Source organism: Nomascus leucogenys, chromosome 6 (assembly GCF_006542625.1).
Source record: "Nomascus leucogenys isolate Asia chromosome 6, Asia_NLE_v1, whole genome shotgun sequence".
Lineage (NCBI taxonomy): Eukaryota > Metazoa > Chordata > Mammalia > Primates > Hylobatidae > Nomascus > Nomascus leucogenys.
The window spans coordinates 108,933,758-109,055,653 of NC_044386.1; the positions used below are offsets into that span (position 1 = coordinate 108,933,758).

Sequence of the window (121,896 nt, forward strand, 5' to 3'; positions counted from 1 at the left end):
AAAGTAGACTGGGTCTCTCTCAATGCAAATGGAAAAAAATAAGGAAGACCCGATCTGATGACTTTAATTTTGTTTGTTTGTTTGAGACAGGGTCTCACTCTGTTGCCCAGACTGGAGTGCAGTGGCATGATCATAGCTCACTGCAGCCTCAACCTCTCAGGCTCGGGTGATCCTCCCACCTCAGCCTCCCAGATAGCTGGGACTACAGATGTGTGCCACCACACTTGACTAATTTTTAAAAATTTTTGTAGAGTTGGGGCGGTGTCGCTATGTTGCCCAGGCAGGTCTTGAACTCCTGGGCTCAAGTGATCTGCCCACCTTGGCCTCCCAAAGTGATGGAATTACAGGTGTGAGCCACAACGCCCATCATGACTTCTATTTTGGTTTTTGGTTGTTGTGGTTTTTGCAATCTCAGGCCAGAGATCTTCACTTCTATTTTGTACGTGAAGTAGAGGACAGAAGGGAAAATGTTTAAGAGAGTTGGTCCAGAGAGCAGTGTAGAGAGGTGGCCAGAGAAAGGAGGACAGCCCAGGTGGTGCTGAGGGCCTGAGGCTGATGACCTAGATTTGCAATGGAACCCGCCACCCTAAGTGACTCTCTCCAGCCATGTTGAGGAAGAGGTACTGAGAAAGTGGGTCACAGAGCTCATCTAGAGCTTGCTTGCTTGCTTGCTTGCTTTTTTTTTTTTTTTTTTTTTTTTTTGAGATGGAGTCTCACTCTGTCGCCCAGACTGGAGACTGGAGTGCAGAGTGCAGTGGTGCAATCTCAGCTCACTGCAACCTCCGCCTCCCGGGTTCAAGCGATTCTCCTGCCTCAGCCTCCCTAGTAGCTGAGACTACAGGTGTGCGCCACCCTGCCCGGCTAACATCTAGAGCTTTCCCACATGGTGAAAATGACCACAAGGGACGTTAGAGAATTGAGGCAATAGGTTGTTGGAATGGCGAATCTAAGTGGGTAAGAAGGGAATGGGGAGGGAGAAAGGCTAGTGGATCGGGAGAAGGTGGGACATCAGTGACCTGGAGAGGCTGCTGAGGTCCAAGGAAGGTCTGAGCGAGTGTGTTAAACCAGGAAGTAGGAAGGAAAAGAGATGGGAGTTAGAGAGTGGGATGCCTGAATTTGGGATCTTGCTGATGGAGCTGTGACTGCTGGTAAAATTGGAGTGGCGGTTGAAGTGGGGTCAGGGAAGTCATCAGAGATGTAAGAAAGTAGATGCAGGACTTGTCACCAAGACAGTGACTGGAGCTTTAGGTGAAGAACTGGGAGCCACATGCCAAGTCTCTAGTGACGAGGAAGTGGCCAGAGGTGGGTGGCCAGCCTCAGGGCTTTTTTTTTTTCTTCCAGCAGTTTGTTATAGTCTCAGGGTTTTTATCAGAGGATGGAAGACAATCATTCAAGAGGGGCATGGGGATGCCTCAGGTCCTGGGGAAGGAGAGGAAGATAGGGGAGAGATGCAGGATGGAGCAGAAGCAAGGAAAGACAGGGGTTCTGGAGGATGCCAGTAATGTAGAGAAAAAAGTCAATGAGTCAATGAGGCAGGCTCACACCTGTAATCCCAGCACTTTAGGAGGCCGAGGTGGGTGGATCACCTGAGGTCGGAAGTTTGAGACCCACCATGGCCAACATGGTAAAATCTTGTCTCTACTATAAATACAAAATTAGCTGGGCGCGGTGGCACATGCCTGGAATCCCAGCTACTTGGGAGGCTGAGGCAGGAGAATCGCTTGAACCCAGGAGGTGGTAGTTGCAGTGAACCGAGATTGCACCATTGCACTCCAGTCTGGGCAACAAGAGCAAACCTCCCTCTCAAAAAAAAAAAAAAATTACAATAAAAAAATCACAATGAGATATTACTATGCACCTATAAGATCAGCTAAAATAAAAAACAGTGATAACAGGAAATGCTGGCAAGAGTGTGGAGAAAATGGATCTCTCTCCACTTTCCTGGTGGAAATGTAAATGGTACAGCCATTCTGCAAAACATCATGGCAATTTGTAAGACTAAATATGCACTTACCATAAGACACAGCAATGGCATTCTTTGGACATACATCTCAGAGAAATGAAAACACATTCATATAAAAACCTGCACACAAATGTTTAGAGTTGCTTTATTTGTAATAGCCCAAAACTGGAAACAACCTAAATAGCCTTCAATTCAATGGGTGAATAAACTTCAGCTGGATGTGGTGGCGTATGCCTGTAATCACAGTACTTTGGGAGACTGAGGTGGGAGGATTGCTTGAGCCCAGGAGTTGAAGACCAGCCTAGGCAACCTAGTGAGACCCCCATCTGTACAAAAAAAAAAAAAAAAAAAAGTTAAACTCTAGTACATGCATTCCATGGGATACTACTCAGTAATAAAAAGGAAAGAACTATTGATACACACAATGACTTGGTTGGATGTATCTCAAAGGCATTATAGTTATCGAAAAAAGCCAGTCTCTGCACTCCAGGCTGGATGACAGAGAGAGACATTGTCTTAAAAAAAATAAAAAAAGAAAAAGAAAAAAGCCAATCTCAAAAGGTTATGCACTATATTTACATAACATTCTTGAAATAACAAAACTATACAAGTGGAGAAGAGATTAATGCTTGTGAGGGGACAGTGACAGGAGTGTGACTATAAAGAGGTACCATGAAGGAGTACCCCGCAGGGATGGAACAGTTCTTGATGGTGGTGGTCGGTACACAAATGCATTCATGGGTTCAAATTACATAAAACTATACACACATATATATGTGCAGGCACAAATAAGTGCATACAAAAACTGAACGATAAGGTCTGCAGTCTATTTACAGCATTGACCAATGTCAATTTCTTGATTTTGCTATTCTACTACAATTATATAAGTTCATCATTGGGGAAAGCTGGTGAAGTGTTCGTGGGACACTATGTACTATTTTTGCAACTTCCTGTGAATCTATAATTATTTCAAAATTAAAAAGTAAACAGGCCGGGCCCGGTGGCTCACACCTGTAATCCCAGCACTTTGGGAAGCCGAGGCAGGCAGATCACGAGGTGAGGAGATCGAGACCATCCTGGCCAACATGGTGAAACGCCGTCTCTACTAAAAATACAAAAAAAATTAGCCAGACATGGTGGCGGGTCCCTGCAGTCCCAGCTACTTGGGAGGCTGAGGCAGGAGAATCGCTTGAACCCAGGAGACGGAGGTTGCAGTGAGCCGAGATCATGCCCCTGCACTCCAGCCTGGTGACAGAGCGAGACTCCGTCTCAAAAAAAAAAAAAAGTTAACAAAAACATGTATCTAATTCTGAAATTACACATTTTAAAGAAGATGTAGGAACAAAAACATGTATATTAAACACCTTAATGGTTTTCTATCAGAAGAGGGAGCGGGAAGAGGAATGAAATAAAGAGCTACATTAATCAAGGGTCCCTGTGCAGACAAATGATAATAATGTGCTGTGAACTGAAAAGGTATTAACTCAAACCTCTCTGCACCTGAGGTCCTGCAGAGAGGAAAGGGTATGTGTGTTGGGGGTCGGGGGAGGAGATGAGAGAAGGGGGGATCGATAACATTAAAGACAGGGCTTTATTTCAAATAAAGATTCAAAAATCTTTATTTAAAGATTTTTCCCTTTATTCAATAGAAGACTGGAGGAGGTTGGAGGAGGAGAAGGAGCAGGAAAAGGGAGGAGGGACAAGGTGCCAGAGTAGGCAGTGTAAAGTACTCTTCTGGTCTGGGGACCACTAGCCAAATCCCTGCGGAGCTCTGAGGCCCCACGGGGGAGTCCTAGTTTCCAGGTGCTTCTCTGAGCAGTGGTGCTCCCAAGGTGCTCTGTGTGCTGGCAAATTGGAAGTGCTGATTTTAATTTTTATTAAATCTGTTTTAATTATTTTAATATTTTTTCTAGAGGGTGTTATGGAGAAAGAAGTGCTGATTTTTAACGTTGCCTCTTGCAAGGCACAGCTTGCAGGGGCTGGGTAACCTTAGGCAAGACCTCTAATTTAGCTGTGCTTTCCGTATCCTTAGCAAGGAGTGTCCCTACCCCAGCACTGTTTGAAAGGCAGAGCTAATAAGAGGATTGAGAGGATTTTAAAAGCCGTTTGCACAAGTTCATGGCCTTAGTTATAAACGCAGTACGTATTGCTACTAATTGGATGACTATAAGGAGGAAGAAAGAATATAAGGGGCAAAAGGAAATAATTCAGGAAGTGCACAAAGGTTTATTGACAAGGATGCTCATCTCAACATTACTTAAGATAATAAACAATCAGAAACAACTTAAATATCTACTTGATTAAAAATGTACGGTACATTCGTGTGATAGAATACATTAAAATGAAAGTATACAAGAATTCTTATTTTTATTTATTTATTTTGAGACGGACTCTCACTCTGTTGCCCAGGCTGGAGTGCAGTGGTGTGATCTCAGCTCACCACAACCTCTGCTTCCCGGGTTCAATCGATTCTCCTGCTTCAGCCTCCTGAGTAGCTGGGATTACAAGCGCGCACCACCATGCCCTGCTAATTTTTGTATTTTTAGTAGAGACGGGGCTTCACCCCATCTCTACTAAATACCCCATGTATTTTTAGTAGAGATGGGGTTGGTCCAGGTTGGTCTTGAACTCCTGACCTTGTGATCCACCCACCTCAGCCTCCTAAAGAGTTGGGATTACAGGCGTGAGCCACTGCCCGGCAAGAATTTTTAATGTTATAGAAAAATGCGATATAGGCCAGGTGCTGTGGCTTACACCTGTAATCCCAGCACTTTGGGAGGCCAAGGCAGGCAGATCACTTGAGGTCAGAAGTTCGAGACCAGCCTGGCCAACATGGTGAAACCCCTTCTCTATTAAAAATACAAAAGTTATCTGGGTGTGGTGGTGGGTGCCTGTAATCCCACCTACTTGGGAGACTGAGGAAGGAGAATCGCTTGAATCCGGGAGGCGGAGGTTACAGTGAGCTGAAATCGCACCGCTGCACTCCTGCCTGTGCAACAAGAGCGAGACTCCATCTCAAAAACAAGAAAAGAAAAATGTAATATAATGCTATCCTAAGTAAAAGTTAGAAAACAGTATGTACTGAATGATCTTTTTTCTAAAAGATGGAAGTGTATAATTATGCATAGGAAACACACAGGAAGATATTCACCAAAATATTAACACCAGCATACCTAAGACTTGTGCAGTTTACTACATGCAAATTAATCTCAATTTTTAAAAAAGTTTTAAAAAATATTAACGCTGCCGGCCGGGTGTGGTGGCTCACGCCTGTAATCCCAGCACTTTGGGGGGCCAAGGCGGGCGGGTCACGAGGTCAGGAGTTTGAGACCAGCCTGTCCAATATTGCGAAACCCTGTCTCTACTAAAAATACAAAAATTAGTCAGGTGCAGTGGTGGACGCCTATAATCCCAGCTACTTGGGAGGCTGAGGCAGGAGAATTGCTTGAACCTGGGAGGCAGAGGTTGCAGTGAGCTGAGATGGAGCCACTGCACTCCAGCCTGGGTGACAGAGCAAGACTCCGTCTCAAAAAAAAAAATTAACACGCTTGATACCGATGTGTAGGTAAAATGAAATTATGAGTGATATTATTTTTAATTGTGTTTTTCTGTTGTCTAACTTTCTTGTACTAAATAAGTGTTTACTTTTATAGAGAGGTAACAAAAGTAACCACTTTTTTCTTTTTCTGGAGGAGCTAGATAGCAATTCCCGGAGAGGAGAGGCTGCAGAAGGAAAATGTACACTTAGGCCAGGCCTGCCCGGCCCTGGAACGGGCTGCCACTTGGCCTCTGGTTTCTGCAGTCCCTTGACCAGTCAGCTCAGGCCAGCTCAGCCACTTACAAGTCCAGAACTGGTTGTTTCAGTAACCGCCCTGAAAGCTGCTGTTGCTTTCCTGGAAGATAGCACCGGGACGCCAGAGCTGGAGAGGGAGGAGCCAAGGTCACTTGATAAATGCGGGATATTTATAACCCTATCTTTCACCCCTCCTGCAGATCTCCGTTTCGTTTTACTCTCTGAGCACGCCCGCCCACTGCATGTTAAGGGAGCAGTGAGCAGCATTTATCTCGGGTGGAGACGTGGGTGGTTTCACAGAGTGTGGATCTGCCCTCCTCTCTCTCACTTGCCTCCTTCTGTAAACAATACTACCATTATTGAGAGCTGACCATGTGCCAGGTGTGCCTCCACCACTGCATTTCCCATCACAACCTTGTGAGGTCTCTAGTGTTCTGAAGCCCACTTTACAGATGAAAAACTCAAGGCTCAGAGAGGTTAAGGAACTCGTCCTAGGTAACACAGCCAGTTAGGTGAGAGTGGATCTAGGATTTCAACCCGGGCCAACCCAGACTCCAGCTAGTGAGGCCGCCCCCTGTGGCCCAGGTCCAGCGAGGCCGAGTCTCCCAAGGTGAAGGACCCCACAGTCCCTTGGGCTCCACAGCTAACTTGGGCCAACGAGCGGTCGTGGGGAGGCGGACCCGACAGGCCAGGGTGGTCGTGGCATCGAGTCCAGCGTTGGTGCAAATGGCCGGGGGCCGCTGGCGGTGGTGGGGCGGGGGGCACGGCCCGCATCAGGCAAATCCCGGAGGCGCCCTCTGGACAATTCCAGTAAACACGGGCAGAGCGGGGCGGGGCTGGGCGGGGCTTGGCGGGGGCCCAGCATTTCCGGGGACGCCGTGCCGGACTGAGGCTGTGCGCCCGAGACTGCGGGTCCCCAGGGACTGCGCCGGGCCGGCCTAGCAAGGGGGACGAGTCAGTGGACACTCTAGGAAGAGCGGCCCCACGGGGGGCGATGACCGTGCGCTGGCCCTGACTCACTCCAGGTAGGCGCGGGGGGTGCCCGGCGACGTGGGAGCAGCGGCCCGAGAGGTGGCGGACCAGGCGAAAACCGCCGCGCAGCCGCTGCCCCCACCCCTGCACCCGCACCTCCCGCCCGGCCCCTCTCCCCGGAGGGCGCCACCTGCACGCTCTGATGGGCACTGGCGCCCTCCGCCCGGGGAGCCTGTTGCCATGGTAGCGCAGGAGGCTGGGCCCGCGTTCCCATGGCCACCGGGGGCCTTTGAGCAGCGTTCACATCGCGCCAGTGCACCACCCCTACTCCTAAACCCGAGACCTGGCCCTGGGGGGAAGTCATTTGGAATTCGGAAAAGGCCTGGGCCCCTGCGGAATGGTCGTGGGTATGACCTCCGAGTTAGGCCCCTTGTCATGGCTTCTTTCTTCTCACTGAGCACCAAGGTGATGGATACAAGGCTAGAAGGAGAAGGAAGTTGGGGTTTTCGGCATGAAGCTGCAGTTGCGGCTACTCGGGAGTTATTCTGGTCTAGCAAAAAGGCGCAGGAGCCCTGGGTCATCTCGGGAAGGTCATCAAATCTCTGCCCACATTTCCTCACCTGTAATATGAGTATGTTATTTGAGTTAAACACAGGATTCTTCTAAAGGTCGAAATGCCTTAAAATTGTGTGCGGGAAGCATAAAAAGTTTAAAAAAGTTTTTTTCCCATAATGCCTTAGAACTGGAAAAGATTTAGAAATCACCTTGGCCCATCCCCCCTCATTTTCACAAGGAAAACTGAACCCAGAGACATTAAATCGCGTCCCAAGATGACAGTGAGTTAGTGGCGAGGCCATGATTTGAACTCAGGCCATGGCCGTTTCTTTTGGTGATTTTTTTTTTTTTTTTTTTGAGACAGAGTCTTGCTCTATCCTGTAGGCTAGAGTGCAGCAGCGCGATCTTGGCTCACTGCAACCTCCACCTACCTGGCTCAAGTGATTCTTCTGCCTCAGCCTCCTGAGTAGCTGGGACTACAGGCATGCGCCACCATGCCAAGCTAATTTTTGTATTTTTAGTAGAGACAGGGTTTCACCATGTTGGCTAGGCTGGTCTCCAACTCCTGAGCTCAGGTGATCTGCCCACTTTGGCCTCCCAAAGTGCCTGGTTTATAGGCTTGAGCCACTGCACCCGGCCTTTTTGGAGATTATACCTTCTGAAGCTCAGGAAAATCTAGGATATGTCTCCTTGCACCTGGGGCTCAAACTGTTGGTGACAGGCAATCTAAATATGGGGACATTGGCCAGCCATGGTGGCTCACGCCTGTAATCCCAGCACTTTGGGAGATTGAGGCAGGCAGATCACCTCAGCTCAGGAGTTTGAAACCAGCCTGGTCAACATGGTGAAACCTCGTCTCTAATAAAAACACAAAATTAGCTGGGCATGGTGGCGCATGCCTGTAATCGCAGCTACTTGGGAGGCTGAGGCAGGAGAATCGCTTGAACCTAGGAGGCGGAGGTTGCTGTGAGCCAGCCGAGACTGTGATTGCATTCCAGCCTGGACAACAAGAGTGAAACTCCATCTCAAAAACCAAACAAAAAATAAAATAAAAAATGAAAATAAAGGCCGGGCGCGGTGGCTCATGCCTGTAATCCCAGCACTTTGGGAGGCTGAGGCGGGCGGATCACGAGGTCAGGAGATCGAGACCATCCTGGCTAACACGGTGAAACCCCATCTCTACTAAAAATACAAAAAATTAGGTGGTGGGCACCTGTAGTCCCAGCTACTTGCGAGGCTGAGACAGACTAATGGCTTGAACCCAGGAGGCGGAGCTTGCAGTGAGCCAAGATTGCGCCACTGCACTCCAGCCTGGGCGACAAGAGTGAGACTCCGTCTCAAAAAATAAAATAAAATAAAATAAAATAAAATAATAAATAAATAAATAAATAAAAATAAAATAAATAAAGATTGGAGACATTGGCAACAGTTGAACTAAAGATGGGAAATGGAGACTTGTGCCTTGGGGAGAGTTGAGTCTCCCCGCTGCATGGGTCTTGTGCCTTGAGGATCTTGCTTTAATGTAGTATCTGACTACATTGGACAGGATGGTCCAAAATAAGTCCCTGGGAGCCAAGCATTCAGCCACTCTCCAAAATACCGTCTCTTCTGAAGCCAGCAAAGCTGGTGAGCCTGGAGCTAAGCAAGAACACTGTTTAGCTTCCCTAAAGCAGGGAAGTGGGACTCTAGTCCTGCCTCTATCAGTGTCAGTGCTGTTTCCTTTGAAAGGGATAACAAAAGTGGGGGGAAAGATCCAGGAAGGAAAACTTGAATGCATCCTTTGGAAATGATTTGAGACAGCTAGAGCAGAAAACATTTGCTGGGTACCTGCTATTTCCATGTTCTGTCCTGGGGCTGGAGATGAAAAAGCTGAGTTAGGCAGGCCTTGTCCCTGCATTCAAGGAGCTTGTAGAAGAGAAGGGAAGAGAGGGATGTGATGTGTAAATGAGTATTTCACTGCAGCATAATGAGGTCCTAATAAGAATCTGAGCAGAGTGCAGAGGGAACTCACAGGAGCAACTCTGGAAATTAGTTGAAAACGGCAGGATTCTAGCCTGGGAGCACTTCTAGAACTCTGCCAAGTTGGCCCTGGCCACTACCTTTGTTGGAAACAAAGAATAAGGGAGTGAAAGTGTCTAAATAAAGGTGGGGGCCAGGTGCAGTGACCCACGCCTGTAATCCGAGCACTTTGGGAGGCCGAGGCAGGCAGATCACGAGGTCAGGAGATCGAGACCAGCCTGACCAACATGGTGAAATCTTGTCTCTACTAAAAATACAAAAATTAGCCGGGCATGGTGGTGCATGCCTGTAATTCCAGCTACTCAGGAGGCTGAGGCAAGAGAATCGCTTGAACCCGGGAGGCAGAGGTTGCAGTGAGCTGAGATCATGCCGTTGCACTCCAGCCTGGGTGACAGAATGAGACTCCATCTCAAAAAAAAAAAAAAAAAAGAAAAAGAAAGAAAGAAAAGAAACGTTGGCCAGGCATGATGGCTCATGCCTGCCCAGCACTTTGGGAGGTCAAGGTGGGTGGATCGCTTGAGTCCAGGAGTTCCAGACCAGCCTGGGCAACATGATGAAACTCAGTCTCTACAAAAAATACAAAAATTAGCCGAGCATGGTGGCCCACACCTGTAGTGTCAGCTATCCAGGGCACTGAGGTAGAAGGATCACCTGAGCCAAGGGAGGTTGAGGCTTCAGTGAGCCATCATCCTGCCACTGCATTCCAGCTTGGGCGGCACAGTGAAATACTGTCTCAAAAAGAAAAGAAAAGAAAAGTAGCCAGGCGAGGTGGCTCACGCCTGTAATCGTAGCATTTTGGGAGGCCGAGGTGGGCGGATCACCTGAGGTCAGGGGTTCAAGACCAGCCTGGCCAACATGGTGAAACCCTGTCTCTACTAAAAATACAAAAATTAGCCAGGCGTGCTGGCATGTGCCTGTAATCCCAGCTACCCGGGAGGCTGAAGCAGGAGAGCTGCTGGAACCCGGGAGGCGGAGGCTGCAGTGAGCCGAGATCGCACCACTGCACTCCAGCCTGGACGACAGAATAAGACTCCGTCTCAAAATAAATAAATAAATAAAAATAAATGTAGATCAGGATACATATTCTCTTTTTTTTTTTTTGAGACAGAGTCTTGCTCAGTCAGGGTACAGTGGCGCGATCTTGGCTCACTGCAAGCTCCGTCCCCTGGATTCATGCCATTCTTCTGCCTCAGCCTCCCGAGTAGCTGGAACTACAGGCGCCTGCCACCACGCCCAGCTAATTTTTTTGTATTTTTAGTAGAGATGGGGTTTCACCATGTTAGCCAGGATGGTCTACGATCTCCTGACCTCGTGATCCGCCCGCCTGGGCCTCCCAAAGTGCTGGGATTACAGGCGTGAGCCACCACGCCCAGCCAGGATGAGTATTCTCTGAAAGAACAGTTTAAAGGATCCTGATAAACTAAGCTCTGTGAAGGCAGCAACCATGTCAGTTTCCTTAAACTTGAGCAATACTTAGAGGGCAGCAAGTGCACAAGAAATATGTGTTGCATGAATGAAAGAAGGAAGGGGGCGGGGGAAGGAAAAGGAGGAAGCGAGTGAGGGCAGGAAGAAAAGGGAAGGAAGGGAGGAAGAAAAGGTAGGAAGGAGGGAGGGAAGGAAAGAAGGAAGGACAAACATTGGCTTATATTATCAGAAGAGGTGGATGGCTATAACTTGAGACAAAACGTGGTTGAAATTCTGACTATAGGTTGATATCCATATGAGTTCTGGAGTCAGCAGATCTTAGTTGTGGTCCTAGTCCTGACTTATCACTTATGTGACCTTAGTAAGTCCTGGAACCGCTCTATGCCCCAATTTCTCACTTCTGAAATGGGAATACAATAATAACTCATATCTCACCCTGTAGTCAGAATTAACTAAATGATTGAATGTAAAAATTTGGCACAGTCCTCACTTATAGTAGGTGCACAGTAAATATTAATTAGCTATATAAATGTCAACTTTGATGTGGGTGGAAAGAATTTGCCAAATGTTTCATGTCAAGGTTATATAACTATTCCAAACTGAGGTATAATTTCTTTTTTCTGATAAAGGCTAATTTTGAAAGTTCCCTGTGTCTGCAGGCTAACACACCTTAGAGAAATGGTTCTTCACTTTTCTCGGGGGGGAGTGGGGGCTGGTAGCAAGGAGCTTTTGAAATTAAATGAAAGCTCTGATTCCCTCTCTCCTGAAATGGCATCTCATTCTTGGGGTTCACAGCTCCCTGTAGCCCACCCGTGTGGTGACGGGGCTCGCTGCTCTGCTGCACTGCTCACAGGCTATAGTGAAAGAACTCAGGCAGCATTCATAGAAGAGGTGGCTGGGAGGAGCAAGCAGGGTCAGCTGTCTTTCAAGGGGTTTGTGGAAACCAGATGAGATGGCTAGAGATAAGCCCACCTGGCCCCGTGGGTGGGTCCTCTTAGAGCCCACTCTCCTGCTAGGGCCAAGCTGGGCTCACTCAGAACCTTGTGGGCTCCAGAGTCCCTGGTGTGGTGCCCACCAGCCGGACCCTCATTCACAGTGCGTAAATGGTGCTGCAGGGTGGCTGCTGTGTGAGATTCCTATCCAGGCATGGATCTTTGGTGCCACCCTCACATCAGCTTTCTGTGAGTGTTGTCTCCTAATACCACTGCTTTAGGGTGGCAAGTGGGCACTCTGCCACAGGTGGTGCATTCCTCAGAACCTCCACCCTGGCAAAGCAGGGTGAGAGTACAGCCTACAGAGCCTTAGGAAATCCGTGGCAACCCGTTTGTGCATCCCCGCCACCCTCTTAGGCATACCTGTTCCTGCCCACTCTCTGGGATCAGCATCAGAACCAAGAGCAAGGGTCTGTCTGGGAGTAAGAGTGGCAGCCACCAGGTGACCTGAGGTGATGGGGAAACTCCACGGTCAGAGAGCTCCTTCTCCCTGGGAAGGAAGAGGCAGAGGGGAGAGCCTTGGGCCTTTGGGAAGGAAGGTTGGTTTCCTGAGGTAGAGGGAGGGCCCTGGCCTGTTCTTCTTTCCCCTCACAGGGGTCTGGGGCTCAGACTGGGATTTTAGAGGGAATAACTCGATGGCAAATGGGGAGGTAGATTCCTCACTTCATGGGATCTTTGGAACCAGGGTGTGTGTCTGTGTGTGTGTGTGTGTGTGTCTTGCTCTGTGTCTGTGTGTGTGTGTGTGTCACTGTCTTGCTCTGTCACCCAAGCTGGAGGTGCCATTGTGACTCATTGCAGCCTCTGCCTCTCAGGTTCAAGTGATCCTTGCACCTCAGCCTTCCAAGTAGCTGGGACCACAGGAGCACACCACCACACCTGGCTAATTTTTAATTTATTTTTTGTAGAGACCAGGTCTTCCTATGTTGCCCATCTGGTCTCCCCTGGACAGGCGAGTGGATGCAAAGGCAGAGGCAGACAGAGCCTCCTGAACTCGTATTGGGGGAGCAGAGGAGTGACAGTGGCAACTTCATGTTCTACCCTGTCAGGGCAGGGACAGGTTGAGCCCTGCTGATTGCCCCACAGCCCTGTGGGGCGGGGGGATCCCCTCCCAGGGAGTGGCCAGCTCAGGCCCCAACAGGCCCCAGTGGGGGTGGTGCTGGGTGTCGGGCTCCTCACCACAGCGGACGCACCTGGGACTTGGGCTGGGCGGGCAGGTTCTTTCTCCCCATGAGAGTTGCAGCCTCAGCACCAGCTTTGCAGGAGGTGGCTGAACTTGAGAGAGTACCCAGAAGGGGGTCCTCAGAGATGGGCATCTAAGATACTTCAGAGTTGTTGACTCCATTGGGCAACTTTCAGATGGGGAGGTGAACCAGTAACACAGCAGGCATGGCCTTGTTCACGGAGCATTCACTACATGCCAGTGCTGCCCGTGGCTTTATATGTACTCTCTCCAGCCACCCATGAAGTGCTGTTCATAGCACTCCGTCCTAGATGAAGAAGCTGAGGTTCAGAGTGATTGTGTGGCTTGCTAAAAGTCCACAAAATACAGAAAGTACTGAATTCTTCTGAAAAAAGTACCTGTGTGCCTAACCACTGGATTCTACCACTTCCAGGAGCAAGAAAAACAAGAGGCCGGTAGTGGGGAAAATGGTTTGGGGGACGGAGATGAAGCCATTTATTTACATTTGTTGCCAGACCCTGGGTAAAAGCTGCCGGTGAGTTTTGAAGGCTGTATAAGTGCTGACCTGGGGTGGATGCCCTCTGCTGCAGAAGGCGCTGCCCCAAGGAAGCTCCCAGCCCTGAGGACTTGGCAGCCATTGGCTAATTTGAAAGAATACACAGGGTGTGCCAGCTGGTGTCGCTTCCTCTTCAACATGTATTGATGCTGCAGCTGAGCTGCTGCCCAGCCCCTGGGGAGAAGACACCAGCAGCGTGCCCAGCCAGGGCAGGGTGGAGAGCTGCAGCTGCAGGTTGGCATAAGAGAGCTCAGGGCTACAAGGGGATGGTGGTGGGGGGCCGAGGCCTGGAGAGCTGGGCTGCAGCCAGTGTATGTCTGCGAGGCCTTGCCTGGCAGCCTGCCAGTCAGCACCCGAGAATGGGGAGGAGCTTGAGTGCTACCCCAGGAGGGGGCGGGTGGGACCTTTGGGTTCAAGCTCCACTGGGCTTGGCAGGAGGCCCCTCCCCCACAGCCAGCAAACAAAGCAACAACTCCCAGAGTAGAACTGTGGGAGCTCCAGAGCCAGGTTCCCCTGGGTGGGAATTAGAGCAGGCAGACCTGGCCAGGAGCCGCCTGGCAGGAGCCATCTGTGCCCAAGGACATGGCCTGCATGCGGCTGGGCAGAGGCTGTACCCATGGATGATTAATGGGTATTGATCACTTGGGAGGCCAGATGTAGCCTGGATACTGCTGGCACTTGCCCTGCGTCTGTTCCCTTTGTACTAGGCAGGGTAGAGAAGCAGCAGGGATATGTGTTCATTTGCTTTATACTTTTAGCCATGCTTCCCTTTATTTTCTTATTTTCTTTCCCTTGTAGCTTTTCTTTCTTTTTTTTTTTTTTTTTTTTTTGAGACGGAGTCTCGCTCTGTCACCCAGGCTGGAGTGCAGTGGCGCGATCTCGGCTCACTGCAAGCTCCGCCTCCCGGGTTCACGCCATTCTCCTGCCTCAGCCTCTCCGAGTAGCTGGGACTACAGGCGCCCGCCACCACGCCCGGCTAATTTTTTGTATTTTTAGTGGAGACGGGGTTTCACCGTGGTCTCGATCTCCTGACCTCGTGATCCGCCCTCCTCGGCCTCCCAAAGTGCTGGGATTACAAGCGTGAGCCACCACGCCCGGCCTTTTTTTTTTTTTTTTTTTTTTTTTTTTGAGACGGAGTCTTGCTCTTGTCACCCAGGCTGGAGTGCAGTGGCACGATCTCGGCTTACTGCAGCCTCCGCCTCCTGGGTTCAAGCAATTCTCCTGCCTCAACCTCCCGAGTAGCAGGGATTACAGCCTCACGCCACCACGCCTGGCTAATTTTTGTACTTTTAGTAGAGACAGGGTTTTGCCATGTTGGCCAGGCTGGTCTCGAACACCTGACCTTGTGATCCTCCCGCCTCGGCCTCCCAAAGTGCTGGGGTTACAGGCGTGAGCCACTGCGCCTGGCCTCGTTTGGGCCTCTTTATAATGGATTCCTATGCACAGTTTATCTCTCATTCTTGTGCTTCCGTCCTTATGTATGTATGTGTGTGTGTATGAGAGAGAAAAATGAGGAAGGTCCATGGGGAGGAGGCGCCAGAGCATGTGAGTATGGATGGAGAAGGGGCCAGCCTTGATGATGACTTCATTTTGCTGGCCAAGGCACAGAGGAAGCAGTGCTTTTCTCTTCGTCTCTTATTTTGGTACTCCCTTTCCAAGCTGCCTCCTGAGCTCTTTATAAACACTGGCATTCTGGCTGAGAAAGACTCGCCAACATCCAAGAGTGGCAAAGGGGAACAGGAGACACATCGTTGGCTTGCGAACCGGTCCCGCTCGCAGGAAGTCTGCTCACAGGAGATTTTTCTCTCAGTGTCCTCCTGTGGTTTCTAGTCTGGGGAGAACACATCAGCACACTAATGGAAGAAAGGGAGCCCGCAAAGACCAAGGCTGCCGTGCTGGGGCGTGGATTCGAGGGCTCTTCTCCAGCCTGACAGCTGGGACCCTCATTTTGTCAGCCCTGTGGAGTTCCTACTGGAGTGCCATGCAAGGCAGTGGGGGTTTGGAAGTGGGAAGTCCTGTCACTGCCCTCAAAGGGCTTGCTGCCCAGTTGACATAAGACATATTGGAAGCATTTGAGCAGGATATAATTATCCATTTAGTGAGGGCGCATCAGCCCCTGTCTCCTCTCCTCTGAGATAAGCACAGTAGTCACACAACTCATGTGTTGCCAAGACACCAGGGCAAAGCAGCCCCACTGCCATTTTAGGATCTGCTTGATGTGGAGATTCAGGCACTCAACAAATAGTGATTGAGCATGTGGCCAACATCAGGTACTGTTCTAGGTAAGTGCAGTAGGCAGAAGGTAGAAGAAGGAAATGTAGCTAGTACCTTGACTTTGACAAGATTTCTTGCAATCTTTTTCATAATATTCTTTTTTTGGTGGGGGGGTTGGTTGGGGGGAAGGAGTTTCGCTCTTGTGCCCAGGCTGGAGCGCAGTGGCACGATCTTGGCTCACTACAACCTCCGTCTCCTGGATTCAAGCGATTTTCCTGCCTCAGCCTCCCGAGTAGCTGGGATTATAGGTGCACACCACCATGCCTGGCTAATTTTCGTATTTTCAGTAGAGACAGGGTTTCACCATGATGGCCAGGCTGGTCTCAAACTCCTGAGCTCAGGTGATCCGCCCGCCTCAGCCTCCTAAAGTGCTGGGATTACAGGCATGAGCCACTGCTTTCAGCCCATAATAGTCTTATGGATAATATGGAGAAATGTGGGCTGAACAGTGCAGTTAGGAGGACACATAGCTAGTTGTTCAGCCTATAAAAGATATTGATCAGGCCAGGCGTGGTGGCTCACACCTGTAATCCCAGCACTTTGGGAGGCCAAGGCAGGTGGATCATCTGAGGTCAAAAGTTCGAGACCAGCCGTGACCAACATGGTGAAACCTCGTCTCTACTAAAAATACAAAATTAGCCGGGCGTGGTGGCGCATGCTTGTAATCCCAGCTACTCGGGAGGCTGAGGCAGGAGAATCGCTTGAACCCACGAGGCAGAGGTTGCAGTGAGCTGATATCATGCCATTGCACTCCAGCCTGGGCAACAAGAGTGAAACACCATCTCAAAAAAAAAAAAAAAAAAGAAGATATTGATCTGTTTTAACCTTGATGGAGGTCTCTAGTGGCGTGCCATTGGGCTCCGTTTGTGACTCTGTCTCACCCATTTATTTATTTATTTACTTATTTTCAGGCTCCCAAAGTGCTGGGATTATAGACGTGAGCCACTGTGCCTGGCTGTCACCCATTTTTTTTTTAATCACTCAAATTTTTAAATGGAAAGATTAGTACAAAAACACCTAAAAACTCTTCACCTATATTGACCAGTTTTTGCCAGTCACATTCATGTTCTTCCTCTTTAGTACATGCACATACATATATATGCACATTTGTTTTTGCTGAATCATTTGAAAGTAAGTTGTAGATATCATGACATTTCACCTGTAAAGCTTCAGCAGGTGTCTCTGAAAGACCAGGACTTAATCACATCTGAGAAATGCCATTATCATACCTAAAAAAATGAAGAATGCCATAATATCATCTAATACACAGTCCATATTAAAATTTCCCCAATTGCTCCATGGCTTTTTTTTTTTTCAACATTCAGTCTTCAATCAAGGTTCACACGTTGCTATTGATTTTGTTTGTTTGTTTTTTTAGACAGGGTCTCATTCTGTCGCTTAGGCTGGAGTGCAGCAGCACCATCATGGCTCCCTGCAGCTTTGACCTCCTGGGCTTAGGTGATCCTCCCACCTCAGCCTTTCAAGTAGCTGGGACTACAGGTGCGCACCACCATGCCTGAGTAATTTTGTATTTTTTGTAGACACCAGTTTCACCATGTTGCCCAGGATGGTCTTGAACTTCTGGGCTCAAGTGATGCACCTGCCTTGGCCTCCCGAAGTGCTGGGATTACAGGTGTCAGCCACCTCACCTCGCTGCATTCGATTATTATGTCTTTTTAGTCCCTTAACCTAAAACAGCCCCACCCCTGTCTGTTTTGCCTCTCACTAGATTGCCCTTTCTGAAGAGTCCAGGCTAGTTGTCTTGTAGAATACTACTCATGCTGGATGTGTCTGATTGTGTCTTCATTATTAGATCTGGGTTACAACACACCTTTGACAAGAATGCTGCAAAAATTGATGATGTTTTGTACTTGTTTTTTTTTTCTTTTTTTGAGACAGGGTCTCACTTTATCACCCAGGCTGGAGAGCAATGGCGTGATCTCAGCTCACTGCACCCTCGACCTCCCAGGTTCAAGCAGTCCTCCTGCCGCACCCACCGAAGTAGCTGGGACTACAGGCATGCGCCACCATACCTGGCTAATTTTTGTAATTTTTGTAGAGATGGAGTTTTGCCGTGTTGCCCAGGTTCGTCCCGAACCCCTGAGCTCAGGCAGTCTGCCCACCTTGGCGTCCCAAAATGCTAGGATTCCAGGCGTGAGCCGCTGGGCCCAGCCTGTTTTGTACTTTTTATTGCATCATATCAGGAGGAAAATTACATCAAACAGTCCCATTACTGTGATGCTACTTTTGTCTACTTGGTTAAGATTGTGGCCACAAGATCTCTCCCTTAGAGATAAATGTTCTCTTTGGTAATTAGTAAGTCATCCGTGGGACAGACTTTGTTAACGTATAGTTTCCTAACAATCTTCCACCCAATGGTTTCCCATCCACTGATGATTCTTACTTGAATCTAGATTTTCTAATTCTATCACCATTTCTTCTACTTTTTTATTTTAATTTTTTGAGACAGAGTCTCGCTGTCGGTCAGGCTGGAGTGCAGTGGCGTGATCTCGGCTCACTGCAACCTCCGCCTCTTGAGTTCAGGAGATTTTCCTGCCTCAGCCTCCTGAGTAGCTGGGACTACAGGTGTGTGCCACCACGCCCGGCTAATTTTTTTGTATTTTTAATAGAGACGGGGTTTCACCATGTTAGCCAGGATGGTCTCGATCTCCTGACCTAGTGATCCGCCCACCTCAGCCTCCCAAAGTGCTGGGATTACAGGCGTGAGCCACCGTGCCCAGCCTCTTCTACATTATTAACCAGCATTTTTTGGTAAAGAAAAGCTTCCTTTTCACCCCTTATTTTTTCTCTCTCTCTGGGTTTCACTGTGGACTAATGGATTGTTTTTAAATTTAATGTATTAATCCATAACTTCATTATGTTTTAATGCTCAGATTGGTCATCAAGCTGGTCCCAATGTCCTTTTGACGTGACCTCATTAGTTTCTGATCACTGCTTTCTGGCCCAACAAAATGTCTCATGTTTATGTCATACTGTCCCTTACATTCACCCAAAGAATCTTGGTTCTCTTATTAGAGAGTAGGATTAGGAAACCAAGATTGGCCAGGTACAGTGGCTCATGCCTGTAATCCCAGCACTTTGGGAGGCCGAGGTGGGCAGATTGCTTGAGTCCAGGAGTTTGAGACCAGCCTGGGCAACATGGTGAAACCCCTTTCTCTACAAAAATTACAAAAATTATCCGGGTATGGTGGTGCACGCCTGTAGTCCCAGCTACTCAGGAGGCTCAGGTGGAAGGATTGCTTGAGCCTGAGAGGTGGAGGTTGCAGTGAGCTGAGATCTTGCCACTGTACTCCAGCCTGGGTGACAGAGTGAGACCCTCTCTCAAAAAAGAAAAAAGTAAACCAAGATTTAGGTGCTAGATCTGCTCACCCAATTTTTTTTTTCTTTTTTTTTTAGACAGAGTCTTGCTCTGTCACCCAGGCTGGAGTGCAGTGGTGCGATCTCGGCACACAGCAAGCTCCGCCTCGTGGGTTCACACCATTCTCCTGTCTCAGCCTCCCGAGTAGCTGGGACTACAGGCGCCCACCACCACGCCGGGCTAATTTTTTGTATTTTTAGTGGAGACGGGGTTTTACTGTGTTAGCCAGGATGGTCTCAATCTCCTGACCTAATGATCCGCCCACCTCGGCCTCCCAAAGTGCTGGGATTACAGGCGTGAGCCACCGTGCCCAGTTGGTAAAACTCTTTATTGGCCCAAAGTTGATATAAAAAAAATAGTTCTGGTTGTCAGCTGACATGAGTCAGCAGTATTCTGTGACTCAAGTTGCATTCATTCGTTCATTCAGCCAGTACTTATTGAAGTCCCGCTTACCATGTGCCAAGCACTATTCTAGAGGCTTGAGATACATTACTTAACAAACCAAATAAGCAAAAATCTCTGCCCTCTCAGTCAGCATTCTGGGGGAGATGGGATGTCAGACAATAAAGAAAAACCATAACTAAACTAATATATTGTATGTTATTCAGTGATGAGTGCTCTGAAAAAATATCTCAAGGTATTTTTAAGGAGATAAGGGGCATATTAGGAGGAAGTTCAGATTCTTCAAGGTGATAAATGAGCAAAAGGAAGCAAGGGACTCAGTCCTGTGGTTATCTAGGGGGAGAGTGTGCCAGGTGAGGGAGCAGCCAGGTCAAAGGCCCTGCTGGTTCAGGCTACTATACATGTACCTGGTGTGGATGAGTGAGGGGAAAAGTAGTAGAGGATGCAGTGGTACTGGTGGTGAGGATGACATGGAGGGCTTTGCAAACCATTGCAAGTAAGGTCATTCTGAATGAGATGGGGGAACCCTTGGAGGGTTTTGAGCAGAGGAAAGCCCTGACCTGGCTTGTGTTTTATTTTGTTTTGTTTTGTTTGAGATGGAGTCTCACTCTGTAGCCCAGGCTGGAGTGCAGTAGCACAATCTTAGCTCACTGCAACCTCCGCCTCCCAGGTCCCAGTTCAAGCAATTCTCCTGCCTCAGCCTCCCGAGTAGCTGGGATTACAGGCACACACCACCATGCCCAGCTAATTTTTGTGTTCTTAGTAGAGATGGGGTTTCACCATGTTGGCCAGGCTGGTCTTGAACTCCTGACCTCAAGTGATCTGCCCGCCTCGGCCCACCAAAGTGCTGGGATTACAGGCATGAGCTACCTACTCACTCCAGCTGCTGTGTTGAGAATAGATTGTAGGGGAACCAAGGAGGAAATGGGGAGAACAGTTAGGAGGCCCTTGCAGTAACCGGGAGAAAGAGGGTGGTGCCTGGGCCCTCGGGAGCTGGGAAGTGGTCAGATTATAGATTTTCTTTTTTTTTTTTTTTTTTTGAGACGGAGTCTGGCTCTTTCACCCAGGCTGGAGTGCAGTGGTGCAATCTCGGCTCACTGCAGGCTCCACTCCCCCGGGGTTCGCGCCATTCTCCTGCCTCAGCCTCCGGCGTAGCTGGGACTACAGGCGCCCGCCACCTCGCCCGGCTAATTTTTTGTATTTTTAGTAGAGACAGGGTTTCACCGTGTTAGCCAGGATGGTCTCGATGTCCTGACCTCGTGAGCCGCCCGCCTCGGCCTCCCAAAGTGCTGGGATTACAGGCGTGAGCCACCGCGCCCGGCCCAGATTATAGATTTTCTAATGGATTGGATGTGAGGAGTGAGATAATGAGAGGGGCTGAGGGTTTTGGCCTGAGCAACTTAAAGATGGAATTGCCATTAAATGAGATGGGGAAGGCTGTAGGTGGAGCACATTTTTGAGAAGGGGGAGAGATCAGGAACTTAGTTTGGGACATGTTGGGCTTGAGATGCTTTTCAGACAGCCAAGTAGAAATGTTGAGGCCGGGTCAGGTGTGGTGGCTCACGCCTGAAATCCCAGTACTTTGGGAGGCCAAGGCAGGCGGATCCCGAGGTCAGGAGTTCAAGACCAGCCTGGCCAACATTGTGAAACCCTGTCTTTACTAAAAATACAAAAAATTAGCGGGGCTTGGTGGCGTAAACCTGTAGTCTCAGCTACTCGGGAGGCTAAGGCAGGAGAATCGCTTGAACCCAGGAGGCAGAGGTTGCAGTGAGTGGAGATTGCACCACTGCACTCCAGCCTGGGCGACAGAGCAAGACTGTCTCAAAAAAAAAAAAAAAAAAAAAGTTGAGGCCATTTGGAGTTAAGGGCTGAGCAGGGCTGGACTAGGCGGCAGATAGGAGTTTGAGTGTCACTGGCTGTAGGTGGACTGAACTCATTTAGAATAAAGCATCCAAACCTGGGCAATAGTAGCACTGTGGGTGCTTGGTGCTGTCCATATCCCATGTGGAATTCTGTGTCCAGTGCTGGGAGCCCCTTTAAAAGGGATGCTGCTAGCCTGCACCATGTCCACAGAAGGGTGATGGAGGTACAGAAATCATGAAGCATGAGGAAGCTTAGCTGTAAGCAAGGAGACCTGGGACCATGTGGGTGCTGTGCCCACTCTCTTGACAGCATCCCTGTTGTGGGAGCAGATGTGGCAGACCCTGAAAGTCGGGAGGAGAGGAAAAGAGGTGCTCTGAGGAAGCTGATTTTGGCTGGGGGTGAAGAGGAGCTTTCCCGCAATTGCAGCAAATTTATGGAGAGATGGTCTCTACTGCCATGGAAATAACTAGCAGAGGCTTTCACTCTTTTGGACTCTTAACTACAGGAGGAACTACTACATTTTTCTGTAATCCTGTGCACACTTAGGAAAAGTTGTAGCTTTCCCAAAATTATTTATCCTTTGAGATTATTGCTTAGATAGTTTCTATGTTTTATTTGTTTCTTAAGGGTCTTGGGATCCACTAAATTGATTTCAGAATCTGCTAATGGTCCAGGCTGCAGTTGGAAACCCCTGGTCTCAGCAGAGCTGAGCTCCACCCATGGAGATGTTAGGAGCCGGGAGGATTGGGGGTGGGTGCCTCTGGGCTTCCACTCCAGTCTTAGGGATTCCCTTCCCCTGCCGGGTCACGTGCAGGTTTTGAAGGTCTTACCTCCTCAGCAGTACATTAAATCCTATTATCCCACTTAAGCTAATGTTGCCCTTCCCCCACCCGAGGGCTTCGCGTGGACAGAATACTAAGTGAACAAGCCCGCAGGGTGCCTAGACTAAGTGCTGAGCTTGTAGCGAATGCCCAGCCATGACTTGCAGTGGATGGACCTGTGCAAAAATTGGACTCTCGAGCTGCTAGCCCCGGTGTCAGCACAAGTTCGGCCGAGTTCATTTGGCCGCAGGAACAAGGGGGTCGCCAGGAGTAAGAGGGAAGGGGGCGCCTAAAGGGAGGAGACCAAGGCCTAATCACCAGCCGCCCCCCAACTCCCTAGGCGCATAGTGGGGACGCAGCGTGTCCCCAAACCAACGCCACTAGCAGAGGGTCCCAGAGGAGCCGGAAGGGGCCTGGGCGGCGGTGGGAGGGTCTGAGCAGTGGGGGAGGGGAGCTGGGGGTCGGCTTTCGTCCGCGTCCCAGCGCTCCGGCGGCCGCCAGGGCTACTGATCCCGGGCTTGGCCCCCTGAGGCCGCGCCCCGAGCTGCCGCCCCTTGCCCCGCCAGCCCCCGGGAAAGAGGAAGGGGGAAGGGGCGGGCCGGCAGGGCTCACGGCCGACTTCCTCCTTCGGCCCCGCCCTCCGCCGCTTGCGGGTGAGCTCTGCCCAAGCCCAGGCTGCGGGGCTGGCGCTGGCGGGAGCACTGCGGTACCCCGCGGAGGGGGACTGCGTTCGCCAGGGCCCACGTGACCCTATTTCCCACCTCCCGCCCCCCAGGTCCGAAGGCGGGGGCCCCCAGGGCGACTCGGGGGCGGACCGCGGGGCGGAGCTGCTGCCCGTGAGTCCAGCCGAGCCGCGGGACACCGTCGCTCCTGCTCTCCGAGTGCTGTGCGCAGCGATGGGCCCGAGGAGCTGGCTCGCTGCCCCGTGGGGAGCGCTGCCGCCTCGGCCACCGCTGTTGCTCCTGCTGCTGCTGCTCCTGCTGCAGCCGCCGCCTCCGACCTGCGCGCTGAGCCCCCGGATCAGCCTGCCGCTGGGTGAGTGCCGGGGACCCGGGGGCGCGGGCCAGGGGAAGGAAGGCTGCCGGGGACGTGCCTCGTGCGGAGGTGGCCGTGACAAAGGACCAAGGAGGGGACGTGTCGGAGGCACGGGATCCATTAGGACCCCTTCTTTTTTCAAAGCGCTGCGCGGAGGGAGGGAGAGGAGAGGGGAGCTGTGAGGCCGCGGGCCCCTTTCTTCAGTTTTCTTTCTGGGCAGGGATGGGGTCTAGCCCGCTCTGTCGTCCCCGCTAGTTCCCTTAGGAGGATGCACTTTCGGCGGGGTCCGCCTGCCCATCTGCTTGTCTTTGATGCTGACCAGAGCCGACCGCGGTGCCGCCCCCGAGGGCGGCTCGGGGTAGAGGGAGGCCACTGCTTGCAGTCCTATAAACACTGGGGTTCTGGTATTCCCAGCAAGTCGCAGCAGGGCCGGGAGCTGTGGTGGGGCGGGCGGGCGCCCGATCCTCCCTCTCCGCCCCTCCATCCCTGGCTTGCCAGTGCAGCCCCAAGCCCCAGCATGGAGAGACCTCCAGGCCCTGGGAGCGACCAGATTGCGGATGGGGGCAGCTCTGGGCGCTCACATTCCCAAGTCCTGGGCGCGACCCCTCCTCAGAGTGACCTGGGAGTAGCATCCTGGTTGGCTGGGTTCCTTTCCTGGTCCTCACATCTGCTTCTGTGGCCACCTCCTGTTTCAGCCCTCCGCCCTTCCCTCTCCTTTTCCCTTCCATCCGGTTGCTTCTCCAGCTCTTCTTGGGGCACTTGGGCTTTAGATGCAGAGGGTCCTGGATCCCAAGCCCATTTCTTCCACTGGGCAAGTAAGTACCTTCTGCTCCCAGTGTCCCACTTTTCTCATCTGCAAAATAGGCAGAGTCATAGGTGCCTTGCAAGGTGTTACTCGGGTATGAAGTTTATAAGTGCCCAACAGATGTCGTATCCGCAAGCCCTTTAACTTGTTGATTGTCATATTGTATGAATTGGAATAAAGCATGTATAAATTAGAGGTTACAGACTGAAACTGTACCAGACTTCCATCTCCTCACAGCATCCCCACCTCTAAAAGCATCCTATTTACAAAGGGAAATAGTAGAATCAGCACTTAAATTAAGGCAGGGCCCTAGCGGCTTCAAGTAACCCTATCTGAACCCCTGTCTGAAATATTGCAGATGAGCTGGGTTCAAATGCTATCTCAGCCACTTAGTAACCGTGTGACCTTGAGCAGGCTACTTAAAGTTTCTGGGTCTTGATTTCTTCATCTGTAAAACAGGTATAATAACAGAACCTACCTCAAGGTAGTGAGGATTGAATCAGCTCATGTCTGAAAAGTCGTTAGGACAGGGCCTGGTACAGGAACCGCTGAATGAGTGTTATTCAGCTCAGAGTTTACTCCTGTACCTTCCGCCCAGATCTGGGGTGATTCTGCCTGGGGTTAGGACAGGGTTGGGGTATTAGTTTGACTGTAGCCCCTTGGGTGCTTCAGCTTGTGAAGTCAGGATGAACAGGTGTAACCAGCCCCAGGCCTGCTGCCTTGCTACTTCTGTTGTGGCCACAACTCCCTTTGCCCTCAGACCCTCTCATTTTTGGGAGAAGGCAAAGTGAGATGGGGGCAGATGCTCCAATGGACTCCACTTATGGCCTTGGGAAAGCTGGGCTAGCTCATGGGACCATGTCAAAAGACAGTAGGTTTCAGGTCCAACTCTGGAACTGGATGGGACAATCACAGGGTAGCTAGAAGGCAGAACTAGAGAGCAGTGAGGGGAATCGAGGGGACCTGCTTCCCGAGGAGCAGCTAGAATACTTGGTTATTATTACCAACGCAGCTGCAGGACCTGGCCCACTTCTACAAGCCTGTGACTGTTCCCAGGTTTCTGTCACACACCAGCATTCACCTGTCAGGGCTGTCGTAGGCGGGCTTGCATTTTGTGCATTGTACCAAAGTGCCCAGCTGAGGGTTGAGAGGACCTGAAAGGCAGTCCACACTCAGCTCTCCAACCTGGGAATCCTGGAGCAAAAGACCCCTTCTGCTATGTTCTTGGGGCTAGGTCTGCCCAGAGTGGCCCATTTTTCCAGTCCCACCAAAGCCCTGGAATAGTGTAGTGGCACCTAGCTACCTGAACTTGTGAGCACGTATCTACAGTCGACTGAGTTGCCACTATACCCTGGAGTGCCCCCTCTCTGGGCTTCCTCTTGGCCCTCATACCCACCTCCTATTCTTACCTATATGCAGGTCCCAGGGCTGGCTGGGAGTCCGGGAGGGGAATGCCCTCGTAACTGAACAGGCTCACCCTTGAGTGTGGCCTAAGGCAGTTTCCTGCCTCATCCCAGGGGGCTCATTAGATGTTCCTGGCAGTGTGCCCATCCTGGGCAGGCTCGTGGTGACCATGGGATGCCGGGCCCAGGGCCCTAGTACCCTCCCTCACATGCATCTTAGGAGAAACGGTCATGGAACTGGAGATTACACACCCCCCTTTCCTCCTGCCACTCACTCCTCTACTGAATTCCCACCCACGCCCCATAAGGACCCAGATGCCTAGGGACAGTGGGGCTATGTCTGTGGTTTAAAACAAAATCCCTTGAAGTGGAGCGTCCAGCTTGCCCTGCATCTGGGGTCCTTCATAGGGAATCCTAATTATTGTTGATGAACAGCACATTCCTGGGGTGCTTAAGATGCAGGGGGCTGATTTGTGGCCTTGCCCAGTGGCCAGTAGGGGGAGGAGGATGGGGGGACAGCCACTGGGGGCTCCACAGTCAGCTGGAAGTCTCTGAAAGGAATACTTCAAAGAAGTGTGCTGAATTTGGGTTCTCTTGCGTTGGAACTACCATGCAGAGCTCCAGGACCAAAGCCTCGGTCAGGAGCAGGATTGGTGCTGAGTAGAAGCAATGGCGCCCAGTGCCTCCCAGCCTGGCCATGTGGGGAGAAACAAAACACACCTGCTCTCATGGCCCTCCAAAGTCTTTTTGGGCCACCTTATTTGGACACTTAAAGGGAGTGATTATTATTATTATTTTGAGAGGGAGTTTCGCTCTGTCTCCCAGGCTGGAGTACAGTGGTACCATCTCCGCTCACTGCAGCCTCCACCTCCCAAGTTCAAATGATTCTCCTGCCTCAGCCTCTCAAGCAGCTGAGACTACAGGTGCCCACCACCATGCCTAGATAATTTTTGTATTTTTGTAGAGATGGGATTTCACCATGTTGGCCAGGCTGGTCTCGAACTCCTGACCTTAGGTGATCCACCCATCTTGGCCTCCCAAAGTGCTGGGATTACAGGCACAAGCCACCACGTCCGGCCTTAAAGGGAGTTATTAATTCCCTCCTGCCCCAGAAGTGCCAGGCGGGAAAGCTCTGGACGCAGTATTTCTGAAACAGATTGGACAGAAATCTGTAGGCCTACAAACGGCAGTCAACAAAACCCCATTGAGCAGAGAGAATGGGGCATTTGGCACAAATCAGCTGCTTGCCCTCTGGCCCTGGAGGAGGCAGCCAGGGTCAAGGCTGCCCTGGGAAGCCCTGATGCTGATCGCTTGTTGAGCCCTCAGCCCGGTTACTGGCTTCCCTCCTTGACATGGTCTCAGCTGGATATGAACCTTTGTCTCCAGCTCTGTCCTATGGGCCGGCATCTCTCTGGCTCTGCGGAGCCGAGTGGAAGGTGCTCTAACTGTGGATGCTCAGAGCCTGGCTTTGTAAAGTAGCTTGCCACCCTTACTAACTGCACAACCTGGGGCAAGCTCCTGGCCTTCTCCATGCCCATTTTCACATTAGCAAGATAGGAATAATGGCCATCTTCACAGTGTTCTGAGAGGATTACATGAAATAATGTATGTAAAGTGTTTGGCATGGTGCCTGGCACGTGCTGCATCTGTAGTAAAAAGGTAGCTTCTGCTCTGGTATGCTAGAAATCCCCTGCCAGCCTTGCTTGGTGAGGTTATTTGCATCCATTTTGGTGCACACTGGTGGTATGCAGGCCCTCTGCTAGGTGCCATGCCTGTCAGGCTTAGCGCCTGCCCTGGTAGAAAAGACAAAGCAAGGCCCCCAGGGGCTGATTTGAGGTTATTATCAGGGGTCCTGCTTAATTATAGCCCAGTTATTAAGTGCTCCTGATTCAGCCTTTTCAAAGTCCTCCTTTGCCTGAAGAACCTCCTCTGCATGGGGCTGGACCATGCCTCTCCCTGCCTGCCCCTCACTGGTTCTGCTCTGCCTTCTGCACAACCCACATCCAGCTGGTGTTGAAATACCTATGTGCCAACCCAGGAAAGCTCTAAACTTGCACAACTTTTGGGGCACATCTGGATATACCAGCATGTTCATCCTCTAGGCAAGAGACAGAGAGTGGCACGGGGCCTGGAGAAAAGGCTAGACTTGGGTCATGTCATCAATCACTCCTTCCTTTATCTTCTCAGAGCCTGTTGCCTCTCACTCCACCCCCATGGGTGCTCAGGCTGGCGCAGGACTCAGGGGGCCTCTGATGTGGCCCTCCCTCGGGATCAGGGGGAACAGGAACAACACAACGTGAGACTCCTGTGGTCGAGGCCTGCCTTCCCTCAGATTAGCTTTTTGGGGAAGTCTCCTCCCTTGGACTGCATTCTCCATGCTTTTCCCCAGCTGGTTCCCCTGCCCTCCTCTACATTCTGACCTCCCTGTGTTGGGAGTGGGACAGCTATCCTGTCTGTAAGATAAGATAATTAAAAGCCTGGTGGCTCTTTCCCTGCTGCCAAGTCATGCAGAGACGGAGGCTCAGGCTCGGGTGCGTTCAAGATTCAGCTTCACCCGTAACCCACTGCCATGGCCGAGGAAGGCATTGCTGCTGGAGGTGTAATGGATATTAATGCTGCTTTAGAAGAGGTACTGAAGACAGCCGTCATCCACGACGGCCTAGCACATGGAATTCGCAAAGCTGCCAAAGCCTTAGACAAGCACCAAGCCCATCTTTGTGTGCTTGCATCCAACTGTGATGAGACTACGTATGTCAAGTTGGTGGAGGCCCTTTGTGCTGAGCACCAAATCAACCTAATTAACGATGATGACAACAAGACACTGGGGGAATGGGTAGGCCTCTGTCAAACTGACAGAGGGGGAAACCTGGTAAAGTGGTTGGTTGATAGTAGTTAAGGACTATGGCAAGGAGTCTCAGGCCATGGATGTCATCAGAGAGTACTTCGAATGCAAGAAATGAAGAAAATATCTTTGGCTCACAAAAAAAAAAAAAAAAAAGCCTGTTGCCCACAGTGGCTCTATACTTATTAGCTCACCATCGACCCTCTTCTGGGCACTGAATACTGGAACACTAGGGGCTGGCTCGTGCCCTGTGGCAGAGATGGTCACAGAAGAGTAGAGTGGCTACAGAGTGATACACAGAGGTGGGGTGTTTTGTCCAACTGCTAGAGTTCTGCCTCCCAGGCCTGTGATCTGACCTGTTGTGCATGGAAGCTCTATTCTGCACTCGTGGATCTGGAAGCCCACCCTGTAGTCTAACAGGCTTCAAAGAGGTAGGGGGCCTGTGGTGAGGGGGTTTCAGTGGGGATGGTAGGTAGGAGACAGAAGCCATCATTTTACCATACTTCTAAAGAGGAGCCAAATTAGCCAACTTACGTCCTCTTTTTTGGCATCTTTTGGCCCATCCTCTAGGAAGGGGGCCAACAGGAAGAGCAAAGAAAAGCGGCCATTGTGGTGCGCTCACTGTGTGCCAGGCACTGGTGTTGGATGTGGAAGTGTATTGCTTTGTCTCATGCAGATGAGGAAACCAAAGCTCAGTGAAGCTAACTCATTATCAAGGTCATGCAGCCATAGAAGAGTTTGGGACCAAGCCTTGGGCCACAGTTCTCGATTCAGCCACCACATTCTTTCCATTCGAACAGCTGCCTCCTGCTTCACCTGTGAATCGTACAAAAGCAGCAAGATGACCCGGCTCAGCCCTTGAATAATTGCAGGTTATATATTTCCATCTGTTAAAGAAATCTGTTGAGGTTAGCCTCTGGACAGGGCAAGGGGTCCAGCCAAGGCCCCTGGTGGCATGGCCATGGTTGGAAAGAGGGCAGGGCTGGCAGACTTGGTTGTCAGGAATGTGGCACACAGGAGACTAGGGCACACATCTCAGACAGAAGTTTGCAAACTGAGGGGTAGTGGGCCACAGCCAGCCTGGAGATACATTTTATTTGACTTCCAAGTTCTTTAGAAAAGTTTTAATTAGGCCAGGTGCGGTGGCTCACGCCTATAATCCCAGCACTTTCGGAGGCCAAGGTGGGTGGATCACCTGAGGTCAGGAGTTTGAGACCAGCCTGGCCAACATGGTGAAACCCTATCTCTACTAAAAATAGAAAAATTAGCTGGGCATGGTGGCGGGCGCCTGTAATCCCAGCTACTCAGGAGGCTGAGGTAGGAGAATTGCTTGAACCTAGGAGACGGGTTGCAGTGAGCCGAGATCGTGCCATTGCACTCCAGCCTGGGCAACAAGAGCAAAACTCCATCTCAAAAAAACAAAAAAAAAAGAAAGAAAGAGAAAAAATTTTAATTAGTTGCTGATATTTAAAACTTAGGAAATTTTACATAAAAATCTAGGTTTCCAGCTTTTCTGAAGATCTGGTAAGGGTGGACCCCCATTCTATGTAGCAGCACATGTCTGGGGCTAAGTCTTGCGTGTGAATAAAAGTAGAAGGCAAGAAGCAAGGAGAGGAGTAGGGAGCATGGGGAGAACTCATCTTGATGGTTGATGGTCACTGACCCCTAATCTGTGCAGAGCTTGGCACTGCCACGTACTGTGTTTATTTAGTCTTCTCAGCAATCCTGCAAGGCAGCCCTCTCAGGGCTGAGGATTTGTTCGGGGTTGCACAGTGGGTCAGTGATCAAGTCAGGATTCACACACATGTCTTGTGCCCCTTCCAGTCCCTGAGGCTTGTTTCCTGTCTCCCTACCATACTTTCAGCTGTCATACTTCTTAATTCTTTTTTTCTTTTTCTTTTTAATTCTTTTTTTTTTTTTTTTTTTTTTTTTGAGATGGGCTCTTACTCTGTCACCCAGTCTGGATTGCAGTGGTGAGATCTTGGCTCACTGCAACCTCCGCCTCCCAGGCTTAAGCGATCTTCCCACCTCAGTCTCCTGAGTAGCTGAGACCACAGGCATATGCCACCATGCCCAGCTAATTTTTGCATTTTTGGTAGAGACAGGGTTTCATCATGTTGCCCAGGCTGGTCTCGAACTCCTATCAGCTGTTATACTTCTATGTGTTCAGTGCTTTTGGGAGGGGTCAGAGTGGAAGCAGTGCTTCTCAGACACACTTCTGTGAGTATGACGCTTCAGGACCTCCACATTGCCCCATTTTTATCTGGGGCCCCTCTCTGAGCTGGAGCACTCTGACTGGGACTGTGTCATTCGTTCGTTCAGTCAACAAACATTTATGGAACAACTGCTGGGAGCTCACCTGACCAGTTGATACAAATATGAATAAGACATGGTCTTGATCTTGAAGATGCTCTCAGCTTGGTGGAAGAGAAGAGCACAAAGACCGGGCGCGATGATGGCTCATGCCTGTAATCCCAACACTTTGGGAGGCCGAGGCAGGTGGATCACCTGAGGTCAGGAGTTCAAGACCAGCCTGGCCAACATGGTGAAACCCCGTCTCTACTAAAAAAAAAAAAAAAAAAGAAAAATACAAAAATTAGCCGGGCATGATGACAGGTGCCTGTAATTCTGGCTACTCAGGAGGCTGAGGCTGAGGCGGAAGAATCACTTGAACCCAAGGTTCAAGGTTGCAGTGAGCCAAGATCATGCCATTGCACTCCAGCCTGGGTGACAGAGCAAGACTGTCTTAAAAAAAAAATAAAAAAGAGAAGAGCACAGAAAGACCATCATCATCATCAAACATCAAACATTGCCATCATCAGACAGCGTCACCAGTGCACTGCAAGACGTGTGAACAGGAAATGATGAGCATACGGAGAAGGGCCCTTGCCCAGCCGGGGATTCAGGAAGGCCTCCTGGAGGAGGTAGAACTGAGCTGAGTCTCAAAGGATGAGTGTGAGTTAGTCAAAAGGAAAGCCTTCTGGGTGGAGGGGACTTCCTGAACAGACCGGAGATGAGAATTGGGCCCATGAGTTGCAGTTCCATGTCACTTGGTCGAACCAGGAGGTGGGTGGGTGGCAAGCGCTGGCAAGTTAGGAGCTCGGACGATGGGCTGCTATTGAAGTTTTAGGCAGAACAGCGACGGCTCCCAGGGAGCCCTCTGGCTGCAGCATAGCAGCTGGCCTGGAGGTGGGAGGCTGGTTGGGAGGCTGCTGTGGTGGTGGCCTAGGTGAGAGAGGTTGGTGCCAGGCTCAGGACTGTGGTAGTGGGGATGGTGAGGGGAGTGGATTTGGAAAATATTGAGAGAAAATTGGCAGGATTTGATTATAGGCTGGACTTCTGAGGAAGGAGGATGGTGAGACACCCAGGTGAGTGGTGCCACACACAGACACAAAATCCCAAGCCAGGGAGGGAGACTGGAAGGGGGTGGTGAGGTGGTGGGAGGTACCCACAGAGACCCTCCTGCACTGTGGGGTCTGGTGTGTTGGAGGAAGATCTGCACTTGGATGAAGAGATTTGGGGATCGCCAGGGGCTTGAACGGAGTAAGAAGAGCAAGGCCAAGAGCGGACGGACCCAGAGAGCAAGAACATTCAGGAGCAAAGCCTGAGGCGGGAGGGTGGTCAGCAACACAGACGCTGCAGCCAGGTGGCCCAGGGTCAGGCGGCATCCCCACCACTCCTCCCGGGGACGACTCGCGCCTGAAACAGAGATAATGAAACACAGCAGCCTTGTGAGGATGACATGACTTAATCCATTTAAAGGGCTGAGGAAGTGCTCACATACTTCAGCTCTTTGAGGGCTAAGAGGCCCAGAAGGCATGTGAGGGAGACACGGGGTGATGCTTGAGACTGGGGGCACAGACACCTAGAGGACGGGGCGGCGTGGCCCGTGGCTGGGGTCTGGCAGTGAGGCGATCCCTGGGCTCTAGGCAGGGCTGGCCCCGCTGAGCGTGGGGCTGGCTGAGGCCCAGCTTCTGTGGAGGAGTGAGTGGAAGGTGAGAGGCAGAGATGGCCTGGGGTGGCTGTTCTCTTTGGGAGCTTGTCTAAGGCAGGTGGAGGGAGGCACAAAAGTTTCTAGAATGGACATTGGAACAAAAACTGCTTTCTGGGAGGTAGAGTTGGTGACATAGGATTTGGTCTCTGAGGAGATGGGGCGGGAAGTTCAGGTTGTTTATGCCTGATGACCCCGATTTCCTTGGAAGTGGAGACATCTATAAAGGCAGGAAGGCAGACCCAGGGCAGAGGCCCTAGGAGCGGTGTTGTTAGCGGGGAGCCAGCCCCTGAGCAGAGGGACTGAGTGTGGCCTTGGGTAGGCCTGTGAGCAGGCAGGTGGCAGGCAGGCGGCGGGCAGGCTCCTAAGGTGACGGCAGTGGTCTGTGCAGCCGTGGCACAGGCCCTAGGTCGGGGCTGGGACTGCCTGGGGGTTCTGGCAGAGGCTCTTGGTCTGCCCACTTGGGGCTGTAGCAGTGGCTTTCCGGGGCATGCCCCAGGAGCACAGATGCTGTGAGGCCAGGTTTCCTGGCCCTCGTTGCCACTTTCTTGGTGACTTCAGTCCATGGGAGGACCCTTGGCACACAACACCCCCAACCTCTGCCCAGAGTCCCTGGTCAGGGACTCGACTCTGGCACTGGGCTGGTGTCAGCAGAAGGTGGCCCCCTCTTCCATGCTCCATGAGGAAGAGGTGGCTGCCCTGCCCAACACGGGCCGTGTGGAGGAAGGAAGTGCACCCAGGTTGGCAGTGTGTCCCAGTTTCCTGCTGACTGAGGCCCCGTCAGCACTCCTGTCCTAGAGGTGGGGCTGCTGCTGGGATAAGTGGGTCCAAGGTTCTGGTGACTTATTGTGACATCCCTGGGGACGAAGGGCTACAACAGCCTTTCAGGAGGCTCTCTGGGGACTTGTCCCTCCCAGACGCCTCTCTGAGAGTCGGGGAGGCCCCTGGCTGCCTCCTTGCATTGGAGGCCCCTTCCCCACCGACTCCACAGGGAAGCTGGTGTTTTCTGGCCTGATCCTGCTGGGGCCTGTAGAGGGTGGGATGTTAGGGCCAGGTCAGCGTCTTGCTGCCGTGCCCGGAGCCACAGTAGAGAGAAAGGTGGGGCGGGGCTCTGAGTCACAGCGCTGCTGCAGCTAGCTGGCTGGCCTGGGGTGGGGACTACCCAGGGTGGGGATGGTGCTGAGCCCTATTCCTGTCTCACCCCAGAGAGCTCCAGGCTTCCTGCTGAGTCACAGGGAAGGAGGACCCTTACATGGGGCTGGGGGCTGAGTATTCCCACATCACTTCCTACTCAGAACCCCACTTCCTGGGGTGGGCAGTGGGGACCTTGCAGGTGACTCTTATGTGCCCACTCCATGTGCTGTTTCCCTCCAGGGAGGGATAGGGCAGCCCCAGACCAGCCCCATTCTGCCTTCTTGAAGGATGATCTGCCTAGTGGGATGCACTGGCCTTGGAGAAGCCCCTGGCTGAAGCCTGTCGGGGTGGAGGGAGAGGGTTCATCCTGAGCGGGGAAACCGGCCGCAGCCTCGGCGTGCCCTGCTTGCTTCATACTGGACTAACCCACTGGATAGATGGATTTAGAGGATGTCCGAGCAGCACAGGCAGCCCAGGAGAGCCAGCAAGACACTCTTTGGCACAACGGAGAGCATAAAGGCTAAGACTGACCCCAAGGTGCACCAGCCCCTCGCAGGAAGTAAAGTACAGAAACACCCCCTCCCTGTCACCCCTGCACAAAGAGCACCTAGGAGTGAGTGCGCAAGCGTGGACAAGCCCTGCGGTACCGTGTACACACACACACACACACACACACACACACACCCCACAGGCAAGCTCAGGCAGGGTCCTGCACAGACGTCTGCAGTCACTCTGGAGGTGACCCAAGCACCTGGCTCCTTAGACAGTAACACCACTCACACCGAGCACAGACGAGCTCGCGCCCGCAACACGAGCCTGTGACACACAAGTCTCTGTTTCTGAGCTGATGCTGTCTGGCTTTGGCCATGAGACCCTCGTGTGACCAGGTGCGTGCCTAAGTTAGAATCCCCCAGGCTAAGTTCGTGAACCCCCTGGATGAGGGAGGCCCAACTCCCCTAAGGAGCCCTGCCCCTCTGGCAGCTCTCACCGGGCCGGATTTTCCTGTGGGGCTTTTGGATTTTGTTTTTGAGTCACTCATTGAGTGTTGGTCGTGTGCCAGACACCATGCCACACTGCAAACCATGTGCAACGTTGTTTTGAGCAAAGCTGTCTCAGTAAATGTGGGTTATTATGTATATTATTATTTACATACGTAATCTCATTTTTTCTAATAACAACCCCATGAGGCAAAGTGTTATTATTTTCCCCATTTTACAGATAAGGAAAACGGGGCTTTGAGAAGTTAAGTGGCGTGTCCTGGTGGCACACAGCTAGTAAGTGGTAGAGGATGGCTTTGAACTCAGGTCTCTAACTCTACTCTGCACACCATGGCTTTCAGTCTGAGTCTTAGGGCAGAGAGATGAGGGCAAGTGCGGAAGGGAAGCCCCAGAAGGAGAAAGCCTGGTTAAGGGGCCCTTCACCCCCCTCTCCAAGGCACATTCCACTTTCTGTCCCTTTGTCGGTTCATTCACTCTACTCCCAGCATGGCTGGAGGGCTTGTGGCTGGCTCGTTTGGAGGCCTGGGCTGAACCAGGAACTGGCTGGTCTGTAGGCTTCCCCTCCAGCCGGCTGCACTCTGTAGTGCCCGAGGCAGGTTTCCACCCCTTCTCCCAGGCGTAAGTGGGATTGAGTTGCCACCTGGGACTGAGGCTTATCTCTGACTCTTGGCATTTCTGTGTCTGGACAGATTCCAAGGGCGGTCTGCTGCGCAGACTTACAGGGCCTGCCCAGGTGGAAACACTCTTCTGCAGGTAGATAAGCACGGGCAACCAGCTTATCTGAACCAGCCCTTGCTTCCAGATAACTATGGAAAAATCCAAAAGATAAGGAGGGACCGCAGTGTTTGTCCTTGTCTCACTCCTCATGAGACTCCTGTGATCTTTATATGTCTCATTCCTCCCGTGACATGTATGAGAAACTACAGCTCAGTGAGACGATGTCTCTGCTGCCTGACAGAAGGGCCCACTTGAGGGCCAGGTGTGGTGGCTCAGCCACCTGACCCCCGTCATCCTGTTGACTAGTGTCACCCCCCACCTGAGGGCTTCCTTCCCCATTTGCTGCCAGGTATAAAGCTGAGTTTAGGCTGGGCGCGGTGGCTCACGCCCATAATCCCAGCACTTTGGGAGGCTGAGGCGGGCGGATCACCTGAAGTCAGGAGTACGAGACCAGCCTAGCCAACATGGTGAAACCCTGTCTTTACTGAAAATACAAAAATTAGCCGGGCATGGTGGCGAGCACCTGTAATCCCAGCTCCTTGGGAGGCTGAGGCAGGAGAATCGCTTGAACCTGAGAGGTGTAGGTTGCACCATTGCACTCCAGCCTGGGCAACAAGAGAGAAACTCTGTCTCAAAAAAAAAAAAAAAAAAAAAAAAAAAAGACCGAGCTGCTGGGCATGGTGGCTCACGCCTGTAATCCCAGCACTTTGGGAGGCCGAGGCAGGCGGATCACCTGAGGTCAGGAGTTCGAGACCAACCTGACCAACATGGAGAAACCCCGTCTCTACTAAAAATACTTTGCCAGGCGTGGTCACGTATGCCTGTAATCCCAGCTACTCAGGAGGCTGAAGCAGGAGAATCACTTGAACCTGGGAGGCGGAGGTTGCGGTGAGCCGAGATTGTGCCATTGCACTCCAGCCTGGGCAACAACAGCAAAACTCTGTCTCAAAAAAAAAAAAAAAAAAAAAAAGGCTGAGCTTCCCCCACACGGCTGGTATGTGTTCCTCCTTATGGACATTGAGGATGGAGTAGCTTCATTTCCCATTTTTCTTTGGCCACCAAGAGGCCCAGCACTAAAGGCGCAGCCCTTCTCTACCAGCTGTGCGAAGACTCATTGACCTACTCATGTGAATTTTTACTTCCTTGCTGGTTGAGATTTTCTTCAGATTTGGGTTTTCTCTGCTCCTGATTTTAATGTTTATATTTCACTACTTTCTTTTCTTCATGTCTCCCCACCCTTTATGGAACCAGGCTGGGGGTATGTAAAAACACTCCACAGGTAAACACCCATGAAGTCATCTTCACAGCTGCTTGGTTGGGCATGTTGCACTTTTTGCTTCCTCAGCTTCGTGAGACTGTTTGTGTGGTCATAACCCACTGGTCCGCTACAACATGCCTGAGGTTGGTCAGGGTGCTGCTCTTTGCTTGTTTTTCTGTTCTCATCAGCTGCTTAGAATTTTAAAAATAATTTCTCTCCAAACCCATTAGTTACCCAAAGCATAAACAGTACCCTGGTGGGTAAGTGTGTGTGTGTTTCTTTTTTTTTTCTTTGATTTATCTATTTCACATTATATAAAGATAACCTGCTTATTATAGAATCTAAAAATGATAACAAGTAAAAAAGACAAGAAAGCTACTATAATTCTACCAGGGAGCCCATGTTTTAGTATTTTGTGATACATCCTTCTGGATTTTTTCCTATGCTTATATTTTTCCCACAAAAAATAGAATTTGACCATACGTACTAAATATAACCTTAATTTTCACTTAGTGGTAGATAATTTGTGTCTTTCCTTGTTGTTATTCTGCAAAAACAAAAGATACTTAAAATGTGTACCAAGGTCTGGGCGCAGTGGCCCACACCTGTAATCCCAGCACTTTGGGAGGCTGAGGCAGGTTGGATTGATTGAAGCCAGGAGTTCGAGACCAGCCTGGCCAACATGGCAAAACCCTGTCTCTACTAAAAATACAAAAGTTAGCCGGGCATGGTGGCACATGCCTGTAATCCCAGCTACTCGGGAGGCTGAGGCAGAAGAATTGCTTGAACCTGGAAGGTGGAGGTTGCGGTGAGCCGAGATCATGCCAGTGCACTCCAGCCTGGGCAACAGAGTGAGACTCAGTCTCAAAAAATAAATAAAATGTGTATCAAGGATACATGCATGTATATATATATTTTTTAAGTGTAGAAGGGCTTATTATAAAAAGCAAAAACGTCTGTCCTCCCCCGCCCCAGGCCAATTTAAAAGGGACTTTAATCATTTAGGGTTCTTAGGGTTCTTGTTCTACCATTATTTCCTCCATTTTTTTTTTCTTTTTGAGATGGAGTTTCACTCTCGTTGCCCAGGCTGGAGTGCAATGGTGCGATCTCGGCTCACCGCAACCTCCGCCTCCCAGGTTCAAGCGGTTCTCCTGCCTCAGCCTCCCGAGTAGCTGGGATTACAGGCATGTGCTACCACGCCTGGCTAATTTTATATTTTTAGTAGAGACGGGATTTCTCCATGTTGGTCAGGCCGGTCTCGAACTCCCAACCTCAGGTGATCCACCCCAAAGTGCTGGGATTATAGGCGTGAGCCACCACGCCCAGCCCATTTCCTCCATATTTTTAAGTAAAATACTTACACCACTATTTCTTGGCTTATTTGAATTCCTGACTTTCCCTCACTTACATCTCCCTTCCCTTCCTCCCCCCAACATATTCTGTCACCGTACTGTATTCACTTCCTTTATTGGTTACCTTTGCAATATAAAACAGTACACTTGACCTGTATTTATTATTCCATTAGTCATTGGCAGCAGCTTGTGACAACCCTGCTACCATATTATGATGTCTGTCTGTCGTCAGTTCTGGTTTCTGAGGTCAAAATTGAAAACACTCCCATTCTGTGTAATAACCATCAGTCTCAAAGACCAGTGCTTTTTTGGGAGGCTGACGCAGGCAGATCACTTGAGTTCAGGAGTTTGAGACCAGCCTGGCCAACATGGTGAAACCCCGCCTCTACTAAAAATACAAAAATTAGCTGGGTGTGATGGTGCATGCCAGTAATCCCAGCTACTTGGGAGGCCAAGGCAGGAGAATCACTTGAACCTGGGAGGTGGAGGTTGCAGTGAGCCAAGATCATGCCACTGCACTCCAGCCTGGGCGACAGAGCGAGAGTTCATCTCAAAAAAAAAAAAAAAAAAAAAAAAAAAGCCAGTGCTCAACATTTGTATTACTCTGTCAATGCAAATAGCATTCACTGCAGGGCCCACTTCACATTTCCTTCTCTTTGGGTCTAATGTCACTCAAAGGAAAGTGTTAAATGTATTTTCCTTTCTTAATATTCTATTATGTGCTCAAAACTCATCACTTTATATTTTAGTTTGCTTGATATTTTGACCATGCCTTTCTTGCTTGTTTTTCTGGAGCTTCTAATATACATCTTTTTTTTCCCAGCTGCATAGTATTCAGTTGGATTGGGGCATCATAATTTATTTTGACAAGGTCCCCTCTGGTTGGACTGACTCTTTGGTTTCCAGTTTTTTATTAATGTGAAGGGTGCCATAGTAAGTATCCTTGTGCATACATCTCTGCATCGTTTCTTATATAATGTTTGAGAGTCCAGGAATGCTGCTCGCCCATCAAACCTGATCCCCCTTCCCCCAGCCCCTTGCCACCCTTTGCCTTGCTAATTACCTTCCTTTAAACCAGTTCATCTAGAGGTTGGTGTTAAGAGGCTTCCCGTGGGAGGGGTGGCCCCAGGTAATATCCATCTTCCTCTCCCCAGGCTCTGAAGAGCGGCCATTCCTCAGATTCGAAGCTGAAAACATCTCCAACTACACAGCCCTTCTGCTGAGCAGGGATGGCAGGACCCTGTACGTGGGTGCTCGAGAGGCCCTCTTTGCCCTCAATAGCAACCTCAGCTTCCTGCCAGGCGGGGAGTACCAGGAGGTGAGAGATGTTGCCTGGAGCTGGCTAGGCTGGGTCAAGGACCACAGAGGGAAGATGGACGGGAAGCTTGACCTTCTGGGTCTGAGGATGATGCCGATGGGAGAGGAGGGAGGCTCAGCAAACCCTTCATTTTGTCCACTACCTTCCTGTTTCTCATTCCCCAGCTGCTTTGGGGTGCAGATGCAGAGAAGAAACAGCAGTGCAGCTTCAAGGGCAAGGACCCACAGGTGAGCCCACACCTGGAAGGGAGCTGAGCTGCAGGAGGGATGGAGGGTGGTGGACTTCCATCCAGGCCAGAGGTGGGAAGTGGGAGCAGGTACAGCCAGGTATGGTGGGAAGGGCATAAGCTTCTGAGATGGCCAGGCCTGGGTTTGAATCCCAGCACTACACTTACACCTCTACCACCTTCGACAAGTAGATTCACCTCTCTAAGGCTTAGTGGGCCCACCTGTAAAACGGGGATAATTATCCGGTCTCACTGGCCTTACAGTGAGGATTCAGGAAGCTAATAGGTGTAAGGCACCTGGCTCATAGATACAAGGACTAACAAGTCAGCTTCCAGCATGAACAGGGATTGGGTGGGGTGAGAGTTGTGTCCCTCTGCAGATGATTCCTGATGTAGCACATCTGACAGATTCTGGTGTGGTTTTGGCCAAAGCACAGGATGAAATCTGGTTCAACCCAGGTTCTCCTGGAGGACTCATCACCCCTAGAGGCCTCCTGCTCCTGCTCCTAAGTGCAGCAGGTGCTGGGTAAGATGAGGGCAAAAGAGTGCTGGACTTGGGATCAAGACATAGGTTCAAGTCCTGGCTGCCATTCTGTTGTTCAGCTAACATTGATTAAGCACGCACTCTGTGTCCATGTACTTTTAGGTACTGGAGATTTAACTGTGAAAAAGCAGGCTTGGCACAGTGGCTCACGCCTATAATCCCAGCACTGTGGGAGGCTGAGGCAGGTGGATCACAAGGTCTCCACCTCATGGTCTCCTGAGTAGTGTCTCAGGAGTTCGAGACCAGCCTGGCCAACATAGTGAAACCCCGTCTCTACTAAAAATACAAAAAATCTTAGCCAGGCATGGTGGCAGGCGCCTGTAGCCCCAGCTACCTGGGAGGCTGAAGCAGGAGAATCGCTTGAACCTGGGAGGCAGAGATTGCAGTGAGCAGAGATCGCGCCACTGCATTCCAGCCTGGGTGACAGAGTGAGACTGTGTTTCAAAAAAAAAAGAAAGAAAAAGAAAAAGTAGTCAGTTTACAAATGTTATTGGCGGGGGGTGGGATGGAATAAGGTGATCAGGTTACATTTCATTAAAAAAGTGACATTTGAGCCAAGATCAGGAGAGAGTGAGGAGCTGACCGTGATATATCTGGAGGAGGGGCAGGACTTTTTATTTCACTCTGAGGGAGGTATTTGGGAGGCCAGGGGAAGGCTGAGCAGAGATGTGACATGGTCTCACCCGTGTACTAAGAGGGCCACTCTGGCTACTGTGGTAGAGTAGCCTCCATGGGGAAGGACAGGAGGAGGGAGAGCAGTGAGGGGCGAGTGATGGTGATGGCTCAGACCAGTGAGAAATACTCAGATTCCGGATGCATTTTGAAGATGGAGCCACCAGGATTTCTGGGCGGGAAATTATGGGGTATGACCGACAAGAAGAGTCAAGGCTGACTGGGTTTAGGGCCTCAGCAACTGAAAAGACAGAATTAATGAAAGTGGCCAGATCTCGGGGGAAGCATGTGTTCTAGGGAGTACCGGAAAGAAGCTTGGTTGCAGGTGCCAGTTAGACACCCCATTGAAGGTGATGCATGAATCTGGGGTTCAGGGTTCAGGGCTGAGCATTCCTCCTGCTCTGGGCTGTGGCTTCATCAGCTCCCAGCTTGGTTGGGAGGGGCCTGTGGTTTTCAAGGATGCTCCTGGGGGCCAGTACAACTCAAGGGGGTAGGATTCTGTGCCCTCACCCCTAGGCCGTAGGAAAGTTTGCCAGTCACAAAACTAGCTGAGCCCCTAGGCTCCCTGCAGCACACACACTCTACACACACTCTATGCATGCTCCACTGTGCCCCAGAAAACCCGTGGGTTCTTTGTTCCTAGACTTGAGTGCCCCCTCCCCAGTCCTGGGAGCAGAGGCTGGGCCTGGGTGTGGTGGGGAGCGCTCGGCGGTGCCCCCTGGTGGCATGCTTGGGCATGGGACTGATATCCCCTTGCTCCTTCCCCCCAGCGCGACTGTCAAAACTACATCAAGATCCTCTTGCCACTCAGCAGCAGTCACCTGTTCACCTGTGGCACAGCAGCCTTCAGCCCCATGTGTACCTACATCGTGAGTACCCTGTCCTTCAGCCCTGAGGCTGGCCTGGGAACTGACCCTCTTTCCGCCCCAGGGATCCTGTTCTGTAGCATAGACCCCTGGTGAAAGGCAGAGCCCAGAGGGAGCCTTCTAGGTATCACTGGCCTCCAAGAGCCCTGAGGTCCCACACCCTTGCACAAAGCTCAGCCCTGACAGCCATGTCTCCCTGTGCGGGGAGGCGGGGGCACATGCAGTCACTCACCCATGAAGATCCTGCCCCACCCAGGCCTTGCTGCCCTCTCCTGCTTCTTCCAGCATCTCTCCCTCTCCGTTGCTTGATTCTCTTGTCTTATCTTGTACACCCCCTCCTCAGCACACACCTCTAGCAGAGGGTGGCATTTGATGCTGTGGGTTGGAGCCCAGCTTTGGGGTCAGACACGCCTGGGTTTGAATCACATTGCTGCCCCTTCCAGGCTCACATCATTTTCTTTTTTTTTTTTTTTTTTTGAGACAGAGTCTCGCTCTGTCACCCAGGCTGGAGTGCAGTGGCACGATCTCGGCTCACTGCAAGCTCTGCCTCCCGGGTTCACGCCATTCTCCTGCCTCAGCCTCCCAAGTAGCTGGGACTACAGGTGCCCACCACCACGCCTGGCTAATTTTTTCTATTTTTTAGTAGAGACGGGGTTTCACCGTGTTAGCCAGGATGGTCTTGATCTCCTGACCTCGTGATCCGCCTGCCTCGGCCTCCCAGAGTGCTGGGATTACAGGTGTGAGCCACCACGCCCGGCCAGGCTCACATCATTTTCTAAAAGCCTCACCTCCTCCGCCATGTGGGTCTGATAACGTGTCCCGCGTCGGGTCACTGTGAGGCAGTGCAGCACTGTGTCTGGGTGAGGCCTCTCCAGAGGCCGACTGTCCGGGTTCAAACCCTTTGGCACCGTGTCCTGGGTGAGGAGGACCGCCTCCCTGACACCTGACCCCTTCTGTCCCGCACACCTCACCTGCCTGCAGAGTTGCCTTCTCCTGCACACCTCTCTCTTTCTCACCAAGCCTGCTCCTCATTCCCTGAAGTGCCCCTGAGCCCATGTGTCCGCCCTCCTGCAGAATGTGGAGAACTTCACCCTGGCAAGGGATGAGAAGGGGAATGTCCTCCTGGAAGATGGCAAGGGCCGTTGTCCCTTCGACCCGAATTTCAAGTCCACGGCCCTGGTGGTTGGTGAGTGTTGAGGGCAGGATGGGTTCGTTGAGGTTCCATGTAGGGGCACGCAGGGCCAGAGGGCTAGCTTTGGACAGGCTGGGTCCATGCCATGCTTATTTCCAAGGGGACACAATGGCCATGGACTTGCCTTGGGTTTGTTTTTTCCAAGTTCCAGCTTCCTTCTCTGCCCACCACAGGCAAAACAGGCAGTGCTGGGGTCACTCTGGGCCCTGAGCAGGGAGAAGGGGCTGTGCTGAGGAGCCTGTTCCCATGGGAATGTTTTCTTGGCAGATGGCGAGCTCTACACTGGAACAGTCAGCAGCTTCCAAGGGAATGACCCGGCCATCTCCCGGAGCCAAAGCCTTCGCCCTACCAAGACCGAGAGCTCCCTCAACTGGCTGCAAGGTGAAGTCCTCTGGCCACCACCCAGAGGGCAGGGATCCTGTTCACCCGCCCTAGAAGGGGGCACTTTCCCCCAGCAGGGCCTGTCTCCAGGTTCCTGGGCTGACTCTGAGCTCCTGACCTGGTCCCTACAGACCCAGCTTTTGTGGCCTCAGCCTACGTTCCTGAGAGCCTGGGCAGCTTGCAAGGCGATGATGACAAGATCTACTTTTTCTTCAGCGAGACTGGCCAGGAATTTGAGTTCTTTGAGAACACCATTGTGTCCCGCATTGCCCGCATCTGCAAGGTGAGGGGAATGGGCCGACAGGGTGGCCACCCCAGGGACCTCAAAGGCTCCACAGCTGCAAGATCACCCACATCCATGCATGGCCTTTCCCATCCCCCAGAGAGTACAGCTTGGCTAACAACTTTTCTCTCTCACCTTTTAAATTAAAATATCTTACTACTTTCTTCTTTTTTCTTTTTATTTTTAGACAGGATCTTTGCTCTGTCACCCAGGCTGGAGTGCAGTGGCACAATCATGGTTCACTGCAGCCTCGACCTCCTGGGCTCAAGCAGTTCTCCTACCTCAGCCTCCCGAGTAGCTGAGACTACAGGTGTGCGCCCCCATGCCCAGCTAATTTTTGTATTTTTTGTAGAGATGGGGTCTTACCACGTTGCCCGGGCTGGTCTCAAACTCCTGGGCTCAAACAATTCACCCACCTCGGCTTCCCAAAGTGCTGGGATTACAGGCATGAGCCACTGCACCCAGCCATTTTTTTTTTTTTTTTTTTAACTTAAAAAATGTGAAAATAGCCAGGCATGGTGGCTCACGCCTGTAATCCCAGCATTTTGGGAGGCCGAGGTGGGTGGATTACCTGAGGTCAGGAGTTTGAGACCAGCCTGGCCAACACGGTAAAACCCCATCTCTACTAATAATACAAAAGTTAGCTGGGCATGGTGGTGCACGCCTATAATCCCAGCTACTCAGGAGGCTGTGGCAAGAGAATCACTTGAACCTGGGAGGTGGAGGTTGCAGTGAGCCGAGATCATGCCACTGCACTCCAGCCTGGGTGACAGAGCAAGACTCCGTCTCAAAAAAAAAAATGTGAAAATAGAGAACTGTACACACAAAAACCACTTACAAGATAAAGAGGCACTGGAGCATCAGCTGGAGAGCACAGACCCTGGAGGCCAACTGCCCAGGTTCAAACCCTGCTGGCCTAGGATCTTGGGCAAGTCCCTCACCGCCTCGGTTAACAGTTTCCTCATCTGTTAAATAGGAATAATAACACTGACCTTAGAGTTGTTATGTGAATTAATTAATCCATGCAAAGCTCTTAGAAATGTGGTGGGCAGTGACTAAATATGAACTATGAGTGTTATTACCCTGCCACCCCAGCACAGGAAGGAGTCACTGGTAACATTTTAGAATGCCCCCTCCGAATCTTTTTTTTTTTTTTTTTGGCGTATGTGTAACTCTGTGTATTTATATATATTTACATATATATAAATATATATAAATACATATATTTATATATATATTTTTTTTCCTTTTTGAGACAGGGTCTTACTTTGTCACCCATGCTGGCGTGCAGTGGTGAGATTTCACTGCAACCTCCGCTGCCCAATCTCAAGCAATCCTCTCACCTCAGCCCCTCATGTAGCTGGGACTACCAGCACGCACCACCACGCCCAGCTAATTTTTTTGTATTTTTAGCAGAGACAGGGTCTCAAACTCCTGAGCTCAAGTGATCTACCCGCCTTGGCCTCCCAAAGTGCTGGGATTATAGGCATTAATAATATAAGTACAGTCCCGACCTTGTACTTACATTATTAACTCACTCACGAACATGGCATTAGGCTATATTGGGGTCCTTTGGCTTCCTTGTTTGCTCAGCAGTGAATCGCGTCCATATTTAGGAAGGCTCTGCTTAGTCACAGTAAGGACCATCCTCCTGATGGACGTGTACACTGCTTTTCCTGACTTTAGATGGAACTTGATCCTGGCCTTTTCCTGCCCTTCAGTCCTGGTGTCTGGGGTGGGTCCATCGAGGCAGTCCTGTGCCATGCATCCCCGTCATGGCTCAGCATGTGCCTAAGCCCAGCCCATCCACCTCTCCCTCCAGGGCGATGAGGGTGGAGAGCGGGTGCTGCAGCAGCGCTGGACCTCCTTCCTCAAGGCCCAGCTGCTGTGCTCACGGCCCGACGACGGCTTCCCCTTCAACGTGCTGCAGGACGTCTTCACGCTGAGCCCCAGCCCCCAGGACTGGCGTGACACCCTTTTCTATGGGGTCTTCACTTCCCAGTGGTAGGGCCTCCAGACCTTGCTGGAGATGGAAGGGTGAAGGGTGGCTGGGACTATTTCCCAGGGCTCCTAGGTTAATCTGGTTATTTCCTCTGCAGGCACAGGGGAACTACAGAAGGCTCTGCCGTCTGTGTCTTCACCATGAAGGACGTGCAGAGGGTCTTCAGTGGCCTCTACAAGGAGGTGAACCGTGAGACGCAGCAGTGGTACACCGTGACCCACCCGGTGCCCACACCCCGGCCTGGAGCGGTGGGTACTGGCTCCCTGTACCCAGAAGGGGTGCTGGGAAGATGTGGGTCCCCACAGCGTGCTGGGACCAAGGCTGCCCCTCAGGCAGATCACTTGGCTTCTCTGAATCTGTTTTCTCATCTTTAATATGGGGACATAGGCCCAGGCCTGCTTGTCTACTGGGTTAGATATAACTATGAATGTCAGAATATCTTCAGTTCTGTTTCAGGATACAAGTGTGTCCCCATCAGGGCACTTGCTGCAGGCTGTTACAATCCTGTCTTCACTTGGTCCTCTCCCCTACTCAGCTGCAAGCTCCTTATTTAATTATCAAGTGACCGAATGGGCAAGCTGTGGGGAAATAATCCTTTCTTCCTCCCTTCTAGCCTAACAGGCTACCCTGAAAGCAGACCTTGAGACAAGGATATACGTGCCAAATAGTTTATTAGGGAGGTGATGCCAGGAAGCAGCACGAAGGAATAGGAAGGTTGAGAGGAGGAGGGAGGGAAACCAAAAGAGGGTGTGTCAGCGAGCCGTTGTTGGTGTGGGCAGCTGGAGCTGGGTCCTGCTGGAGCCCCTGACAGATGATGTGGAGCACCTCTCAGAATTTCAGGAAGCCCCAGGTGGGGCAGGAAAGAACTGCCGACACACTGGGGCGCTCTGCCCAGCCAGGGCTTCCTGAGAGCACTGGTGAAGGGTGCGGAGGAGCAGGGAGTGTGGTCCTGGTTCTTGAGGCCCCTGGGCATATGAGGCTGGGGTGATGGGCAGGGAGGAGGCACAGCAAGGAAGCCCTCCAAGCACTTGGTTTCCCCACACCCTGGGCTTTGTCCTTGCTCCCTCAGATGTGCACGCCGGCTCTGTAGAGCACTGCCAGGGATGTGCCCTGGCTCCGGGCGGTGGGGACAGACACCGCTACTGTCCACTGGGGAAGCAGGGCCCGCATCCTGCCTGCTGCCCTGAGGTGTGGCTGGCCTCACACCGCTGCTTTCTCCTCCAGTGCATCACCAACAGTGCCCGGGAAAGGAAGATCAACTCATCCCTGCAGCTCCCAGATCGCGTGCTGAACTTCCTCAAGGACCACTTCCTGATGGACGGACAGGTCCGAAGCCGCATGCTGCTGCTGCAGCCCCAGGCTCGCTACCAGCGCGTGGCTGTACACCGCGTCCCTGGCCTGCACCACACCTACGATGTCCTCTTCCTGGGCACTGGTAAGTGTCTGCAGCCCAGCAGGCTCGGGGAAGGGGTGCACGTGGCTGGTGGGTCATGGGCGGTGGGCTCCACTCAGGGCCTGAGTCCCGTCTACACCGCAGGTGACGGCCGGCTACACAAGGTGGTGAGTGTGGGCCCCCGGGTGCACATCATTGAGGAGCTGCAGATCTTCTCATCGGGACAGCCCGTGCAGAATCTGCTCCTGGACACCCACAGGGTGAGCAGGCCAAGGAGGAATCCTGGCGGGGTACTTGGGGGGTGCCCTCCATTAGCACCAAGCAGTCCCCACCCAGCTTCTCCCTTGCCTCAGCAGGATGGAAAGATACAGGATCCAGTCATGAGCTATTAGAAAGTGGGGTCGCCGGTTACAAAACAGGCCTCTTAAGGGTGGCGCTGGGAGGCATACAAGCTGGGTGGCCATGGGTGATGGCCCTGGCTGCCCGTGCCCGCTTCTCATCCCCGTGTCTGGCTGCGCAGGAGCTGCTGTATGCAGCCTCACACTCGGGCGTAGTCCAGGTGCCCATGGCCAACTGCAGCCTGTACCGGAGCTGTGGGGACTGCCTCCTCGCCCGGGACCCCTACTGTGCTTGGAGCGGCTCCAGCTGCAAGCACGTCAGCCTCTACCAGCCTGAGCTGGCCGCCAGGTGAGCACTCCAAAGGCCCCTTCCCATCTGTCCAGCCCTGCACAGGTGGCCTCAGAGCACCATCCTGGGCCCTCCTCGGCACCGCCACATGGCCTCGTTTGTGTCCACTGTCTCAGCATAATTATTAATTAGCTCTCCTGCTTCCTCTCAAGTGCAATTCAGACAGGAAATTATGTGTTTGTCTTGGCTACCTGTAAAATGAGGACATGATTTGGTAAAGTATGAAATACCACAGCTTTGAAAAGCCTTGCAAGAAAATGTGGATTAGCATGTGAACGTGCTTTAGTAATAGTAGGGCTATGAAACAGTCCATTAACAAACCCAGTAAAAATTGGTTTCAGAATAACCTATTTGGATTATAAAATGTTCATTTAGAAGATAGGGATGAACACAAACAAAAGCTACCCCTCATCCCACCACCTAGAGAGAATCACAGTGAGATTTTGATATATTATCCTCTCAGGTTTTACTACATATGTGTATAGGTAACAAAAATCCTTTTATTTTATTTTATTTTATTTCATTTCATTTCATTTATTTTTTTTTTTTGAGACTCGCTCTGTCGCCCAGGCTGGAGTGCAGTGGCACAATCTCGGTTCACTGCAACCTCCACCTCCCGGGTTCAAGCGATTCTCCTGCCTCAGCCTCCCAAGTAGCAGGGATTACAGGTGCCCACCACCACGCCTGGCTAATTTTTGTATTTGTAGTGGAGGCAGGGTTTCACCATGTTGGCCAGGCTGGTCTCAAACTCCTGACCTCAAATGATCCACCCACCTTGGGCTCCCAAAGTGCCGGTATTACAGCCATGAGCCACCGCGTCTGGCCAAACATTCATATATTTTGTATAACATTGGGAACTGTCCTGTTTGTAGTGTTCTTGCTTCACATATGGATACACCTGCTGTCAGTTTTTACAAAAACCAAGTAAGTTTTGGTGTGTACGCCAAGAGGGACACCCCAGAATGTTAACTGTCATGATCACTGGCTGGTAGATGCTGTGATTTTTGTAGTGTTTTCATCCTTCGTGCCTGGTTGAATTATCTGTCTCCTGAGTGTATCCAGAATTACTGTCCTTTATTTTTTATTACACAGATGTATGCATGTGCATTGTTTTAAAAAAAAGATGAGAACACATCAAAAAAAATTTTAATTAAAAAAAAGAAAAAAAGAGAGATCTGTACATACAGATCCGAGCTGTCCTTCCAATCTTTTTCTGAGGGTACATACTATTTTTTATTATTTTTTGAGACAGGGTCTCTCTGTGTTGCCCAGGCTGGATTACAGCTCACTGCAGCCTTGACCTCCTGGGCTCAAGCAATCTTCCAACCTCAGCCTCCTGAGTAGGTGGAACCACAGGCGTGCGCCACCATGCCTGGCTAATTTTTCTATTTTTTGTAGAGATGGGGTCTCACCATGTTGCCCAGGTTTTCTTGAATTCCTGGGCTCAAGCGATCTATTGGCCTTGGCCTCCCAAAGTGCTGGGATTACAGGCGTGAGCCACCGTGCCCGGCCACTGAGGGTACATACTGTTTTTGTAATTAAGGGAAGTGTTATCTTAGCTTTGACTTGAAATAATGTGTAGACAGAGGAGATGCTGACTCCTGTGGGTGGGGAATCAGCTCAGGAAAGGCCCTTGCCCAGGCCCAAGTCTGCAGTGAGGGGTGAGGGAATGTGGGCTCAGGGGACTTGCTGGCCAATCCCAGAATTCTCTCTGGTCCTCAGGCCGTGGATCCAGGATATCGAGGGAGCCAGTGCCAAGGACCTTTGCAGCGCGTCTTCGGTTGCGTCCCTGTCTTTTGTACCAACAGGTGAGATGCCCCCTCAAAAGGCGGAGGAGAGAGGTGGGAACAAGTCTGCTTGAAGGCTCCCCCAGGCACAGATATTGTAAATGCCTTTCCTCACTTCCTTGCCCCGCAGCCCTGTAAGCAGGTCCCCGGGAAGACTCAGTCCCAGGGGTCCCCAGAGTTGCCCATCATGGCACCAGGGGCATAGCCCAGAGGGAGGCAGGGGAGCTTGGAGCTACTGTGGACCCTGGCACCCCCCTACCCCACGCCTTTTCTGCCTGCAGGTGAGAAGCCATGTGAGCAAGTCCAGTTCCAGCCCAACACAGTGAACACTTTGGCCTGCCCGCTCCTCTCCAACCTGGCGACCCGACTCTGGCTGCACAACGGGGCCCCTGTCAATGCCTCGGCCTCCTGCCACATGCTACCCACTGGGGACTTGCTGCTGGTGGGCACCCAACAGCTGGGGGAGTTCCAGTGCTGGTCACTAGAGGAGGGCTTCCAGCAGCTGGTAGCCAGCTACTGCCCAGAGGTGGTGGAGGACGGGGTGGCAGACCAAACAGATCAGGGTGGCAATGTACCCGTCATTATCAGCACATCACGTGTGAGTGCACCAGCTGGTGGCAAGGCCAGCTGGAGTGCAGACAAGTCCTACTGGAAAGAGTTCCTGGTGATGTGCACGCTCTTTGTGCTAGCCGTGCTGTTCCCAGTTTTATTCTTGCTCTACCGGCACCGGAACAGCATGAAAGTCTTCCTGAAGCAGGGGGAATGTGCCAGCGTGCACCCCAAGACCTGCCCTGTGGTACTGCCCCCCGAGACCCGCCCACTCAACGGCCTAGGCCCCCCTAGCACCCCACTTGATCACCGAGGGTACCAGGCCCTGTCAGACAGCCCCCCGGGGGCCCGAATCTTCACCGAGTCAGAGAAGAGGCCACTCAGCATCCAAGACAGCTTCGTGGAGGTGTCCCCAGTGTGCCCCCGGCCCCGGGTCCGCCTTGGCTCGGAGATCCGTGACTCTGTGGTGTGAGAGTCGACTTCCAGAGGACGCTGCCGTGGCTTCAGGGGCTGTGAATGCTCGGAGAGGGTCAACTGGACCTCCCGTCCGCTCTGCTCTTCGTGGAATACAACCGTGGTGCCCAGCCCTTGGGAGCCTTGGAGCCAGCTGGCCTGCTGCTTTCCAGTCAAGTAGCGAGGCTCCTACCACCCAGACACCCAAACAGCCATGGCTCCAGAGGTCCTGGCCAAATATGGGGGCCTGCCTAGGTTGGTGGAACAGTGCTCTTTATGTAAACTGAGCCCTTTGTTTAAAAAACAATTCAAAATGTGAAACTAGAGTGAGAGGGAAGAGATAGCACGGAGTGCAGCACACACGGCCGCTCCAGTTCATGGCCTCCCAGGGGTGCTGGGGATGCATCCAAAGTGGTTTGAGACAGAGTTGGAAACTCTCACCAACTGGCCTCTTCACCTTCCCCCTTATCCCACTGCCACCAGCTGCCCTGTCTCACTGCAGATTCAGGACCAGCTTGGGCTCCGTGCGTTCTGCCTTGCCAGCCAGCCGAGGATGTAGTTGTTGCTGCCGTCATCCCACCACCTCAGGGACCAGAGGGCTAGGTTGGCACTGCGGCCCTCACCAAGTCCTGGGCTCGGACCCAACTCCTGGACCTTTCTGGCCTGTATCAGGCTGTGGCCACACGAGAGGACAGCGTGAGCTCAGGAGAGACTTAGTGACAATGTACGCCTTTCCCTCAGAATTCAAGGAAGAGACTGTTGCCTGCCTTCCTCCATGTTAGCGTGGAACCTGTGTGTCCATTCCCACCATATCCACCCTCGCTCCATCTTTGAACTCAAACACAAGGAACTAACTGTACCCTGGTCCTCTCCCCAGTTCCTAATTCACCCGATCCCTCACCTTCCTCCACTCTAAGGGATATCAACACTGCCCAGCACAGGAGCCCTGAATTTATGTGGTTTTTATATATTTTTTAATAAGATGCACTTTATGTCATTTTTTAATAAATCTGAAGAATTATTGTTTAATCCTGGCTCTTCCTCTTCAAGGACAGTTGCTTTTTGAGGTAGGTCTAGTTTTCTGAGTTCTGAGGGGTTCTGAACCTCCTCTTTGCAGGGTCAAGTGAGCCAGTCAGCCTAGCCTGGTCAGCAGCATCTCCCTGTGGGGCAGCTCTGAGGTGGGGGGCTTAACGCACTGATAGGCAGGGGGTTCATTGCGTTTACTTAAGCCCCTTTATTCTGCATTCCCAATTCAGTTTAGCAAGGGTAGGGACACAGGGATGGGATGGGATGGGGGCCCTTTGTTAAAAGTTTTTAATTCTTCAAATCATGCAGTAAAATAGACTTTACTGATGTACTGTTTACATTTTGACACATGCAGAGACTCATCTAACCACCACCCCAATCAGGATACAGGAGAGTACCATGCCTCCTGCTGCGCCTTCATCCTCACACCCTCCCATGGGGACAGCCAGCATGGGTGCGGCTTGACTTCCCACTGGCCTCTGCTCGATATGCTGCTTATTCCTAGGATGATCGAAGGCTCTTAGAAGATAAGTCCAGTCCTTCCTCACACCAGTGTATCTCATGTCACGCACAGGGTCAAACTTCTAAACCTTTATTACTGGTTAGTACAAACACAAATGGAGCAATGACAACAGCAGTGAGGAGAGGCCCTGACAGGGAGGGCCGCCGCTGCCTGGGGTGAGGCTGCACAGTGCCAGCTCCAGACTGGGCCAGCTTGGCCCACACTGGTAACACAGGCTTGACTTCGGCCACAGCTCAGCAGTAGAAAGGTTCTTGGACAGGGTGCCAGGACACACGCTGGGGCTGCTGTCACAGGACAATCTTAAAGGAGCTGAACAAGAGAAAAGGGGTGGGTTTTCTGCTGGAAGAGGAGGGTAGGGACTAAACCCAAACTTGCCCCCTTCTCCCTTTAGACTCTTCTTTGGAACGAGCTGTGTCCCATGTGTCAGCACCCCCGGAAGAACTCCCTGAGACATCCAGAGGGAGCTTTCTGGACCCACATACAGGGTCAGAGCTTCTAAACCTTTATTACTAATTAGTACAAACAGAGCAATGACAATGGCAATGGGAAGAGGAGAGGCCTCGACAAGGAGGGCTGCCCCTGCCCGGGGTGAGACTGCCAGCTTAGTTGGCCCTGTGTGTGGGGACTTGGGCTTTCTCTCACCCTGGCACCACCTCCTGTAGCAATGCCCTAGGCCCAGAGGCAGGACCACTGTCATACCTGGCAAAGTCTGGAGAACGGGAGATGACGTGCTGGAACTCAGAGAGGTTGATGGTTCCATCCCTGTCAATGTCAGACTCCTCCAGGATCTGGGAAAGGGAGAGTTTCAGGCCAGAGCCCCAACCCCTCCCTCCTGCTCCCAGGCCCAGCTTGGGCAGGGCCTGCTCAGCTGCTCACGTTGTCGATGAGCTGCTGCATCTCAGACGCACTAAGCCGTGTGTCCTCGCCCTCTCCCGTGAGGCAGTTCACCAGCCGGCTCAGGTCTTCTCTGTTCAAGGTTCCATCATCATCAAAGTCTAGAGAGCAGACACAGGAAGCCAAAAGACACGGTTGGGAGGGGCTCTGAGGTTCCCCAAACGGCGCCCATTTCCCAAGCAGGGCCACCACAAAGCCCACGTGGGAAGGGGTGGTGTCCTGCTGGGCTGCTCCTGGTTCTCACCGAAGATGCGGAAGGCGTAATGGGACTTGATGTCCGGCGTGGCTGTGTCACTGAACACACTGAGGAGGTCGAGGAAGTCCTCAAAGCTAAGGCTGTCTCTGGCTGGGGATGTGGAGAAGACCCTGCAGATTCGCTCCTTGAAGGGGTTGGCCTAGGAGAACAAACACCACAGGACGTGGCCCAGGTCACACACTCATGAAACCCTACCAGAAACTTGAGAGAGCAGGTCACAGGACCAGCACCAGGGAGCTCAGGCTCGTGGGGGTGAACGATCAGTGCTTTGGGGCCAACATGGAGGGCAGTGGGGGCACAGGAAAGCAAACTGACCCAGTTGGGGAAGGGACTGAGATGGCTTCCTGGGAGACAAGTGTTTAACCCAAAGGCAGGTCACACACAACATAAGTGTGAGCAGAGAGGGAAGAAGAAGTCATCCTAAACAAAGGGAACGAGGTGGGCTGGTTATTTTAAAACACAAATATTTAATTGAACAGCTATTGTGTTACAGGCACTGGGCCAGGCCCTTTGCACAGAAATTTTGCAGCAGCCCTACGGAGTGGCAGTCAGTCTCTAGAACACGGTTCCTCAAACTTTAATAAGGTAACTCAACTCCTCTTAAGGGATAAAACTTCTTTGAACTTCCAAGATTATGTTCTAGAATCCCCATTTGAAAAGCACCATGCTAGATAATTCTGCCCAGTGATTTTGGTAAAGTCCTTGCCCCTAGAAAATTAGAACTAAGCAGAAAAATGACCAGAATGGGGACCAGTGACCCCATGATCTCAAAGCTAGTGGCAGATGGAGTTAGGGGGTCTAGCAGGGAGGGAGTGGTGGGAGAGGTGTTAAAGGGGGGGAGCGTTTGCACCTTGAGCTCTGGAAGGCTGAGAATCTGCTCGAAGGGCACTTGTGCCCGAAGTGACGACTCCACGCTCCGCTGCTCCTGGGGAAGCAGCTCACAAAACCGCCTGTGGGCTCTGGTAGAGAGAGGGAAACTGTTGGTGTTCTCAGCGATCAGACTCCGTGTGTGTTCATTCCCACTCCTTGCCTGCTGCTCATTATCAACCAGGTGAGGAGCTAAAACCACGTACACAGAACTTCCAAGTCATCAGGCAACAGTAAGCAAAAGGACATGTCACAAGGCCGTACGGTCTAGGAGTCTATCCTTGCAACGAGTATTTACTGAGCATTTACTATGTGCTGGGTACTGATTCTAGAGATCCCCAAGGGATGAAGAGGTTGGGGAAGGAGCCAGAAGTTGGCCCCAAAGAACTGGCCGGGCACAGTGGCTCACACCTGTAATCCCAGCACTTTGGGAGGCCAAGGCCGGCAGAGCATTTGAGGTTAGGAGTCTGAGCAACATGGTGAAACTCCTTCTCTACTAAAAATACAAAAATTAGCCGGGCATGGTGGCGGATGCCTGTAATCCCAGCTACTCAGGAGGCTGAGGCAGGAGAATCGCTTGAATCCGGAGGCAGAGGCTGCAGTGAGCCGAGATCGTGCCCCAGCACTCCAGCCTGGGCGACAGAGGGAGACTCTGTATAAAAAAAAAAAAAAAAAAAATGGAGAAAAGAGCAAAACCAAAAATCTCATTCTCACCTTCACTCCAGGGATCTCTTGCCCTCAAAGCCTCCTTTTTAGCAGCCACCCTGAACTGTCCTCCTCCTCGGCCTTCACCTCCTTCCCATGAGATTATCTTTGCCGCAGGAAGCCCAGGCACCTCCTCACTCAAAGTGCCCTGGCCTGCATAAATCTGGCAAAAGGGCTTCCAGCCCAAGTTCAAATCTACTTACTCAGAGTGTTGTCTTAAGCAGTTACCAAACCTTTCTGAACCTGTTTCATTGTCCAATACCTCTCTCCTAAAGATTAAATTAGGTAATGCAGGCAACCATTTAGCACAGTCCCTGGCACATGGTGACTGCTCAGAAAGCGATAACGGTTACTGTATTATTCAGGTAAAGTTGGGAGAAGGAGCCAGGCTCCCCAAGGCTTCTGTGGTTTAGCCACTGGGCAAGGTCGGCCCCTGCCGGACTGGGGCGGGAAGTTCGGCAGTGCTGAAGCTAGTGGAGCTCAGGGTCAAAGAGCGCCTAACTTTTCCTGGAGGCTGTGAGGTGGCTCCGCGGCGCCACGCTGGGGCCTCAGGCGAGAGCAGGGAGGGCGTGCCAGGAGGAGGGCGCAGCGCGGGCTAGGTCTCCCGGCCTCCAGCTCCCGCTCTTCTGCAGACCTCAGGCCAGCCCCCGCCCCTCCCTCGGGACAGCGCCCCCGAAGCTGTCTCTAGAGGATCCCGGGGTCGGAGGCGGGGTTCAAGGCAGCACTTACAGGAGGATCTCCTGCTTCGTCAGGAACGTCAAGTCCTGGAAGGCAAAGCCAGAGCGGGGATTAGCGGACCGCTGGGAGGCCGCGGCCGCCCCGCAGCCAGCTCCCGGACCCTGCTCCCGGGAACAGGCCCGCACGCGAGCTCCCTAGGGCCAGGCGTCCCGCGCACCTGGTACTCGGCCAGCAGCTCCTTGGACAGGCGACTGCCCGAGCCCCCCATCGCCCCGCCGCGCACAGCTCCGCCAACTCGCCTCGAGACGCAGACAACTTTCTCACTTCCGCCCTTGGGCCGCGTCACTGCCCGGTCCCCGCGGCAACCGCTCCTGGGGCCACCACCCCCGGGCCCGCCCCCTCCTAAAAGCGGCCAGGCGTTTCCAGCCGGGTTTGGCAGGCGAGCTGCCGGCTCCGAGCGGTCCTAGGCGAGCTGGAGGCGGGGCCCGGGGAGGGGCCCGACGCTCCGGGGCGGAGCCCAGGACTCACGGCCCCGCCTCCGGGGTGGGCGGGGGCGGGCCACGCCGCGCGCGTGCGTGCTGGCTGCGTATACGCCACGGGCGTCGTGACCTCCCTGTGGCCCCGGCAGCGGCTGCGGAGAAAGTCGCGAGGAGCATGCGCTTCGGCTGCAGTAGGTGGTGGCGGCGGCAGCCCTGGGTGGGGTCCCGTAGGGGCATGTGAGAAGTCACTGGAGCTAGCGTTTCCGGGAAACCTGGAGACTCGCTGAGTGGCGGGGGTCGTCGGCTGCCCCTCTGCCCAGCAGGGGCTTTTCTAGATGTTATCATCAGGCAATCGCTGCACCTGTCGCAGCCCCCAAGCCACCTCTTCCAGAAGTAACCATAACTTTGCTTCCTTCTTAGGCTATTTACTGAGGACCCACTGGATGTCAAGCACTGTGCATAGTTTTCTTCGATTGTTGCAATATCCCTTGCAAGGTAGGTTCCCATTTTACAAAGATGGAAATACGTAAGTCCGAAGGGTTTTAGTGATTTTTCCGGGCGCCGGCATTTAGAAGGTAATCGGTCCAGTCCAAGGCACTTTTAAAGGCTCTCCACTGCTGTTCTCATCATTCCAGCTGACCTGCCGTCCTTTTGACTCTATCTCACCCCTAGACTGCTGACCCTTTGCTCTTGTCCCCTCTTAATCTCTAGGATAATGTTTGGCACATAGTAGGCTCTCAGTAAATATTATCGAATGCGTAATAAATGAATGAACATATACTACTGCAAAAGGTAAGGATTCCAAACTGCTGGGAGGAGGAGGTGGAGGTTGTGTTGGTCAGGCTGGGATTAATTCTTGATCCTTCCAATCCATTATACTTGCTGATCTTTGTAAAGTCTAAATCTGAGCATGTTAGTCTCAGTTTATAACCATTAAATGGTTAAAAACCCAAATCCTGGCCCTCTGTAACTGGACTTCCTCCTATTGGCTCTCTGTGTTTCAGCCACTTTGGACCCTTAGTCCCTCTTCCATCTTATCCTCAGGGAAGCCTTTCCTGACTCCCTAGACTGCCTAGGAATCTACTTTACACTTGAAGAATACCCAGTGCTTCTCCTTGGCAGCATGTGTTTAATAAGACCCACTGTATTAACATGTACATTCCATCATTGTAGAAATATTCAAGGCCAGGCGCGGTGGCTCATGCCTGTAATCTTAGCACTTCGGGAGGCCAAAGCAGGCGGACCACTTGAGGCCAGGAGTTCAAGACCAGCATGGCCAACATGGCAAAACCCCGTCTCTACTAAAAATACAAAAATTAGCCAGGCATGGTTAAACCTGGGAGCTGGAAGTTGCAGTGAGTGGAGACTGTGCCACTGCAGTCCAGCCTGGGCAACAGAGTGAGACTCTGTCTCAACAACAACAAAAAAAAGATAACTAGGGTATAGGCCCATCCCAACCTGATCATTTTTCTCTTTTTTTTGAGACAGAGTCTCGCCCTGTCGCCTAGGCTGGAGTGCAGTGGCACGATCTCGGCTCACTGCAAGCTCCGCCTCGTGGGTTCACCCCATTCTCCTGCCGCAGCCTACCCAGCAGCTGGGACTACAGGCGCCCGCCACCACGCCCGGCTAATTTTTTTGTATTTTTAATAGAGACAGGGTTTCACTGTGTTAGCCAGGATGGTCTGGATCTCCTGACCTCGTGATTCGCCCACCTTGGCCTCCCAAAGTGCTGGGGTTACAGGCATGAGCCACCGTGCCCGGCCGATCATTTTTCTCTTAATAGCAGGCTCTATCTGTCCAAGAAAGAGTTAGTCTTCTGTTAGTAAAAGCTTAGGCAAAAAGCAAGAAGCTGTCATTATGTCTCCTGTACTAAATAGACCTTGTTTGCCTCTTACAAGCCAAGGCGAATACCTGGGCTGCATGGTAATAAGTGTCTGTCTTTTTTTTTTTTTTCTGAGACAGAGTTTCACTCTTGTTGCCCAGGCTGGAGTGCAATGGCATGATCTCGGCTCACCGCAACCTCCGCCTCCCAAGTTCAGGCAGTTCTCCTGCCTCAGCCTCCTGAATAGCTGGGATTACAGGCATGTGCCACCATGCCCAGCTAGTTTTGTATTTTTAGTAGAGACAGGGTTTCTCCATGTTGGTCAGGCTGGTCTCGAACTCCCAACCTCAGGTGATCGCCTGTCTTGGCCTCCCAAAGTGCTAGGGTTACAGGCGTGAGCCACTGCACCCAGCCATAAGTATCTCTTTATAGTGAAGACACGAGAGTCAGCTTTGTGCCTGGTGACCAGCTGTGATCTAGATCTCTCAGCCACTTCACTTGGCTCTGAACCCTTCATGGAACAACCTTCTGGTTTTCATTTTGCTTCCTGATTCATTTTGTACACTGACCAGCCAGCAAGAACCTTTTGTGCCATTTGGCACATTTCTCATTGTAAATTATTATTATTTTTGAGACGGAGTCTCACTCTGTCACCAGGCTGGAGTACAGTGGTATGATCTCGGCTTACTGCAACCTCCGCCTCCCAGGTTCAAGCGATTCTCCTGCCTCAGCCTCCTGAGTAGCTGGGATTACAGGAGTGCACCACTATGCCCAGCTAATTTTTGTATTTTTTTTAGTAGAGACGGGGTTTCACCATGTTGGCCAGATGGTCTCGATCTCCTGATCTCTTGATCCGCCTCCCTCAGCCTCCCAAAGTGCTGGGATTATAGGCATGAGCCACCACGCCCGGCCTCTCAGGGTAAATTATTAAATGGGCAGTCTGAATCATCTGGTAGTCCTTGGTGAATCTGGTTAGCATATTGTCCCTCCTGTACCTGATCAACTCCTGGTACAGTGATAAAACCGAGCTGCTGATATACTTTTATTTTTTATTTTATTTATTTTTTTGAGACAGAGTCTCACTCTGTCACCAGGCTGGAGTGCAGTGGTGCGATCTTAGCTCACTGCAACCTCCGCCTCCCAGGTTCAAGCGATTCTCCTGCCTTAGCCTCCCGAGTAGCTGAGATTACAGACGCCCACTACCACACCTGGCTAATTTTTTTGTATTTTTAGTAGAGACGAGGTTTCACCATATTGGCCAGGCTGGTCTCGAACTCCTGACCTCGTGATCTACCCACCTTGGCCCCCCAAAGTGCTGGGATTACAGGCGTGAGCCACTGTGCCCGGACTTCATTGTAATTTTCTTTTTTTCCCTTTTTTTTTTTTTTTTTTTTTTTGAGATAGAGTCTCGCTCTGTCACAAGGCCGGAATGTGGTGGCACGATCTCAGTTCACCACAACCTCCACCTCCCAGGTTCAAGTGATTCTCCTGCCTCATCCTCCCAAGTAGCTGGGACTACAGGTGTGCGCCCACCACCACGCCCAGCTAATTTTTGTATTTTTAGTAGAGACAGGGTTTCACCATGTTGGCCAGGATGGTCTCGGTATCTTGACCTTGTGATTCACCCGCGTCAGCCTCCCAAAGTGCTGGTCCAGGGATTACAGGTGTGAGCCACCGCACCCAGCCCCTCATTGTGATATTGATTTGCCTTTTCTTATTGATTAATGATGTTAAACATCCCAAATGTGCTTGTTGGCCATCTTTATATCTTATTTGAAAAAATGTCTAAGATTATCTCTTTTTTTCTCCTTTTTTTGGTTTTCTATTATTTTTATTATCTCATTTTAAATTTTTTCACCTGTCAGATAAGATTCTCTTTTATTAGAATAAGATACTACATTAGTCAGGCCTGGTGGCACATGCCTGTGGTCCCAGCTACTTGGGAGGCTGAGGTGGATGGATTGCTTGAGTCTGGGAGGCAGACATTGCAGTAAGGTGAGAATAAGATACTACATTTGATCATCAAAATTATGCTTAGTTTCACTTTTTTTTTTTTTTTTTTTTGTCTTTTACCTTGCAGCTCCAGCTCAAAGGATTAGCTTCATTTTTAAACATTTTTGGCCAGGTGCGGTGGCTCACGCCTGTAATCCCAGCACTTTGGGAGGCCAAGGTGGGTGGATCACCTGAGGTCAGGAGTTTGAGACCAGCCTGGCCAACATGGTGAAACCTCGTCTTTCCTAAAAATACAAAAATTAGCCGGACATGGTGACACACACCTGTAGTCCCAGCTACTCAGGAGGCTGAGGCATGAAAATCGCTTGAACCTGGGTGGTGGTGGTTGCAGTGAGCCAAGATCATGCCACTGCACTACAGCCTGGCTGACAAGAGTGAGATTCTGTCTTTAAAAAAAAAAAAAAAATTGACCATCTTAACCATTTCTAAGTGTATAGTAGTGTTAAGCACATTCACGATGTTGTGCAGCAAATCTCCAGAACGTTTTCATCTTGCAAACTAAGCCTCAATACCCATTAAACTTAGCTTGACTTTTGATATGTAATTTTTTATATGTTTTCTGTTTCCTTTCTGTTTTATTAACATGAAGTTTCTGGACCAGCAGAGCTGAAGGAACCCAAACTTGGACTGAAGTGACTCTACTAAGGTAATGCCTCCTTTTGACATCCTATCTGGGCCAGTAGCAGACCCCTCTCCCTGACAGTGCTGGGACCAGGGCTCCAGGCAGCCAGGGGAAGATGAAGACAGGCACTAATTTCCCCCTTGAAAGGTTGGCCCTGGGCACTTACACACACATTGGTGCCATCCTCACCCAAATGTTTCTATGCATGACCAATTGGAATCACTATGGAACATGGAAAAGCTTTTCCCACAAAAGAAGTGGTCATCTTTGAAACCCTGAGCACTCTCATACACTGGAACTCAGGTATGATTTTCTGGAGGGCAGTTTGATGGTGTGTATCAAAAATCTGAGCCATAGGAGTTTGAGACCACCTGAACAGCATAGCAAGGCCCTGTCTCTACCAAAAACAAAACAAAACAAAACCAAAACCTGAGCCATGGACCTACTCTGACCCAGTGGTATACCAGGATTTTATTTTAAAGGAAAATAAAAACATGATGTGTTCAATGATGAGTGTGTGAGTGTGTAGGATGTTCATTGCCACATTGTGTATAATAGAATGAAACTAGCTACAACCTATATAAACAGTTGAAGATTGGTTAAAAAGTCAAGATCCATCTATGTATGAAAATGAAGCTAAACATAAATTGTGATTTTTCCTTAAGTATTATAACAAAGGGTTATATTTTATCTTTATTTTTTCTGCATTAAAAAATTTACTCAATATATATAATTTTTAGAAAGAAAAAAATAGTTGATCTATATGAGACATAAAGTGTGTGTGTGTGTGTGTGTGTATTAGTCTGTTCTCACACTGCTATGAAGAAATACCCAAGACGGGGTAATTTATAAAGGAAAGAGGTTTTATTGACTCACAGTTCCGCAAGGGTGGACAGGCCTCAGGAAACTTACAATCATGACAGAAGGGGAAGCAAACACATCCTTCTTCACATGGCAGCCGCAGGGAGATGTGCAGAGCAAAGAGGGAGGTAAAGCCCCTTATAAAACCATCAGATCTCGTGAGAACTCACTATCACGAGAACAGCATGGAGGTGACTGCCCCCATGATTCAATTACTTTCCACTGGGCCCCTCCTACAACAAGTGCGGATTATAGGAACCACAAGATGAAATTTGGGTGGAGACATAGCCAAACCATATCTATATATCTATCTATCTATATATTTTTTTTTGAGATAGAGTTTCACTCTTACTATCCAGGCTGGAGTGCAATGGCGCAATCTCGGCAGTGCCTGGTGGCACATGCCTATAGTTCCAGATACTTGGGATGCTGACGTGAAAGAATCCCTTAAGCCTGGGAGGTCAAGGCTTCAGGGAGACGTGTTTGCACCAATGCACTCCTGCCTGGGTGACAGAGTGAGAACCTGTTTCAAAATAAAATAGGCCGTGGCTGGGTGCGGTGGCTCACACCTGTAATCCCAGCACTTTGGGAAGCCGAGGTGGGTGGATCACCTGAGGTCAGGAGTTCCAAGACCAGCCAGACCAACATGGTGAAACCCTGTCTCTGCCAAAAATACAAAATTAGCTGGCTGTGGTGGCTACTTGGGAGGCTGAAGCTGGAGAATCTCTTGAACCTGGGAGGTAGAGGTTGCAGTGAGCCAAGATAGCGCCATTGCACTCCAGCCTGGGTGACACAGTGATAAATAAATAAATAAATAAATAGGCCAGGCGTGGTGGCTCAGGCCTGTAATCCCAGCACTTTGGGAGGCCAAGAGGGGAGGGTCACCTGAGGCCAGAATTTCAAGACCAGCCTGGCCAATGTGGTGAAACCCTGCCTCTACTAAAAATATAAAAATTAGCTGGGCCTGGTGGCGGGTGCCTGTAATTCCAGCTGCTTGGGAGGCTGAGGCATGAGAATCACTTGAACCCGGGAGGTGGAGGTTGCAGTGAGCCAAGATTGCGCCACTGCCCTCTAGCCTGGGCGACAGAGTGAGACTCTGTCTCAAAAAAATAAAAATAAATAAATAAGCTGGGCATGGTGGCTCATGCCTGTAATCCCAGCACTTTGGGAGGCCAAGGCAAAGGGATCACCCGAGGTCAGGAGTTCAAGACCAGCCTGGCCAATATGGTGAAACGCCATCTCTACTAAAAATACAAAAATTACCCGGGTGTGGTAGTGCCTGCCTGTAACCCCAGCTGCCCAGGACGCTGAGGTGGGAGAACCGCTTGAACTCAGGAGGCAAAGGTTACAGTGAACCAAGATCACTGCCACTGCATTCCAGCCTGGGTGACAGAGTGAGATTCCATCTCAAAAAAATAAATTAATTAATTAAATTAAAATATCTGGAAGTGGGTTACCATCAGGTGTTTTTCATCTTTTATGATTATTTCAGGTCAGCTCTATGGCTCTTCCACATGATTCAAACGAAACTTCCTATTTGCTACCTCCAAACAATGAGGACTGGGATGGGCAAACCATTCCTGACTTTGTTTATGGGCAGAAGGATCTCATGGCAGAAGGGATTCAGTGGCCAAGGAATGCACCTGGCATCCTGGATGCTCTGCCACAATCTCCCTTTGATGCTGCACTCTGCTCTGCCTGGAAGCAGCGGGTGGAGCTGGGGCTGTTTCGCTACCGCCTACGGGAGCTACAGACCCAAATCCTCCCTGGTGCTGTGGGTTTCGTGGCTCAGCTGAATGTGGAGCGTGGTGTGCAGAGGAGGCGCCCGCAGACCATCAAGAGCGTGAGGCAGGCATTTGACCCTGAACAGTTCAACTTCAACAAGATCCGGCCCGGAGAAGTCCTCTTCCGTTTGCACCGGGAGCCTGATCTCCCTGGGACTCTGCTGCAAGAAGACATCCTCGTGGTGATCAACGTCAGCCCCCTGGAGTGGGGCCACGTGCTGCTGGTGCCTGAGCCTGCCCGCGAGCTCCCCCAGCGCCTGCTGCCAGGTGCACTGAGGGCGGGGATTGAGGCTGTGCTGCTGAGCTTACACCCTGGCTTCCGTGTCGGCTTCAACAGCCTGGGAGGCTTGGCCTCGGTGAACCACCTCCACCTGCATGGCTATTACCTGGCTCACAGACTGCCCGTGGAGCAGGCACCAAGCGAGCCCCTGGACCCTGGAGGCCATTTGCATCTGCTCCAGGACCTCCCAGCTCCCGGCTTCCTCTTTTATACTCGTGGGCCAGGGCCTGACTTGGAGTCCCTGATAAGCAGGGTATGTCGGGTCACTGATTATCTGACTGACCATGAGATTGCACATAACTTGTTTGTGACCCGGGGAGCTCCGCCAGGAAAGACATCACCTTCCTCAGCCCTCACAGGGGTCCGAGTAATTCTGTGGGCCCGGAAGTCCAGCTTTGGGATAAAGGATGGTGAGGCTTTCAGTGTTGCCCTCTGTGAGCTGGCTGGGCACCTCCCTGTCAAAACATCCCAGGACTTCAGCAGCCTGACAGAAGCAGCCGCTGTGGCCCTCATTCAGGACTGTCGGCTGCCCCCATCCCAGGCAGAAGAGGTACAGGCAGCACTGGTGGCCCTGATGTCCCAGGAAGAGCAATAATACTTCTGGATGTATTTATGTTCTTTTTTTCTTTTCTTTTGAGATAGGGTCTCACTCTGTCACCCAGGCTAGAGTGTCGTGGTATGATCCTGGCTCACTGTAGCCTTGACCTCTGGGGCTGAAGTGATCCTCCCACCTCAGCCTCTTTAGTAGCTGAGACTACAGGCATGCACCACCACACACCCTTTTTTTTTTTTTTTAACGATTACGTGATTTTGTATTTTTTTATACAGACAGGGTTTCACCATGTTGCTCAGGCTGGTCTTGAACTCTTGGGCTGAAGCATCCTCCCACCTTGGCCTCCCAAAGTGCTGAGATGACAGGAGTGAGCCCCTGGATTCTTTTCTTTTTCTTTCTTTTTTTTTTTTTTTTTTTTTTTGAGACAGAGTCTCGCTCTGTCACCTAGGTTGGGGTGCACTGGCACAATCTCGGCTCACTGCAACCTCCACCTCCAGGGTTCGAGTGATTCCCCTGGCTCAGCCTCCCGAGTAGCTGGGACTACAGGCTCCTGCCACCATGCCCGGCTAATTTTTTTGTATTTTTAAAAGAGAAGGGGTTTCACCATGTTGGCTAGGCTGGTCTTGAACTCCTGACCTTAGGTGATCCACCCCCCTCGGCCTCCCAAAGTGCTGGGATTACAGGCGTGAGCCACCACGCCCAGCCAGGATGTATTCATTTTCTACCTGATGAGTCCCTTCCCAGAGCACTGTCCATCATGGTCATTTGGACATTTATTTTCATGGCTGCCTTCTCACCTGTCTCAGCCTAAGAAGAAGGATGAAGAAAGAGCTGATAATGATCTCTTAAAGGGGAGAAAGATAATGGTCTCTTTAAAGGGGAGCTGATAATGGTCTCTTTAAAGGGGAGAAAGCCTGGAATAATTCTACTGAGTAAGACTTCATGAATGTATCTGCTACCTCTCCCTGTTCTTCTTGTTCAAGCCCCAGGGGTGTTAAAAAGTAGTGTGTGTGACAGTTACACACTCCTGACTTTACATTTGGACTTTGTCTTCCTTTGATACCAAATGTTAGCAAGGTGATAGTGCATGTGCCTCCAGTATTGAGCTGCCACTTCTGTTCTCAGCCTCTCTGTTTATTCCCCTTTGCTCACCACTTATTTTTATTTCTTCGTCCCTTCTTTCCATTTTGCCCTGCTCCACCCAAATGCCCCACTCCTTCACTTTCCCGGCCACCTTGAGCTTTCCTCTAGCCCCCAACACCGAGCTGAATGCTCTTCACTGACATCATCTGATGTAAAAACACAGTGTCGTCTCAACTTTCCAGGTGCACTTTTTTTTTTTTTTTTTGTAAGGCTGGGGTGCAGTGGTGCAATCCCAGCTCACTGCAGACCCAAACTCTTGGGCTCAAGCCACCCTCCCACCTCAGCCCCCTGAGTAGCTGGGACGATAGGTGTGCACCATCACACCTGGCTAATTTTTAAATTTTTTGTAGAGACAGGGTCTTGCTATGTTGCCCAGGTTGCTGTCAAACTCCTGGCCTTAAGAAATCCTCCCACCTCGGCCTCCCTGAGTGCTAAGATGCCACCACACCCTGCTGCAGGTTTTTGTTTTCGTTTTTGTTTTTTTGACACAGGGTCACTGTCACCCAGGCTGGAGTACAGTGGTATGAACACAGCTAACTGCAGCCTCAACCTCCTGGGCTCAAACAATATTCCCATCTCAGCCTCCCTAGTAGCTGGGACCACAGGCATGCACCACCACACCCGGCTATTTTTTTGTAGAGACAGGGTCTTGCCAAGTTGCCCAGGCTGGTCTGGAACTCCTAGCCTCAAGATCCTCCCACCTCAGCCTCCCAAAGTGCTGAGATTACAGGCATGAGCCACCGCACCTGGCCTGAGTCTTTTTTTTTTTTTTTTTTTTTTTCTTCTTCAGGCGGAGTTTCGCTCTGTTGCCCAGGCTGGAGTGCAGTGGTGCGATCTCGGCTCACTGCAACCTCCACCTCCTGGGTTCAAGCAATTCGGCCTGAGTCTTCTTAATACCCCCATTCAAAACAGGGGATGGAGACTGACAGTTTGTACTTTGTTCAAGGTCAGACAACTGGAATCGGGACTGCAGCACAGACAGGTACCAGAAGATGAGCTGGGACAATGTGTGCTTGTGACTGCCTCTCCAGTCAGTGGTTCCCATGGTGGGTAGCGCTGTCCTTAACAGTTTGCCCTCCCTGAGCCTCAGCCATCCCTCCTGGGGTCTTTCCGAAGTACTTTAGAAGCTCCTCTTGATGTAGACACAAAATCCAGAGCTAAGTCGTTGTTCCTCCATCTGCATCTGAGTCAATGTGGGAAATTTTTTTTATCTCATTGCTTTGTTCTGTCCTGTTACTCCAGAGATTTCACACTGGTTCCAGAGGAACTATTCAGTAGACACTATTCTAAGAGAGTATGTGGGTGTGAAATCTCATTTTCCTTTTAGCCCCCTTGACTGTTATACAGCAGAAGTAAAAGAAGTCTTGGGTTGGCTGGGCACGGTGGCTCACACCTTTAATCCTAGCACTTTGGGAAGCCGAGGCAGGCAAATCACTTGAAGTCAGGAGTTCGAGACCAGCCTGGCCAACATGGTGAAACCCCATCTCTACTAAAAATACAAAAATTAGCCGGGCATTGTGGCGGGCACCTGTAATCCCATCTACTTGGGAGGCTGAGGCAGGAGAATCACTTGAACCCAGGAGGCGGTGGTTGCAGTGAGCTGAGATTGCGTGACTGTAGTCCAGCCTGGGTGATAGTGCAAGACTCAGTCTCAAAAAAAATAAAGTCTTGGGTCTAGCTCTCAACAGAGATTATCACCGCCACCACTCCTTCCTCAAACATCCTGAAGGAATGAGAGTCCCTGTTCACAGTGTAAGGGTGAAAGGGGGCTCACACAGGTGGGTTCTGGATGCTGGCTGAGTGGGCTCACCCAGGAGGGGTTTTGATTTCTCTGCCTCCCAAAATGTGGGTCCTAGCCCTGGCTTAGGCCTTCAGGTCGTTGGCTCCCTATATCCAGGCCTGTATAAAGCCTTAGTTTCAAGTTTTCATTAGAGGTTTTACATCCCAAATGATGTTACAAAGTCTCCCTGTGATAAAGCAGAATATGCATCCATAACCCATTTTATAAGAAAAACAGTTTAGGCCGGGCGTGGTGGCTCAAGCCTGTAATCCCAGCAGTTTGGGAGGCAGGTGGATCACAAGGTCAGGAGTTCAAGACCAGCCTGGCCAACATAGTGAAACCCCGTCTCTACTAAAAATACAAAAATTAGCTGGGTGTGGTGGCACACATCTATAATCCCAGCTACTCAGGAGGCTGAGGCAGGAGAATCGCTTGGACCCGGGAGGCAGAGGTGGCAGTGAGCCGAGATTGCGCCACTGCACTCCAGCCTGGGCGGCAGAGAGAGACTTTGTCTCAAAAAAAAAAAAAAGAAAGAAAAGAAAAAGCAGTTTAACATTCTTTCAGAAAATGTTGACCACCCTCATATTTTTGGTAAACAGCAGTAATTTTTCCTTAGTACTTTTTGCAAGCTTTTGCATGCATAAGCTCCAGTATCACACTTAATTTTGCTTGCTTGCTCTCTGAAGGGAGTTCGGGTGACCATTACAGCAAAGTGGATTTTGCGTCAAAAATGATAAGCCAAATATCAGGATCTTCCCAGTTTCTCCCTAGGACTGATGTTTAGAGGAAAGGCTTCCCTGACTCAAATATGTTTCTCCATATGAAAAGGGGAAAGTAAAATGGGTTTTCTTTCTGGTAGTATTTCTCAGCCATTTATATGCTTTGTGAATCTTCAAGAAGGGGATTTGGACTGCAGCTTTTTCTACTGAGTAGGAAACATGTAGGGGGCCCTTTGTACTCTGAGCCCTGGGCCTTGAGTGTGGTAGGAAGTGCTGACCCAGCCCGGGACCTCCCCACGTTTTTGCTTAACTCTTCATGCAGAGGCCAGGCACAGTGGCACACTCCTGTAATCCCAGCACTTTGGGAGGCCGAGGCGGGCAGATCACCGGAGGTCAGGAATTCAAGACCAGCCTGACCAACATGGTGAAACCCAGTCTCTACAAAAATACAAAAATTAACCAGGCATGGTGGCATGCGCCTGTAATCCTAGCCACTCAGGAGGCTGAGGCAGAAGAATCGCTTCAACCCAGGAGGCAGAGTTTGCAATGAGCCAAGATCGTGCCATCGCACTCCAGCCTAGGTGACAGGGTGAGACTCTGTCTCAAAAAAAAAAAACAAACAAAAAAAAATAATAATCAGAACTCTCCATGCAGGGCCTCATGTACTAAGAGGGTTTAGACTTGATCTAATGGGAAACCTTGAAGAATACTTAATGTGGAGTAACAGCTTTGCATTTGAGGAAGAATACTTATGCTGTAATGGGGAGGATGGAGGGAGTGAAGAATAGAATCAGGGAATCCAATTAACAGACTGCTGAGGCCAGGTGCGGTAGCTCACGCCTGTAATCCCAGCACTTTGGGAGACCAAGGCAGGTGGATCACCTGAAGTCAAGGGTTTGAGAACAGCCTGACCAACATGGTGAAACCCCGTCTCTACTAAAAATACAAAAATTAGCCCGGCATGGTGGCAGACACCTGTAACCCCAGCTACTCAGGAGGCTGAGGCAAGAGAAACACTTGAACCTGGGAAGCAGAGGATGCAGTGAGCCGAGATTGAGCCATTGCACTCCAGCCTGGGCAACAGAGTGAGACTGTCTCAAAAAAAAAAAAAAAAAAAAAATTGCTGAATTGTGGTGATTCCGGCAAGAAATGATGGTCCAGGTCCTAGAACAGTCCCTAGAACACTAAATTGTTTGTTGATGCAATGAGTGTCCTGGAAGTCAAGGGACTACAGAACATTTCCAGGAGGACCATTTCTTTCTTTCCTTTTTCTTTTCTTTTGAGACAGAGTCTCACTCTGTCATCCAGGCTGGAGTGCAGTGGCACAGTCTCGGCTCACTGTAACCTCTGTATCCCAGGTTCAAGCAATTTTCCTGCCTAGGCCTCCTGAATAGCTGAGACTACAGGCACGCACCACCACGCCCAGCTAATTTTTGTATTTTTAGTAGAGACGGGGTTTCACCATATTGGCCAGGCTGGTCTCAAACTCCTGACCTCGTGATCCACCTGCCTCAGCCTCCCAAAGTGCTGGGATTACAGCTGTGAGTCACCGGCCTTTTCTTTTCTTTTCTTTTTTTAAGAGATGGAGTCTCGCTGTATTGCCCAGCCTGGTCTCAAACTCCTGGCCTCCAGTGATCCTCCTGCCTCAGCTTTCCAAAGTGCTGGGATTACAGATGTAGGCTACCACACCTAGCCAGGAGGAGAGTTTCATATGAGAGTATCATATGCTGAAGAAAGATCAAGAAGTCTGTGAATCGGGCAGCCCATTTCTCCATCAGCTAGGAAGGACATTGGTGTTGAGGTTGACATACCTATCAAGGATAATAACTACCTTGGCTTCCAGTGTTTTGATGAAACCTCAGATGCATGACCTCTGGTTTCACATTGCTGTATCCCTGTATAGAGGGTTGTAGCCCTCTATACATTTGCTGTGGCTGAACCAGGAAAGAAGGCATATGCAGATTTCTAGAGTAATTATAATTCCATCAAAGATTTTTTTTGTTTGCTTGTTTTTTATGAGACAGAGTCTCCCTCTGTCGCCCAGGCTGGAGTGCAGTGGCACGATCTCCGTTCGCTGCAAGCTCCTGGTTCACACCATGCTCCTGCCTCAGCCTCCCAAGTAGCTGGGACTATAGGTGCCCGCCACCACGCCTGGCTAATTTTTTTTTTTTTTTTTTTTTTTTTAGTAGAGAGGGGTTTCACCGTGTTAGCCAGGATGGTCTTGATCTCCTGACCTGGTGATCCGCCCACCTCGGCCTCCCAAAGTGCTGGGATTACAGGTGTGAGCCATCACACCCGGCCAGATATTTGTTTTTTTAAATATGAGTTCTCACTCTGTCACCCAAGCTGGAGTGCAGTGGCATAATCATAGCTCACTGCATCCTCTTAACTCCCACGCTCAAGAGATCCTCCCACCTCAGTCTTCCTAGTAGCTGGGACTACAGGGCCTGCCACCTAGCCTGGCTGATTCTATGAAAGATTTTGAAGAGATGAGGAAGGCTGGTATCTTTCAAAGTGCAAAGTGATTTTGGAATATAAAGTTTCTTTGGGTTGAATTACACAGAAGTTTATCACTAACCTATGTTCCTGAACTATGAAACATGAATATGTGGGTAAAGAAATAGTTTATAGACAATTAACAACAACAAAAACAGTCTATAAATTAGAGAATGTCCATGCCTTTTTAGGCCAGGAGCAGTGGTTCACACCTGTAATCCCACCACTTTGGGAAGCCAAGGTGGGCAGGTCACTTGAGGCCAGGAGTTCAAGATCAGCCTGACCAACATGGCAAAACCCCGTCTCTACAAAAAATACAAAAATTAGCTGGGCATGGTGGTGCACACCTGTAGCCCCAGCTACTTGGGAGGCTGAAGTGGGAGGATTGCTTGAGCCTGGGAGGCTAAGTAAAGTTGCAGTGAGCTGCGATCACACCACTGCACTCCAGCCTGGGCTACAAAGCAAGACCCTGTCTCAAAAAAAAAAAAAAAAAAAAGAAAAGTCCATGTCTTTTTAAAAGGATGGAAAAATTTTAAGTGTTCTCTAGATTTAGCCACACAGTATAATTTAAGGGTGACAAGTTGAGCCGAGTTGGGTGGAGGTGGTGAGCAGAAATCAAAGTGGGTGGATGTCAGGAAGAGAAGGTGACAGTGAAGGAGCACTGTGGTAAGGCGGTTTGGTTATTCCTTAGGGGAGCTGTCTCAGTCCACCAGAGGGAAAGCCTTGAAAGGCGCGTGGCCTTACCATGGCTGTCACTCTTGAATGCACAGGCTTTGCTAACTAAGAGTTACTAAAGAATTGAGCCCGGCGTGGTGGCGCGCTCCTGTAGTCACAGCTACTGGGAGGCTGAGGCAGGAGGATTGCTTAAGCCCAGGAGGTCCAGGCTGCAGTGAGCTATGATGGTGCATTCCACTGCACTCCAGCCTGGGTGACACGGCAAGACCCCGTCTCAAAAAAAAAAAAGAATTGAGGAAAGGCAAACAGGTATTTGTCCTGATCATATGCTTGGCCAAATTCCTTGGCCCGGGGTTTAGGGAAAGATGGGAGTGCGGTGAGAACTGGCTTCGAAGCGGGAGGGCTGCAAGTCCCATGATGCACCGGAGGAATCTGGCCTCGAGGCCAGCCAGCTCCAAAGGGCAAACGCTGTCGCCCCCGCCCAAGGTGGCCTCGGCCGGCGCCCAAGTGGGTGTAGCTGCGGGAAAGCCCCGCCCCCACAACGCTTCTCCAATGGGAACTGCCCTCGCGTCCATGGCAACGGCGGCGGCCTCGGGCCTGCTTAAGGAAACGCTGTCCCTGCAGCCGCCGCCACGGCCGCCGGGGGCTAGGAGTGAACCCCTGCGGGGGAGCAGGTTCCCCCTCGCGATCGTGGGGACAGCCAGTCCTGTGAAACGAGGAGGCGGTTCCGGACGCCCAGAAACGCCCAGGGAGAACTGGAGCCGGGGGAAGAGGGGACATGAGCGGCCAGCTGAGTCCAGCCCCAGGCCGCTAGGGGCGGACCCAGCAGCCCCTCAGCTCTCCTCGGAACCACGGGTGGGCAGTCTCCACCGTCACAGCCCAAAGGGTCTTAGCCATCGGGTGCCTGTCCCTAGTGTGTACACGTGCAGAAAATGAGTCGTGGGAGAGGGAAAGGGCCAGCGTAGGGGGCTTTTAGTCTTCAGCTGTATTTTATTTTATTTTATTTTATTTATTTATTTATTTATTTAGAGACAGACTCTTGCTCTGTCGCCCAGGCTGGAGTGCAGTGGTGTGCTCTCTGCTCACTGCAACCTCCACCTCCCAGGTTCAAGTGATTCTCCTGCCTCAGCCTCCTGAGTAGCTGGGATTACAGGCAACGCACCACCACGCCCAGCTAATTTTTGTATTTTTAGGAGAGGCGGGGTTTCACCATGCTAGCCAGGCTGGTCTCCAACTCCAGACCTCAAGTGATCTGCCTGCCTCAGCCTCCAAACGTGCTGGGATTACAGGCATGAGCCACCGCGCCTGGCCGATTCAGCTGTCTTTTAAAGCGAAGGTCCCCCCAGCACTCACAGTCATCCTCTTTCCCAATCAGGAACAAAAGGGTCATGGTCATGGCCCGTACCATCTGTGTCCAACTCCTGAAGGCACCCCTGTGCGTTGTATGATCCAGTGTGATCCTGGATGATTGGGGCTTGTCATCAGGGAATCCACATCTCACTGGTATCTTCCACCCCCATGCACCTCCACCTACCTGGACACATCCCATTCCTCAGTGAAACTGTTTTGTCCTAAAGGGACAGCAACATTCCCTTATAACAGCATGAAGGTCGTTCTGGTGGATTCCTTCAGGCCCTCTAGGGCCTGAGGGAGGTCTGAGGTCTGATATGCACTTCATTCCCACCCCCCAACCCCTCAGAATCTGAGAGAATGGAGCCGAGTACCTGTAGGACCAGCGAATCAGAGGAAGACTATGTTGAGGAAAAGGAATCTGAGAATTGTGTTAAAGAGGGAGCTACCATCCCCTCTAACTCTTCACAGCAGGCCCTCCTAAAAGCTGACTATAAGGCATTAAAAAATGGGGTTCCCTCACCCATTATGGCCACAAAAATTCCGAAGAAAGTCATAGTCCCAGTTGACACAGGCGACTTAGAAGCTAGGAGGAGGAAGAGAAGGCGGAAACGCAGGTAACTATTCCCTAGATCCCCTCAACTGCCCAGCTCCAGGGGGTCACCCATTGGCCTCCCTTCAACATTTGGAGGAGCTGGGATCTCAGATCTTCCCTTTAGCCTACAAAAGAGGACAAGAAATGCTGGAGCATCATTAACCCTTTGATACAACAGAAACAAAATTCAGAACCATTTAGGCTGGCTCATTTTGGAATCCCAGCCTGTTCATGTCATCCTGGTCTGTCTTTTAAGTGGCTTCTAGAGAAAAGGAATTGTGTTGTGAATTTGTTGGATGTCTCTTCATCTGAGTACCTGTCCTTCCCTCCCACTCTGCCTGATTTATGCTATTCCTCTATTCCAGATCCCTGGCCATCAACCTGACCAACTGCAAGTATGAGAGTGGTAAGCACCCAGCCTGTCGCTCACACTGTGGTGCATAACAGGGTGCCTACAGCTGCTGTTCTTCCTCTGGAATGGACCCCCGATCAGGCTTCCAGCCCCTGGGGCCTGGCAGGCTTGCCTATAACCTGTACTGAGCTTCCTAGGTGTCCTCTGCCTCAGACACTGGAAGCTGAGATGTTGCTGTTCCAGGTAGTCTCAGTGTTAGGGAGGGTATCTTCACAGTAAACAAGAAAAAAAAAAAAAGAAAGTCCAAGAGCCACTACTGCCCCACCCTTCCCAGATTTTATTTATTTATTTTTGAGACAGAGTCTCGCTTTGTCATCCAGGCTGGAGTGCAGTATTGCAATCATAGCTTAATGCAGCCTTGAACTCCCGAGCTCAAGCCGTCTTCCTACCTGAGCTTCCCAGTAGCTGGGACTACAGGCCTGCACCACTATGCTCAGCTAATTCTTTTTTTTTTTTGAGACCAAGTTTTGCTCTTGTTGCCCAGGCTGGAATGCAATGGCGTGATCTTGGCTCACTGCAACCTCCACCTCCCAGGTTCAAGCGATTCTCCTGCCTCAGCCTCCCAAATAGCTGGGATTACAGGCATGTGCCACCACATCTGGCTAATTTTGTACTTTTAGTAGATGGGGTTTCTCCATGTTGGCCAGGCTGGTCTTGAACTCCTGACCTCAGGTGATCCACCCACCTCAGCCTTCCAAAGTGCTGGGATTACAGGCGTGAGCCACCGTGCCCAGCCTGCCCAGCTAATTCTTAAATGTTTTGTAGAGACAGAGTCTTGCTATGTTGCCCAGGCTGGTCTTGAACTCCTGGGCTCAAGAGATCCTCCCACTTCAGCTTCTCAAAGGCCTAGGATAACAGGCAGAAGCCACCATGCCAGACCCTTCCCAGATTTTACCAGAGATGAGACAAGCTTAAAACAGTTTTTTCAAGGAAGATTTGAAGAGACTTCAACAATTAAGAAAAAAAAAAATCTCCAGCTAGGTCCTTCCCCTAATATTCCCTCTGGCATCTTTATAAGGAGCCACACAAGTATGGAGTGTGAAGTGCCAGTGTGAACCCTACCTAGAGGCAGCTCTCCAAGCCATAAACATCCCTGATTGAGAGATAAGACTGACAGGAGCAGCCAGGCGCAGTGGCTCATGCCTGTAATCCCAACACTTTGGGAGGCCAAGGCAGGCGAATCTCCTGAAGTCAGGAGTTCGAGACCAGACTGGCCAACATGGTAAAACCCCGTCTCTACTAAAAATACAAAAATTACCCAGGTGTGGTGGTGGGCGCCTGTAGTCCTAGCTATTGGGGAGGCTGAGGCACGAGAATCGCTTGAACCTGGGAGGTGGAGGTTGCAGTGAGCCGAGACCGTGCCACTGCACTCCACCACAACAAGGGCGAAACTCCGTCTCAGAAAAACAAACAAACAAACAAACAAACAAAAAACCAGGTTCTAGTTTTCTCTGCTAGGTATTTTGGAAGGGCCCTGACGGCCCCTAAGAACTTGAGATTGTCATGTGGTAACTAAAGTACAGGGCTGAGGCAAGAACTACCTCCCTCTTCAACCTGCCCTCGTGTCAGGTGTATACCTTACCTGACCCAGCTACACAGTTCCAGGGCTTGTTGCTCCTGTCCATGCTGGCACTACTGATCTCCCTGTCTCTGCAGTGCGTCGGGCAGCTCACATGTGTGGCCTGAAGGAGGTGGGGGAGGATGAAGAGTGGACTCTGTACTGGACAGACTGCGCTGTCTCGCTGGAACGAGTCATGGACATGAAGAGGTTTCAGGTACCCATCTCCTGACCTGAGAGCCGACAGGGGCTAGGGCCCCAGAATGACTATTTCCACCTCCTTGCCCAGGCACCCAAGACTCTTACTCTTTGTGGCTGTCCCCTTGTGCAGACAGGAAAGACCACCCCCAGGGTCTTCTTTTCCAATGGAAAGATCTCCTCTTGGAGATCTTGGGTTTCTGGAATTACCCGAAGGAAGTGTCTGATGGGCACATCCTATCTCATTATTTGCACTTTGCTTGGTGGCATCTGTGTGTAGCTGGCCCTCTCCAGGGTGGGTGAGCCCATCTTAGGGAGAATACTGGGAGGCAGCTTCAGAGCTAACAGCAGGGCCAGTTGAATGATCCAGCCTTCTAAGCAACTTAGCTTAGCATTCCACATCCATTAGGAGACTGCGGGGTCCTGCCTGGTGGCAAGAAATTCAGGAATGATCCACCGGGGTCCACAAGAATAGAACTGCCTTGTGACATTTTTATTATCCTCTAATTGGGCATTTGTGGTGATCAGCAATAAAATAATTTAAAAGAGTCTGCAGGCTTATTCTTTGGGGAAGCCAGGCAGGAAGTTGAGGAAATTAAAACCTGTCCCACAACTAGTCTTGGGAGAGGTGCCCAAGAGAGAAAGCAAGTGCTAGAAGTTCTCAAGAAGCTCCAGAGGAGGTTGGGTGTGGTGGCTCACACCTGTAATCCCATCACTTTGGGAGGCCAAGGTGGGTGGATCACTTCAGGTCAGGAGTTCGCTTGAACCCAGGAGGCGGAGGTTGCAGTGAGCAGAGATCATGCCACTACACTCCAGCCTGGGTGACAGAGTGAGACCCTGTTTTAAAAAAAAAAAAAAAATGCTGGGCACAGTGGCTCACACTTGTAGTCCCAACACTTTGGGAGGCCGAGGTGGGCGGATCACAATGTCAGGAGTTCAAGACCAGCCTGACCAACAGGGTAAAACCCCATCTGTACTAAAAATACAAAAATTAACCAGGCGTGGTGGCACACACTTGTAATTCCAGCTACTTAGGAGGCTGAGGCAGGAGAATCACTTGAACCAGGGAGGCGGAGGCTGCAGTGAGCCAAGATCGCATCATTGCACTCCAGCCTGGGTGACAGAGCGAGACTCCATCTAAAAAAAAAAAAAAAAAAAAAAGAAGCTCCAAAGGAGGGGCATTTGTAAAATGAGGACTGCAGGCTGAGCACAGTGGCTCATGCCTGAAATCCCTTTGGGAAGCCAAGGCGGGCAGATTGCTTGAACTCAGGACTTTGAGACCAGCCTGGGCAACAGGCAAAACCCTATCTCTACCAAAAATACAAAAAGAAAAAAAAATTAGCCAGGCGTGGTGGTGCATGCCTTTAGTCCCAGCTACTTGGGAGGCTGAGGCAGGAGGATCCCTTGAGCCCGGGAGGCAGAGGCTGCAGTGAGCTGAGATCATACCACTGCACTCCAGCCTGGGCGACACAGGGAGACCCTGTCTCAGGGAAGGGGGAAAAAAAAAGGATGAGGATAACAATAAATTAGCAGCATTTATTGAGGGCTTACGGCACAACAGACTCCGTGTTAAGTGCTTTTATATTATTACCCCATTAAATCCTCAAGAACAGCCCTGAGCAGCAGATACCCCTTGGTTAGGACATGGAGGGTCAGAAATACTAAGTTCATACAGTGACGGCAGCCAGTGATTGGGAAACCCAGTGGAGAGCACTTAGCATACTCTTTGTGGCTGTCCCCCTGTGCAGACAGGAAAGACCATCCCCAGGGTATTCTTTTCCAATGGAAAGATTCTCTTCCTGGGTCTCTGGAATTACCTGAAGGAAGTGTCTGGTGGGCACATCCTATCTCATTATTTGTTCTTTACTTGGTGGCATCCCAGATGCTGCCACCCATCCGGCAGGACAGAGAAGCCAGGGGTTTCTGGCAGGCACCAGGGCGATGCCATGCCCTCTGTGGGTGTCATGGTATCACATTCCTTGGGGGTGGTTCTTAGTTTCATTTTATCTTTTGTGTCTTTTGGGGAATGCTTTCGTCTCATTGTCTGCTTTGTGCTATCATGCATTAGTTATTGTTAGAGGACTAGGCCTGGTGAGGGATGTTAGAAGGTGAACTGTGGAAGCCACAGTCTTGGCTAGGTACATCCTTTCTCACCGCCCCTCATTTGCTGAGCTCAGTGTGGATGTGTGTGTTCGGTAGGAGTCACAGAGGGTTTTCTCACCTGCCTTAAGGAATCTTCCTATTTTTGCGCTTGGGGTCCTTGGTGCAGTGCTTACCTCCACTGTGACTTCTCCCTTAACCTTCCCAATCCTCCTCCACTGCTTCCTGGGATGCCCAGGTGCTAGGAAATGCCACTTACTCTGGGAGCTCATACTAACTGGCTGTGTTTCAGAAAATCAACCACTTCCCTGGCATGACAGAAATCTGCCGCAAAGATCTGCTGGCTCGGAACCTCAACCGCATGTACAAACTCTATCCCTCTGAGTACAACATCTTCCCCCGCACCTGGTGCCTCCCCGCAGAGTGAGTGGGTCTGGCTTCCCATGCTGAGATACCAGGGGGAGGAAAAGGGTTGCTCTCAGAGTTCCCTCCAGGCTTGGTCTTGTGACCTAGGAATGTCTCAGAGGGATGGAAGTGGAACGAGAAAGTTTCAGCTGGTCAAAGAAAAGAGGGTCTGAGACTGAGTGCTCCAGGAAGAGCATGGACTAGATAGCAGGAAGAGCTCCATGGGGCCCCAGGAAAGCCATGATGCACAGAAACCTTTTGACCAGGCCCTCTCTGCACATAGCTACGGGGACTTCCAGTCCTATGGTCGTCAGCGAAAAGCCCGCACGTATATCTGCAAGCCAGACAGTGGCTGTCAGGGACGTGGCATCTTCATTACCCGAAATCCCCGGGAGATCAAGCCAGGAGAGCATATGATCTGCCAGCAATACATCTCCAAGGTGAAGGATGCCTCAGGACCACCAGCCTTCCCCAATCCCCAGCACTGGGCTGCCTCATCTCTCCCAAAACCAGGGAGGAAGCTGGTCTTAGGCTTCTACCCTTCCCACTAGCCCCGTTTTCCTGGAGGCAGTATCCAGCCATGGTTCAGAACCAGCCGCCTGGGGTTGAATCTCAGCTTTCCACTTCCCAGATATGTGACCTTGGGCAAGTTTCTTACCCTCTCTCTGTGCCTCTGTCTCCCTCTTTCTTCCTTTCTTTCCTTCCTTCTTTCTCCCTTTCCTTCCTTCCCTCCTTCCTTTCCTTTCCTTTCCTTTCCTTTCCTTCCTTTCCCTTTCTCTCCCTCTCTCTCTCTTTCTTTCGATGGAGTCTCACTGCGTTGCCCAGGCTGGAGTGCTGTGGAGTGATCTCGGCTCACTGCAACCTCCACCTCCCAGGTTCAAGCAGTTCTCTGCCTCAGCCTCCTGAGTAGCTGAGATCACACGCGCCCGCTACCACGCCCAGTTAATTTTTGTATTTTTAGTAGAGGTGGGGTTTCACCATCTTGGCCAGGCTGGTCTTGAACTCCTGACCTCGTGATCCACCCTCCTTGGCCTCTCAAAGCGTTGGGATTACAGGCATGAGCCACCATGCCTGGCCTCTCCTCATTTATTAAGTGGGAGTAATAACAGTAACTACTTTACATGGTTATTGTGGAAATTCAATGAGCTGTGTATGTGAAGCACTTACAACAGCACATAGTAGGCACTTCAAAAGTGTTATTATTCCCTCATGGGTTTGCATGCTCCCAGCCCTTCCTCATTGATGGCTTCAAGTTTGATATGCGAATCTACATCCTGATCACATCCTGTGACCCTCTCCGGATCTTCATATATGAGGAGGGCCTAGCCCGTTTTGCCACCACGCCCTATGTGGAGCCCAGCCATAACAACCTGGTAAGCGGACTGGGAAGCACTCTTCTTTCCCACTGCCATGAGTGCTGAGGTTCTCTAGAGAAACATGGTAGACAGGTTTGTCATTGTTACCAAAGAACAAGGAATGAAGCCAGCAAGAGCTGCAGCATCTAGCTGGGAGGCAGGTGGTTGGTAGGTGGTGAATGAGAAAAGCACCCGGAGGAGCCCAGCACACCCTCTTCCCCAAGATCATCCAGAATAGCAGTCCTCTGGTGGAGAGAGACAGGAGACAAGAGATCCTTGGGAGGGGTGAGGAGCAACAAGGTAATGAAGGGCTGGAGAGGACGGCCGCATGCAGACAGTCTGAGACCACAGGGCCACTCTCTCCACAGGACAATGTCTGCATGCACCTGACCAACTATGCTATCAACAAACACAATGAGAATTTTGTCCGGGATGGCGCTGTGGGCAGTAAGAGGTACTCCCTACTCTGTTTTTTCCTGTTTCCTCTGCCCCTTAGCCCCATAGTCCCAGTAGCCCATGAAACCGAGCTGGCTCTTGGGAGGCTAATTGCCCAGGGAAACTCAGCCTTTATAGACCCTGTCCTGTGCCTGCACTTTGGAGCTCTAAGTGCAGCCCCAAACCCCACCCTGATAACTAGTCCCTGCTCCAAACTGCTAGCAGCCCTTCAAAGCCCGGGCATGCAATTAGCGTTAGTGTGAGGGAGTGTCCTGCCTACAGCCTGGCCCCAGTGGCCTAGAAACTGGCCTTCCTCTGAGCACTGGGCCTCGCAGGAAGCTGTCAACACTCAACATCTGGCTGCAAGAGCACAGCTACAACCCTGGAGAGCTGTGGGGGGACATCGAGGACATCATCATCAAAACCATCATCTCAGCCCATTCTGTTCTACGCCACAACTACCGAACCTGTTTTCCCCAGTATCTGAATGGAGGTACATGCGCCTGTTTTGAGATCCTTGGTTTTGACATCTTGCTGGACCACAAGTTGAAGCCCTGGCTGCTAGAGGTGAGGATTATCTCCTAGGCTTTGCAAAACCAAGGTCCAGAGGCCTCCTTGAATAGGACACCTGGGACAGGGGTATACTCAGGTGGTGGAACACAGAATGGGAGAGTGAAAGCCCTGGGGTGAGCGGGAATCAGCAGAAGGCATAAGATCTCTACCCTTTTGACCTGCTGAGTCAAATCTTGGTGGTTTTTGGCCTCTACCATAGGAATGCAGGTTTGGGATCCCCAGTGCCCTAATGTAAGTCTTTAGGGACACACTATCTGAGAGGCAGGCAAGCTGATTTGCTCTCACTGGTCTGTGAATTGGAGATCTCTATGGCAGAGTTTTGTGGCCTTGGAAGCCAGAGCATCCAGCCTCCCTGGCTGAGGCCATGGGACAGGAATATCTTAGACCCTCTAGTTATGCCTGCAAGAGGCCACCACCTGCTCAGGTGGTCTGGGAAAGGGGTGTATAATGACTCCTCCTGGCAGGTAAACCACTCTCCAAGCTTCACCACGGACTCACGCCTTGATCAAGAGGTAAAGGATGCACTTCTCTGTGATGCTATGACCCTTGTCAACCTCCGGGGCTGTGACAAAAGAAAGGTGATGGAAGAGGATAAGCGGCGAGTCAAGGAACGGCTCTTCCAGTGCTACCAACAGCCAAGAGAATCTAGGTGTGCTAGGTGTCTGCCATGTGTTTAGTTCTTCATTATGCCTGAGAGTAAAAGTCCTCCTTTAGATGAAGAATGTGGCCTGCGGCTGATTTGCTATCAAAAACAACTTTTTGCATAGATAATATGTTCATATTTGCATTAAAAAAAATCACAGGGCCAGGCTTGGTGGCTCATATCTGTAATCCCAGCACTTTGGGAGGCCGAGGCAGGAGGATTGCTTGAGCCCTGGAGTTCAAGACCAGACTGGGCAACATGTGAGACTCTGTCCCTAAAACACAAAAAAGAAACAAAAGAATAATAATTAAAAAATAAAAAATTAGCTGGGCATGGTGGCGTGCCTGTATTCCCAGCTACTCAGGAGGCTGAGGTGGGAGGATTACTTGAGCCCAGGAGGTCCAGGCTGCAGTGACCCATGTTTGCACCACTGCACTCCAGCCTGGGCAACAGAGTGAGACCCTGTCTCAAAAAAAAAAAAAATCATATATCATAGATAAGTTCAAAATTTTAAAAATACAGAGGATAGTCTTCCTCCTCCCCTTCTCCTCCAGGTACTCAGTTTTCCTCTCTGGAGCCAATCAACATTCCTACTATCATGTGTATATAGTAAGCATTTAATATATATGTATTTATACAAAATATTTTTCTCCCTGCCTACTCAGACAGAGGCATAACTTTCACACTGTCTGCACCCTGGTTAGGAATGTATTTTAGAGCCATTCTCATGTTAGCACATAAGGAGCTTTCTGTGGTTTGATTAGCTGGTTTGTTTTTCTAACAAATCTCCTTTAGAAACCAGTTCCTGAGAAACTTTGTAATAAAGAAACACAGAAAACAGTTTAGTCATTCAATAATAGAGAATCGTTTACATCCGTGTTGGTCACCCATTGTTTTCTTTGTAAAATGAGTGACAAACATGGTAACTGGTTACCGATACTAAAATTGTAATTTGTTAATGATACATACAAATGAATTTGAGTAGATGTACAGTTATCACTATGATCACATTGCTCTTCCCACTTGCATTCCAATATGCAGGGGCAATGTGTGTTTGATTCCCCATGAGAGCCACAGGACCTGGGACACCGTAAGCACTCAGGTGTCTGCATGATGAATGGAAGTGAAGTAGAACTGTAATATACTGGCTATTCCTACAAGACTGGACTGTGTACCTGAGGGTCATGAAATGTGTCTTTCAATAAGGAAAAATGATTGAACAGTACTGGACTAAATAAACAAGATACAATCATACACTAGAGTACTAGGCAGCCATTTAAAAATGTTGTGGCCAGGTGTGGTGGCTCACGCCTGTAATCCCAGCACTTTGGGAGGCCGAGGCGGGTGGATCCCTTGAGCTCACGAGTTTGAGACCAGCCTGGGCAACATGCAAAACCCTGTCTCTACAAAAAATACAAAAATTAGCCAGGCGTGGTGGTGTGTGCCTATGGTCCCAGCTACTCAGGAGGCTGAGGTGGGAGGATGGCTTGAGCCTGGGAGGCTGAGGTGATAGCGAACTGAGACTGCATCACTGCACTCCAGCCTGGGCGATAGAGTGAGACCTTGTTTCAAAAAATTAAATTAAAAAATAAAATAAAAATATTGTTGTATTATTTCATTTTCATTTGAAGAAAGCAAGCAAGCAGCCAGGCACAGTGACTCAGACCTGTAATCTCAGCCCTTTAGGAGGCCGAGGCGGGCGGATCAGGAGGTCAAGAGATCGAGACCATCCTGGCCAACATGGTGAAACCCCATCTCTACTAAAAATACAAAAATTAGCTGGGCGTGGTGGTGCATGCCTGTAGTACCAGCTACTCAGAAGGCTGAGGCAGGAGAATCACTTGAACCCGGGAGGCGGAGGTTGCAGTGAGCTGAGACTGTGCCACTGCACTCCAGCCTGGGTGACAGAGCAGGACTCTGTCTCAAAAAAAAAAAAAAAAAAAAAAAAAAAAAAAAAAAAAGGGAGGAAGGAAGGAAGGACGCACGCATGCACGCACAAGCTAGTGAGTGGCAGAGCCAGGATTCAAAGTCAAGAGGTCCTGCCTTAGATCCATGCTCATAATCAACATGCTAATTGCAGAGTAAGATTATGGGAGGCTTTATCTTCTTTATGCTCTTCTAAATTTTCTGTAATGAACACATATTACTTTTTTCTTTTTTTTTTTTTTTTTGAGACTAGTCTCACTCTGTCATCTAGGCTGGAGTGCAGTGCCGCGATCTTGGCTCACTGCAACTTCCACCTCCTGAGTTCAAAAAATTTTCCTGCCTCAGCCTCCCAAGCAGCTGGGACTACAGGCACACGCCACCATGCCCAGATAATTTTTGTATTTTTAGTAGAAACAGAGTTTTGCTATGTTGGCCAGGCTGGTCTCGAATTCCCAACCTCAAGTGATCCACCCGCCTTGGCCTCCCAAAGTGCTTGCATTACAGGCATAAGCCACCATGCCCGGCCACTTTTTTTTTTTTTTTTTCAAATGGAAAGCTTATATCAAAACATATGTTACTTTTACAATCACAAACCTAAAAGACTATGATAATGGACTGCTAGCTTATGAGTAGACCCCTCTCCACTTAAGATGAAAATCAGGCTGAGTACGGTGGCTCACGCTTATAATCCCAGCACTTTGGGAGGCCGAGGTGGGTGGATCACTTGAGGTCCAGCCTTGCCAACATGGTGAAACCCTGTCTCTACTAAAAATACAAAAATTGGCCAGGTATGGTGGTGTACGCCTGTAATCCCAGCTACTTGGGAGGCTGAGGCAGGAGAACTGCTTAAACCTGGGAGGCAGAGGTTACAGTGAGCGGAGATTGCGCCAGTGCACTCCAGCCTGGGCAACAGTGCAAGACCCTGTCTCAAAAAAGAAAAGAAAAGAAAATCAGATTTCTGGAAGTCAAGGCTATTTTCATGGCTACCCACATGTGACGCTGGCCAAAGATGGGCTTGGCAGCTTTCCCTACTTGGGCAGGGGCCCGGGAGGTCAAGAAGCCAGCAGGAGGGTCTCCAAACCTTAGTCAGTCTTCCTTTTCCTACTGAACATTCCCACAGCCCTCCTCTGACTCACTGAGCTTGCTTTCCACAGGAAAGAAAAAACTGAGTCATCCCATGTGGCAATGCTGGACCAGGAACGATATGAGGATTCTCACCTGGGAAAATACCGGCGGATCTACCCTGGGCCTGACACAGAAAAGTATGCCCGCTTCTTCAAGCACAATGGCTCCCTCTTCCAGGAGACTGCTGCTTCCAAGGCCAGAGAGGAGTGTGCCAGGTACTTTGACCGACATTCTCCTCTGCACACCTAGGTGGGGACAAGTCCTGAAGCTGCACTGCTTCCCAGCATGGAAAGAGGAAGCCAGACACAAGCAAAGAGGAATGGAGCTATAAATCCTATCAGACTCTTAGTGACTCTTTTCAGTTTAGTAGGTTTCCTATCTTCCCCTCTCATTGCTCTCCCATCAGTCCTAAGAACAGACTGTAATTTCCTACTCTTTCCTCATCCCCATTTTTCCTCACCCCTCTTCTCCCCAACACCATTTCTCTAGTGTCTGAAGCTGCTGTGTCTTGTCAGGCAGCAACTAGAGGAGATCCGCCTTAAGCAGGAACAGCAGGAGACCTGGGGTACTAAGAGGCGAAAGGCCAAGGCCCAGAACCAGGGTGAATCAGCTGGGGAGAAAAGCCGACCCAGGGCAGGGCTCCAGAGCCTTTCCACCCGCTTGGCTTACAGGAACCGCAACTGGGAGAAAGAGGTGCCAGGGGTTTTGTAGCTCTTGTCTTTCTGCAAGAAAATGGGTTGGGACAACTAGAGAGGGGAATGAATCTCTGCTGTCCTCTCCTCCCCATGCACAAGAGAGAGAAGAATTCCTAATCAGTAAATTGAATCTGATCCTTTGGAAGATGAAGTGAGAGAATGGACAGCAAAAGGAACCTTCCTGGGTCAGGGAAGGGATAAGGGTAGAGTGGGCAGGAGGCCTGCAGCCATCCTGGGCGATGGTTTGGGACTTATCCTTGGAGATCCTGCATTTCTCTCTCATGTACCTTGTAGCTGCTGCCGGGACAGCTGGACACCATGAGGCCTCAAGAAATTGTGGAAGAGGAGGAGCTGGAGCGGATGAAGGCCCTGCTACAAAGGGAGACTCTCATCCGAAGCCTGGGTATTGTAGAGCAGCTCACCCGTCTGCAGCACCCTGGCCCCCAGGGCCAGAAAAAACTTCATGAGAGTCAGGTGAGGGTCCCTGTGAAGTCTCCCAGAGGAAAAGGGAACAAGGGCTGTCATCCCAGGTCATGGTGGTGGTCTCAACAAAGGAGGCTTGTGTGATGGTATCTGTCAGTGGAGCCTGGGAAAGCAGAGTGCGCTAGCTGGACCTTGGGAGAGGGTCTGTTGATTCCTTTTGTGTCTGTTCCCAAGCTCCTTTGTTTTAGGTATGACATCCAGCAAAGTGCAGCTCCAAACCTTCTCATTTACTAGAAACTTGCTCTCTATATTCCTGTCCCAAAATAACCCCACACTCATGACTGACAAATAACAAGGCCACCACCCTCAGTGGCTTCTGTATAATTTTCTCCCCAGTACCGCCAGTGCCCTGGCTCTAATGGGAGATAAGTACAGAGATTTGGGCCAACAAAAGAGCTGCCGCTTTCACTATTCCCTGGGCTAGCTGTTGGGTCTTCTGTTTTTGTTGAACCCCAGAGGAGTATCTGGTTAAATAGTGGCCACGGCCTAGAAGAGATTTTTTTTCAGTTACCTCCTTCTTCCAACGCTCCATCCAAACTTACATAAAAATGTGGTAAGGGGCTGCTCTTCTCCTCTAGCCTAGATTTTGTTAGGACAGGCTGGGCAGTCAAGAACTGAAATCTATGAGTCTGGTCCTATTGGCGCTCCTAAGAGGGGCTGCCACAGAGCAGGGCGCTCCTCATTTCCTGCATCCAGTTCTGCCCCATGAATCAATCCCCAGGATCTTAGGGGCACTGCCAAGCATGAATGCTGCAATCCCACATGTTCCCCGGTGCCATCTGCAGCCCAAAAACTTCAACTGGACAGGAGAGCCGGCAGCCATCTACTCCTGTTCATTGTCAATGAAGAAAGCTGGGAGGCGCTATTTTTCCAATGCCAGAATCAGGCTCACTAGCCGTAAGTATGCAAAACTAGCTTTGGTCATTTTGACCTATGTAAATCCCACTAGCAAGCACAGAGCTTGGATGCCCCTAACATATAATATGGCACTTCCACCAGTGTAAGAATGGGGAAGTTAGGGTACCCATTTATTTTCTCCTTTTTTTTTTTTTTTGAGGCAAGGTCACGCTCTGTCACCAAGGCTGAAGTACAATGGCTTGATCTCACTTCACTGCAACCTCCACTCACGGGCTCAAGTACTTCTCCTGCCTCAGCCTCCTGAGTAGCTGGGACTATAGGCACACACCACCATGCTCAGCTAACTTTTGTATTTTTTGTTTTTGCCATGTAGCCCAGGCTGGTCTTGAACTCCTGATCCACCCAACTCAGCCTCCCAAAGTGCTAGGATTACAGGTGTGAGCCACCACACCAGGCCTATTTAATCCTTTCTGTACACTAGACCCTGGTGATAGAAATGGCAGAAATACAGTCCTAGCACTCAAGAGGTAATAGGAACATGGACAAGAAGACATACCATACCAATTACAATACAGTTGGGAAAGACAGTGGAGGGAAGCATGAGATGCTCTTCCTCTGTGTTGGTAATTGGGCCACAGTTGGGAAAGAGGTGAGCAAATCTCTTCTGTGAATACCAACTCAGGGACATCCATGTTTCCACTGCAGAAGGACAAGCCAGCAGAAGGCTAGAAGCCATAAACCGAGTCCTGGCAGGATCAGTGCCACCCACTTTAACCCCGAAGCAGGGCTATTTTCTGCAACCAGAAAGAGTGGCATCTGACTCATGGACTGAATGCACCTTGCCCTCCATGGTAAACTCTGAACACAGAGCAGCCAAGGTTCCCCTCTGCCCTGCGTCTGCACCCGTGCTGCAGCGTTCCAGAGCACTCCTCAACATCAATCAGTTCAGGTAAAAGCAGGAGGGAAGCACTCTACCTCTCCTGGAGAACTTCCCCAGGTTTCCAAAGGGCATTCAATCTTTGCTAAATGAAAGACTGCCACCAAGTTCCACTTTGAAAAGCCCTGCCCAGGAACCCCATTTGTATAAGGCAAAATACAGACACCAAGAATTCCTCAATACCCTAAGATTAACTGGGGATCGGAAAAGACTAGAAGATGAAGAGGCGCCAAGGCCAGCCATGTACTCATTTCTGCTCATCAAGCCTTAGCCTGGGTTTCTCGCTAGGTGACGGGTCTGAACCCTAGGTGCGGCCCGGGGCTGGAGGCCATCCAGGAGACAAAGAGCCCCTTTCCCAGAGGAGCCGAGTGCCCAAGGCACTGGGCTGTCGCCGTCAGAAGACTGCCGAGCGGAAGCCCTGCCCACCGAGGTGGCGGAGACAGGCAGGCCTGGGCAGCCGCTGGGGCGGAGGGACGGCTCTTGGAAACTGAATCCGTACTTTAATTAAAGTTTATGCAGTTTTCCAGGAGCGTCCTGTACCTCATTTCGGCCCTCACGTTTCAGGGAAGCCCTCTCCACAGCTACAGCCAGAAACGGTGGGCCACTGAGCAGCGTGGGCCCAGATCTTACCCCCACCAAGTGAAGCGGGAAATACTTGCTACTAGCCAGCTTCCGGCCCGCCCCTTCCACTTCCGGTCTTACCCGGCTACTTCCGCTGCTGTTTTCTAGCCGACTGCAGAAGGCTGGTTTGCGTCGACATGGCGGTTACGCTGAGTGTCTTGCTGGGCGGGCGCGTTTGCGCTGCCGTCGCTCGCTGTGGGTTCGCGACCCGGGGGGTGGCGGGCCCAGGCCCTATTGGCCGGGAGCCGGACCCCGATTCCGACTGGGAGCCGGAGGAACGGGAGCTGCAGGAGGTGGAGAGGTATCGGCTTCTCCCCGGGCCCTCAGCTTGAAGCAGGGCCTCGCGCCCCGGCGCCCCAGGCCGCGCCCCCTTGGCGCCGGGTGTCCTGCCGCTGCTTGCGCAGCGGCAGTTGTTTCTTCTTACCCGTTGTTAGGGGCGCAGCGTCAGGTGTTCAGCTCCCCTGGGACCACTGGTCCCTTCTTTAGTGACGTATTTCATCGTCAGTTTAGAGAGTTCGGCATGCTTACAGGCAGTTATTGTTCTAGGTGTTAGCTTTCTGGGTGTACAGAGCAGCTCTAAGCCGGCAACATGGCCCGGTTGCCCTTGCGATCAAAGAGAAGAGGGCTGGGCGCTCCATGATTTAGCCTGAGACTCTTCAAACATTGATTCGGCTTCCACGCATGGCTTCTGCCATTGGTTCTTTCCCCCCAGCACCCTGAAACGACAGAAAAAAGCAATCCAATTCCAGAAAACTCGGAGGCAAATGGAGGCGCCTGGTGCCCCGCCCAGGACCCTGACGTGGGAAGCCATGGAGCAGATCCGGTAAGACTCAGGATACGTTGTTTGTATCTGCTGTGACGAGAAGTGAAGGATACTGGAGCCCAGAACACGGGTTTGGCTTTTTTGATACTGCTTTTATATTTTCGTTTACTTTTTGTCATTGAAATTTATTATCAGAAAAGTAGAGTAATATAACGAACTTCCCTAAATCTTTCATTATCTAGATTTAATAGTGTTTTGTTTTGTTTTTTAAAGAGACGGGGTTTCGCCATCCCCTGGAACTCCAGACCTCAAGTGATTCGCCCGCCTCGGCCCCTCAGAGTGCTGGGATTACAGGCATGAGCCACTCACTGCGCCCCGCCTGGTTTTAATGGTTTTTAACGTTATGACGTGGTTGGTTCATTTTTGCTGAAATTTTTAAATAGTAAATTGCAGACATCACAACGTTTGTCACAATGTAGATCATGACGTTCCCAACCTAAGGTATAGGGATGCTGGTGCTTCCATAGTTAGGTGCATTTTTCTGAAGAGAGGATCTATAATTTAGGAAAGCTTAAAAGAGATTTTAAGTTTTTTTGTTTTGAGTAGGTAAAGTATCACATATGGCTCAACATCCTAACAGTATAACATGGTATACACATTGAGAATTATTTGTCCCACCCACACTTCTGTGGATACTTTTTTTTTTTTTTTTTTTTTTTGGTAAATGGGGGTCTCTGTCGCCAAGGCTGGAGTACAATGATGTGATCACAGGTCACTGCAGCCTCTACCTCCTGGGCCGAAGCCATCCTCCCACTTCGGCCTCCCAAGTAGCTGGGACTACAGGTTCATGCCACCATGCCTGGTTAATTTTGTTTATTTTTTGTAGAGACAGCCTCATCATGTTGCCCATGCTAGTCTCCAATTCCTGGGCTCAAGTGATCATCCCACCTCAGCCTCCTAAAGTGTTGGGATTACAGGCATGAGCCAGTGTGTGCAGCCGTACTATTTTTGATAGTTTTTCTCTACCAAAAACCAGGCTCCGTGCCCTGAGTGAGCCACTGTGCCTGGCCCTCAATTCTTTTTTATAGATGGTGTTATTGTATTTTTTTGAGGCAGTATATGACAGTGGTTTTTAATTTTTATTTAAACAATTTTTTCTCCTATTTATTTATTTGACAGAGATGGGGGTCTCACTGTGATGACCACGCTGGTCTCAAACTTCTGGCCTCAACTGATCTTCCCATCTCGGCCTCCCAAAGTGCTGGGATTAGAGGCGTGAGCCACCACGCCTGGCCAGAATGCATTATTTAACCTGTCTTTTATTGTGGGCATTTAGTTGGGTTGTTTCCATTTCTGTTGCTCACTAATAGTGCCCCAGTGAATAACTATGTATGTGTATCATTCTACATACCTGCCAGGAATATTTGTTATATACATTCCCAGAAGTAAGGTTGCCAGGTCAAAAGACATGCATTTGCATTTTGATAAATATTGCCAAGTAGCCCTACATGGATTATGTATTATTTTTCATTTCCATCAGAACTACTCTGGAATTGAAATTTAAAATAAAGGGGGTTCTGTAGAGCTGGTCAAGATTTTGTGAGCCTGTAGCACCTTCTGGGTCCTCAGTCAGGTCTATGTCCTCTTTTTTTGTTTGCTTGTTTGTTTTTTGTTTGAGGCAGCCTCACTCTGTCGCCCAGGCCAGAGTGCAGTGGTGAAATCTCAGCTCACTGCAGCCTCTGCCTCCGGGTTCAAGAGATTCTTGGGCCTCAGCCTCCCGAGTATCTGGGATTACAGGTGTGCACCACTACACCTGGCTAATTGTTGTATTTTTAGTAGAGACAGAGTTTCACCATGTTGGCCAGGCTGGTCTCAAACTCCTGACCTCAGGTGATCCACCCACCTCGGCCTCCCAAAGTGCTGGGATTACAGGCATGAGCCACCATGCTGGCCTCTATCTCCTGTCTTCAGCAGTAGCTTTTTCGAACCTTCTACCTTCCTGCTTATCTCCCTTTTTTGTCGTCAATAAATGTCCTTTTCAGAGAAAAAAAAACAGTCCATTAAGTAAGAACTTTCAGCTTCCTGGTCTACCTCTTTGCCCACTACTCTCAAACTTATACTCTACTCCCATCTCAGAGGAAATGGGAGCCCTTCACTTGTCTGGGACCAATTCTCTGTATACTTTAGGTCGTATTTCTCCTTCCCTGCGTAAGATTACTCAGGGACCTCTGTCCTCAACCTAAAGCTCTCTCTCATTCTTTTGTTCCCAGCTGGTTCCCAGGGTGCCTACCCTTTGTTTGTTTGTTTGTGTCACTGCAATAAAACTGCCCTCCTTAAATCCATCAGTGACTTCGTCAGTGCTAGGCTCAAATGACACTTTTTAGTCTTTAGCTTCCTTAATAATTCAGCAGCATTTGCCCTTGTAAAAACTGCCTTTTAAATTAAAAAAAAAAATTTTTTTTTTTTAAATGAAGACAGGATTTTGGCATGTTGCTCAACCTGGTTTCCAATTCCTGAGCTCAAGCGATCTGCCTGCCTTGGCCTCCCAAAGTGTTAGGATTACAGGTGTGAGCTATTGCACCCCGCTGAAACTGCTTTCTTTCCCCCCACCCCCCCATTTATTTATTTATTATTTATTTATTGACACTGATTCTCTCTTTTTATTTATTTTATTATTTTTTTTTTGAGTCGGAGTCTCACTCTGTTGCCAGGCTGGAGTGCAGTGGCACGATCTTGGCTCACTGCAACCTCTGCCTCCTGGGTTCAAGTGATTCTCGTGCCTCAGCCTTGCGAGTAGATGGAATTACAGGTGCACACCACTACACTGGGCTAGTTTTTTTTTTTTTTTTTTTTTTTTTTTTGTATTTTTAGTAGAGGTTGGGTTTCAGCATGTTGGCCAGGCTGGTCTTGAACTCCTGACCTCAAGTGATCTGCCTGCCTCGGCCTCCCAAAGTGCTGGGATTACAGGTGGGCGTGAGCCACCATACCCAGCCTTTTTTTATTTTTATTTTACTTAAAGTAAAATTTAAGTTCTGGGGTACATGTGCAGAATGTGCAGGTTTGTTACATAGGTGTACATGTGCCGTGAACTGCTTTCTTAAAATTCTCTTCTCCCTTGACTCCAGGGTATCATGCCCTTCTGATTTTTTTTTTTTCTTTGTTTCTAGGGCTGCTTTTCTCAGTTTCCTTCCTGGGCTCCTCTTCTACCTCCTATATCTTAAATATTGTTATTTCTTAGAGTTGTGTCCTTGTCATTTTAGCTCACTCTGCATATTTCCCTGCCTGATGCTAGCCACTCAGTCACCCCTGCTATTGGTTTATGACTTCCAAATCTGTCATCTCCAGTTCATATTTTTTTTCCTGAACTCTAAAGGCATATATTCAACTGTGTACCAGACATCTCTGTTTTGGATATCACAGTTTCCTCAAACTCAGCACGTACAAAATAGAATTCATCGTTGTTCCCTGACAACTTCATTCTGTTCCTGTTTTTCCTATAACCTACTAATTACCCAAGCTAAAATCCTGAATCTTGGCCTTGATGGTTCTTCCCCCAATATGTAGTCCCTTAGTACCAAGTTGTACTATTTGACTTTCCTAAAATATTTCTCAGCCACTTTCCTCCTATGCTCCATTGACTGTCTCACTTGAGGCTGTCTGGATTACTGTAAAAGCCTCTTGACCAATCTTTCTGCCTATACTTTTGTCACTGAAAAACTACCACTAGGTTGAACTCCTTTTTTTCTTTTTTTAATAGAGATGGGATCTCACTGTTTCCCAGGCTGGTCTCAAACTCCTGGGCTCAAGCAATCCTCCTGCCTCAGCCTCTCAAAGTGCTGGGAGTGAGCCATTGTGCCAGGCTGTAGGTTGATCTTCAAAATGAAAATGTATCTGTGGCATTCCACTGCTTAAAATTTTTCCTTGACTTGCTGTTGCCTTGGGATAAACTGCAGACCCCTAAGTGTGATCTATCTCTTATCCTCACTGTCAGTTCCCAACAAAGGTGATGTGCCGCTTTGCATTTCACGAGCTATTCACTTCATCATCAATACCTTTCATCTCTCCTTCTCTCCTCCCTTCTGCCAGCTCATTACTCCTTTCATCCTTTCAGACCAACTCTAGCTTGGACTTCATGAAGCAATTCCTGGGCCTGGCTGTAAGTGTTCTTATTCCCTATATCTGGGTCTCCCTCCTGGGGTGCTGTCTTTGCATCCTGTGCTATAACATACTTTACCGTAATGTCATTCATTGTGTCTGTCCCCACTTCCAAACTATGTAAAGGGAAGGTCAGTCCTCCTGCATCCCCAGGATCTAATGTGGTATTAGATGTCAGTGAGAGGAGCTGAGTTGATGTGAAATGAAGTGACCTGACTGACAGTGGTCAGGTGTTGCTGTTGACACACAGGAATGGAACACAGCCATTTAGCTAGCACAAGATAGGGACTACATTTGCGGTTTTTCAAGCTCTCTTTGTTTTTTTGAGAGAATCTCACTCTGTTGCCCAGGCTGGTGCAATCTCGGCTCACTGCAATCTTCACCTCCCAGGTTCAAGCGATTCTTGTGCCTCAGCCTCCCAAGTAGCTGGGATTACAGGCATGAGCCACCACGCCCAGCTAGTTTTTGTATTTTTAGTAGAGATTGGGTTTCACCATGTTGGCCAGGCTGGTCTCGAACTCCTGGGCTCAAGCGATCCGCCTATCTCGGCCTCTCAAAGTTCTGGGATTACAGGTGTGAGCCACCATGCCAGGCCTCAACCCCTCTTCTTTATCATAGGTATTGCGAGTTAGATGTTCTGATAGGAGACTTCTTCACAGCTTGCAAACCTGCTCCTTCTTCCCGTAGGTATTTACGTGAGGAATTTCCAGAGTCCTGGTCAGTTCCCAGGTTGGCTGAAGGCTTTGATGTCAGCACTGATGTGATCCGAAGAGTTTTAAAAAGCAAGTTTGTACCCACATTGGAGCGGAAGCTGAAGCAGGATCAAAAAGTCCTTAAGAAAGCTGGACTTGCCCACTCGCTCCAGCAGCTCCGGGGCTCTGGAAATACCTCAAAGTTGCTCCCTGCAGGCCACTCTGTATCAGGCCCTTTGCTCATGCCAGGGCATGAAGCCTCATCCAAAGACCCGAATCACAGCACAGCTTTGAAAGTGATAGAGTCAGACACTCACAGGACAAATACACCAAGGAGATGGCAGGGAAGAAATAAAGAAATCCAGGACCTGGAGGAGAGCTTTGTACCTGTTGCTGCACCCCTAGGTCATCCAAGAGAGCTGCAGAAGTACTCCAGTGATTCTGAGAGCACCAGAAGAACTGGCAGTTGTGCGTTGCCAAGTGAGCAGAAGCTGGAGGAGTTGAAGGCAGAGGAGCCAGGTAACTTCAGCAGCAAAGTAGTGCAGAGAGGCCGAGAGTTCTTTGACAGCAACGGGAACTTCCTGTACAGAATTTGAGTCGGTGCTTGGCTTGTGGAGATGCCTCGTGAAACACAGCTGGGCAAGTATTAATATATATGGAACAGCCTGGATTTCTGCTTATGGATAAACCACCTTGGAATAGGAAGAAGTGTTGAGCCTGGACTGTGGGAGGAAAGAGCTGCATGGATAGATTCAAGCTTCCTGTAGTAGTGCTCCCAGTCTGACCTCTGTTAGACCTTCAGTACTCACTCTTCTTGCTTGGGTTCTCTGTATGTTGAAAACCAGCCCATGTTGCATGTGTTGTTACAATTTTCTGTGATACTTGCAATTTATGTTTGAGAGGAAGTGAAAAGTTCGGCTTCTGACCTCATTTCCTTCTTGATCAGTGAACGCTAACATTTTGGGGGACAACTTAGTCCATTGGTTTTCCTTACAACAAAATAAAGTAAAATGTAGCAGTCTGCTTTTTTGGTGCTCTCTGGGGTGGGATGGTTTACCTGTGAACCTTGGAGAGTGAGGGAAGGACAAAGGCAGAAAGGAAGGATCCCTGATAAGTAAACATTGGGAGAGAGATGGAACCAGAGGAATTTCCCAGCAAAGGGCTCTGTGCAGAGCATCCTGCTTAGTGATGGATTCTGACAGCCAAAAACTGGACGCCTTTTTCTTAGTTGCTGGGGTTCTGGCAGAGATTGGGAAATGAGGGGTTGGCAGAAAATACAAAGCAGGCAAAGGCTTTAGGGCCCTTATAATCTCTAGCCACCTTTTAAAGTTTATATTAAGAGCTGAGCATGGCAGAATGTGCCTACAGTCCCAGTTACTTGGGAGGCCGAGGTGGGAGAATCGCTTGAGCCTCAGAGGTTGAGGCTGCAGTGAGCTATGTGCACCGTCCAGCCTGGGGTAACAGTGAGACCCCCATCTCTAAATAAAATTAATCTTCAATTATGTCTCATTATACAGTTTACTTAACCAGATTTCTACAATGGTGCCATGATGTAGGCAATCCCAGATTAAGAGGTCCCTTTTACAAGTAAGGAAATAGACTTTAAGATGGCTGCCAATAAGTGGCAGTGCTGGGACTTAACTCTGGTCTCATCATTAATCCAGGGCTTCTGGAATTCCAGGAATATGGCACTGTCTGCCATAATTTTGTTAATTTACTGATTGTTTTAGAAATACATCTATAACCAGAAATTCGGGGACAGCTTAGTCAATTGGTTTTCCTTACAGGCAAAATAAAGTAAAATGTAGCAGTCTGCTCATTAGTGCTCTGGTGGGATGGTTTACCTGTGAATCTGAGAGAACCATGTCCTGCTTTCACAATTTACCAGTAAAAATGGCTACTCAGAATTTAAATATATGTAGGACATTAATGAAAACACCTACATTCCAACTCAGTCATTGCCATTCTGTAGAATCTTAGTGCTATTTCAAATGTCTAATTACAGCAATTAAAAGACTGGTTACTGTTGCTTTTATCAATTATTACTGATAACTTGAGCATCTGTTCTCAGTATAAATGACAAAGCCCTATCACGTGCCAAGCAAAATTCTACGATCCAGATGCAGGTAATACAACAGTGGGCAGATAGGACCTTTGCTCTCACTGCCCTGTCACTATCATGTAGTTCATAGTAGAAGCTTATCAATATTTTTATGGTTTTGTTATGGTATTTATTTTTAATTGTTAAAGATGTGTTACATGCTGTTTGATTGTTTAGATTTGCATTTCTGACTCATGCAAATCATCTGATCATGCCATACCCTTTTCACAATGGGCTATAGAAACCTAAAGGCTGTTCTTAAAACTTTGTTTTTTAATTTATTTTTGAGACAGACTCTCGCTCTGTCGCCCAGGCTGGAGTACAGTGGCACAATCTCAGCTTACTGCAACCTCCTCCCCAGGTTCAACTGATTCTCCTGCTTCAGCCTCCCGAGTAGCTGGGATTACAGGTGTTTGCCACCATGCCCAGCTACTTTTTGTGTTTTTAGTAGAGATGGGGTTTCACCATGTTGGCCAGGCTGGTCTCAAACTCCTGACCTCAAGTGATCTGCCTGCCTCGGCCTCCTAAAGTGCTAGGATTACAGGTGTGAGCCACCATGCCTGGCCTTTATTTTTATTTATTTTGAGACAGGGTCTCGCTCTTGTCATCCACACTGGAGTACAGTGGCTCAATCTTGGCTCTCTGCAACCTGTGCCTCCCAGGTTCAAGCGATTCTTATTCCTCAGCCTCCCAAGTAGCTGTGACTACAGGCATGCACCACCACACCCAGCTAATTTTTTATTTTTAGTAGAGATGGGATTTCACTATCTTGGCCACGCTGGTCTCAAACTCCTGTGTTCAGGTGATCTGCCTGCTTCGGCCTCCCCAAATGCTGAGATTACACCGTGAGCCACCACGTGAGGCAGGTGGATCACCTGAGGTCAGGAGTTTGAGACCAGCCTGGCCAACATGGCAAAACCCCATCTCTACTAAAAATACAAAAATTATCTGGGTGTGGTGGCAGATGCCTGTAATCCCAGCTACTGGGAAGGCCTGAGGCAGGACAATTGCTTGAACCCGGGAGGCAGAGGTTGCAGTGAGCCAAGATTGTGCCACTGCACTTCACCGTGGGTGACAGACTCCAGCTCAAACACCTCCAGTGCTCTATCTCAAATACCATGGCTACCCTTCCTGGTTTACTTCATCTCTCACACAAGTAATATATACTCATTAAAGAAAAAGACAAAAGTCATCGCCAATCCCACCACTGAAGAGTTACTATCCTACCAACATTTTCCTAAGCATATGCACAACTTTAAGACAAGCACGAAAGAATAGTACTGTGCTGGGCGCGGTGGCTCACGCCTGTAGTCCCAGCAGTTTGGGAGGCCGAGGCGGGTGGATCACTTGAGGCCAGGATTTCGAGACTAGCCTGGCCAACATGTTGAAACCCCGTCTCTACTAAAAATACGAGAATTAGCGACTCCCAGCCACCGCCCGGGCCCGCGCGCTCCTCCGCCCCGCTCTGCTCGGCTCCGCTCGACCCCACACCGCTGGTCGACACGATCCGCTGCGGCCTGGCCTGCGAGCGCTGCCGCTGGATCCTGACCCTGCTCCTACTCAGCGCCATCGCCTTCGACATCATCGCCGTGGCCGGCCGCGGCTGGCTGCAGTCGAGCGACCACGTCCAGACGTCCTCGCTGTGGTGGAGATGTTGTCACGAGGGCGGCGGCGGCAGCGCGTCCTAAGAGGACGGCTGCCAGAGCCTCAGGGAGTACGCGTGGGGTAGAGCAGCGGCTGCCATGCTCTTCCGGGGCTTCAGCATCCTGGTGATCTGTTTCATCCTCTCCTTGTTCTTCGTCCTGTGTATACCCCAGATACTTGTCTTCCTAAGAGTGATTGGAAGTCTCCTTGCCTTGGCTGCTGTGTTCCAGATCATCTCCCTGGTAATTTACCCCGTGAAGTACACTCAACCTTCAACCTTCATGCCAACCCCCGCTGTCACTTACATCTATAACTGGGCCTACGGCTTTGGGTGGGCAGCCACGATTATCTTCATTGGCTATGCTTCCTTCTGCTGCTGCCTCCCCAGCTAGAAAGATGACCTCCTGGGCAATACCAAGCCCAGGTACTTCTACACATCCGCCTAACTTGGGAATGAGTGTGGGAGAAAATCGCCACTGCCAACCAAAAAATAAATAAATAAAGTGGAAAAAAACATTCTACCGGATTGCAAAATTTATTATACAGCTTCTGTAATCAAGACTGTGTGGTGCTGGCAGAGGGACAGACCCAAATATTAATAGAATAGAACAGAAAATCCAGAAATAGATCCACATAAATAGGACCAAGTGATTTTTGACAAAGGTGCAAAAGCAATTCAATGGAGGAAAGCTAGCCTTTTCAGCAAGTGGAAACAACTGGACACCGAAAGGCCAAAAAATAATCCTTGACCTAAATCTCACATCTTATAGAAAAATAACTCGAATGGGATGATAAACTTGAATGTAAAACTATAAATATTTTAGAGAAGTACAAAAAACCAAACACCACATGTTCTCACTCATAGGGGGGAATTGAACAATGAGAACACATGGACACAGGAAGGGGAACATCACACTCCGGGGACTGTTGTGGGGTGGGGGGAGGGGGGAGGGACAGCATTAGGAGATATACCTAATGCTAAATGACGAGTTAATGGGTGCAGCACACCAACATGGCACATGGATACGTATGTAACAAACCTGCACATTGTGCACATGTACCCTAAAACTTAAAGTATAATAATAATAAAATAAAAAATAAAAATTAAAAAAAAAGAAGAAACTGTTTCTCTAGGCTACTTTGAACCTATTTTTTGGCAGTGTTCATATTCTCAAACTAGTCAAAAATGCTAAAATAATTTGGGAGAAAATATTTTTAAAGTAGTGTTATAGTTTCATGTTCATCTTTTATTATGTTTTGTGAAGTTGTGTCTTTTCACTAATTACCTATACTATACCAATATTTCCTTGTATCTACCCATAACATTTATGCTACATTTGTAAGAGAATATGAACATGAAACTTAACACTTTGTAAGGTAAAAATGAGATGGTTTCCAAGATTTAATAATCGGATCAAGTTCTTGTTATTTCCAAATAGAATGGACTGGGTCTGTTAAGGGCTAAGTAGAAGAGGAAGGTAATGGTAAAAATTGTCAGTGACTGGCCCGGTGTGGTGGCTCACGCTTGTAATCTCAGCACTTTTGGGAGGAGGAGGCAGGCCAATCACCTGAGGTCACGAGTTCAAGACCAGCCTGGCAAACATGGTGAAACCCCATCTCTACTGAAAATACAAAAATTAGCCAGGCATGGTGGCACATGCCTGTAGTCCCAGCTACTGGGGAGGCTGAGGCAGGAGAATCGCTTGAACCAGAGAGGTGGAGGTTCCAGTGAACCGAGATTGTGCCATTGCACTCCAGCCTGGGCAACAGAGCAAGACTCTGTCTCAAAACAAACAAAAATTGTCAATGACCAAACATTCTAAAAGAAATACCAAAATAAAGCTTTTTTTCAAGCCTTCAAACTATTTAAGGAAGCAAAACAGTTTCCTAAATGCTTATTGTTTGTGAGAATTTCTCATTAATATCCTGAATAATTTTTTTTTTTTTTTTTTTTTTTTTTTTTTTTTTTTTTTTTTTGAGACTGAGTCTCACTTTGTCTCCCAGGCTGGAGTGTGGTGGCGTGATCTCGGCTCACTGCAAGCTCTGCCTCTCGGGTTCATGCTATCCTCCCGCCTCAGCCTCCCGAGTAGCTGGGACTACAGGCGTCTGCCACCACGCCCGGCTAATTTTTTGTATTTTTAGTAGAGACAGGGTTTTACTGTGTTAGCCAGGATGGTCTCGATCTCCTGACATCACGATCCGCCCACCTCAGCCTCCCAAAGTGCTGGGATTACAGGCGTGAGCCACCGTGCCCAGCCTTGAATAATTCATTTTTGCTAAGCTTCATGTTGACTCTATATATCATCTAAGAAAGTATTGTTTTGTGGTCCAAACCTGTTGCCGTGGTTAGTAAGGCTTTCTTAGGTGTGAAATATTTAGATGAAATTTTATCTTTTAAAGTTCTGTATAGGGTTAGGGTGTTGGAAAATGCTGTATTAATAAATCTGTAGTGTTTTGTGTTTATAGGTTCAGAACCAGAGTAACTGGACTGAAAGATGGACTGATAGATTAGATATATCAGTCTAATTTATCATGACTGATAGATGTGGTTAAGTTGTGTACTAAAGGATTAGGAGAGCCATTCCTGTCACAAAAGTGCCACTAAAACAGCCTAAGGAGAAAAATGGCTTGCTTTTCTAAACTTCAGGTTTATCTGGGCTCTAATCATATAGACAGGCTTCTGATAGATTGCAACTGTAAGTAGAAACCTACATATAGTTAAAATCCTGGTCTTTCTTGGTAAACAGATTTAAAATGTCTGATGTAAAACATGCCAAAGGAGAATTCAGGGATTTGAGTTTCCCTGAATAGCATGTATATGATGCATCAAATGGGTTATTACTATTTTTTACCATTTCTACTTACATAATGAAAAACAATCCATTTTAAATATCACATTATTATTTTGTAAGTTGTGGAAAAGGGCAATTGAAGTTTTCATTATGAAGTTTTCCCAATAAGCCAGGAATTCTAAACTTGAAAAAAAAAATAGAATTAGCCAGGTGTGGTTGCACAGGCCTGTAATCCCAGCCACCTGGGAGGCTGAGGCAGGCGAATCACCTGAACCGGAGAGGCAGAGGTTTCAGTGAGCCGAGACCACACCACTGCACTCCAGCCTGGGTGACAGAGACGCTGTCTCAAAAAATAAAAATAATAATGAAAATAATATTGGGATTATACTGTACACTCAGGTATACATTCTTTCTTACATGTATTATGAATATATTTTGACAATAAATATCTTTACATCACTTAAAGTAACCACCTCATATTTTGTTTTATGGAATACAATACTATTTTGTTGTATGAAGTCAAATATTAGATTGAACCATATATCTGACCATTTTTTACCTATAAAAATAGCAGTTGCCTGTAGTCCCAGCTACTTAGGAGGCTAAGGCAGGAGGATCCCTTGAGCACAGGAGTTCAAGGCTGCAGTGAGCTATATAATTATTCTTTTGTTGTGGGACATTTAGGTCATTTCTAAATTTTCACCAGTGTTGTGATAAACCTCTTTTAGCGAATCTTTTTTGTCTTGTTTATTGACATATAATTTTATCATTTCCTTAGAATTCCCAGAATTAGAATTGGTGGGTCAAAGAATAGATACTTTTTTTTTTTTTTTGAGACAGAGTCTTGCTCTGTCACCCAGGCTGGAGTGCAGTAGCATGATCGCAGCTCACTGCAACCTCTGCCTCCTGGGTTCAAGCGATTATCCTGTCTCAGCCTCCCAAGTAGCTGAGATTACAGGCATCTGCCACCACGCCCAGCTAATTTTTTTGTATTTTTAGTAGAGATGGGGCTTCACCATGTTGGCCAGCCTGGTCTTGGACTCCTCACCTCAAGTGATCTGCCCACCTTGGCCTCCCAAAGTGCTGGTATGACAGGCGTGAGCCACTGCACCCTGCCAGGAGGTGACATTTGAACAGAGCCTTGAAGATGCTGTATAGAAAGTCTGACAGGTGGCCAGGCGTAGTGGCTCATGCCTGTCATCCCAGCACTTTGGGAGGCCAAGGTAAGAGGATGGCTTGAAGCCAGAAGTTTGAGGCCAGCCTGGGCAGCATAGTGAGACCCCGTCTCTTAAAAAAAAAATTAGGCCAGGCACGGTGACTCACAACTGTAATCCCAGCACTTTGGGAGGCCGAGGCAGGCAGATCACGAGGTCAGGAGATGGAGACCATCCTGGCTAACACGGTGGAACCCTGTCTCTACTAAAAATACAAAAAATTAGCCAGGCATGGTAGCGGGCGCCTGTGGTCCCAGCTACTCAGGAGGCTGAGGCAGGGGAATGGCACGAACCCGGGAGGTGGAGCTTTCAGTGAGCAGAGATCGCGCCACTGCACTCCAGCCTGGGTGACAGCGAGACTCCATCTCAAAAAAAAAAAAAAAAAAAAATTAGCCCAGCGTGGTGGCCCTTGCCTGTGGTCCCAGCTGCTCGGGAGGCTGAGGTGGGAGGATCACTTGAGGCCAGGGGGTTGAGGCTGCAATGAGCCATGACTGTGCTACTACACTCCAACCGGAGTGACAGAGCAAGACCCTGCCTCAAAAGAAAAAAAAAAGTTCGATAGGGCATGTGGAACAAGAGACAGGACCTGAGGGAAGAGCATGAACGAAGGTATTGAAGAGTAGAGGGACACTGTGTATTGGGAACTGAGTGGTGTGGACTGCACAGTGGTGGGAGGAAGGGCAGAGGTGAGTTTCAAAAAATAGCTGGGACCAGACTGGGAAAAGCCTTGAATGCCTTCCCAAGGAGTTAGGAATTTATTCCATACCTGGTGCCCGTGAAGGAAGCAGATTGCTTCAAGGTTAAGCTCAGGCTTTGGAGACAGACTCTCCAGGTTTGGATTCAGGCACTGACACTAGCCATAGGGCTGAGTTCACCCAGCCTCAATTTCCTCATCTGTAAAATAGGAGTGATAATCACAGGATTGTTGTGGGGTTTCAGTGAGAGAATGCGTGTAAAATGCTTAGTACAATTACTGCCACTTATTTCTCAATAACTGCTGGCTTTGGTCATTAATAAAAGAGAGAAACAACATTATCAGATCTATATTTAGGAGTTCTGGCAGATAGGGACAGATTTGGGCCAAAATCTCAAGCCAGTATTTTTCAAGGGTACACTAAACCTTGGTACATATCTAATTATAATACATTTTTTAAAGGGTTAAATGAGTATAATTGAAACTGCAGAGCTCTTTTTTTTGTTTCTTTGAGACACAGTCTAACTCTGTTGCCCAGGCTGGAGTACAATGGCACGGTCTTGGCTCACTGCAACCTCCGCCTCCCAAGTTCAAGCAATTATTCTGCCTCAGCCTCCCAAGTAGCTAGGACTACAGGCATGTGCCACCACACCTGGCTAATTTTGTATTTTTAGTAGAGATGGGGTTTCACCATGTTGGCCAGGCTGGTTTTGAACTCCTGACCTCATGATCCACCCGCATTGGCCTCCCAAATTGCTGGGATTACAGGCATGAGCCACCATGCCCAGCCAGTTCTTTTTTTTAGGAAAGTCATTGTAGTACACATGGCTAGCCACACATGGGTTGACATGGCGGACGTGCTGGCACCCAGAGAAAGAGAGAGCCAAAGTTGTCCATCTTGCAGACCGACTGGAGGGAGCCAGGACACAGCTGGGCTTGCTCGTGCCCAGAGAGAAAGAGTTAAGCTGCTTAACCTGAAGGCAAGGGAAAGTCGGCTGCGCAGCTGTGTGTGGGGGCAGCTGGCTCAAGCAGCCAAGACAGGGCTAACAGTGTTAAGAGTAAGCTGCTAATAAGAGAGCTAGTGTAAGAAAGCTGTTAATGAGAGCTGCTGCTGAATAAAACTCTTTCACCTGCCTACAGTCCCCCGGAATATTCTTTCTGCTTACCCACCCACTCCCCTCAGACTTCAGCATGGGCAGGACCTGGACCCTGGGATCTGACACTCATCTCTACTAAAAATACAAAAATTAGCTGGTATGGTGGCACATGCCTTTAATTCCAGCTACGAGGGTGGCTGAGGCACAATGATCACCTGAACCCAGGAGTCAGAGGTTGTGGTGAGCTAAGACCGCGTCACTGCACTCCAGCCTGGGCAACAGAGCCTGACCCTGTGTCAAAACAAAAAAAAGTTAAAGACCATTTGTCCAGTATAAACTCTTTCAAAATATGTACTCAAGCATAGAAAAGTCTAGAAATGTCATCAATGGTAATTTCAGGAAAGAATTTTAAGGTGATGTTTTTTGGTTATCTGCATTTTTTTCTTTTTTTTTTTTTTGAGATAGGGTTTTGCTCTGTCACCCAGGCTGGAGTGCAGTGATGCGATCAGGGCTCACTGCAGCCTCGACCTCCCAGGCTTAAGCCATCCTCTGACCTCAGTCTCCTGAGTAGCTGGGACTACAGGCGCAAGCCACCATACCTGGCTAATTTTTGCATTCTTGTATTTTTTGCAAAGATGGGGTTTTGCCATGTTGCCCAAGGTGTTCTCAAGTGATCCGCCCACCTTGGCCTCCCAGAGTGCTGGGATTACATGTGTGCCAGGCCTACGTTTTCTTTTTCTTTTTTTTTTTTTTTTTTTTTTTTTGAGACAGAGTCTCGCTGTCGCCCAGGCTGGAGTGCAGTGGCGCGATCTCGGCTCACTGCAGGCTCCGCCCCCCGGGTTCACGCCATTCTTCTGCCTCGGCCCCCCGAGTAGCTGGGACTACAGGCGCTCGCCATCTCGCCCGGCTAATTTTTTGTATTTATAGTAGAGACGGGGTTTCACTGTGTTAGCCAGGATGGTCTCGATCTCCTGACCTTGTGATCCGCCCGCCTCGGCCTCCCAAAGTGCTGGGATTACAGGCGTGAGCCACCGCGCCCGGCTTACGTTTTCTTTTCTGTAATGACCATGACCATGGATTTCATGTACCAACATTTTTCTAACAATAATATTTACAAAGCATACTATGAAAAATGTTCAGAGAAAAAGAATACGCAACTGTAAAAATCATATATAACTAGTTTTCTTTTTGTTTGTTTGTTTCTTTTCAAGGCCAAAAAAGAAACAAAGTAGATTGTCCAGGAAGATAGTTACTTCCACTTTGTGTTTCTCTGATGAACTCATTAGGAACTCTAAATAAAGTTCCAGGAGGGCTGGGCATGGTGGCTCATGCCTGTAATCCCAGCACTTTGGGAGGCCGAGGTGGGCAGATCACGAGGTCAGGAGATTGACACCATCCTGGCTAACACGGTGAAACCCTGTCTCTACTAAAAATACAAAAAATGTGCCAGGCATGGTGGCAGGCACCTGTAATCCCAGCTACTCGGGAGGCTGAGGCAGGAGAATTGCTTGAACCCGGGAGGCAGAGGTTGCAGTGAGCCAAGACCATGCCACTGCATTCCAGCCTGGGTGACAGAGTGGGACTCTGCCTCAAAAAAAAAAAAAAAAAATTCAGGAGTAGAATCACGGGGTCAAAGTACGCTGGCTTTAACTTCTGGTTCAGAGAATTTTAACAACTTACATTGTCACCAGCAAGGTCTTTGACTATATGAGCAACTCTCACGTTAAAGCATTTCTCATTTGACATTAGCTGCCCGGCTTTCTGCTGATACGTTGACTCCAGGAGGCTCCTTGAGTTCTGAGTGTTCGGCTGGCCTCTGGTGGCCCCATTATTATTTTCTGCCAGGTAAAGGTCAGTCACCTGCACACAGATCTCATCACTCCTGATATGCTGCAGGTGGAATCAAAGGCAAGCTGTTACTGAACACAAAACATTTCTCCATTACACAGTCATCGTTCCTTTGACTCAACTCAAAAAAGGTTTTGTTTTTTTTTTTTTGGCTGGCAATTTTAGAAAATTCATCACACAAACCACTGTATCATTTTCTCAGAGAATAATCAAGCCAAGATTTTCAACCATATCTGTGGTCCATTGTAAAATTTTCATATCTATTTAAAATAAAAATCATAGAGAACTCAGGCTAATGTGCTGTTTAAAATTCTAAGGATCTTTAAATATTTTTCCATGGGTCATATTTTTATTGCATTTTAAAATCATTTACAATTTGCTTTCATCCATATCCTCTCTCATTTGATCCTCACAACTGCCCTAGGAAGCAGGTTGGAGAGAGAGTTGGGCCTCTTAGGAGAGAAATTTACACAATGCATAAGAAAGCTCACTGTGAGCCGGGGTGAGGAGGGGAGCCTTGGAGAATCATGAATGCAATATCTATGTCTATATTCCCAGACCAACAGCAAAGTCTGAAACTCATTAGGTATTTAAGAAATAGCTGCTGAGTTATTGCCTAGGTGTGCTCAGCTGAAGAAGCAGGGTTGGACTAACAGTCAAGCTTCCTAACTCCTACCCCAATACTTTTCCAAACACACCACTTATTTTTCCATAGCTGATAGAAAGTAAAGTGCTTAAGTTGTACATAATGTTAACTCACTTTCCCTACAGGCCAATCATGATTGACTATCAGTAGCTTTTGTGACAATCTTAGGAAACTAATGACTAGAAAGTTGAACCTTTCAGAGTTCCCATTCTCATGGCATATGATATTTCTATTTTGAAATAAAAATCCTTCCAAATGAAACTTTACCCATCAAAATCACAGAGAAGTGAAAAATAGATACAAGAAGAAAGCAAAACATTAACTTCAATATCGATTTGTCTATTTTGCTTTAAAATTATCATAACCACCAAGCCATTCTATTTTTAGGAAGATACATTCTTTTTGAAGTGTTAGGAACTATGATAACTATTTATTCTTAACTATAAGTCCTAAATGACCAGTATGTGTATTAGTAGATAACTGGACACAGAGCAAGGTCAGAAGGGTGACTGAGTGTGGCAGAAAGGGCAGTATCTCCAGCAACTGCAGATGGATAAATGACAGTGAGTCCAGATAATGGATTCTGATACAACCATTCAAATAATGCTTATGAGTACTTGATAACAGGGAAAAGCTTAAGGTACAGTATTTTAGAGAGGAAAAAGGCAAGTTGGAAAAAAATATATGGAAAGCATGACTTCAGTCATGCATAGAGATGCTTCTACTTTAAACATTTTTTTTTTTTTTTTTTTTTTGAGACAGGGTCTCACTCTGTCACCCAGGCTGGAGTGCAGTGGCGTGGTGATCTCGACTCACTGCAGCCTCAACTTCCTGGGCTCAAGCAAGCCTCTCACCTCAACCTCCTAAGTAGCTGGGACTACAGGCATGTGCCACCATGCCCAGCTAATTTTTTGTATTCTTAGTAGAGATGGGGTTTTGCCATGTTGCCCAGTCTGGTCTCAAATTCCTGAATTTAAGTAATCCGGTTGCCTCGGCCTCCTAAAGTGCTGGGATTACAGGCATGAGCCACCGCCTTTACTTTATACTTTCTTGTTGAAGTAGACTGTACTCCTGATTCCCCACCCACACCCTCTTTTTGGATATCTGGCCCCTCCTAGAGTCTCTGGAAAGGGCAGCACTACAAATCCAGGGACAACTAGGGAACTCCCACCCCCACTGCTAGGCGGATCAGATTCTCTATCCTGCCAATTGGAAATGACACAGAGAGTGTTCGATAGATTTTTTGCAGAGGAGCATCTGTATGGAAAAGTCCAGTAACACTGGAACCAGGGGTACTGCCAGGGCAAGCCAAAGCCTCAGAGGCTGGAGGAGCCTGGAGCACGTGCCGAATGTCCATCTGCAAAGCAAAGCACAAGCATGGAGCAGAAGTCCAGAGTGAAGGCATGCAGGAGAGAAAAATCACCTCCCAGCATAGTCCTTCCATGGTGTGGTCATATATTGAGTTCTGTACTTAGATGTCTATGAGATTGCCTATTGTATTCTTAATACAAATCCCTCTTAAGCCAGCCTAGAATAGGTTAAGATAAATGTAATGACTTGACTTGGCTGGAGTGCAGTGGCATGATCATGGCTCACGGCAGCCTCAACTTCCTGGGCTCAGGTGATCCTCCCACTTCAGCCTCCTGAGTAGCTGGGACTACAGGCATGAGCCACCACGCCTAGCTAATTTTTTGTATTTTTTCTCATAAAAATATTATGTTTTTCAGAAGAAATATTATATATAATACATTGAAAATCACTGATTGCTTTTTCTTCATCTTTTTTTTTCTGTGAATGTGTAGGTGTTTGAGTCTCTTGTATTTCTTCTTTTACACAGGATATGGGCTGTTTGAAAACTATTTTGTTATCTTCATCATCATCGTTCATTTCAGCCACTTCAGATTTTCGTCTCTCCAAAAATGTTGAGGTACAAACCGGTGTGGGGCCCTGGCTATCCACAGTCTTCTCAGGAGTGTCAAGAGTGCCTAAAACCTTTTGCTTCTTCTTACATAAAACCTGGCCTTTTGTTTTTTTTGTTTGTTTGTTTGTTTTCAGATAGACTTTCGATCTTGTTGCCCAGGCTGGAGTGCAATGGCGTGATCTCGGCTCACTGAAACTTCTGCCTCCCATGTTCAAGCGATTCTCCTGCCTCAGCCTCCCGAGTAGCTGGGATTACAGGTGCCCGTCACCATGCCCGGCTAATTTTTGTATTTTTTAGTAGAGACAGGGTTTCAGCATGTTGGCCAGGCTGGTCTCGAACTCCTGACCTCAGGTGATCCACCCACATCGGCCTCCCAAAGTGCTGGGATTGCAGGCGTGAGCCACCGCACCCGGCAAACCTGGCGTTTTGTAGATGTCCGATTATTCGTTTTTGAAATACTTTCTGTTTTCTGTGAAATCAAAGAAGGAAAATCATAATCAATTCCTTTTTAAGCTAATTTCTTCCTGAGTAATCTTTCTTTTTAAATCTCCCCTCCACCCGCAGCTTTTGTGTAAGTGCCGATTCTGATTATACCGTTTCACTGATGGATATGATGGCTGCTTAAACGGACTATCCCAGTCTTCAAAGAGTTCTTTCTGTACTTTTTCAGGTGGCATAAAATGACACTCCGAGAGTCTTTCACCAAACAGGTAGTTGTTCATTGTTTCAGCAACTATCTTGGCAACATCCTCAGACTCACACTCCACACATGCATAGCCTTTGCTATTTCCAGTCCTTTTCTTTCTGGATAGTCTGAAGCTTCTAACAGTGCCACACTGGGAGGAATATGAAAGGATCTGGGTTTCGTTCAGTAGGTTAGGTAGGTGGCACACATAGGCCACTCCAGGAGTAAGTTGTTCTTGTTTTTTTCGCCGGGTTATGCGCAGAACCTGTGCCACCTCCTTCTGAAACCCGCATCTTCTTGTGGGTTCAGCGACAGGATTGGCCCAGCCAGGCCGGAAAAGGCCGCCATGCCAAAAGCGGCCGACACCAACTCCACGCGGCGCTCCCGGAAACGCCCAATTTTTTGTATTTTTAATACAAACAGGGTTTCGCCATGTTGCCCAGGCTGGTCTAGAACTCCTGGACTCGAGCGATCTGCCTGCCCTGACTCCCAAATTGCTGTGATTATAGGCGTGAGCCACAGCACCCAGCCTTGACTTTGAAATATATGTTGTACATCCAGTCAGCAGTGAACTCTGGGGGGAACACTAAAGATGAGGAGAATGAGAGAAGAGATACCTCCAATTAAAGGAGTTAAGAAGAGATGCTTCAACTTATGTTTTAAAAAGTCACTGCAGGCTGGGCACAGTGACTTATGCCTGTAGTCACATCACTTTGGGAGGATGAAGTGGGTGAAGCGCTTGAGCCTAGAAGTTTGAGACCAGCCTGGGCAACATGGAAAAGCCCCATCTGTACAAAAAATATAATAAATTAGCAGGGCACAGTGGTGCCTGTGGTTGCAGCTCCTGGGGAGGCTGAGCTGGGAGGTTGAGGCTGCAGTGAGCTGAGATCCACCACTCCACTCCAGCCTGGGCAACAGAGTGAGACCATGTCCGAAAAAAAAAAAAAAAAGTCAGTAGGGTTTTCTGGATGAAACCTGTTTCCATAAAAAAAAAAAAAAAAGAAAGAAAAAGAAAAAAAAGGTGGAGACAGTATGTATTATTGTTTCAAAATCATAACCAGATGCTTAGAGTAAATAATTATATCTATTGTTTCAAAAACCAATCTAAGGATTATTAAAAGTTAGTTTTATTGGATTTTTTTTAAGCTGTGCTGATTCACTCAGGTCTGTCACTTCCAAGTCCATGTTTTACTACTTTGTAACCCTATTTGGAAGGAAAACTGCAATTAAGACTATGATCTATCCTGAGATGAAAAGTTTCACACATATACACCACACATACCCCCCACCACAGTATGATGACACATTGCCAACCTTAGGTAAAAGGGTACCACTGACAGCAAATGCGTTTTTTTCTTTATTTCATCTAATTTTTTTTCTTTATTTCTTCTAAAAGCAGCAAATGCATTTAACATTTTATTGAGATTCTCAACAGCTGCCATTTGGTTTATATAGCAAATTGTTTCTAAAGTAACTTTTTTCTATTTTTGATATTTTAATGAAAATTATGTTCTTCAGTTTTAAAGCCCTGTCCCTCTCCCAAAGAAAGATTAATAACTACCTACTAAGTAATGAGTATTCGAGAAAATAACAAAAGCAAAAACAGCTTTTAAACACTTGTGAAACAGGGGTAAGGGTCCAAAGTCAAGACCTTCTGGGCCCATTGGAGGTGCTAGGCTTGCCTGGTGACACCATCAGCACTTCCCCATCCACAACATCCTCAACAGCTGGGAGTCCTGCACGGACCCTGGTGTTGGGTGGGGGGGGCTTCCTGTTCCACAAGCTCCACTCTCTTTTTCCTCTCCACCATTGCTGTTGGGCCTCCCCTCCAACTCTGCCTAACAAAGGCAGCAGGATCTTTAATACTGTTCAGCTTTGTAAATGGAGACAGGATACTCAAGAAAGTTGAGAGATTCCCTGGTCCAGTCTAGGGGAGGAAAAAATATGCAATGTAGCATGGATGGTTTCACTTTCTTGTCCATTTAGCCACATGCTCATACTTATTAAATGGATGTATCAGATGCTTCAAAAGTCCTGACATGTAGTAGCACAAAATTTGCTTGTAAAAAATAAGTTGCAGGCCAGACACAGGGTGGCTCATGCCTGTAATCCCAACACTTTGGGAGGCCAAGACGGGTGGATCACATGAGGTCGGGAGTTCGAGACCAGCCTGGCCAAAGTGGAGAAACCCTGTCTCTACTTAAAAAATACAAAATTAGCCAGGCATGGTGGTGCATGCCTGTAATCCCAGCTACTCGGGAGGCTGAGGCAAGAGAATCACTTGAACCCGGGAGGCAGAGGTTGCGGTGAGCCGAGATCACGCCATTGCACTCCAGCCTGGGCAAAAAGAGCGAAACTCCATCTCAAAAAAAAAAAAAAAAAAAAGTTAAGTTGCAAAATGATGAAAATTCCTGCAGCAGTTCAGGCTCCTGATGACAAAGCTGGTTCTGATAAGTAGTTATGTTGACATATACAGCAGCTTCGCCTGTAAGTCCTGTGTTCTGAGGGTTTCATTTAGACCACAGGAAGTTGGAATCCAAGTTTAAAAGGCTCTCTGCTGACAAAATATGCTATATCCATCAATGGACTTCTACTCAGTAATGAAAGGAACAAACTACCAAAACATGTCATGTCATGGATCAACCTCAAAAACATTAGCTAAGTAAAAAAGCCAGACATGAGACCACATATTGTATAATTCTGTTGATTTGAAATGTCCAGAAAAGGCAAATTTATAGAGACAGAAATAGGCCGATTCACCTCAAGAGGCAGGGATTCAAGCTCTCTAGACTGCATGTGATACATACATGAGAAAAAATAAGGAAAATTAAAAAAACTTAAATATAAATAAATGAAAATAATACTTCTCTCTGATTGTAAAGAAAATCACGTTCTTAGAGGCCGGGCATGGTGGCTCATGCCTGTAATCCCAGCACTTTGGAAGGTCGAAGTGGGTGGATCATAGGTCAGGAGTTTGAGACCAGCCTATCCATTATGGTGAAACCCTGTCTCTACTAAAAATACAAAAATTAGCCGGGTGTGGTGGTGCATGCCTATAATCCTAGCAACTCAGGAGGCTGAGGCAGGAGAATTGCTTGAACCCAGGAGGCGGAGGTTGCAGTGAGCTGAGATCACGCCACTGCACCCCAGCCTGGGTGACAGAGCAAGACTCCATCTCAAAAAAAAAAAAGAAAGAAAATCACATTCTTTTGTAATAATTTGGAAGACAAAATATGAAGAAAAGTCTTTAATTTTGCCACTCAAAACATTCTGGTTTGTTGGTTTTTATACTTCTTTATGCATATAAACATTTTTAAAAGTAGTATCATAACATATAGTCTTTTGTCACTGTTTTGGGCAGTAAATTTCTATGGCAGTAAATATATCCTTAGCATCGCCATTTTTAATAGCTGGATGTATATTAAGTTAATCATTGCCACCCTAGAAGTAAATTTTCTTATATATACATTTTAATGGACTCGAGCAAGCATTTTTGGACTGAATTTATAGAGGTAGAATTTCTGGAGGAAAATAACATAAAACAATTTTAGTGTTTTTAACAGAAATTTTCAAATTATACTGCAGGAAAATTGGTTCAGTTTATACTCCCAGCAACAGAGACAGAGCTCCAGTTTCCCCCTTCCATTTGTCCTCTTTGCTAGTCTTTAAGCAGAAAATCTCATTGTTTTCATTACATTTCATTACATTTCTTTAGTTTCTAGTGCTTTTGAATCTTTTTTTACATGCTTTTATTGGCCATTTTTATTCTTGTGGGAAGTGCCTGTTTCTCCATTGTCTATTTTCTGGCCAACCTCCAAAGTCATATTTCACTTAATTTTTATCCTGCTGATTGAAAGCATTTTAACTTAGTGATTTTAATGTAAACAGGAGTAGGACAGACTGTAATTATCTAAGTCTTGCCCTGTCACCCAGGCTGGAGTGCAATGGCATGATCATAGCTACCGCAGCCTCGAACTCCTGGGCTCAAGTGATTTTCCTACATCAGCCTCCCAAGTAGCTAGGACTACAGGTGTGTGCCACCACGCCCAGCTAATTTTTAAAATTTTTTTGTAGAGATGTGAATTTGCTATGCTGCCCAGGCAAGTCTTGAACTCCTGACTTCAAGTAATCCTCCCACCTGGGCTTGCCAATGTGCTGGGATTATGGCATGAACTAGTGCTCCCAGCCAAGAGCTCACTTTTGTTTGCTAGTGCTGTTCTTGGTATCTTTTCATATTTGAGGCTTTGGTGCTAGTGCTGAAGTATTACACTCACCATCCGAGGTTTACAGGACTTTTGTTTTAATATTGAACAGATGGAACTGTTCAGTTCTGTATCTTTGCGGGTATACAAAATGTGCCTACCAGGAGTCTGCTTTATATTCATTGAAAGCCAGAAGTAATACAGTAAAATTTTGCCTGGGTTGAGGATTTGAAAGAATGGCATATTCTGGTTTAATTCTATTAACTTGTAAGTATGAAGGTGAAAAAAATTCAAAACTTAAATTTCTTGTTGAATGCAATTTGAAAATATAGCCAATGATTCCACTTTTCTTCTCTAGTAAGTTTGGACATTCTGATCTACTTGGTGTTTTATTATGGAACTCCTAGTGTGTCTGAGTCTTACATTGTGAAGTTACTTTTTTAAAACTTGAGATATAAGAGGATGTAAATTGTTTTGTATGAGATCAGGCTGGATGAGAACTGACACTTGTAAATATACGTTTTAGACTAAATCTCTGATTGCCACTTATTTTCTTATTGAACTCATAAAAATAAAACACATTGGATGGAGGGTGGGAGTAGGAAGGAGATTTATGTGTCTTAATTACATGTCATTGTTTCATATCAAGACAGAACATATAGTATCCCTGGCTTTGGACCTAGAGAAGGAAAGACATTTTTCTACCTGCCTTATGCCAGAGGTTCTTGAACACTTGGAGGGATTACTGCAGCATAGATTGCTGAGCCGTACGCCAGAGTTTCTGATGCACCAGGTCCAGGGTGGGGCCTGATAATTTGCACTTATAAAAAGTTCTCAGGTGCTGCTGGTGCTGCTAGTCCAGAGACTACATTACTGAGAACCACTCTTGCCTATTAACTGTAAATTGTAGAACTCTAGAAAAAAGCTTCGTTTGGTCTGGGATAAGAAGCACACAGGTTATGGAGAAAATCATGAAAGATTCAACCCTTGATCCCAGCCTAGTGTGGAATTCAGGTAACAAGCGATACACAGTGACATAACACAATTCTTGGTTTTCATGATTGCAAGTCATAGCTAAGCATCAAGTGAGAAATTAAGTTTCATTTGCAAGGCTTAGGCCAGGTGATTCTAGAAAAATGGGCCTTGTATTTGTTTTAAACCAGTAAAGAGCTTTAAGTGCTTATTAAATTGAAAGCTTTGTGTTCTTATTTTGTATTTTATTTTATTTTATTTCTTTTGAGATGGAGTCTTGCTCTGTTGCCCAGGCTGGAATGCAGTGGTGTGAGCTTGGCTCACTGCAACCTCTGTCTCCTGGGTTGAAGTGATTCTCCTGTCTCAGCCTTCCAAATAGCTGGGATTACAGGCACCCACCACCACGCCTGGCTAGCTTTTGTATTTTTAGTAGAGACGGGGTTTCTTCATGTTGGCCAGGCTGTTCTCGAACTCCTGACCTCAGGTGATCCACCTGCCTCGGCCTCCCAAAGTGCTGGGATTACAGGCATAAGCCACCACACCCAGCCCAAAAGCTTTGTGTTTTTCAAGATATTTGACATGTTTCTTGTTTTAAAAAAAATCTTAATAATGTAGGAGAATAAAAGAAACATTTTTCCAAAAAAAGAGAAATCATTGTGATTATTTTATCTTATTGGAACATTGGATACTATAGTCTGCTTCATTAATCATCAAGCATGCTATGATTTTCCATTTTTATAGGATCTGTATCTCAGTTAAGGTAATACTGGTAATTATTGTACTCCATTTGAAGATGAAAAATATAGGCCAAAATTACAGACCTTGCATAGAAGCTGGATAATGGAGACAGCTCTGGAGGAACACATAGATACACACACAGAGACACACATATATATAAAGAATACACACGTATATTTTTTAAAGTTTATTTTTTACAGTTTTAAAGGTTTTAAAGCAAAAGCCAGCCCCTCCCCTCTCCCAGAGTGGGCGGCCCCTCCCCTCTCTCTGAGTGGGCGGGGACAGCAGTTGCATGGGCAGCTTTCCTTATGATGCCACAGGTCCCTCTGGACACGCTGCTAGCTGGCCACGCCTCCTTTTCCTTTCATCTTTCTCATTGACCAATGGGCTTGGAGCATTAAGGCCACGCCCCCTATTCTACATTCTAGTGGGGCCCTGGTTATGCCTCTTCTGGCTCAGTTGCACAGCTGCCTGGAAGGGGACTGGAGGCATTCAGCAGTGCTCACTGGGATTTCGCTGATGTGGCCCCAACCCTGCCTCCCTCTGCACCCCTCGATGTCAGAAAAAACACAACAGGGCAAATTGGCCACAGCCAGGAAAAAGGTAAAACACACAAGGTCATGGCCCCCAATCCAGCCACAGATCCCCTCCGATGACAAGACCCTTGCTGGAGTCCATACCACCCCTGAGGCACACTGGACTGGGCCCCCCAACCCCAGCCCTCCTCCCTAGCCCTCCAGGCCTTTGTTTCCCCACCTGTAAAATGGGGCAGTATAGCCCTCACATGAAATGGTACTCCTAAGGCACCTGTGAGTCAGAGCCCTGCTCTGATGGCTGTGGGAGAACGGGGATGATTTTTCTAACCTGCCTCCACCCTTCCTGGTGCCATGGGAGGCAGACACCAAGTTCTGGGGTCTCCGGTTGCAGTGGGTGGCTGCTGATTGCTTCTCTCTGTCCAGAATGAGAACAAGAGTGCACCACAGTTGGAGCAGCAAGTAAAGGAGCTGCAGGAGAAGCTGGGCAAGCTGAAGGGGACAGTAACCTCTGACCCATCCAAGAAGGTCTGGGAGGCGGGCACCAGCCTCTGGGGAGGGGAGGTGCCAGGCCGGAGACAGCTGCAGCCTGGGGGCAGGTGACCCCAGCACCCTCCAGGGCAGTCCTATGACTGTTTCTTGCTTCCTGCCCTCTGACTTTTAGAGGTGGGTAGCCCTGGGCTCCTCCCAGGTCTGGACATCATCATCCCAGCTAGAGGCATGGAGCCCCCCAATCACAGAGGAAAAGACAGTGGTATAAGATGCTCCTTATACTGGGTGCAGTGGCTCACGCTTGTAATCCCAGCACTTTGGGAGGCTGAGGCAGGAGAATCACTTGAGGTCAGGAGTTTGAGACCAGCCTGGCCAAAATGGCGAAACCTCATCTCTACTAAAATTAAAAAAAAAAAAAAAAAAAAATTAGCCGGGCATGGTGGTGCATGCCTGTAATCCCAGCTACTCAGGAGGCTGAGACACGAGAATCACTTGAGCCCAGGAGATGGAGGTTGCAGTGAGCTGAGATCGCACCACTGCACTCCAGCCTGGGACACAGAGTGACACTGTCTCAAAACAAAACAAAACAATACCAAAAAACCAAAACAACTCCTTAGATTCAAACTGGATTCCGGCCTCGGTTCCACTGGTCATCATTCAACTACTTTGCATCTCTAAGTCTCTGTTTCTTTAACTTCAAAAGGAAGTGAGCATTTTCTTTGCAGAGGTGCTGAGGGTTAAATGAGATAATACATGGAAACATTAGGCATGTCGAACACTTAGCAGATGGTGTTGGCTCCCTCTGCTTTTCCGCCAGTCTGTGACCTACAGTTTAAGTGGTTGGAAGAAGGACGTGAGATTTGAGGCTGGGGAAGGAGGCATGGGGTTCTAGGCAAGGGAGGCAGTCTCTTAGGCCTGGAGCAAGGGGCCAGTGGTCTGGGCAGGCCACAGAGCCCCAAAGTGCCCTCGCTACCCTATTAATGGGCCAGGAATCTGGAAGCCAGCCACCACATGCCCTCATGCCCAGGGTCTTCCAGCAGGTGGAGCTGAAGAGCCAAGAGGCTCAGAGTCTGCAGCAGCAGCGAGGCCAGTACCTGGGTCACCTGAAGCTGTACATGGCCACTTAGCAGCAGCAGGTGGCAGCCTATCAGCAGCTGACCTCTGAGAAGGAGGTGCTGCACAGCAGTTACTGCTGCAGACCCGGCTCATGGACCAGCTGCAGCAGCAGGAAGCTCAGGGCAAAGCGGTGGCTAAGATGGCCAGCCAAAAGTTGCAGGAGACCCAGGGGAGGGAGTTGCTGAGGACAGGGCCCCAAGAGGGACAACCTGGTAACCTCTGTGCCTTCTCACCCTCTTTGCTGGTGCCTTAGGAGCACCTGGAAGCTACCAGCCAGCAGAACCAGCAAATACAGGCCCAGTTGAGCCTCATGGCTCTCCCTGGGGAAGGTACAGGAGACCACTCAGAGGAAGAGCAGAGAGACCTAGGTGGAAAGGGGGACTATTAGCAGCGTAGGATTGAGGAGTTGGAAGAGACATTTAAGACAGCTGGTCATTATGCCGACCAGGTGTCCGCACTAAGTTCAGCATCAATATGGTGACCTCCTGGGGGAGGGGGCCACCAGGTTGCCTAATGATGAGTGAACTGTCCCAGGTCAGAAAGGGAGCAGGTGAGAATTCCTGCACCAATTGGTAGTGGGACTGTGCCTGGGCAATATAGCAAGATCTTGGTTCTTAAAAGTAAAAATAAAGAACAGCTCATTCCCCTCTGGGGAGGGGCTGGTTCAGGGTTACACAGTGAGGGTGGGGGCAGAGGTGGGCCCACTGTTCCTCCCTTGTTGGGTTGTCTGAGGGGTCTGGCCATCCCTGACACGAGATGGAGGAGGACATCTGGACAGTGAGGAGGAGGCGGTGCCTCGGCTCATGTTGAACATCCCAGGGGACCTGGAGAGCCGGGAGGCCATGATGAGCCTGACTTTCCCTGCCCCCACTTTGCCACCTTCCTCTGTGGTTCCTCCCAGACCCCCCTTTGTTCTTGGTTTCCCGCCTTCTGATTTCTGTGGACTTTCACTCCTTCCGGGAGCCAGTGATCAGACACCATTTCACCTGTGACCAACAGGTGCACTCTCTGAGGCCCCAAGGGAAGGGGCTGCACTCCACCTCCCTGCCCCGGTTGTTCTGTGTATGCCCCTACAAGAATACTCACCTCTTGCCTTCAGGTGGCATTTTTCAACTCCGCTGGAGCCAGTGCCCAGGAGGAGCAAAGGGTGTGCTGCCAGCGCCTGGCTCCCCGTGGCCTCGTCCCAGAAGGAGCCAGAGGCAGCAGCCCCAACCCCAGAGACTGGGGGTCAGTCTGTGTGTGGGGAGACCCACCGGGCCCTGCAGGGGGCCATGGAGAAGCTGCAGGTGAGTAGGTCCTGGCATAGGCCAAGAAGGGTAGGGGTGGGGCAAGGCAGGTGGCTCCTGAGATGTGACCCCATTATTTTGGCTCCAGAGCAGCTTTATGGACCTCCTGAAGAGAAGGTGGACCTCAGGGAGCGGGTGGAGAAACTAAAGCTTCAATTCTTCCACCTCTCGGGAAAGACAGACACCATGAGTGAGCGGGAGGCCAGGGCATGGCAGGGGGAGCTGCAGGGCCGTCGAAGGGGCTCCAGCATCAGAGCCGTGTCCTCCCACAGGAAAGTACATCACCCCATATGGGAGCCGGGGGGCAGTGCCAAAGATGCGGCACTGGGAGAGGAGGACATCATCAGGCTGGCCCAGGACCAGGAGGAGATGAAGGTAGGGTGTGCAACATCTCTGTGGGGGTGGGGGTGGGGGGTGAACGTGGGCGCCGGCACCAACATGGCAGCTGAGCACTCCTCCCTCCAGGTGAACCTGCTGGAGCTGCAGGGGCAGGTGTTGCGGCTTGTGGGAGACCACAATGAGGGGCATGGCAAATTCCTGGCCACTGCCCAGAACCCTGCTGATGAGCCCGCTCTAGGAGCCCCAGCCCCACAAGAGCTTGGGTGTGCTGACAAGCAGGGTGGCAAGTAGAGCCCTCAGGCAGGGTGAGCTAGCACTGCGCTCAGATCCCCTCCTCCCTCTCTCCGAAGATCTTTGTGAGGTGAGCCTCAGTGACAGCGTGGAGCCTGCAGCAGGAGAGGCCAGGGAGGGTTCTCCCCACAACAACTCCACTGCACAGCAGATCGTGCAGCTGCTTCTTGTAACGCAGGACTCCCCAGGAGCACACAGGCTTGGGCAGCAATCTCTGCATGCCACTCTTTTCGGGCTGCCGAGAACAGGGAGATAAACACCACCATCATCTAAGAGCTGGTCAAGAAATTAAAAAAAAAAAAAAGTTAAGGTGTTAATCTCCTACACAATTCATTTACTTCATTTGAATGTTAGAGCCACTCATGTTTATTTGTGTTTCTAATTTATAGTTTCAATTTTATTTGTAAAAAGTTAAAGGAGAGTGGGTCTTTCCCTCATGTTCACTCTGGCATCCTTTAGCATGTTTCTTTTTCAATTTGATAATTATAGGACGTTAGCATGCATATTAAGTTTGCCCTTATGTGGTGGGTGTTCAAACACACAAGGACCCACTATTTGCACAAAACTATTCTTCCTGGTTTGGAATAGGCTGCCATGCTTTTTTAATGTCAGTGCAGCATGTATATTCATTACGGAATTCAGATAAAATTTGCTTATGTTCTGCTGTTATGTTTGATCGAATCCTAATCACAGTGAGCTCTTCATTAGCTCAATATGTGGTTTGCTCTCAAGTGTGCGACGCAGTTTATTACTTTGTAATATGCCACTGTGAGTACTGACATTTACAGCTGTTTAAAGGCGGAGCACTGGAAACAGCCTTTCCCCCTTTTTCTGTGTATTGGGGATGGGAGTAATAACATTTTGGGGAGCTTTTTAAATCTCCCAGAAGAGGAGAGTGGCCTGCTCTGGCAGGTGTGTGCAGGATAGAGTGTGTTTTATTTGTTTTGGTGCCAAGAATGAGCACTGTACTGTGGTAGTTCCCTTGGGATTTGTCTGTGTTCTGGGCTCGTGAAGATATTGCATCATGAGCTGTGGCAGTTGTACTCTTTTTTGATGACCTAAAAAGGGGTTATTTCTGAGGAATGAAAGGCTCCCATCGTTGATTGTGGATGTGGAAAACATTTCCTAGCTTAGAGCATTTATACCTATCACATATTTTAAAGTCAGAGTTCATGTTCCCTGTTTTAATCACGTGACTACATGTCCCAGTACACAAAAGGGCACTGGTTGGCATTCTTCTTAATGTATTTAGTAAAGATCATAAGAAATCCTTTAAGAGTTTAGATGTCCCTCAAACAGGCTTACAGGCTCTAGTCAAGAATGAATTCAAGTGAAGGAAAGCTGTGTGACCCCTGGCGTTCCTCTATGTTCACGGGGCTTATTTGAGGCTAGAAGATTAATTTTACCATCTAGACCTCTCTGGCTAATACCTAGTCTCCAACCACATTGGCTACTTTGACATAGGAATTTACTTCTTTTCCTCCAATGGAAAACACTTTAAGAAATAATAACCTTATTATAAATGAATATATGTGAGAGTACTTAGTTGAAACCAAAAGGAGTTTTAGTAGACAGTATTATACTACATTTGAAAATCAAGGAGAAGTTTATGCGACTTAAAATGTTTACAAACTGCAGCGCAATCTACTGTTTGTGAATGTCAAAGTCTTATCAGGAAAAGTGTCTATACAATCACAGAGTCCTATTTCCTCACAAAGTTCTTTACGAAGAGTGAAATATGTTTTCATACCTTTCAGTTTCAGTTAGAGGCATATTTTGTGCAATATTTATGTGAATGTGCCTACATATTATGAATGAATTATTTCAGTCATATGTTGCCTAAATCATAACTTGATGATGCTTGGGAAAGAATCAGCAGTTAAAACCTCATGAAGTTCTAATGTCTGTGTTCCAAAATACGTCACATTATTAGGATGTAGGGAGAGATGTGTGTGCGCTCCCTGGGGTGGGCATTTCTAGTTACTGGACCATCTCCATTTGGCATCCTCATGATACTTTTATAAATATGACATTAATAGGAAAGCAATATTATTTTGCAGATAAAATAACGGATTTGCCTGGATTCACGGGAAAAAAATGCAAATATTGGGTCCTTATGACTTCAACTGACTCTTCCAAATTGTATGAATTTATTAATGTATTAGATAAACCTAGTTTCAGAATGATAAACTGTTAGACCAAATAATGTGGCTAATTAACAGTGGTACGATTTCTAGCCCGAGGGTTTAAAATGGACTTAAGGTCCTGTTCTTGCCTTTTATTTTCTGAACTTGCCGCTTTTGCATTCTTTGAGTTCAGTTTAAAGACAGTTACTTTAAGTCCATTTTAAACCCTCGGGCTAGAAATCCTACCACTGTTAATTAGCCACATTATTTGGTCTAACAGTTTTTCTTTATCATTCTGAAACTGGGTTTACCTAATACATTGATAAATTATTTCAAACGTATTTTTATAGTTCAAATCACTTCACTTTTACACTGATAAATGTAAGTAACTAGGAATGACCTTCGGATAGTGTTTAGCATCTGTAACCAATCTGACAATAATGTGTTCATCAGGTACCTATGGATTAAATCACATACTGGCATATTTAAGCTGAACATCAGTCTGGAAACAAATTTACTATATTAACTGAAATACCACTTTTTGTGTAGGTATTTTTGTCATATATTTAAGAAAAAGCTAACAAGGATGGAAATCATATTACAATAACTTAAGTCTTTCTTCAAAGTGCGTGCAGTCTTTTGCAATACCTCATTCAGCCAGATATTTGTTCTCTTTCTCATTCAGTATAAGACAGCTTTCAATTTGCTTAGCAGGCAACATTAGAAGGTTAGAGTTCATCAGAAACATAGAATTTTAAAATGTGAGTTCAACCGAATAAATTTGAATTTCTGTAGGAGGTAAAGAATCAAAATACTTCTTTATTTAAAGATTGCAGTATATGATAATCATTTTGAAGTATTTGATTAATACTAATAGGTTTTCCAGAAATGAAAAAAAAAATTTAAAACCAAAGCTGATTTCTAGAAAGTTTGAAAATGTAAATCAGCCCTATCCAGAATATAGTTTCTCTAAAACTTTCTCTTAGTCATTTTACAACAGTATAACTATTAAAAAGTGTAACTGCCATTTTAATGTTTTGAAATAAATTAAAACATTTTAAAATATGAATACTGTAGCTTAAAAGAAAGAAACTAGGGGAAGGAAAAGTAAAGAAAGAAATGCCAATTTCAGTCCAAAACTTTATTTGCCAAGTTTTCTTATAATGACTTTTACCAATTTATGAATTCTTTTAAACAGAATTTATAATGGAAATACTGAAAGACTTTTGCCTAAAGTGGCATTACTGAATACTGCTGTGATGCTACTCTAATGTAATAAATTATTGTTGCAAAGTGCTGTTTTTGCCTTAAATTTTTATTTTGTGTGTCTTGAAAACTATAGTATTAAAAGTATTGAGATTGTGCAAATGCTGGGCATGCTTGGCATGAAATAATGTTTTTATTTTTACAAAATTGTAATATGACTATGCAAGCATTTAATTAATTAATTTACTTATTTATTTTGAGATGGAATTTCACTCTGTTGCCCAGGCCAGAGTGCAGTGGCTCGATCTCGGCTCACTGCAACCTCCACCTCCTGGTTTCAAGCAATTCTCCTGCCTCAGCCTCTCGAGTAGCTGGGACTACAGGTGCACGCCACCATGCCCAGCTAATTTTTGTATTTTTAGTAGAGATGGGGTTTCACTATGTTGGCCAGGCTGGTCTCGAACTCCTGACCTCGTGATCTGCCCACCTCAGCCTCCCAAAGTGCTGGGATTACAGGCATGAGCCACCACACCCAGCCGCAAAGTTTATCAAAAGAACACCAACTGAAAAAATAGTTATAAGATTTTAAAAAGTTAGGAGATTTAAAAAAGTTATGAGGTTAAAAAAGTTATGAGATTAAAAAGTTATGGGATAAAGTTATGGGATAAAAAAGTTATGGGATAAAAAATGTTATGGCCGGTGTCTCATGCCTGTAATCTCAGCACTTTGGGAAGCCAAAGTGGGTGGATCACCTGAGGTAGGGAGTTTGAGACCAGCCTGACCAACATGGAGAAACCCGTCTCTACTAAAAATACAAAATTAGCCAGGCGTGGTGGCAAATGCCTGTAATCCCAGCTACTCGGGAGGCTGAGGCAGGAGAATCTCTTGAACCCAGGAGATGGAGGTTGCGGTGAGCTGAGATTGTGCCATTGCACTCCAGCCTGGGCAACAAGAACGAAACTCCGTCTCAAAAAAAAATAAAAAAGTTATGGAAATAAGTTGTGGGAAAAAAGTTACGGAAAAATATTCCAAAAAAAGTTTTGTGAAAAAAAGTTATGTGATAAAAATTAAATAAATAAAAGCAGGCCACTGTCAGCAAAGCCTGGAGAAGTGTCTAATGGGGGAGGCAGGTGCAGATGAGATGAAGATCATCGTCATCCAAAAGCAGGGAACTAGGCTCAGGGCGGTAGCTCACACCTGTAAGCCCAGTACTTTGGGAGGCTGAGGCGGGCAGATCACCTGAGGTCAGGAGTTCAAGACCAGCCTGGCCAACATGGTGAAACCCTGTCTCTACTAAAAATACAAAAAATTAGCCAGGCATGGTGGCGGGTGCCTGTAATCCCAGCTACTCGGGAGGCTGAGGCAGGAGAATTGCTTGAACTCGGAAGGCGGAGGTTGCAGTGAGCCCAGATGGCACCACTGCACTCCAGCCTGGGCGACAGAGCAAGACTCCATCTCAAAAAAAAAAAAAAAGTTACGGAAAAAACTTAATAAAAAAAAGTTATGGGATAAAAATAAAAACAAAAGCAGGCCCCTGTCAGCAAAGCCTGGAGAAGTGGGGCCGGAGGCTCCACCCCCACCATGTCCCTACCACCCCTTCCCAGTCACCCCTTTACCATTAGAGTAGCAAGACACGACCCCTGTCTAATGGGAGAGACAAACAGACCCTTTGCCACCTTGGCCAGGGCTGAGTCCTTTAATTTCTGGATGATGATGATTGTTATTTAACAGGCAGAGGCTGATGGAGTTGGTTTGCTTGGAGGAGGCCTGATGGCCTCCTTACTCTCACCAAAGCAATTTTTCCCTCAGGCTCCCG

General features: G+C 49.0%; 5 protein-coding genes and 5 pseudogenes across 17 annotated transcripts; 8 read left to right on the forward strand and 2 right to left on the reverse strand.

Annotated features, from left to right (window-relative positions):
- Positions 1-6,619: 6,619 nt before the first annotated feature.
- Positions 6,620-51,111, forward strand: SEMA4B (semaphorin 4B). 11 transcript variants are annotated; one of them, XM_030815017.1, is made up of 15 exons: positions 6,620-6,781; positions 22,970-23,229; positions 38,884-39,047; positions 39,212-39,274; positions 41,260-41,358; positions 42,430-42,541; positions 42,815-42,928; positions 43,060-43,211; positions 45,034-45,215; positions 45,311-45,461; positions 46,438-46,648; positions 46,751-46,866; positions 47,127-47,293; positions 49,016-49,101; positions 49,362-51,111. In XM_030815017.1, the coding sequence occupies exons 2-15, from the start codon at positions 23,091-23,093 to the stop codon at positions 50,099-50,101; spliced, it is 2,496 nt and encodes an 831-aa protein (XP_030670877.1). In that variant the 5' UTR covers positions 6,620-6,781; positions 22,970-23,090; the 3' UTR covers positions 50,102-51,111. The 11 variants fall into 11 exon arrangements, with proteins under 11 accessions (XP_030670877.1, XP_030670874.1, XP_012362769.1 ...); XM_012507316.2 differs by lacking the exon at positions 6,620-6,781 and adding an exon at positions 36,371-36,398 and having other exon boundaries at positions 22,840-23,229; XM_030815014.1 differs by having other exon boundaries at positions 46,438-46,866.
- Positions 26,501-28,656, forward strand: LOC115835539 (annotated as a pseudogene).
- LOC115835581 lies at positions 50,146-51,115 on the forward strand (annotated as a pseudogene). Its single transcript, XR_004030624.1, has 2 exons — positions 50,146-50,259; positions 50,427-51,115. The product of XR_004030624.1 is annotated as an uncharacterized LOC115835581 (transcript).
- A 569-nt stretch (positions 51,116-51,684) lies between these two features.
- CIB1 (calcium and integrin binding 1) lies at positions 51,685-55,565 on the reverse strand. Its single transcript, XM_030815024.1, has 7 exons — positions 55,249-55,565; positions 55,083-55,117; positions 53,632-53,740; positions 52,770-52,920; positions 52,508-52,626; positions 52,331-52,419; positions 51,685-51,940 (listed from the first exon to the last, which is right to left on the reverse strand). Exons 1-7 carry the CDS (start codon positions 55,297-55,299, stop codon positions 51,919-51,921), a joined length of 576 nt encoding a protein of 191 aa, XP_030670884.1. The 5' UTR covers positions 55,300-55,565; the 3' UTR covers positions 51,685-51,918.
- A 52-nt stretch (positions 55,566-55,617) lies between these two features.
- On the forward strand, positions 55,618-64,758 carry GDPGP1 (GDP-D-glucose phosphorylase 1). Of its 2 annotated transcripts, XM_030815025.1 has the most exons (5): positions 55,618-55,701; positions 55,931-56,005; positions 57,473-57,591; positions 59,935-59,991; positions 62,321-64,758. In XM_030815025.1, the coding sequence occupies exon 5, from the start codon at positions 62,330-62,332 to the stop codon at positions 63,485-63,487; it is 1,158 nt and encodes a 385-aa protein (XP_030670885.1). In that variant the 5' UTR covers positions 55,618-55,701; positions 55,931-56,005; positions 57,473-57,591; positions 59,935-59,991; positions 62,321-62,329; the 3' UTR covers positions 63,488-64,758. The 2 variants fall into 2 exon arrangements, with proteins under 2 accessions (XP_030670885.1, XP_003268546.1); XM_003268498.2 differs by lacking the exon at positions 57,473-57,591.
- A 6,078-nt stretch (positions 64,759-70,836) lies between these two features.
- On the forward strand, positions 70,837-86,432 carry LOC100595172 (tubulin polyglutamylase TTLL13P). Its single transcript, XM_004093178.3, has 15 exons — positions 70,837-71,113; positions 71,958-72,225; positions 72,569-72,609; positions 74,272-74,390; positions 76,764-76,894; positions 77,160-77,316; positions 78,106-78,249; positions 78,600-78,685; positions 79,002-79,233; positions 79,704-79,888; positions 82,963-83,148; positions 83,449-83,626; positions 83,923-84,102; positions 84,705-85,008; positions 85,675-86,432. Exons 2-15 carry the CDS (start codon positions 71,969-71,971, stop codon positions 85,920-85,922), a joined length of 2,448 nt encoding a protein of 815 aa, XP_004093226.3. The 5' UTR covers positions 70,837-71,113; positions 71,958-71,968; the 3' UTR covers positions 85,923-86,432.
- A 169-nt stretch (positions 86,433-86,601) lies between these two features.
- On the forward strand, positions 86,602-93,155 carry NGRN (neugrin, neurite outgrowth associated). Its single transcript, XM_012507318.2, has 3 exons — positions 86,602-86,828; positions 87,240-87,350; positions 92,133-93,155. Exons 1-3 carry the CDS (start codon positions 86,665-86,667, stop codon positions 92,731-92,733), a joined length of 876 nt encoding a protein of 291 aa, XP_012362772.2. The 5' UTR covers positions 86,602-86,664; the 3' UTR covers positions 92,734-93,155.
- A 2,483-nt stretch (positions 93,156-95,638) lies between these two features.
- Positions 95,639-96,398, forward strand: LOC105739884 (annotated as a pseudogene).
- An 8,931-nt stretch (positions 96,399-105,329) lies between these two features.
- Positions 105,330-107,250, reverse strand: LOC100590977 (annotated as a pseudogene).
- A 5,996-nt stretch (positions 107,251-113,246) lies between these two features.
- LOC100591318 lies at positions 113,247-117,082 on the forward strand (annotated as a pseudogene).
- Positions 117,083-121,896: the final 4,814 nt, after the last annotated feature.

Coding starts and splice junctions, on each gene's coding strand:
- GDPGP1 (XM_030815025.1), top strand. CDS start 62,330: ATGGCTCTTCCACATGATTCAAACGAAACTTCCTATTTGCTACCTCCA.
- LOC100595172 (XM_004093178.3), top strand. CDS start 71,969: ATGGAGCCGAGTACCTGTAGGACCAGCGAATCAGAGGAAGACTATGTT. Junction 77,317..78,105: donor GCCAGCAATACATCTCCAAG/GTGAAGGATGCC, acceptor GCATGCTCCCAG/CCCTTCCTCATTGATGGCTT. Junction 79,889..82,962: donor CAACAGCCAAGAGAATCTAG/GTGTGCTAGGTG, acceptor TGCTTTCCACAG/GAAAGAAAAAACTGAGTCAT.
- SEMA4B (XM_030815014.1), top strand. CDS start 23,091: ATGGGCCCGAGGAGCTGGCTCGCTGCCCCGTGGGGAGCGCTGCCGCCT. Junction 42,542..42,814: donor GTCCACGGCCCTGGTGGTTG/GTGAGTGTTGAG, acceptor TTTTCTTGGCAG/ATGGCGAGCTCTACACTGGA. Junction 46,867..47,126: donor TGCTCCTGGACACCCACAGG/GTGAGCAGGCCA, acceptor CTGGCTGCGCAG/GAGCTGCTGTATGCAGCCTC.
- CIB1 (XM_030815024.1), bottom strand. CDS start 55,299: ATGGGGGGCTCGGGCAGTCGCCTGTCCAAGGAGCTGCTGGCCGAGTAC. Junction 52,921..53,631: donor TCAGCCTTCCAGAGCTCAAG/GTGCAAACGCTC, acceptor TTGTTCTCCTAG/GCCAACCCCTTCAAGGAGCG. Junction 52,627..52,769: donor TTACGCCTTCCGCATCTTCG/GTGAGAACCAGG, acceptor TCTGCTCTCTAG/ACTTTGATGATGATGGAACC.
- NGRN (XM_012507318.2), top strand. CDS start 86,665: ATGGCGGTTACGCTGAGTGTCTTGCTGGGCGGGCGCGTTTGCGCTGCC. Junction 86,829..87,239: donor GAGCTGCAGGAGGTGGAGAG/GTATCGGCTTCT, acceptor CTTTCCCCCCAG/CACCCTGAAACGACAGAAAA. Junction 87,351..92,132: donor GAAGCCATGGAGCAGATCCG/GTAAGACTCAGG, acceptor TTCTTCCCGTAG/GTATTTACGTGAGGAATTTC.